Source organism: Nuphar pumila, chromosome 3 (genome assembly GCF_984573655.1).
Source record: "Nuphar pumila chromosome 3, dmNupPumi1.hap1.1, whole genome shotgun sequence".
Taxonomy (NCBI): Eukaryota; Viridiplantae; Streptophyta; class Magnoliopsida; order Nymphaeales; family Nymphaeaceae; genus Nuphar; species Nuphar pumila.
The window spans coordinates 46,880,667-47,024,845 of record NC_143251.1 but is presented as its reverse complement, the minus strand read 5'-3'; the positions used below and the strand labels follow the sequence as shown (position 1 = coordinate 47,024,845).

Here is a 144,179-nt window from a genome sequence, read left to right as displayed (position 1 = left end):
TTAGCCATGGGGCTGGATAGATGAGCTCTCCTAAAGAAGGACTCGGGGTCCTCGACAAACTCAACAAGCTCGGGGTCAAGCGGGCGTCGCTCGTGCATGCACCAAAGGGTAGATTGGTGCAACAACCATCCTAGACATTGGTTTTCTATCTACCTAACGTGTTAAGTGGCCAAATCACAGTAAACCACAAAGCGAGTAAAAAGAACAGAAGCAGAAAGGCAGGAAATAAACAAACACCACGTAATTACACTCGACAGAGATTTTACAGAAAATGAACTCTATGAGAAAGGTACCAATCGTGCGTAGTCACCTCTAAGAGTATCCTAATGGGTGGGTTGTACAAAAAAAGTAAATTGGTCTCTACGGTGTGCAAACATGTGGTTCTACACCTAATTACAGAAAGCAAACTAAGTAATCCTAAATATGAACAAGGAAAGTAAACTAAACAATTTTAATTAAAGACAGAAAGTAAACTAGCAACCTAAATAATGTAAACAAACAATGGCAATAAAGTGAATACTTGTATTACTCGTCGTTTGTGAACACTCCAAATTTTTCAAAATTTTATAAATATTCCCTTTTTTGCCCCCAGCCCCATTTTCTGAGAAAATTGAGTCATTTTTACTCAAAATTCCAGTTTATTTCTCGGATTTACTGGAATCAAATCCATTTTTATAGCTAACTCAATTTTGGATCCGGATCCAGTGCCAAAAATCCAAATCTGAGCCTCGTTATCTAATTTTCAAATTAAATTTCAAAAAAATACCAAAAATAATTTTTGAAATGCTCAGACAGCCCATCCGGTATTTGTTTGGATCCACAGCTCTGTATTTCTCTATTCGAGGTTAAAAATTCGGATATTTCCTCAAAACCCGGATCCAAACTCGTTTTCTGGAGAAATTCCCAAGATCAAAATTCAAATTCTCAGAAAACCCTCCTTTTGTAAATATTTTCAAAATCTTGCAAAAATAGTTTAAAATCCTTTATTTTCTCATAGTTTTAGAATTTTATTTCAAAAACATAACAAAAAAATACAAAAAATGCAAAAAATAACAAAAAATAGAAATGTAAAGAAAAAGAAACAAAAAAATCGAATCGAAAAGGAAATGGTTTTAAAACCCCCTTTTGAGAAAGTTTTTCAAAAGAAAGCCTTGTTTTTGAAATTTGGAAAACCTCCAAACGGCCTTCCCTAACGGCCGATCACCCGCCGATCTTCTTCCCACTGGCCTCATCCGCCCATCGCCAACTGCCTGCCTCTTTCTTCCTCAACCCTTCGATCGGCTGCCTCTCTCTTCACCCGTCGATCACTAACGACCTCTCCCCCTTCTCGATGATTCTTCTCTTCCTACATAAACATGCATCGAGAAGAGGGGAAGGCATCCATTATATCGGTCTTCACCATCACACCTCCCCTCTCATCCAGGATCCCTGCAACGCATCGGTAAGTACCCCTCTTCCTTCTCAATTTTTGTTTTCTTCCTGAAATTTTCTGTTGATTTCCTATTTTTGACGCCCATTAACGCACCTCGGATAGCATTGGATTGTCTATAACAATCCCAATACATCCCTGTGTGACATTAACAGGACAAATCCACCCCGACATTTCTATTTGTTTTCCTTTTCCTTCTATGTCTTATTGATAATTTTTGGTTCATGCGATTTGAGTATACATTCACTTGAATTTTTTTTCCCTTTTCTCGTTTATTTTGATCCTTCCTTTTATACCTACTTTGATGGTCGCATCCATATTCATGTTGATTGCTTGAGGATTTCTCGGGTGTCCATTCCCATTTTGGGTAACCGATGGACATTGGTGGTCACGATAGACCTTGACCTCTCATTTTCTACCATGAATAATCTGCTTTCGTTTTCTTTCCTGTTTTTTTATTTCTGTAATTTTGTGATTGGAAATGGCTAAAATGCATTCTCTGATATTGCATTTTTGTAAATGACAATCTAGAGTTGCTGGTTCATTCCGTGAAATCGTATTTTTGCAATTAATGATAGGAAGAGATCACTCCTTCTGACGTTTCCAAAGGATATATCCCTTGTGATTCGGGATTCAGACACATCGTCTCTTTAAACTGTTATCCCCCTTGGTCTCATCGGCAATCAACGGTCATGTCTATATCTGTTGTGCTGATTTGTTACCTGGATATCCTATTCAGAAATTCTGAGTATTTGATCATCCACATTTTGAATCCCTTGCCTTGGGTGTTCTAATTGACACACCTACCTTGTGTTCACCTCATATCCGTTTGATATCTCTTCACGATTTGCAAAATCATCAGTAGAATTTCTTTTTTTCTTTTTCCTTTTCTCTTTTTTTTTCTTCTCTTTTCTCTCTATTATGATCTTCATTTTCCCGTGAATTGCAATTTGACATCATCAATTCATCTTAGCACTTTGTACTTCCCAAGATCACGTTTCAGTAGATCCTAATTCAATGTGTCAACTCATCCTCAGTGATTTGCTTTTCTTGAGATTGTGTTATGCCATTTATAATTTAAAGGTGCTATTTATCCTTGCAATCATAACCTTCTAGATCCATATTCTTGCAATCCATGGTTTACAGATGTTATCCATTTAAACAATTTATGACATCTCTGTAATTTGTTTTGTATCCACTATTCAGTGCTGCTCGTTTATATGTTGCTATTTTTTTTTACCATGATAAGACTGCATCAATTCAAGTTTTTCTCTTCTTCCTGTTTTCCTGCTATGCGTATCTGTTTACATTATGATGAAATCTGAATGCTAGTTGTCTATCATTAAATTTTCATCTACGGGCTTTGTTGCAGAAAATCATTGTATTGAGTCACAGTTCTGGAGATTTGTAATCTAGGACAATTTCAATTTGTCTTATTTGTGGAAGTTTCCATCTCATTTGGGTTTATATGTTTCTCATCTAATACTTAAGTCATTCTTGTACCTGTGGTCTCAAGAGCTGGAAATGAAGGTAAGTTTGGTGTATTGGTCCTTGAGATATTTGTTATGAGTAATGCAAAGACAATTTCGCAGTACAGGACAATGTCGCCTGATTTCTAACCAGAGCGTTTTCCTTACCATCCCAAAATTCCTTGAAACTTTCATTGTCTCACCGTCATCTGGGATCACATGGGGTCACCATAGACTAATGTTTTCATTTACACACATCTTGGGCTTATCATTTTGTCCCAAGTTATGCTGCAAGGTGGCATGATCATCCCTGTGTGCTCAGCCTCTAAAAAAATGAGATCGTGTATAGGGCCAATATCCATCTGACATTAACAAATCCAAACTAAGGTGAACCCAACAGAATCTTTGTTTTTGTGTTCACCTTGTCCCAGTTTATACTTTAAAGTGTTGTGGTTATCCCTGGGTGCTCAGACTATAAAAGCCAGATGTATATAGGATTAATGTGCAGATTAACATTTGAAGAAAATGATAGTTCTGATCATGGCCAGGCCCTCTTCTTTCAGAGTTGAGCCTCTAAAAGTTTTTTTTTATGATTAGATGGTAATGATCATTTTGTTCTTTTCCTCGTTGCAAACAGCAATAGGTTATTAAATTTAGCCCTTTTGGGCCCTGTTGCCAGTCCAGCTCCTGTTCAACAGGTGCCATTCAAATTATGCAGATGAGAAAAGCTATATCTCAGAAATAGCCAAGCTGCCACATCAGAATCAACAACCTCGATCGCACCTGATTGCTGTTGATAAGCTTTCGCATGATGGCTATCACTGAAGAAAGTATGGGCAAAAGCAAGTCAAGGGGCGGTGAATTTCCCAAAAGTTGTTATAGATTCACTCATACTATTTGTCCTGTTAAGAAAAGATGGAACAGTCTCTTGATGGTCAAACAGTAGAGATAGTCTATAAATGCCATCTTTCCTTACCAGTCCATTTTCCAGCATTTGTCCATCTGTGCACCTCCAAGCCCCTGCCAACACTGTTTATACTATCCCTTTCTACACCTTAGCCCGTTCTTTGGCCACTGTCATGAACATCAGTTCTTTGGCCATTTGAATAGCTACTTTGGCATCCTGTTGTAATATTAGCAGAGCTTTGCTTCAAAAGCTCTGATCCATCAGTTCATAAGTTAGTTTAGGGGTATGCTATGAAAGTGGTTGATAGGCTAATTCAGAGATTAGTGTTTGATTTGTGGCAAAATGTATGCATGTTGATTTAACTTCTGACCTACACCATTATATACCCCCCCCCCCCCTCATGTAGGTTTCCATTTGGCTCAAAGACTAACATGTGTATATCTCCAAAAGCAGTATAGGTTTTCTCATTAGTTTAGTACACTATGCAGATAGGATCACATCTGTTTTTACATCAACTTAGAATGTCACCCATGCATCCCAGACATACATATTCCATTTTTGTCCCCTAAACCTATACATGTATATTAGTTTCCAACATAACATTCCCTGTCTATATTGCTTGCGCTAACTTGGGACTTTGCAGGAATTAGATAAAAATTGCTTTTTCCTTCTTTAGGAGTTTGATCTCAATTCAAATCAAAATTGTAATAGCTAAACATTAATGAGAATGTTACATTTTCCGCTATTAGGTAGAATGAATGAGCATTTAAAATCATGAATTATCTGTTTTATGTCATTTTCTTCTTTTATTTTAAAAAATCATTAATGAAAACACGAATGGCACGTGCACCATTTTTATAAAAGGTGATCAAACCCTAAGTTGACGATTTGCATCAATGGCCATAGTCAAGGTGTGAACAAAACTTATGGTTTTTATCTTTTATGGAATAATACTGGATCCACATCGGATTTCCTTCATAAATCATCATATTTTAAATATTTTTTCCTTCATCAGAGTTTAATTTAAAATTAACGCAAAATATATATCAATGGCCATAGTCAGGATATATTGAGAGTTAATTTCATTTTAAACTCTACAAAGGCACCAAAATATGTTTTATACTTCATTTGAATTTAAATATGATTATTATATAATGCATTTTATGACCATAGTCAAAGATGTATTATATTTTCAATCTTATTTCAATTCATTTAAAGAATGAAATATGCTTTTCAAAATCCCATTTCAAATTCTTTTAATTCATTCATCATTTAGGATAGAATTACATCATATTTTCAAAATTCTTTTCCAAAATCCAAGTGATTTTTAATTCTTCAATTATCTTCTTTATTTCACAAACCAATTTCTTATTCAAACTCATCTTCTCAATTCTATCTCATCTCAAAATTCAATTTCAAAGTCCAACTTGACTTTAAAATTTCAAATTCATTTTTATATTCAAAACTCAATTTCCAATTCAAATCAAATTTCAAAGTTCAATACAACTTTGAAAATTCAAATTCATTTCCATTTTTCAGGATTCAATTTTAAATTCAATTAATATCCCAGATCAAATTTCAAAGTTCAATTTAACTTTGAAATTCTCGATTCATCTCTTGATTTCAAAACCCAAATTTAAAATCAAATTTATTCTTTATTTCTCAAAATCTCCAAAGTTCTATCTAAAGATTGAGTCTCGATTCTCAAAATTCAAAATCAAAGCTTTGAGATTGATTTTGAATCTCAAAATCCGATTTTCCCTAAAGTTTAAAAGCCCACTTTTAAATTCAAATCTGGATTTCCAAAATCCAGATCCCTCTTCAAAGTCTCATTTGGATTTTTCAAGTTCAAATCTCCATCTTGGATTCCAGACTTCGGATCCAATTCCATTTAGGATTCCAGATTTCGGATCCAACTCCACTTTTTGGATTCATGTTTTGGATCCAATTCCATTTAGGATTTCAGACTTCAGATCCAATTCCAATTAGGATTCCAGATTTAAGATCCAACTCCATTTTTGGATTCATGTTTCAGATCCAATGCCATTTAGGATTCCAGACTTCGGATCAAATTCCATTTGGGATTCCAGATTTTGGATTCAACTCCATCATTGAATTCCAGACTTCGGATCCAATTCCATTTAAGATTCCAGATTCTGGATTCAGCTCCATCTGGGATGCCAGATTTTAGATCAAAAATCCATTCTAGATTTCAGACCAAAATTTCGTTCCAGATTTCAGATTAAATTCTATTCCAGATTCACAATCCAGTTCCATTTCCAAGTCTCGTTTCCAAAGCTAATTTCAAATTTATTTCTCAAGTCTGAATTCAAATTCAATTTCTGTTTTAGGTCTTGAATTCAAAATTTCCTTTTCAAAATTGATTTTTTAAAATCGATCCAAATTCAAAGTCCATTATGACTTTGAAAATTCATTCTTATTTCAAAATTTCAATTCTAAATCCCTTTTCCCTTTATCTCAAAATTTATCTTTTCAAGTCTCTGATTATTCCAAAACTTGGAATTTCAAGTCGCTTCTTCCAGATCTATTTTTCTAAGTTGGATTCAAAATCTAACTTTTTCAAATCAATTTCAAGCCTTTGGATCATTTCTTCACTACATTATCAAACTTATTTCAGAATCACTTGAAAAATCCTAAATTTCTAAACTATTTTCTCAAAAGCATACATTTCTGCATTTGCATTGCACAAGCATAATTCTTTGTGCATTTTAGACTTAGAATAAATTCTTAGATAATATTTAAGCAAAGTAAAAAGGCATAAATTTGATCCTTGGTTCGATTACCCCTGGTAAAGGCGCCAAGAACGGTCGAACCTCGTACCGACGAGCGAATCCCGTCTCTCCCTTTTTCCCGCAAACATTTCAAAACGGAGGCGAGTAATTTTTAAATATTTTCAAAATTAAGGTCAAGTGAGACCTTTGCAAAAGAGTTCCTCTCTCTTTCTTTCTTTTATTTTCTCTCTTCTTTTGTCTTTTTATTTTTCCTTCAAAAGGGAAAATAAAGGCTAGAAAGGCAAAGAGAAGGAAGAGAAGAACACAAGAGAAAAAAAATTGCAATGATCGAATCGTTCCCCAGCAACGGTGCAAAAATTTGGTGTAAGTTTTGGAAAATTCTTTTTAAAACGATAATTTTCAATTAAAATCTAGTGAAAGCCAAAAATATAAAAACTGGCCCCACAAGTGGTGGAGTCTGGGTCGATCTCAGCGAACGAGAAATAGTCGTATCCAAACACACAACTACTCTACTCTTTATTGCCAAAATAAAGAAAAATTAATTAATTAAACAAATAAATCACTCAAGAGTACTACCCTACGCAGAGGGCTTAAACGAATAAAAGAATAAAAATGCCTTATTACAAACACAATGAATTGAATTAAATGAAATAAAAGCCTAATCTAAAAAGAAAAGCAAGAGCCTTCAGTGCTTGAGTTCTTGTTGTGGTCCCTCTGTCCCTTTCTTGAATCTTATTTGTGTTCTTCCTCTAAGGGCTCCTTTGAGAGGCACTTTTGAGGGTCCCTTGAAGAGAACCTTTTAGAGACCTTGAAGGGCTCTTCAGGGACACGAAAAAGGGTCTCTTCGCACATCAAACGGTTTCCTACAACATGAAAATACCAAACATGCAGCAGAAACAAGAGATCTATGCAAAAAACAAAGGGAAATATAATGAAAAGTCACAAAAGCACAAATTGATTAACGTGAACTAACTAAAGTAACAACACAAACTAACTATGAGCTAACTCTTAACCTGAACATCAATTCATGAAACTAACTACTAAGATCAAATACATACTTAATGCACGCCACTCGAAGGAAGGAAGGATGAAATCAATTATAAACATGCAAAGACGTCAATTGGCTAATGTAAATAAATAATGATACTATGGGCTATATCAATTTAGAACTAACTACAGCAATAAGAAAGCCCAACGAATTAAATCTATACTATCTATCGTGTTGATCAATACAAATTAAAAAAAAAAAACAGAAATTGAATAGAGAACATAATCTAATTAAGAAAATGCAACAATGTGACTCACTGTTCTAATTGCTGAACGTCAAATGCCTTCCCACATGCTACAGACGTCTAAAGGTAAGTTCTAACCTACGGCTGGATGTTTTAAACAAGGATATTACGTGACTGCTTGGTGAACAAGGAATCGTATTGGTTAACTAATGTTAATATCGTTCTAAACTAATCTACTACCTGATTAATAATGAAATCTATTCACTAATGACATAAACACCAATGGATAAACACATACAGCAAGAAATACTGCCTAACTAATGAAACTTTCTACATATGTAACAGACGAATGTTAATGACAACAAAAAAAAAACGTTGCTGCTTAAAAAAAAAATGATACCCTAAAGAAGACCAACTAAAAACCTTACTGTCATTTTGAATCAACAAATCAGATTCTAAATGCAACCATCGCATGAAACATGCAATATGACTGAACACAAATAAGACGCTGATCCTAATTAATGACAAAAACAACAACCAACTGAAAGAAAAACGCAGCCAGGCACACCCGATTTAATCAAACTACCCCAATGTAAAGCGGCTGCTAATCAATCTGAATCTACTCTAAAACAGTTCTCAAACCGATCACTTACCCAAAAATGAAAACTAAATTGAATCAAAGCAGTTGATTTATCTAGATTAAGAAGATATCACGCATAAGTAATAAATCAACTATGCTAACAAGAACGACACAAAAATTGTTATATTTTCTATTTTTTGATTTTTTTTGTTTTTGTTTTCAGATGGAATACATGAACTACCTAGATGAATATTCAATAAAAATACGATGAACAACAAACATTATATACCCTGGGATACGTTATGCAATGCACTCTAAACTACGTGAGAAGGAAGAAGAAAGAATCAACCTATTGCAGCTTGTTTCTGATGGACGGTTGAGGAAGAGAGCCGTCTTTCGTGATTATCAAACACTTGCCACCAAATCTGAGGATGGAAGGAAGAGGAACCAACGAGGATGAAGGTAAGGAGAGTGGAGATAAAAGAAGGGAAAGAAGCTGGTTAGAGAAGGAAGAGAGTGGGAAGAAGAGAGAGACGAATTAGAGAGAGAGAGAGGGGGCGTGGATTTCAAAAATTAGAAGGTCTCTCTCTCTCTTTAACATGAGACTTTATAGATGCAATTAGGTTTGAGAAATAATTTTTAAAAGAGTCCCATAAGTTTTCACTATTTCAAAAAGATATCTCTTTCAAAAAATTAATTTCTAAAAAGTTAATTGTTTTCTCTAAATCACTTAAAAAGACTCCAGTTTGCTCAACTCTTAATTTTGACAAGAAGATGTGAAAACTTTTGCAAATAAGCATTTTTAATCGTTCACCACACATGATCATGTATAAAAATGTATGGAATTATGCATGATCAAATTCCTCCATGCTTATCGTTTGCTAGTCCTCGAGCAAACTGAAGCAAAATATAAAAATACTAAACTACTCAAAGCAAAAAGATTAACTCACTTTCGTAAGAATCACGGTTGCATTTAGCATATGCAACAAGTTCTTTCAACCCCTGGGTAAACCGAGTGGACGAGTAAGGTCTCGTGAGGGTTTGCAGTGATGCTACCCACAAATATATTTATCATATGTGCATAAAACATTCAACTTCAAAAGCATTAGGCAGTCAAGGAGTTTGTTTTCACAAATATTTCATGTCATTACATTATCAAAACATGATTAGAGTCTTTTACATGTCACCACAGAATAAAATAATTTCTTTCACTTTTTTAAATAGCATAATCATTTATGCTTTATTCTCAGAAAATCAAATAAGTACATGGCATTATTTACTAATCCCCACTCATGTTTTCTTTCTGCAGAGGTTTTCTCAATATATGCTTCTAAGCAGTTAACTTTTCTCTTTTATGCTCTTTTCTTTTTTCTTGATTTTTAATTTTTCACACACTTTTTCTTTTCTTTCTTTTGTTGAGCACTATTTCAAATTTCTAGTTTTGTGACTCGTGTAACGAGCTTTGGGTCAGTGACTCCTAGGCCAGATGACCTTAGGGCACCAGATACAAAGTATCCCTCAGACTTAATTGCTCGAGTCACTAAACCTTCCATTTTCATAGTTTATGTATAGTTTGCTTCTCTATCATGTGCAATGTCAACATCTATTAGGCTCTCTATAAAGTCCATGTAACGGGTTTTCAGGCCAGTGGCTCTCGAGTCAGATGGCTTTAGAGCACCAGGTGTAAACACCCCTCAAGCTCTACTTGCTCGAACAAAATAGGCCACAGATATCAACGTTGACAAAGAAGTGGCTTCCTTCATTATCCTTTTCAGCATGGGAATCAAACACTTCAACTTATGTCTGAGCCCAGCTACTGGGGAATAAGAAGATATCAAACAACTAAATGTATTCTCTTTTCACTTTTTGAGCTCATATTTTAATTGTGTTCATTTGCTTAGTTTTTCAAAAATAAAACTGTGCATATTCATACTTATGATTCAAAATAAACTCTAACATGCATCTATCGTCATTTCTTTGAAATCCACATAAACAACCATGGTTTTTCTGGATCCGTGTCAGAAAAAAAAAATTGTGGGGCTTAAAAATTCTCTAAAAACATTAGATTATGTAAAACAGTCATGTAAGTTCAAACTCATTCCTTAAAAGCCCAATTTTTTTGAGTTGACGTATAAAAAGTTTAAGTATGTAGACTGAAACATTAGGGTGTGTAACTACACCCTCCCCCATGCTTGAATGACATTATCCCAGTGGCACTCCCCCATGCTTGTATGAAACTAAGTGAATGCACATGAGAACAAGATAATTGAGAGAACAGAGTAGAAGTCACCTGATATGACATATGAATGCGCGTCCTATGATTACACAACAATGCATACCTGATCTAACATTATACTCACGAGATACAAGAAAGCAAAGTAAAACAAAGAAACACCATTTATGAACATCTACTAAATCCTACTAAAGATACAACATACAAACTTGTGTGTGGCCTCACTCATCCACAAGGTCAATAGTCTTGATGTCTTGCCTCACCACAGTATCAAAAATGTAGGGCTTTAGCTGCTGCCCATTGACTTTAAAAATGTTGCCCGTTCGAGGGTCCAAAAGGTCTATCACTCCATGTGGAAAAACTCTATAGACTATGAATGGTCCATCCCATCTGGACTTCAGCTTCCCTGAAAAAAGATGGAGACACGAATGATAAAGCCAAACCTTTTGACTAGGCTCGAACTGCTTCCTCACAATGTGCTAATCATGAAAATGCTTTGTTTGAGCCTTGTAAATTTTGGCACTCTCGTAGGCCTCATTCGACAACTCCTCAGGCTCACTTAATTATAATTTTCTCTTAGTGTCAGCTTGGGCCATATCAAAATTGAACTTTTTGATAGCCCAATATGCCCTATGCTCCAACTCAACAAGAAGGTGACATGGTTTCTCAAAAAACTAGTCGGTATAGAAACATGTCAATCGGAGTCTTAAAAGCAGTCCTATAAGCCCAAAGGGCATCATCGAGGCGTTGGGACCAGTCCTTGTGGTCTAGCTAGACTATCTTTTCAAGAATCCGCTTGATCTCCCTATTGGAGACCTTGATCTGGCCACTAGTTTGTGGGTGGTATGGTGTGGCAATCCGATGATGTACCGAGTATTTCCTAAGGAAGTTACTTGCATATTTCGGAAGTGCGTACCACCATCACTAATCGTCGCTCTTGGGACTCCGAACCTACTAAAAATATTGTGCTTGATAAATTGAAGCACCTCTTTATGATCATTGATCCGGGTGGCCACGACCTCGACCCACTTGGAGACATAGTCAACCGCCACTAAAATATGCATGAATCTAAACGACGGCGGGAAAATACCCATAAAATCAATGCCCTATACATCAAAAATTTCAATGATCAAAATAGGAAGAAGGGGCATCATGTCACGCTTGGCGATGCGCCCTGTCTGCTGACAACACAAGCACCTTCTACAAAAATTGTGGGCATCTCTATGCAGTGTCAGCCACCAAAATCCAGACTAGAAGACCTTTGTGGCGGTCTTTTGGCTGGAAAAATGGCCCCCACAAGCCAAGAAATGACAGAATGATAGAATGGAGCCATACTCTTCCTCGGGAACACACCTTTGAATCATCTGATCCAAGCATAATCGAAATAACTCTGGTTTCTCCCATAAATAGTGCTTCACATGTGCAAAAAATTGATCTCTCTTATTGTGGTTCCAGTGCGCAGGGTACTCTCCGGTCACCAAAAAGTTGATGATATGTGCGAACCAGGGCAGACGCTTGACATAAAAGAGTTGCTCATCTAGAAATGAATCATCAATCTGTCCCTGATCAGTGGATGTCTCCATTGTCAGTCTGGACAAATGATCTGCTATAAGGTTCTCACATCCACTCTTATCTCTAATCTCGAGATCAAATTCTTGTAGAAAAAGGATCCAACGAAGGAGACACGATTTAGCATCTTTTTTACTCATCAGGTACCATAGGGCGGCATGGTCTGAGTAAACGATGACCATGGAGCCCAACAAACAAGAATGGAACTTCTCAAGAGCAAAGACTACTGCTAGCAATTCCTTTTCTATGATGGTATAATGCATCTGCACATCAGAGAGTGTCCTACTAGCATAATAAATGACGTGAGATCGTCGTTCTATCTTCTGACCAAGAATGTCTCCAACCACGTAATCAAACGCATCGCACATGATCTCAAAAGGAACTGACCAATTAGGAGAATGAAGAATAGGGGTTGTGATCAGGGCCTTCTTCAGAGACATAAATGCCTTCAGACAGGCATCATCACAGACAAACAGCTGGTCTTTCGACAATATGTCGCACAACGGCCTAGAAATCCTACTAAAGTCATTGATGAACTGTCGATAGAAACCTGCATGCCCTAGGAATGAACACACTTATCGCACAGAGGTCGGTGGAGATAATCTAGCAATGGACTCCACTTTGGCCTTGTCGACCTCAATCCCTTTCTCGGACACAATATGCCCAAGAATAATCCCCTGTTAAACAATGAAATGACTCTTTTCCCAACTAAGTATAAAATTTGTCACTCTACAATGCTGAAGCACACAAGATAGCTTCTGGAGACAATCATCAAAGGAAGAGCCATAGACCAAAAAATCGTCCATGAAAATCTCAAGAACATCATCCATCATATGCGAGAAGATCATCATCATACATCGCTGAAATATTGTTGGGGCATTGCAGAGCCCGAACGACATTCTCCTATAAGCAAATGTGCTATATGAGCAGGTGAACATCATCTTCTTCTGGTCCTCGGGATGGACGACCACCTGATTATATCCTGAATAATCATCCAGGAAATAAAAATACCGTTGGCCTGCGAGTCTCTCCGAGATATGGTTGATGAACGGCAAAGGGAAGTGATCCTTCCTAGTTGCATTGTTCAACTTCCTATAGTCTATGCACACTCGCCATCCCGTGGTAGTTCTTATGGGGATGCTTTCTCCTTTTTCATTCATCTCTATGGTGAGCCCAGACTTCTTAAGGACAACCTGGGTGGGGCTCACCCACTGACTATCAGAGATGGAATAAATGATCCCCGCATCCAACCATTTGACTACTTTCTTCTTCACCATCTCCTTCATATGAGGATTTAGTCTTCTTTGTGCCTCTCTGGAGGGTTTAGTACCCTCATCCAAGATAATCATATGCATGCAAAAGGAGGGGTCTATCCCCTTCAGATCCGCCATCGACCATCCAATCGCCTCTTTATGCTTGTGTAGGACCTGTAAAAGCTAATACTCTTGGGTGTCAGTCAGGTCTGTAGAAATGATAACGAGGAGAGTTTGATCATTGCCCAAAAAAGGCATACTTGAGTGAGGTTGGTAAGGGCTTCAACTCTAACTCAAGTGGACTCTCAATGGATGATCAGGCTGACTTTTTTGCCAACTCCAAAAGCGATTTGAAGTGCCAGGTCCAACCTAAGTCACCTAGCTGACTCTCTATTGACCCATGGCAATCTTCTCCTAGTGATTCATCAACCTCCTCATGAGGTGAATCACTCAACAACCAAACATGCTTCGCTTCTATCAGGTTCTGAATGAAATCGACCTCGAAAGAAGCTTCATCACCGGCAGGCCCCATCGTCACATGAAAAATGTTCAGCCTTATCTTCTTGTTGTCAAATGAGACATCTATCGCGCCTGTGCGACAATTGATGCACGCATTGATGATGGCCAAGAAGGGGCATCCAAGAATGATGGGGGTCTATCGTATATCATCCACTTCCTCCATATCTAGAATGATGAAGCCGACAGGGAAGTAGAAGTCCTCCACCTTGACCAGAACATCTTCAAGAATCTCTCGCGGGACCTTGATTGATATATATGCAAGCTGTAGATTCATAGGCGTTGGCTTCATCTCCTTTAATCTGAACTTGTCATAAAAGAAACCTGACAAGATATTGACACTTGCTCTAAGGTCGAGCAACGCATGCTCAACAGTGATGTCTCCTATGACACACAAAATAATAGGAGTCTCTGGGTCCTTAAGCTTTGGTGGGGTTTGGTGTTGCAACACCGCACTCACCTGCTTTGTCAAGTATATCTTCTTTGGCACTTGAGACCGCAACTTCCTTTTCTCCGTGCAAAGCTCTTTTAAGAACTTTACGTATGCAGGGACTTGTTGAATGGCGTCGAGCAATGGTAGGTTTATCTGAATGTGCTTGAATATCTCAAGCATCTCTTGCATGTTCACTCCATGCTTGCTCAACGACTTCGATCTCTCTAACGCCTCAGAAAAGGGGGCTTTGAGGGTATATGAATTTGAAGGCTCAGGTGGAAGAGCCCTCTCGCATTCCTGAGAGGGGATGGTAGGGACAGGCTGCTTCTCACTCATTCTCTCTCTTTCTTATGCAGACTCTCTCGCTTGGTATTGTTTCTCATTCCTAAGGGTGATTACCGCTTGAGTCTGCTCTTGATGGGCATCTGTCATATGCAGACCATGCATCGGCTCCTTACCCCTAGGGTTCACCATCGGTTGGCTAGGTAAAACCCCCTCACTTCGTCTGCTAAGCACCTCGATAAGTCACATTTGAGTCTCAAGCTTTGCAATAGAATGCATATGGGAGCTCAAATTCGCCTTGATATCCGAGAAGGCCTGCAGTATCTTGTCCTTAAAGGACTGGCTGGACGAAGGCTCTTGAAACTGAGGCTGACTGTATGTAGGTTGGGCTGAAGGGTAGTTGGCTCTCTAAAATCTAGGCGCATAACCGCCTTGCCTGGTTTGGTTTTGGTTTCACATATTTTCTCGTTACAAAATCAGAGAATTATTTCCAGGTATTTCACATCTTTTTGATGCCTGTGCAGACACCCTTCATTATCCTTTTCTGATCCACTTGTTTTATACAAATTTACAAATTGATCATGAAACTGGAGTTCTTTCCTCTCTTGTTCGTGATGTTGAAATTGAGTTTGATTCTAAACTACTTGGAGAAATCCTAGAAATTCCACCTACAGACATTCTTTTCAATACTATTGAACTTAATGATAAAGAATTTTTGAACAAATTCTTCTTCCTGGTGCACCTCATTGCCCTCCTTTCAAAAATACTAATCTTCAAACTCGTGCACGCATTGCTGGACGAATCCTTGCCTACAATGTTCTACCTAAAACCGGTTCTTTTGATTATTACTCCACAGATCTCTCTACGGCTCTTTATGTCTTATTTGGAAATATTTCTGTAAATTGGGCCAACGTGTATTTTACTAATTTGTGAAAACAAAAACCACTTCTTCCTTATGGATGTCTTCTTACTCGTATTTTCAGACATTTCAAAGTTCCCTTAACTAATGAAAAATATATTGAGCAAAAGAAGTTCTTTGATCAAACTATTTTTAAACGAATGAAAATTAAATATCTGCCTCCTTTAAACTCTGATCAAACTGAACCATCTGAACCATCAATTTTTGAACCCTCACCATCTTCTGCGACACCATCATCTCAAGCAAAACGAAAGAAATTTTCTACAAGTCAAGACAATGATGAAGTTTTGCAGCGACTGGAAGCTTTGGAGCTGCATCAACACACTTTGCGTGAAGATGTGACTCAACAACTTTCTTCGATTCAGAAAGATATTACTGCAATCAAGGACTTGCTCAACTCACTTTTCTGATCTTTGTTTTTTGTCTTTACTGAACTTTGATACTTTATGGGTTGTAATATTTTGATCTTGAATTTACATTTTGCTTATGCTATCTCTACCCTTACTCTTTTTTATTATGACAAAGGGGGAGAAAAAGATAGAACTTGGTGTCTCTTGGTAGACACATGATGGAACTTGCAGGGAACTTGCAGGAGAAAAAGAATGAATTTGGTAGACACATGCATGGAAATTGCATGAGAAAAAGATAGACCTTGCATGAGAAATGAGAAATTCAGAGAAAAAAATAGAAATTGAATATTGCATTATGACATGCAAATTACATCATAAGAAAGCATTGAAAATTGCATTTATAAAAAAGTTTTAAAAATGCATGAAGTAATGATGGAAATGCAAACCAATCAATATGTGATATATGTGCTTTGAAAGTGCTAACTTTTAATGTTTTGCAGCATATTGATAGGGGGAGTAAAATCTTCATCTATGCATCTAAATGCTCCATCTTTGATTAGTTTGTCATCATCAAAAAGGGGGAGATTGTTACGACAATGAAGCCATACATGATATTTCAAGTACAAGGTTTTGATGATGAGCAAGTGAATCAACTGCATTTCAGCTAAGGCAATAAAGAAAGATGACAAGCATTGAAGAAATCGATGAAGAATCTTTGACGACTAGTGTGCAAATGTTAAATTCATTTAAAGTCTTAGATTCTTGTAAGAGCCTTACTTAGAGTGCATATTTCGATTGCATTTTACCTAAAAAGTCTTTAGAAAAACTTTTCTAAAAGAACCCTTCATGAAAATCTTTTTAGAAAACTCTTTTCTTAAATTTTTGTGTTTATTAGTCGACCAATAGACTCACCAGTCGACTAATCCTTTCGCGCCATATTTTCTAAAAAGTCATTTTTGTCAAATTAGTCGACCGAAGGTTTTATTAGTCGACCGGACAAAATGTCTGTTTTTTGGAAATTTTAGCAGCAGTCGACTAATGACTTTATCAGTCGACTGGACAGAACATGTGTTTTCTAGAAATTTAGCAGCAGTCGACTAATGCTTTTATCAGTCCACCAGACAGAACGTATTTTTTCAAAAAAAAATAGCAGCAGTCGACTGAAAGGTTTTTCAGTCTACTGATGATATTATCAGTCGACTGACTTTTCTCTAGTCGACTAAGTTTCAAATCTTCAGATTTTTCAAACGGCTCGATTAACAGATCAGTCGACCGACGATAATTGTCAGTCTACTAATAGCTAATTATTAGTCGACTAACTACTGTTCCAGTCGACTAATTTTGTCATTTTTCCTGAAACTTTAAAAAAGGCATGTCTTTTCATTTTTCAAACGTTTTGATCGTTCAAAATGGACTGTTTTGACACCCTTTCATACCCTCAATATATGAAAAACTTTCAACTATAAATATGAGTGCATTTTACACTCAAAAGCACTGCAATTCAATCAATTTGAATCAATTACTCTTTGCTTTTCACTCATATTCATTTTCTCACTCACGTGTATTTTTCACTTCAGTTTTTCACTCAAATTCCTTTGAGAGATAGTGAATTCGTGAGTAGAGTATTTCAACAACCTCAAAAGCCAATTGCATCTTATTTGCATTCATAAGAAGGGCTCATAGGTTGTATTGTAAGTTGTTACTTGTTTTAAATTTTCTGTAAAATGAAGGACTATTTGGTTTAAAGGAGTTGTTTGCTTTCAGTAGGTGTGTTACTGGAAGTGAGACCGGATTTGGTCTGTGTATGATCTTGTAGTTACACAAGGTTGATAGTGGAAATCTCAAGCGGGTTTTGCTTGGGGACTGAATGTAGGTCGGGAAAGACCGAACCAGGATAAATTATTGTGTTCTTTGTGTGTTTGCTTTGCGAATTGCAAAATCCGTCAAAATTTCGCAGACAATTTATAAAAGCACTATTCACCCCCTCTAGTGCTCGTTGCCTCGATCCTACTGCACTTTCACGCACAAGTAACTAATCAACTATGCTAACAAGAACAACACAAAATTTTTTATATTTTATATTTTCTGATTTTTTTTATTTTGTTTTCAGATGCAATACATGAACTACCTAGATGAATATGCAACAAAAATACGATGAAAAACAAACATTATATACCCTGGGATGCGTTATGCAATGCACTCTAAACTACGTGAAAAGGAAGAAGAAAGAATCAACCTGTTGCAGCTTGTTTCTGATGGACGGTTGAGGAAGAGAGCGGTCTTCCATGACTATCAAATGCTTGCCACCAAATCCGAGGATGGAAGGAAGAGGAACCAGTGAGGATGAAGATAAGGAGAGAGGAGAGAAAAGAAAAGAAGGGAGAAGCGGGTTGGAAAAGGAAGAGAGTGGGAAGAAGAGAGAGACGAATTAGAGAAGAGAAAGAGGGAGAGGGGGGCGTGGATTTTAAAAATTGAAAGATGTCTCTCTCTCTCTCTTTAACATGAGACTTTATAGATGCAATTAGGTTTGAGAAATAATTTTTAAAAGAGTCCCATAAGTTTTCACTATTTCAAAAAGATATCTCTTTCAAAAACATTAATTTCTAAAAACTTAATTGTTTTCTCTAAATCACTTTAAAAGGCTCCAATTTGCTCAACTCCTAATTTTGACAAGAAGATGTGAAAACCTTTGCAAATAAGCATTTTTAACCGTTCACCGAACATGATCATGTATAGAAATGTATGAAATTATGATAAAAATTATGCATGATCACTTGCACTCTCAATTATCAAAGCTTTTGCAGCGGCAAGTGAGTGATCGGAAGGCTTGCGGTGGTAAAGAAGGACCATCGCGCAACACTAGCCTATTAAAGAAAGTAGGCCCGTGACAACACCTTTATTTTCTTAAATTCTTAATATTCTATATAAACAAATTCAGAAGCCGACGATGAATAAAAAAATGATAAGATAGAGCGAGAGAGAGAGAGAGAAAAGACACTCGATATACGTGGTTCGACAGTGATGCCTACATCCACGGGCTAACAATGTATTCTTCCTTAAGTTTTTTCAACATTTTTATATGTTATATACATGACATTTGTATCTTGATGAGCCTTTCTATGAGATAAGATAAGCTTCTTATTTTTTCTAACTTCCTCCTTGTTATCAAAAAAATTCTCTCTTCAAATTTATCTCTTAGGCAAATGGGGTTATCAATATCTTTGAGGGACCGATCGACCTCTAGTTGTTCACGACAAATGTGGGTAGTGTTATCTCTAGCGTGATCAAATTGTTCATGCCAAATGTGGAGAACAGATTTGGATCCAATGAGTTCAATAATATGCCCTTTCAAACTGGGCGGTGGTGCGGTACACAAACCGAGTTTGGGTTGAAAAGAATGGAAGGCGGCCTTCATCAGTGGCTTGGTAAATATATCAGCAACCTGGAGATGAGAAGGAATAAAAATTGTAACGAGCTGACGTTTAGCAACCTTCTCGCGCACAAAGTGGTAGTCAATCTCGATATACTTAGAGCAATTGTGAAACACAGGGTTCACGGTCATAGGCAAGGCATAGAGATTATCACAGAAGATTATAGGAGCTTGTGAAATGTAAAGGCCAAGATCACAAAGGATAAACATTATCCAAGTAAGCTCAATAGTGGCAGAGGCTAAAGATCGATATTCAGCTTCAGTGCTCGAGCCGACCACCGTTGGTTGCTTCTTTGCACTCCAAGAAATATAATTACCGCCAAGATAGGCACAATAGCCAGAGGTAGACCGACGGGTGGTGGGACAACCGGCCCAGTTAGCATAAGAAAACCTATAGCGAACGAGAGGATTATGGGCGAGAAGGCAGATTCCAAAATGTATGATGCCTTTGATGTACCGAAGAATACGCTTGACAAGCTAAAAATGGAACTCAGTAGAAGCGTGCATATACTGACAATCATAATTAACATTGTAAGAGATGCCCGGTCAGGTGAAAGTGAGATACTAGAGGCTCTCAACTAAACTCGAATAGTAGCGAACATCGACATAGGAAGAAGAAGAAGAAGGCGGTGATGGCCAACTGACCATAGGAGTGTAGATGGGGCGGCAGTCCTTCATTTGAGCCTTATCGAGAATCACATAAGCATAGCAAGTTTGATCAAGAAAGAGACCTACATCAAACCGTTGGACCTGAACTCCCAAAAAATGGTGAAGATCTCCAAGATCGGTCATGGTAAACTCTGTGCTCAACTGCTTAATAACATTGATCAGAAAAGAAGGATTACTCCCAGTTATAATGATGTCATCGACATGCAATAAAAAAAATACATCCTCAGGCATGTCGGCATATGAAAAGAGACGAATCAGCCACACTACAAAAGAAACCTATACCTAGCAAAAAATGCTGAAGCGATCAAACCATGTGCTAGAGGATTGACATAACCCATATAAATCACGATGAAGTCAACACACATGGGTGGGATTAAAAGGATCACAAAAAACAAGTGGTTAGTCCATGAAAACAGGTTCATCAAGGGAGTCGTGAAGGAAGATATTTTTTATATCAAGCTGACGAATAGGCAAAGAGGAAGTTAAGGCAACGGATAGGACAATGTGAATGGTGGGTGGTTTGATAACAGGGGAGAAAGTCTCAAGAAAATCGACTCTGAGAAGCTGGGTAAAACCCTTGGCGACCAAAAGAGCTTTTAGACGATCTAAGAAACCGTCAGCATGAAGCTTGATCTTAAAAACCCATTTACAACTAACAATATTCATGCCAGGGGTCTTAGGAACAAGTTCTCATGTTTTGGTATAGAAAGAAGTAGTCATTTTGTCCTACATGGCCCAAAGCCAACCTGGGTGAGAGAGGGCTGCTTTAACGATTTTGGGTTCAAGAAGAATGTCGAGCTCAGCTAAAAAATATTTTGGGTTGGGTTTGACAACACCGGCTTTGGCACGAGTCAACATATGATGAGCATTAGTAAGGAGAGCAGTAGAATGAGAGGAAACAGGGAAAGGGGTTGGTGGAGGAGTGGTGGGGGAGACCAAGGTACTCGTGGGATTGGTGTGTGAAGGCACCATGGGCGGCAGTTGTGGAGGATCATCCAGATATCCACGTATAGCAGTGTTCTTTGGATAATCGAGGATGGTGCTTTGATTTCGATTATCATTATGTACGGCTAGACGCTTGTTGACTTGCTCCTAATGAGAAAAATCATGACCATGATATAAACTGCCTTAGAAAGGGAAGCAACTTTCACCAAAAATCACATGTTGACTGATGTAAACTCGACCAGTATCAACATGTAGGCAGTGATATCCCTTATAGTTATTGCAATAGTTCAAAAACACACATGCTACAGGTCAAGAAAAAAAATTTGATCTTGGCATAATCACGCAAATACGAAAAACAACTTGTCCCAAAAATACAAAGATATTCATATTCAGGCCATTTGCGCAATGACTTCTCATATGAGGATGCCATTTTTAATGCAGAGCTTGGTTGATTAACCAAATGACCGTGAGAAAAGCTTCTGCCCAAAACTTTCTAGGCAAAGTAGCATAAAACACCATGGCAAGGCTCAGTTCAATAATACTATAATGTTTTCTTTCCGCTTGTTCATTTTGTTTGGGTGTATGAGGATAGAAAATATTATGATGAATTCATTGTCTCTTAAGTATTGTTGAAATTTATGTCCCATGAATTCTCCGCCACCATAAGATTGAAAATTTTTAATAGAGGCATTGAATCTGTTTAAAATCAACTTATGAAACACATAAAATCGATGAAGAAAATCAAATTTCAATTTCAACGGTTATAGCCAAACATATATGGAGAAGTCATCAACCATAATAACATAATACTTAACCTTGGTGAGAAACCTCGGGTCTTGGTCCTCAAATGTTGCAATATATCTTCTCAAAAGGTTTACTAGAAGATACTTCGGAATTAGTAAATGGGAGTCGACTGGACTTGGCCATGATGCAACTTTCACAAATGTCTTTATTGTTATTTTTATTTGCGGGAAAAGAAATCAAACTTTTATTTTGCAAAAACTCAACTATCTCTATACTCGGGTGTCCCAACCGGAGATGCCATTCTTCTTTGCTCACACTTCCCTGTCCATTCTAAAAAGAAAGCCTCTTTCTTCGTAGGTTCTAGGATATAAAGGTTGTCGCTTCTAAGCCCTGAAGCTATCTATCTCTTGATCACCTTGTCCTATATAAGAAACCGATCATTATAGAACTCAAAAAATAAAGGTTGATCATATGTTAATTGGCTAATAGAAATCATTTTTTTTCATGTGAAGAACAACTAGAACATTATCAAGACTAAGTTTTTTCTAACCAATTTTAAGGTCAACTGAGCCAACATGGGTTATCGTGAGTTTTTCTCCATTTTCCACCATTATTTTTTCACGACTGAAGTAGGGATTAAGCTAATGAAGCATACCTAGGTTGGTTGTGACATGAGAACTTGCACCTGTGTCAGGGAACCAAGCATGGTCATGATTATCTAAGATTGTCATAGCTGCCAATGCTTAGGGAATGTTGCTAACTTGGTACATTTGATTAAACCTATGGTAATACTTTAATGTAGTGTGATTCAGTTTTAAACAGATCTGGCAGACTACATTCTTATCCTTCTGCTGATTTTTTTACTTGTTTTGGCGATTTTGATTATTCTGGAATTGTTGATTCATTTGACGCAATGATTGATTTCCTATTTTAGAAAAACCATGACCTCAGGATAAAAAATTGTTTTGAAAACCTCCTCTCTTGTTGTTTTGATTTTTATCTTGACGCTAGCTTATAAAAGCTACATTTTGATTAGGACGAGAATCCTGATCAGGCATCTAGAGAGTTTTAGAAGTCTCATGAGACTGAAGCAAAGAAATTAGCTTTCTATATTTAGGAACCGGCGACTTCATCATGGATATGATGAATGCTTCATATTCATGTCCAAGACCGTTCAATAACGAGAATACTTTGTTCCTGTCATCGACAGGTTTGCCGATGGTGGTCAGCTCATCATAGGTATTTTTGAAGGAGGCTATGTATTTGGAGAGAGAGACTACCTTTTTGAAATGTCTAATGTTTATGCAGTAACTAACATTCACGCTCTTGAGAGTCAAGAGCAAATTCTTTATAAGAAGATCTGAATTTGAATGTGCATATAGTATGAATTGTGCACATTAATGTGGTGTGTGTATGCCTTAAAGTTGTAAGGGCATGACATTTGATGAATTATCTTGCATGTAAATGTGTACTATAAAGTGGCATATGATTATGTATGAATGCATATTGTAATATTCAATGCTTGTGAATGAATGCATATGTGAAAAGAAAGTGTGTTACAATTATCATGCATGGCATAAAAGCATTGTTGGCATTGAATCATTTATCTATATGCTCAAATTGGAGGCTTGAATCTTAATCATATAGATTCATTATGTATTGTGCATGAAGACAATAGAGCTAATGTAATTGAAAGAGTGTATTAAACATTAATTTTATTAAGTATAGCATGCATCACATAAAAAGAAAAGTAAATAAAAGAAATTATAAGTCACTCATGCATGAAAAGGTTATGTATTCTGCATTAGTGAGTGCATACATTAATTACCTACTCATGAGTAAGATTATAATTGTTTATGAATGATATTCTTGTTATGCATTGCGATCTTATGCAAACTTGAAATGGATAATTTTCTGAATAATTGTGTGAATCTATCGAAATATATTCATGTATACTAGTTTTAATTTACATGTGTTAAATAATATTTCCTACTGGGGACTCGGTGAGTATGACCCCAATATATCATACAGGTACTGAGTAGAAAAACCCTATGATGGCGGGACGTTGCGGTGAGACTAGAGCCAAGTTTTCCCTTTCTTGTAAATTTTGATGTTTATTGTTATTTAAATATTTAAGACACTGTTGTTATTTGTAAACTCTGAGACTGAATTAAATTAATTATGTGATTGTTAAATTCAATTTAATACAGTGAATGGTTGATAGATCTGTAACCCGCCTAATCTCTTTATGTGATTTTGTTCATAAATTTTTGTTAAGAAATGAGGAGTCCCTCAACAGTAGAAATAGCTTCTATTCCCAAGAAAAAAGTGCAAATCACCAAGATCCTTAAGAACAAAGTCAGATAATCTCAATAAGCTTATTAAGAAAAGGAACACAATTGTCAGTCACCAAGATATCATCCACATATACCAATAGAAAAGCAGTAAATTTATTCTTTTTTGGAATAAATAATGATGTATTTATATGAAAATTGACAAATCCCATATTTAGAAGAGCAATAGAGAACCATTGGTACCAAGCTCGATGAACATGTTTGAAACCGTAGAGAGACTTTCGAAGTTTACAAACATGATTTGAATAACGAGGATCCTTCAACCCAGGAGGTCAATCCATATAAAATGTTCTCGAGAAGATTACCATGTAAAAAGGCATTCTAAACATCCAATTGTTTAATCGACCATTGACAACTCATAACAATAGTTATAAACAGTGGTGGGTTTAACCACAAGACTAAAAGTTTTAAAATAATCAATATCTTATTCTTTATTATAACCCTTAGCAACCAGACGAGCTTTATACCATTCAAGAGACTCAATTACTCTTTGTTTAACTTTGAACACCCATTTGCAGCCAAAGACATTTTAAGCTGAATACGGTGGTTCAAGGGCCCAAGTACTATTATGCTAAGAGCATTATACTCAAGTGACATAGCATCACTCCAGTGTGGACTCTAGTCAGCTTGACGAAAAAACTTAGGTTCAAAATCTTGAATATATTGAGTTAACAGTGCAATAGGCAATGGATGCAAAGTGGTAAGATGCACTTTGGGAATTCGTGTACCATCTTGGGATTGAGTGACTATTGGATGTGGACAAAGAGGATGAGGTTGAACAGGAATGTCTAACTATGGTGATTGGGATTTGTCTTGGTGCGATTGATTTTGTTCAGGAGATGAGATGTCTAACTAAACAAGTACATCTTGGATGCCTGTTTGAGAAGAAATGGTGGATGATGCAGGTTGTGACTAGACTTCAAGAAATAACAAAGAGTTATCGCCATAGGAAACTAAAATAGATGGAGGAATAGGTGGATTGAATGCTATGGGTGATGTTCCTTTTTTCTTGAAAGGAAATTGAGCTTCATCAAAGACCACATGTCTGAAGATAATATTCTTTCCTGAAGAGATTAAGACATTGATAGCCTTGATGATTGTTACTATAGCCAAGAAAAAACATGTTATTTCAGTTTTGAAGTCTAGTTTATGAGACCCATAGGGTCTTAAACACGAATAACAAGCACACCCAAAGACCTTTAAAAATACATAATTTGGTTGTTGTTTAAAGAGAACTTCATAAGTCGACTTATTTTGGATAACAAGGGAAGGTAACCTATTAATTAAAAAGACAATTGTGCAAAAGGCAAAAGACCAATATTTGATAGGAACAGATGCTTGACTCATCAAGCTTAGACTAGTGTCTACCATATAATGGTACTTTCATTCAGGACATGATATTTTGTGAGAAATATCACTATCACACAAAAAAGAATCTAAAACTCTATACTCACCTCCTCCATCAGTTTGCAAAAAAAAAAACTTTCAAAGACTTTCAACTTTTGCCTTGAACAGTCAAAACACATTAACAACATCGTATTTGTGAGCAATCATATATATCCAAGTAAACTTATAAAAAGTATAACGATAACAATCCACACTAATAACAAGAGTTGGGCCTCATACATCAAAATAAATCAGTTCCAGTGGTTCAAAAACTTTATGAATAGACCTAGAGAAAAGAAGTGCATGACTCTTCCCTCGTTGACAAGCATCACACACATTTTCAAAAAAAAATGATAATAAGGAAGACCGAACGGGTGAACTACTTTCTGAATTATACGAATTATTGGATGACCAAGTCTATGGTGTCACCGCAGAAAAGACGCCTTTTCTCCAATGCAGCAGCCTGCAAGCTGTTATTTTTCTTCTTTTCACTTAAAGGGAAAAAAAGTCCCTCACTGCTCCTCCCTCGAATGATCTTTTTCCCTAAATTTAGATCCTTTAAACAACAATGTTTACAGTGAAATTCAAAAATAACGTTATTGCTACAAGAAAATTTATTTACTGAAAGGAAATTTCTTGTAATAGGGAAAACATGCAAAACGTCTTTAAGAAAAAATCTTGAACCATCAAGAGATAAAGAAGAAAAACTAATATTATGAATTTTCAAACCCCACTTATCACCAATTTTGATCATGTCATAGGTATCCTTAGGCTTTTTCAAACATGCTTTTCGGCTTGGCCCATCGGCTCACTCGGCCCGTTGACCACCTCTACTTTGGAATGTTTCACTTTTGTGACTATTCTGGATGCATGTTTCTTCTTGTAATAAAAAAAAAAAAGACTTCAACAATTCTCCTCAAAGAAAGTCTCAGAATATTTGCAAAAAATATATATATATTTTTTGGTGATTAAAATAAAATAGGTTAAAAAAAATATTCCTAACAAATAGTGGTACTTTGAAAATGTTGCCATTTATCACGCTACCTTCAAAAGCCGATATAATTCCAAAAAATGCGATACTTTAAGCATTGTTTATTATGAAAATATCGTGTTTTTGAAAGTGGAAACCCAATAAAACCACGTATTTTGGAAACATCGACCCGGTATTCTGAAAATATCGGGGTGTTCTTCCATCCATCATCTCATTTGGTGCCTTTGTTGCTATACAAGGGTGGATCTGCTGCTTCTGCCGTCGGATCTCTTTCACTCTCTGGGACGTTTTCCCACAAGGATGGTCTCCACCAATTCAGGGTTGGGCTTTCTCTTTTGCAAATACTCCCTGTGTTTGTTCTACCCTCTTCTTCTTTTTCACCTCTCTATTCTCTTCTTTTGCATCCACAAATGTAGTTCATGGTACGATTCTGTTGGTTTCTGTTTCTTGTAAAAGTTTTTCCTCCCTTTTCTCGTTCTTTTAGTGGTTCTGGTAGTTTTTATCGTGCTCTGTTTGCGGTGTGCATGCTTTTGATGTGGGTCTTGTTGAATAAGATTGGTATTTTGAGCAATGACTGTAATTTGTTGGACCAATCACTAGATTGGTTCCAATATTTGTAATTGATTGGTTTTGTTCATAAGAGATTTGTGGCAGTTAGATAGAGATTGTGATTTTAGTCGATTAGCTTTGATCTGGCTCTGTTTCTCACTCCCCGCCCTTTGTTTTTTTCTGGATAAGAGGGTTGATGCAGCAACTTGTCCAGAAATGTGAGATTAAGTTAGGAAATTGCTTTGTGGAGCATAGCCCAATTTGCCAATTTGCCAATTTACCCCACTTTTCTGGAAATTGTTGCATCCAAAGGCTTGCTATAGCCATGAGGATTTATTCGTGGGGAATGAGAGCGTATGTCTGTATAAATTGAGAATGAGTGGTTGGTGGCGATCTGGTTGTCACTAGTGATCTTGATTTCATATGTACGCGGCGTTTCCATGTGTGTTCTATACGAGGGCTTGCTTCTGCTGTAGATAAATGAATCCTTTTCTTCTGTATTGTTTCATATTAATGAGGGGGTTAAGAAGAACGTGTGAAATTTTTTTTTCCAAGTATTTGGCTGTTTCAATCTAATTCTGATATACCAGAACCTATCATGGTCGCTTGGTTACATGCATGTCCCTGTTTCTCAATAGCAAAGTGCAACTGTAAATCATTCCTACATTTGACAATGGAATTTTTCCTTTTTTTGGAAAAAGCAGGAAACATTTTATATAAAAAAAGATGACCCATTCCAACTAGTACTCATACTCTCCCAAGGGAGGAAGAGGTGAAGCTGTGACTCAATCTCAAAGAGAATGTCAGTTTGTTCCCTTCTGTGTACCTTCTGAAAGCCATGGAGAAGGCCTACTATTTGAAGATGAAGATTTTCTAGTGTGGGTGTCTGATAGCAAGCAGCCAATCATGAAAGAAAGAATGGCTCATAAAGGAATATTTCTCCCATGCTCCATATCTGCCCTTGTTTTCTCATTTGGGCTTATCTGCATCCTTCCCCTCTTCCTTTTTCTCTTTTCCGCACATCTAATAAGCCATTCTTCATTCTCCACCCGAATCTCCACATATCCTGATCACCACATCAAGGTTTACGTTGCAAACATCCCCAGATCTTTCAATTATGGGCTGCTTGAGGAATATTGGTCTCCAAAAAACTACAGCAGACTGGGTGATGATGAAGATGAAGCTCTGAGGCCTACGCTCTCTTTTAATGATAAAGGCGGACATCCTCCTCCTTATCCAGAGAACCCTCTGATCAAACAATATAGTGCTGAATACTGGCTGTTGGGTGATCTAATGACACCTGAGGAATCGAGAGCCGGCTCATTTGCCAGGAGGGTTTCTAAACCAGAGGATGCTGATGTCATTTTTGTGCCATTTTTTGCAACTCTTAGTGCAGAAATGCAGCTTGGGAAGGCCAAGGGGAGATTTCGTCAGAAGAACGGGAATGAAGATTATGAGAGGCAGAGGAAGGTTGTCGATATTGTCAGGGAAACACCTTCCTGGAAGAAGTCTGGTGGGCGGGATCACGTGTTTGTTCTAACAGGTGTGTACACTTGTGATGTCATAAACCCAGTTTTGATCTGTTTTTTTCATGTGTTTTCCTATAGTTTGCCAATAGAAAATGAAGTTCTTCCCTATTGGCTTAATTTGTATGCTGAAAACATGCCTCATGAAAAAACTGAAAATGATTAAAGAAAAGGATATTATCTTTCTTTCCATATATTTTGGAAGTTATCTAAATGGGGATTATCTATGTACAAAGATATGACTGTTTATGCTCTTTTAATTAACTATTTGTTGTTGAGTGAAAGATCCTAAAAGGAATATAACTGGCATACTAACTTGCTCCTCGACTTCTTTGACAATGGCTTGCTTAGTTATTTCAGTCATCCTTATAGTCCATGTCCTCCTGTTCCTTACTATATAAACTGTAAAAGAGTCATTTCATCTGGGTTGGTACACCAGTTAAAATGAAAGAATTTGTGTTATATTTAAATTTTACTGTCATTGTATGCAGAGGAGAACTTTTCTTTATAAAGGGGATTTTTTGTTTGTAAGCTAAAAAATATGAGTATGTGCTCATCTTATTCATAATTTTTCAGACATTGCATAGGGAAGAGTTTTTAATGTCAGTTGAATTCTTATGAGTGGATCAAGAAGTTGAGTCGTACGAAGGCTGCCAGTTTTTCTTTATATGGTGTTGTTGAGACTGAACTCTTGTCATAAAACCATGTAGGAGCTAGTTTGATTGCACAATGTTGTTTGTTGGAATCAGACACAGCTTTGGACATGTAGATGGGAATGATAAATTACTGGCATTGCATAATCAAGGTTGAAATGATGCTATATGCAAGTTGATTTCATTGGGTGCAGTTTTGGGACTTAAGTTATAGTTTATGTGGGTGGTTCATGTGAAGATCTTTTGATGTCAGTTTGTGAGGGCTTTTAGATAGTTAGATGGCTCTGGCTAGCGCATATATGTTCCATTACCAACTTGGGTGTTTTAACACCAAAAAATTGAAAAGGTGATATAAAATCCTTACCATGACTTTGGGTTCATTGAGCTGTGTGTGCGTCCAGGTTAGTCTACACCCACTTAAGAGAAGCGTTTAGCAGATGTGTATACCTCTCATCAATCGTGGGTATGCTCACTGAGAAATGATCACAAAATGACTGTCTAAATTTTCACTAAAATATTGTTAAAATCAAACAAATGAGTGAAGAAAAATGCAAGGGCTAGATATACAATAGTTTTTTTTTCTTCATCTATACAAACACAAACGTCTAATGTGCAAATATTATGATATACATATATGTGGATTGATTATATACATAAAGGTGCATATGTTAGATATAGACTCATAATTGTGTCTATAGAGATGGCTGTGCAGCCCGAAGATTGCAGGTGGATAATAGTTAATGACACACTGTTATATGCAATGGAATAAGGCAGTTATGCTTAGAGTAGATGTTCATCAAGCACGTCATGTGTATGCAGATGCATGCTGTTGCTTGCAGGTTGCACACAATGCTCATGCACAGTTTAAGATGCACACGAAATGAACTTCATATAACTGTAGTTTAAATTATTGACATTAAATAAGTATGACAATGACTGATGAAGATTTTCTTGGTACTCTCCTTGGTAAGTTCTCTGTAAGATGAATAAGATCATGTTTTGTCATTCAGTTATTATGTTTCTTATAAACTGAATCAATGAACCTATTGATGTAAATACCTTTGAATTAGTGAAGTTTAGCAGTTTACTATTCTGCCTTTGAACTTTCAGGTTGAGTTAAGTTTTGAGCATTCTTTGACAGATCCAGTTGCGATGTGGCATGTGAGAGCAGAGATAGCACCAGCAGTACTTTTGGTGGTTGATTTTGGTGGTTGGTACAGGGTTGACTCCAAATCTTCTGGTGCCAATTCTTCAGAAGTAATACATCATACCCAAGTTTCTCTGCTTAAAGATGTGATTGTACCGTACACTCATCTGCTCCCTAGATTGCTGTTATCTGAAGATCAGGAACGAAAGACGCTTCTGTATTTCAAAGGCGCCAAGCATAGGCACCGGGTAATTTCTCATCTTTTCTCCGCTTTTGATACTCTTTTTTCCAATGCACCGACTCCATTTGTAGTTTTATATGCTCATCAGTTATTTGTTTGCCTTGAAAGATTACTTACAAAAGCAGAAGTATCAATTCAGTAAAGCATCCTAAATGGAAACCAAATAATGGAGCAATATTTTAATGATACCTATAAATGAGTTATGTGTCAAATGCATTGGATCTGACAAGCATTAATCTATTATGTAAATGTGCAAATTATGAGATGGATTGAAACATTATAAAGGCAAAGTGCCTTGTTAGTTGTTACTTTAATTGGTTTTACATTCCATGGGGGAGTGATTAGTGTGAAAATATTCCCATCCATGGAAACGTGAATCTTTCTTCTGATTTACAGATAAAAAATGCATCCTAACTAAGCTTGTTTTGCATTTGGAACTGTGTGTGTAGGGGTGGGCATCGGACCGGCCCAATTAGGGCCTGATAAGGGCCTACAGGCCCAACCCATGTTCAGGCCTGAGCCCGGCCTGACACAATTATATTTGGGGTCGGGTCGGGCCGGGCCAGGCCCTTAAAACCCGACCCAGTCAATGATCTGGGCCTGCTGGACCCTGTGCATTTTGCACATGGGCCCAGCCCGATTAACACCCGATTATCTAATGCTGCCCGAGCCTGGCCCGATACAGGGCGAGTACCCAACAGCCTGCGGGCTACCCGGCCGGTATCCAGCTCTACTTTTGACTTCTGCCATCATTTAGAGCACTAAAGACGTTCAGTATTGTCATTTGTTTTACAGGGAGGTTTGGTTCGAGAAGTCTTGTGGAATTTGCTTGTAAATGAACCTGGGGTTGTCATGGAAGAAGGTTTCCCTAATGCTACAGGTCGTGAACAATCGATAAGAGGGATGCGGACATCAGAGTTTTGTCTGCATCCAGCTGGTGATACACCGACGTCATGTCGGCTGTTCGATGCTGCCCTCAGTCTCTGTATCCCGGTCATTGTCAGTGACAGCATTGAACTTCCATTCGAGGGAATGATTGATTATAAGGAATTCTCGGTCTTTGTTTCAGTGAACAATGCTGTGAAACCAAAGTGGCTATTAAGTCACCTAAGAAGCTTCTCTAAGGAGCAGAAGGATTCCTTCCGCCAGAAATTAGCACAAGTCCAACCAATCTTTGAGTACGATAATGGTCATAAAGGTGGGATTGGTCCTATTCCAGTTGATGGTGCTGTAAATCACATCTGGAGAAAGGTTTTTGAGAAGTTGCCTGCAATCAAGGCAGCAATTATTCGCGAAAAGCGAAAACCAGATGGTGTCTCAATACCGGCTCGTTGCCATTGTACATGATATGAAATATTTATATTTATTCTTTGTTGTGTTGATAACGCTGGTATCTCTAGATCACGCTTCCTATCCTTAAAAGATCTCTTAAAAGATAACTATGGCAACAATCATTACTTGATATACTTTCCTTCTTGTTTGGTGTAAGGAAGCTATAAATATCTTTCTAATCTTGCTTAAGAGATATACAAAATAAGAGAGATGAGATGGAGTTTTACCTCGTGGATGTAGGTTGTATAGCTGAACCATGTTAATTCATTGTCGTGAGTGTGTCTCTTTTCTTCGGGCTTCTACAAATTGTTACAAGGCAATGCCTATAAATCGTGACACTTTCGGTGGTCACACCATATAAATCGTGACATGGTGTTATTTACAAATTGTTACATATCCACATATCGTAACTATCTTGGTGGCCACATCGTGTAAATCGTAACATTGTGTTATTTATAAATCGTAACATGGTATCAAGGTCCTGATCGTTATTTCTCTCTTTCTCTTTTCATAACGAATACAAATGTATCCTCCATGCTGACCAGCAACCAAGCTCAAGCTGGTGTAGTTCACAATCACCAAAATACCTCTTTAAAGATAACAACTATCCCATTGAACGGTTGAAACTATACAGCATGGGCTAAGTCTGCGTCTCTCTTTTTGAGCAGCAAGTCTAGACTAGGACATGTTAGTAGAAGAAAGCCGAAACCAACAGAAACCGATCCCAGTTTTGAAGAATGGTAGTCCAACGATGACGTGGTGATGGCATGGTTGTTGAACTCGATGGAATCATGCATTGCAGATAGCTTTATGTATCTGGATTCAGCTAACGTCGTATGGGACGAAGTCAGAGACATCTATGGGCAACAATATAATATAGACCGCAGGTACCAACTTAAACATGATATACATAGTTTAAAATTTGAAGATTCATCATTTAGTGATTATCTCGCTTCTCTGAGAGGGATGTAGGATGAGTTTGATTCATATATCCCTCCGATCACCGATGTCATCTCCTTCAAGAAATGGAGAGAACAGGAGAAACTTTTTCAGATGTTGGCCGGCCTAGGGCTGCAATACAAGCAACTTAAAAGATAAATTCTTATGATTCCAGAGTTGTCGTCTTTGAGTGCAGCCTGTGCGACAGTTATGCGTAAAGAATCTAGGCGAAATGTGATGAATTCTAATATCACGAAAAACTAAGATGATGACAGATTGGCTCTTATTGCTCGCTCTGCTACTCTTTCAAAATCTGAAGAAAAGGATGATGAAACTCAAGGGGTTGAGTGGCAATGTACAAAAAGAAAGAAACCCTATTGCTCCTACTAAAAATGTGATAATCATACAAGAGAACGGTGTTGGAAGCTAAACAAGAAGCCAAACAACTTCAAGGGAGAAAATGGTCGTACCAAGCAGCAAGCGAATATGATGCAGTCTGATCCAAAGGAAAGTAAGGATGAATTTTTAACTGTTGAAAAATTGAAACAAATTTTGCAGGATTATGGCCTCTCGAAGAATGAAATGGCAGCAATAGCTACAAGAGAATCAGGTATTCATTCTTCATGTTCTTGTTTTACTATACAACCTAATGACACAAATACTTGGATCATTGACTCTGGTGCATCCGATCACATGAGTGGGGAGGCTTCGTGTTTGAGGGAAATACAGACTAACATATCTCTTAAACATGTTTCCGCTGCAAACGGGTCATTAATGCATATTAAAGGAGTAGAAAACTTGATCTACTTGGTAGATGTGATAATGCCTTGTTTATGCCCACTTTGACAACCAATTTACTCTTTGTTAGCAAGATTACTAAAACATTAAATTGTAATGTCATTTTCACTCCTACTGAGGTCATGTTTCAGGATCAGACGATAGGGAAGATGATTGGTAAAGGAGTGGAGTCGCATGGCCTTTATGTTTTTGAAGGAGAGAATAAAGCTTTTACAGCTACCAGAGTAGATGAAGGACGTCTATGGCATTGCAGATTGGGCATCCTTCAAACCATGTGTTGCATAAATTGAAACATGGGCTTACCTTTTGTGATGAATGTGAAACATGTAGGTTTGCTAAAATGACTCGACAACCATTTTTCATTTCTGAAAGTGTTTCTTCTCATAAATTTGATCTAGTTCACTCTGATGTATGGGGACCATCTCCAGTTGTATCGCATAATGGTTATAAGTATTATTTGACTTTCATTGATGATTTCTCAAAATTCACATGGGTCTATTTACTTAGGACCAAAGATGAAGTCTTTGATAAGTTTATAAATTTGTATAGGATGGTGGAAACACAATTTAACTGTAAAATCAAAACTCTGAGAACGGGCAACGGCACAGAATATGTTAATGACAAATTCATGGATTTTAGAAACAATCATGGTATGATGCATGAAACCACATGTGTTGGAACACAACAGCAGAATGGAGTCGTTGAGAGAAAGAATCGACATCTTCTTGAGGTAACTAGAGCTCTTCTTTTTCAAATGAACGTACTTGAAAATTTTTGGAGCGATGCAGTACACACAACCTGTTATATTATAAATCATCTTCCTACGCACTTGTTGAAATTTAAAACTCCCATTCAAGTCCTTAAGGGAAGAGATCACTCAATTTCACATTGTAAACCTTTGGATGCACTGTTTATGTTTGGAAACACCCAGCTCATACGAACAAATTTCAGTCTAGAGCGATTAAGTGTATATTTCTTGATTACTCACCCTCACAAAAAGGGTATAAATGCTATGATGGTCAAAGGCATAAAATGTATGTATCGCGTGATGTTCTATTTGACGAAAGCAAGCTTTTTTTTTTAGACCGTCAAATCAACGATGAGAAAAATACTACATATGTTCCAACATTACCCAATGTTGATCCTCATAGTGAGATAACCGTTGGAGAAGATCCAACTCAGAGCAATCAAAGTCAAACCGAACTAACCATGGAATCCATACATCATGATCAGAAGGTCCAATTGCGTCGTTCACAATGCACCATGCACATGCCTAGTCGGTTACAAGATTTTGTTACCTTTTCGGCTATGACTTATCCGATTGAAAAGCAGGTTCAATATAATAATATCTCTTCAAGATATGTGGCTTACCTTGCCCAAATATTTAAACACCAAGATCCAAAAACCTATGAAAAAACATGTAAAGATAACAAGTGGATAGCTGCAATGAAGGAAGAATTAAAAGCTCTTGAGAAGAATGGAACCTGGGAAGTTGCAAATCTACCTCAAGACAAAAAGGTAGTAGGATGCAAGTGGGTGTATAAGATTAAATTCAAAAGTGATGGAACTATAGAAAGATTCAAAGCCCGTTTGGTGGCAAAAGGATATTCTCAAACTGAAGGAATTGATTACACTGAAACCTTTGCACCAGTTGCAAAGATGAATACTCTCATAATTTTGGTATTCATTGCATGTAACCAAAGGTGGGATTTGTTTCAATTAGACGTTAAAAATGTTTTTTTGCAGGGAGATCTCACTGAAAAAGTATTTATGAAAATGCTACCCGGACATCCTCAAAGAAACATCTCAAATATTGTTTGCAGTCTCAAGAAGGCTATATACAGTTTAAAACAATCTTCTAGAGCATGGTATGCTAAGTTAAGTCAGGCATTGGAAGGTAAAGGATTCAAAAGGTAGGTCTCTGATAATTCCCTATTTACAAAACGAAGAGACAATCAGGTTACTATGATATTAATATATGTTGATGACATAATTGTAACCGACAGTCATGATCATGGGATCAAGGAAGCAAAAGAATACCTACAAAAAGTGTTTGATATTAAAGATTTGGGAAGTCTAAAATATTTTCTCGGAATTAAAATTGCGCACTCAAAGAATGGATTCTTTCTATCTCAAAGGAAATATGCTATCGACTTGTACCACGACTGGTAAGCTAGGAGAAAAGCCTATTGATACTCCTATAGAACTAAATCACGTACTCGAAAGAATTGAGTCTGAACTACCTCAAGATGTCAAGCAATATCAGGCAATTGTGGGTAAACTTATTTATCTAACTGTAACTCATCCTGATCTTTCTTACGTTGTAGGTGAAGTTAGCAAGTTTATGCACAAGCCACAAAAGATTCATATGGAAGATGTGGACAAAATCCTTAGATGTATTAAGAAATCTTCAGGTCAGGGTCTCTATTTCAAAAGAAATAATCATCTTGGTATTACTGGATATTCAGATGTTGATTGGGCCGGAAGTGCTTTGGATAGAAAGTCTACTATTGGTTTTTGCATTTTTGTTGGAGGAAATTTGGTTGTATGGAAAAGTAAGAGGCAAAAGGTGGTCTCTAGGTCAAGTGCTGAAGTTGAATATAGAGCAATGGCTAGTACGACATATGAGCTGATATGGGTCAAGGCTCTCATGAATGAAATGGGATTTGATGTTGAAGGGTCAATACCTATGTATTGTGACAATCAGGCTGCCATTCATATTGTTGCAAATCCGGTATTTCACGAAAGAACTAAACATATAGAGATAGACTGCCACTTTGTGAGAGACAAAGTTCAAAACAAAGAGATATTTACTCCCTTCACAGGCAGTTCCGAGCAGTTAGCAAACATATTCACTAAGGTTGTCACCAAGAATACTCTATATTATGCTCTTGACAAGCTGGGGACCTATGACATATACGCCCCTCAGCTTGAGGAGGGGTGATAACGTTGGTATCTTCAGCTCACACTTCCTATCCCTAAAAGATCTCTTAAAAGATAACTATGACAACAATTGTTACTTGATATACTTTTTTTCTTGTTTGGTGTAATATAAATACTTTTGTAATCTTGCTTAAGAGATATACGAAATAAGAGAGATGAGCCACGAGCTTTACCTCGTGGATGTACGTAGGTTGTATAGCCGAACCACGTTAATTACTTATCGTGAGTGTGTCTCTTTAATTTGTTCGGGCTTCTACAAATCGTGACACTCTTGGTGGTCACACCATGTAAATCGTAACATGGTATTATTTACAAATCGTTACATATCCACATATGGTAATACTATCTTGATGGTCACACCGTGTAAATCGTAACATGATGTTATTTACAAATCGTAACATGTATTCTAGTGATTGGGAAATTGCATCAGTGAGCCAATTTTCCTACAATTCTTGCAGTTGTGTTATCTAGAAAAGTAGTCGTCCCCTCCTAACGTAGCCTTTTATCCCTTGATGAGCATACAACGTCCTGTGCATTCTTCTTTAGATCTGTAACAAGAACACTATTTAGCTTGCCTATTGCACGAAAAAGCACCTGAACCTTCATGTTTCTCTCTTTGGTTGCTGCAGAAACACACCATGTATGTTTGTTGGTTTCTCAACCTGTGGTTTTCAAGGATGGCAAAAATCTGGCCGACATTCTTGAACAGCGGAATGCAATTTCTTTATTGAAATAATCATTGATGGGTTGGTCATAACATATTTGATATCTTCGTGTACTTGAAGAAACTAAATTGCATTCATTTCGCATTAAACCAAACAAATCTCTGATATCATAGATCTACAACTAATCGGTTGCTTTCACAAGTTCTGGAATACCATGAAAGCATTCAGGAAGTTGTTGAACTGTTTGGCTTGCAGAGGTAACAGGATATCCGATGCCATGGCGTCTCGCGGGGAAAACAACAAACAGTAGGCTGCAGATGACCCCAATTGCCATAGGGACAACATCCAGCACTTCTTGCGTCTCGTGTTTTGTCTGCGGATAGAAGCAGTGCAGCACATTCTTGTCTCTAATAGCCACAGCAGCAAACACCAAGACTGATAGCACTGCGTGCAGGAAGTCGATGAACCTGTCTATACTTTGTTAGATTGGGCAGTCCCGACTCCCGATGATGGCGAAGACGACGATGCAGGGTAGTCGATGAGCCACATGCTTTTGAAAGTTGCCAAACCATAATAGAGTTGACCATCATCTGATCTGTGAAACAAGCAACAAAGCATGATGCAGCCAATAAGATGAGCAATATTTGTGTCATGAGACTACTCGCAGGATCACAGACACCATTGTTGGAGAGGATGGGGAGTCAATAACTGGAAAGTCAAGAGGGTGCCTGTGGGGAGGAGGTTGGCCAAGTGGGCTGTGCTTGTCAGGATCTGGCTGATGGTTTTCTGTGTGGCAGATCGAGATGGTTGCACCAGAGACGTTTCTTCTTCTTCATCTTGAGTTTTATGCGTTATCTCTGCATCGTTTGCTCTTGTTTTTCGAGTTCTTGATCTCAGAGACTTTTTCTATGGATGGTGGGTGAGGGCAAAGAAAACAAGGAGATAGCATGGTATACATGGTGGTGGGCCATTTCTTGCACAGCTGTATATCTCTGCAGCGTGACGTTATCACAAAACAAAATATAATGCGAAGTTAAAGTTTCTTGGGTCTTTCCTGATGGCTTCTTCCCTTGAGTTGTGCGTTTGGGGGCAGTGGAACTCTCTCTCTCCATCTGTGGCAAAGTCTTGGGTTTTTTAAATCTAAAGATGCACTCTCTTATTCAGCAGAAAACATGCGCCAGACTAAGCATTTTTCATGTTTAACGTTTTTAGAATGATCAAAGGGCTGATATTGCACACTAGAACTTGATGAAATAAAAATCAAAATTTGTCATCAGATTCATTCTATCGAAAGCATGATTTTCAGTAAATAAGACATGATAAACACATCTACATGTTCGGATTCAGTAAAAAATACCAGCAAGTATGTATTTTAGAACTGTCTATGATATTTGCGACAAAACTATTTAGAAATTTTCTAAGCTAGGTTCTATGGCACTGGGATCTGGACTCCTGCATTGAGGGGTCTAGATTGAATAGATTCTATCAATGTCAGATTCGGTATCGGGTCTGAATTGATTTCGAAAACAATTCAGAGAATTGGCCAATTCAGAAACGAACAGAGTTGATTAGAATTGGTTAATTTGTAACCATTAATTCATTAAAATTTAAAAATTAAATAAAATTTATTTAAACCCCCTTAAAATATTAGAAAAATAAAAAACACTAAACCTAAGCGGCCCTTAAGAAAAACAATTTTGAGCCAATTCCATACTGATTCTGGCGATTTGCATCGATTCTTACAACAATGGATGCCATCTTGACCCAACCCGTTGGCAGTCCTAGTTCAAAGTCCAGAACTCAATTTGTCATACCGAGCATGGATCCATAGCCAGCACTAAATCAAGAATGAAGCACTGAGAGCAGATCAAGTGATGTGCCAAATCATCGCTCATGGTACACATCATTCATTGTGCAGCGGGATCCACCATAGGTCCATAATGATGCTGATGATGTCATCATCATTAGCTCTCTTGATTGATCTTCGATGATGATGATGATAAAACACCAAGTACCTGAGTTACCGCTTATTAAAACTTTACCAAATCTAAATAAAATAAGTGTGAACAAACTTTCTTTCTTTTAAACTGGAATCTACAAACATCGCAAATACATGAATTACTTCGCATAAAAAAATATTAAATTCGTATGAAATTTTATGAACTTTTTTTATTCTAACTGACAAACATCGTAAATACTTCAGTTACCTCATATAAAAAATATAATAACATTGCATAAAAAATATGCAAATATTTTTTTCAACTCGAACCGACAAACATCACAAATACTTGAGTTACCTCACATAAAAAATGCAATAACATTGCATAAAAAATGTGTACATTTTTTTTAACTCAAACTGACAAACATCACAAATACTTGAGTTACCTCACATAAAAATGTAATAATGTTGCATAAAAAATCTACAAATTTATTTTTTAACTCGAACCAACAAACATCGCAAATACCTGAGTTACCTCACATAAAAAATATGTAAAACTTTTTTTTAACTCTAACTAACAAACATCGCAAATAATTGAGTTATCTCACATAAAAAACGTAATAACATCTCATAAAAAATCGATAATTTTTTTTACTCGAACTAACAAATATCATAAATACTTGAGTTACCTTGCATAAAAATGTAATAACATCGAATAAAAAATTTTTAAATTTTGACCTGACAATCTGCGAATTTGTTTATTAACTCTAACCGATAAACATCACAAATAATTGAGTTACCTCGCATAAAAAAATGTAATAATATCGCATAAAAATATGTAAAGTTTTTTTTTAACTCGAACTGATAAACATTGTAAATACTTGAGTTACCTCGCATAAAAATGTAATGTCACATAAAAATCTATGAAAAAATTATTTAACTCGAACCAACCAACCTCACAAATACTTGAGTTACCTCGCATAAAAAATGCAATAATAACGCATAAAATATGTGCTTCTGAACTTTCTTTTAAACTTAAACCTCCAAGCATCGCAAATACTTGAGTTACTTCGTATAAAAAAATCTAAATTTGCATAACAATCTATAAATTTTTTTTAACTCGAACTGAAAAACTACAAAATACATTGCATAAAATATGTTGTCATTTGTATGTGTTAGTTTTTTCTTTGATGAATTTTCATTCTTTGTATTTATATAGTCTTTGTTAATGAACAACTCTAATGTATTATGTGTTGTATGTATATCTTAGGTAGTTCGCAACGAGTACAAGGGGAACAAAAGGGAAAGGAAGACGTGGCAAATGTCAACCATACAAAAACTCATCCCTAGAGCCAGTTATCATGCTCAAGGTACAGGATGTGCAAGAGACTAGCAGGGATCTAAAAGAATTTGATTTTGACGAAGAAACTTGGATGAAAAGTGATGTAAGTGTGAAGTTTGCATGTATGTTTGTTTGTTCTTTTGTATGTGTACTCATTCAAATATAATATACATGTACCACATATGTAACATTTAGCAAGATTCATAGAAAGACTTCAAGTAAAACACAATCACCACATGAAAAAGAAAGAAAATTTGCCAAAGATGATTTACTTTACTCCTTATTTCTTTGTGAGTAAGCGCAACCTTTTGTTTCTGTTGTATTACTACTGAAAAACAGAAAACTAACTTCTATACGTTGATTGGTCACAGCAATTGCTCACAATTCCCAGGCATGAAGAGGGATAGTTACATGCTTGGGCGATGAATATTTGCCTTATATTTGGTTTGAAGCTGACAAGGTATTCATTTATAACATTGTTGTGTAAGTACCAAACTTAAATTTTGTGGGCCCAAGTTGTCTTTTAAACTCGAACCGACAAATTGTGTAAATACCTAAATTACTTCACATAAAAAATATAATAACTTTGCATAAAAAAATTGCATTTTTTTTACTCGAACCTTAAAACCTCGCAAATACTTGAGTTACTTCAAAGAAAAATATAATAACTTTACATAAACAAACTGCAAAATTTCTTTTAAACTCAAATCTCAAAACCTCACAAATACTTGAGTTACTTTGTGTAAAAAATATAATAACTTTGCACAATAAATATGTAAACTTTCTTTTAAACTCGAACTGACAAACTGTGCAAATACCTGAGTTACTTCACATAAAAAATATAATAACTTCATATAAAAAATCTATGAATTTTCTTTTAAACTGAACCTCAAATCCTCATAAATACTTGAGTTATTTCGCATAAAAAACATAATAACTTTGTATAAACAAACTGTAAAATTTCTTTTAAACTCAAACCTCAAAACCTCAGAAACACTTGAGTTCACATAAAAATGTAATAACTTCACAAAATAAATCTGCAAAATTTCTTTTAAACTCGAACTGACAAACTACGCAAATACTTGAATTACTTTGCATAAAAAATATAATAACTTTGCATAATAAATCTGTGAACTTTTTTTTAACTTGAACTGATAAACTGCACAAATACATGAGTTACTTCGTATAAAAAATATAATAACTTCTCATAAAAATTTTGTAAAAAAAAAATTAAACTCGAACCTCAAAACCTCACAAATACTTGAGTTGTTTTGCATAAAAAATATAATAACTTTTCATAAACAAACTACAAAATTTTTTTTAACCTTGAACCTCAAAACCTCACAAATACTTGAGTAACTTTTCATAAAAAAATTTACAAATTTTCTTTCAAACTTGAACCTCAAAACCTCATAAATACTTAAGTTACTTCGCATAAAAAATGTAATAACTTTGCATAATCAATCGATAAACTTTTTTTTAAACTCGAATCGACAAACCACGCAAATACCTGAGTTACTTCACATAAAAAATATAATAACTTCGTATAAAAAATCTGTGAATTTTCTTTTAAACTGAACCTTAAATCCTCATAAATACTTGAGTTATTTCACATAAAAAATATAATAACTTCTCATAAACAAACTATAAAAAAATAATTAAAGTCAAACCTCGTAAACACTTAAGTTTACATAAAAATATAATAACTTCGCATAATAAATCTGCAAAATTTCTTTTAAACTCGAACCAATAAACTGCACAAATACTTGAATTACTTCACATAAAAAATATAATAACTTTACATAATAAATTTGTGAACTTTCGCTTAAACTTGAACTGATAAACTGCGTAAATACAGGAGTTACTTCGCATAAAAAAAATAATAACTTCTCATAAAAAAGTTTTGAATTTTTTTTAACTCTAACCTCAAAACCTCGCAAATACTTGAGTTGCTTCGCATAAAAAATCTGCAATTTTTTTTTCAAACTCGAACCTCAAAACCTCATAAATACTTGAATTACTTTGCATAAAAAATGTAATAACTTTGCATAATAAATTTATGAACTTTTTTTTAAACTCGAACTGACAAACGACACAAATACCTGAGTTACTTCGCATAAAAAATGGAATATCTTCGCATAAAAAATCTATAAATTGTTTTTAAAAATCGAACCTCAAAACCTCACAAATACTTGAGTTGCTTCGCATAAAAAATGCAATAACTTCGCATAAACAAACTGCAAAATTTCTTTTAAACTCAAACCTCAAAACCTCGCAAATACTTGAGTTGCTTTGCATAAAAAAATGTAATAACTTTGCATAAAAATCTACAAATTTTTTTAAAACTTGAACCTTAAAACCTCAAAAATACTTGAGTTACTTCGCATAAAAAATGTAATAGCATTGCATAATAAATCTGTAAACTTTCTTTTAAACTCAAACCAATAAACTATGCAAATACCTGAGTTACTTTGCATAAAAAATATAATAACTATGCATAAAAAATCTGTGAATTTTATTTTAAACTCGAACTTTAAAACCTTGCAAATACTTGAGTTACTTCACAAAAAACAAACTATAAAATTTCTTTTACACTCGAACCTCAAAACCTCGCAAATACTTGAGTTACTTTGCATAAAAAATATAATAATTTAACATAAACAAACTGTGAAATTTCTTTTGAACCCAAACCGACAAACTTCGCAAATACCATATTTACTTTGCATAAAAAATATAATAATTTTGCCTAAAAAATCTCTAAAATTTTTTAAATTCAAACCTCAAAACCTCTCAAATACTTGAGTTACTTTGCATAAAAAATATAATAACTTCGCATAAACAAACTGTAAAATTTATTTTAAACTAGAACCTCAAAACCTCACAAATACTTGACTTCGCATAAACAAACAGTGAAATTTCTTTCAAACTCAAACCTTAAAACCTTACAAATACTTGAGTTACTTCACATAAAAAATGTAATAACTTCACATAATAAATTTATGAACTTTCTTTTAAACTTGAACTAACAAACTATATAAATACCTGAGTTACTTTGTATAAAAAATGTAATAACTTCGCTTAAAAAATCTATGAAATTTCTTTTAAACTCGAACCTCAAAACCTTACAAATATTTGAGTTGCTTCGCTTGAAAAATATAATAAATTTGCATAAACAAACAGTAAAATTTCTTTTAAACTCGAACATCAAAACAGTAGGTGTGAGGGCTAAAAACTTGGTATACAAACTAGTTAAATCATTAAACATATAATCAATTATAACTTTATTTCAATGATTTACAAAATAACCGAAAACAAAAATCATTGCCCTAGATCCCTCAGTCATGCTTGTAGCTACTTATTCACCTTAGTGTAGTTTTCTATGATCGTAGTTTGATGTTGTATAGTGGTTGAAGACATTACAATAAGTGTTTCCTTTAGCACACTGATTTTGGCCTCCTTTGCAGCAAGTATATCCTTCAGTTGCTTGATCTCTGTCAGTGCAAGAGCCAACTAAGTATCTGCTCCACATGCATTCTTTCTACACTTGTGGTCACACTTCTCCTTCTCCTCCTTTTCCTTCTCCTCCTCCTCCTCCTTGACTATCCTTTTGAAAGAACTGCCTGCATCACGGATTAACTAAATGATTGTCATCACCGGCAACTATCATGGAGAACAAGCAGATGTCTTGGCCACCCTCGCACCAGTTTGCAAGTTTCAATTGAAATAGGGTGGAGTAATCCTTTGAATTATTCTTGATTATCATCGAGATAATTCTTCTAATTGCACCAGGGTAATAAGTTCGTTGCTGAAAATAGCCAAATTGCTAAACCACTCAGTTGGCCATTTGTCACTCTATTTCATTGATCTTGTGCAACCAAATGTCCTTCCTCATCATAGCCTTTGCTTACACAACAACATCTCGCTTTTCCTCCTCCTCATATGCATCTTCATAGGGGCACCACTTTACCTACGTAATGAAGTTTCATTTATGGTTAGTCTTATATTGCATTTCTTTAAAACATGAATGACATGTTAACAAAAAAATATATTTACACTTACCAAAGTCAACTTTTGCAATTTCTCGAAGGACTGGTCACAACTCATATGATGACGAGACTTCCTTTCACGGGGTGCAACTTCGTTTATGTTTTGTCTCCACATTGCGAGACAAAAAATTTTATGGACAACTTGACCTCTCAAGGGCCTTCCAAGAGATATACGCTCACATAACCAAACCTACAGGGATTAATACAAGGATTAACACATAATAACATGATAAATTACATAAAAAATATAAAACATGATCAACATGGTAAATTACATAAAAATATTTTAGCTTAAATCAATAGTTTAAGTACAATAAAGGAGTAACTACCTCTAACAAGACCAACATGCAGTCAAGTTTACTTTTTTGGCCTTCACGCTATTCAAAGAGGCATAAAAGTGTGCAAATGCAGTTGCTGCCATGCGCATTCATCAATGCAATCCAAGATTGCTACCAGATTAACATAGAAACTATTGATCGACTTCCCACCATTGTCAATGAATAGGAATGTGCTGAAGAAGTATAGCAAGAATGATCTTAAATCCTTCTCCCAGGTACTACTGGCCTTCTCTCCAACACACGGTAGTCTATCTATCATCCTTCTCGCCGTTGTGGGGCCATGGTAATTCATCAACCATGCTAACTATGGTCTTTCTCCTACGAAGGCACCATCTGTCGCTCCTAAAACCGTGTTAGTCAACTACTTGTGATTTTCCCATCACTGGCACCTGGTGATTCATGTCATGTCTTCCAATGTGATGGTCATTTCCATATCTCCAAATTAGAAGGTGTTGGTTTTTTTATCCCAAAACTTCACCATGACCTTTAAGAGAGGGTGATTGATCTTCCATAGTGAGATCTCGAAGTAACTTCAAAAATGCATATCATCAAGCATTTTTTTATGTCCTTCGAGAGAGCTTGAAACCAATAAAAGCGGTGCATGTGGCTATCATTGGCTTGTGGCTCCTGTCCAGGAGCATCGGACCTTCTTCCACTCTTCAAAAAAATTTTTGGAGCTTGCACTTTCTTCTCGGCATCCGCCCCTTGCTACGATGTCTCCAGCCCTTGCTGAGTTGTCTTCTTCCTTAATTGAGAAGCTTCTTCTTGTTGCACAACTGCCTTTAACTTTGATTGAGAAGCATCTGACTGTTATGCAACTCAGTCTTTTTCGTGTTGAGTTGCCTTATCCACATGCTGAGAAGCGTTCTTCTATTGCACAACTACCTTCAACCCTTGTTGAGAAGCATCTGACCATTGTGCAACTCGGACCACCTATTGTTGAGGTACATCCTTTACTCTTCTATCATCCACATTCACAAGGGGAGGAGGCTGCTTAGGTCCATCTCCAACAACTTCTAAGTGAGCGCATGGCTCAAATAAATGCTTCTTCACTTAATCTCCCTCCACCTCCCCCTCCTTAGATGCTTCAGAAATAGGATACATCATTGTGAAAGTAACCCCTTTATCTATTTTTTCAGCTAGTGTTTGTGGTTGTTTCTTTTAAAGTGGTGAAAATTTTAACTTGCATTTTCTATGGTAAACGTCTAAAAACTTCTGTTTCGACCACTGTTGAGGCAAAGACGGTGAGGGTGTGGCTCCCTCTCTTCAAGTTTCAAGACGTTCACAGACTTCACGGTACAATGGTTAAAGGACGACATAGTTCACACACACAAGATTCTTAGTCACCATAATGCTGGAAAAAGGTTGTTAGAACACTGAAAATAGCTATTGAATTATTTTGATGGAGACCACAAAGAAAACCCTAGATTATACGAGAATATCGCTAGAATGTGAGCCCTAGAATATGTGATATCTTGGTCACTACTATTTATATAACACGGAAGAGTTCAAGAGTCGGTTCAAGTTTAAAAGACAGTTCACATACTTTTTGTGAATTGCCTATATTTTTTTATGCGAAGTAAGTCAGGTATTTGTGATGTTTAGAGTTTCGAGTTTAAAAGAAAGTTCGCTTGCACATATTTTATGGAAATTTAGTAAATTTTTTATGTGAGGTAACTCAACTATTTATGAGATTTGGAGGTTCGAGTTTAAAAGAAATATCGAAACTTTTTTATGTGCATTTTTGAATTTTTTATATGAAGTAACTTAGGTATTTGCGCAGTTTGTGGGTGGGTTCGACTTTAAAAGAATGAGTTATTTTGCATAAAAAATCTTAAATTCGCATAAAAATTTTATGAAATTTATTTTAAACTTGAACCGACAAACTGCGCAAATACCTAAGTTACTTCGCATAAAAATTCTTAAATTCGCATAAAAAAATTATGAAATCTCTTTTAAACTCGAACTGACAAAATGTGCAAATACCTAAGTTACTTTGCATAAAAATTTAATAACTTTGCATAAAAAACAGTAAAAAAAATTTAAACTCGAACCTCAAAACCTCGCAAATACTTAGTCACTTTGCATAAAAATATAAAAATAAAAAATAAACTCAAACCGACAAACTGCACAAATACTTGACTTACTTCGCATAAAAAAACTATGAAATATTTTTAAACTTAACCTTAAAACATCACATATGGAGGAAATTCGAATCGAAAACGATAGGTGCAAGGGCTAAAAAAAGTCAAAAATAATAGTATTTGTGATTTTAGACAGCAAACAGATTTAAAAAAAAATTTAAGGCATTTTAGGAAACGTGTTATTGTTGTCCTCAGTTATTTTTCGATTAATAATGGTGCCTTTTATACAATAAACTAGTGGGAATAGCATTTGTTACCCTCATGCTTAAGGAACACTCTGTTAGAGCTCATGGGGAAGATTCTTTAGAGCAAATCTGAAGTGGATGTGTTCAGCATTGGTCAAAAATAGTTGGAATCACTCTTGGATCATACTTTTTCTAGATAAAAATATGTTTATTTAGGGTTTAAAAATTTAGTTTATTGTAGGCTGTTGATTTTTCGATCCTCACAAATTTTGACATATACTTCAGAAAAACATGATCCAGATATCAGTTTCTACTTAGATACCTAAATCACGCCTGGAGGACCATATTTGAAAAAAAAAACTGAAAAAATAAAAATATTACATTTTCTTACTAAAGGGTTCCATACTCACGAGAGTAGCAAACATGACCCTAAAAGAAAAGGCAAGGGGTTCAAGTTTTTTTAGCCTTATTTGTGAAGAATGAAAATAGATAAAAATAAGTGAATGAGTTGAATAAATAACAAAAAAATATTTTATGATAAAAAAATCACAATAAGCCCCACAAGAAATTAAAAATCAAAAGCAATTTTTTATTTACTTATGATGATTTTTTGCAGTTATTGTGGTAACTTCGTAAACGATCACTTGTAGTTAGGGCTGCAAATGAATCAGATATGGACGAATATTCTATCTGAGTCCCACATGTTATTTCAAGATTTTTGTTTAGTGAGTTGTTTTCAGATTTTGATTATTTAAGTAAAATCTGAATGTGCATTCAGAACATATTTGGTTTTGTTTAATCAGTTTATTTTTTTATTCTAGTTGGATTCAGATCGATAATTTATGTCAAATCTGGGATTGATTTGAATTGGTTGAATCTTTACTTGTAAATAGCTTATTATTTATTTATTTATTTTCCAATCCAGTATTACCACATGTATTTCAGGCTTAAATCCATCGAATGTGATACGAATCTGGACAAAAAACAAAACAATATTTTAGCTCCACCTTGAATAAGGACTTCGCATCAGGTTGAAAATTGTTGACTCAAGACACATGAACTTGTGATCTATAAAAAGCATAATATTGATAGGGAGACACTTAATTCTGTTCCTTCAAGTTAATGAAGCAGCACAAGAACTAGGGATGCAAACGGTTCGGATCCCGAACAGATAAATACATGGGATAGTTGGATCCAGTCAGATCCAAAACCTCCATTTGCAATAAATGAAGCAAGATGGTATGCTGAATTTAAGGCATGTTTGTGTGCCACGAAGCAAGAAGCATTTTGTGGCCCCCACCGTGGCGACGCAAACTTGGTGCCCACTTTCCTTGTAGAAAGTGGGCCCCCAAATCATTGTTATGCACTGATTGCAGCATAGAGCCTCCTTTGAGAGGTATGCAAATGCGCCCCCAAAGGCTGGCTTGATGCCTCGACCAAGATTGGACGGAACGACTGAACATAGCATAATAGAACTCGTGTTCTATATGTTCTGTAATAACTGTACTGAGTTATCAAACATTTGTTTTACATTGTGTGGAGAACATAAACACACACTCGTAATGAATCAAATGGAATAACTTCTTCGGATCATGCAACTTGATCCGTCCAACAATATGAGTGCTTTAGGGTGTTCATTATGGATTTTAGAACCAGATATAAATCTTGGATTGGATCTAAAAATTAAAAAATGTTTAAAATTTAAGTAAATTGAGAAAAAATAAGAACTGATATTTTTTTATATATAAATGCCATATTACACCTAATTATGAAAGTTTATCATAAAAATATCAAAACCCTAAAATCAAATTATCAAACCCTATTATAAAACCTTAAAATGCAATAAAATAAATCATAAATAAGCCCAAAAAACATAAACTATACAAAAAATAAACCATAAAATTAAATAAAAAAACCCTAATCCAAACCCTATCCAAAGAAAAAACAACAGTCATAATTATTTATAAGAAAAGCCCTAATCAAATTAACTATAAAAAGTTTTAATTAAAAATTTTTGTTTTAAACCCTAATCATAAAAAATCAAATAAAAAACCCTAATCAAATTAACTACAAAAAGCCCTAATTAAAGAAAATTAATTCAAAGCCCTAATCATAAAAAATAGAATAAAAATCATAATCAAATTAACTAAAAAAACCCTAATTTAAGAAAATTTGATTCAAAGCCCTAATCATAAAAAAACAAATAAAAAACCTAAATTTAAGAAATTTGATTCAAAACCCTAATCAATGAAAATCAAAGAAAAAAAACCATAATCAAAGAAAATTAAAGAAAAAAACTAATCAAACCTTGAGAAAAAAAAAAAAAAAAAAAACAATGATCGAAAAAGGGGGGGAGAGAGAGAGAAGAACTAAGAAGGGAAAGAAATCTTGGTCGCTGCACAAGAGAGAGAGAGAGAGTAGACCCCCTCCCTCCCACCCCACGTTTTTTTTCTTTTTTTTTTAACTTCACTGTTTCCCCATCCCGGTCCCAAGCCCGGGTAAAGAAGAAGGGTTGTGGTAGGCCTGTGTCAGCCAGCATAAAAACTTAGTCACACCCTATGAATATGAACCGATATGAGAATTTCGTTGGGGTGTTCCCTACTGAGCGACGCGTTGTACTCTATAGGCCCGAAGGCAGTGATAAATGGGCAAGGGTTGCTAGGTCGTCGCCCAGAAGTGACGCGTCACACCGACGCCCGGGTGTGGTGTCAAATAGGCAAAGGTTCCCTCACTTTGTTGGACGGGTGGGGGTAAAGAAGATAGTTCAAGATCATAAAATTAGGTTAGCCACTTGGAACATAGGGTCTTTAATTGGTAAGTTGGTAGAGTTAGTAGATGTTAGGTGTAGGAGAAAGATGGATATTTTATGTCTACAAGAGACCAAATGGGTAGGTGAGAAAGCAAAAGTGATAGAACCTTGGGAATATAAGATTTGGTATACAGGAATACATAGAAATAGGAATGGAGTGGGGATTGTTATTAGTTGTGAGTTTATAGATAATGTAGTTGAGGTCCGTAGGAAGGGTGATAGGATTTTATTTATTAAATTAGTATTAGGTACGGATATTATTAATATTATTAGTGTTTATGCACCTCAAGTAGGTTTAGATGATTTCATTAAGCGTCAATTTTGAGAAGATTTAGATGGAGTAGTACAAGGTATATCTTATGGAGAAAAGCTTTTCATCGACGGTGACCTTAATGAACATGTAGGCATTAGTAAGGATGGATTTGAGAGTATCCATGGAGGTTATGGTATAGGAGAAAAAAACAAAAGTGAAAAAAGGATTTTAGATTTTGGTTTGTCCTATGATATGATCTTAACAAACACTTGGTTTAAGAAGAGGGAGTCTCACCTAGTAACATTTAAAAGTGGGGTTAATACGAGTCAAATAATTTTTTCCTACATAGAAAGAGAGATAGGGGTTGTTGCATCGATTGTAAGGTTATACCAGGATAAAGTGTAGTTACACAACATAAAGTCTTAATTTTAGATCTTAGAATTAGAAAATGTCGCAAAAGAGATAAACATAAGATATATCCTAGAATTAAGTGGTGGGCACTAAAAGAAGCTAAACAAGAAATGTTTGTAGAGCAGGTAGTTAAGGAAGCTGATTGGTATCTCGAGGAGGATTAAGAATCAATATAGAATAAGATAGTGGGTGGCATGAGAACGGTGGCTAAGGAGGTATTGGGTGAGTCTAAAGGCAGTGCACCGCTAGGTAAGGATACATCATGGTGAAACAAGGATGTCAAATTAGCTATTAAGGTTAAAAGAGAGTATTATAGAAATCTAAGTAAGAGTCGTGATAATGAGAATTTAGAGAAGTATATGATAGCAAAGAAAGAAGTTAAAAAAGTAGTTCGAAACATAAGGGATAAGGTATATAAGGAGGTTTATGACAAGTTGGATACCAAAGAGGGCGAGAAGGATATTTATAGGCTTGCAAAGATGAGAGATAGGAAATCGAGGGATCTGAGTATGGTTAGATATATCAAAGATGAAACGCAAAGGGTTTTAGTCAAAGATGAGGAGATTAAGAAGAGATAGAAAGATTATTTTGATAAGCTATTTAATGGAAGTTATGCTCAGGATCTTAGAGACTTCTTCATTCCTTTTTATGAGATAAACCGTGACTTCATGCGCAAGATTCAAAAGAAAGAAATTGCAGAGGCTTTAAAGAAAATGAAATCAAGAAGGGCAATTGGCCCAGATGGTATACCTATCGAGGCTTGAAAATGCTTGGGGTGACATAGGTTTAGAATGGTTGACAAATCTTTTTAACAAGATTTGACGAACAAATAAGATGTCTAATGAGTGAAGAAAGAGTACTTTGGTGCCTCTATATAAGAATAAGGGTGATATACAAGATTGCACAAACTATTGTGGTATAAAACTCATGAGAAAACTTTGGGAGAGGGTGATTGAGTATAGGTTGAGGAAGGTTGTCATGATATCGAAAAATCAAATTGGTTTTATGCCTGGAAGATAACCTATGGAAGCTATAGGTCTTCTTAGACAACTTATCGAGAGATATAGAGGGAGGAACAAAGATTTGCATATGATTTTTATTGATTTGAAGAAGGCATATGATAGAGTACCTAGAAATGTTCTCTGGTGGACAATGATAAAGAAAGGTGTTTCTCTCAAGTACATTAGTATAATTAAATATATGTACGGAGTAGTAACCAATGTCCGCATTTATGGAGGGGTGACAATCAATTTTCCTATAACGGTTGGGTTACATCAAGGATTTGCATTAAGCCCTTTCCTATTTGCTATAGTGATGAATGAGCTTACGAGATCAATTCAAGAAAATGTGTCGTGGTGTATGTTGTTTGCTGATGATATTGTTTTGATTGATGAGTCTAGAGCTGGGGTTAATGGTAAGTTAGAATTATGGAGACAGACATTTGAAGTAAGAGATTTTAAGTTGAGTAAGAGTAAGACAGAATATATGGAATGTCGGTTTAGTAAGCAACGAAGTAGTGATGGGAGTGTAGTGAAGCTTGGTGAGCAAGAAATACCGGTGGATGATTGTTTCAAATATTTGGGATCTATCATTCAAAAGTATGAAAAAATTGTTAGAGATGTAAATCATAGGATAAAGGTTGGGTGGATGAAATGGAAAAGTGCAACTGGAGTGTTGTGCGATCGTAGAATGCCATTGCGGTTGAAGGAAAAGTTTTATAGGACGATAATTAGGTCTGCTTTACTATATAGTATGGAATGTTGGGCTGCCAAGAAACATCATATTCAAAAATGAGTGTAGTTAAGATGCGTACGCTTAGATGGATGTATGAAAATACAATAAAAGATAAGATTCGAAACGAGGAGAAACGTAAGAAGGTAGGCGTTGCATCCATTGAAAATAAGATAAGTGAGAATCGTTTACGGTGGTTTGGACATATTCAGCGAAGGCTTAATGATGCTCCAGTTAGAAGGATGGAGAACTGGGAAAACATATTAGTTAAAAGAGGTCAGGGTAGGCCTAAGACTTGGATGGAGATGATAGGAAAGGATATGAATGCTTTAAACCTCACCGAGGACATGGCATTGGATAGAAATGATTGGAGGAGAAGGATTCATGTGGAAGACCCAGAATGATTTCCTTTTTTTGGTTCATATCGCCGACCCCAATTGTTTTGGGATGAAGGCGTAGTTGTTGTTGTTGTTGTATTGTTTCCCCATCCTGTTCTTTTTTGTAGGGAGGGTGGGGGAGGGGACCATGAAAGGGCATTCCAGAGATGCGGCAGACGCTTGTCCGCCATGTCCAATGCTTGTTTCAATAAACGTTCCCACCGTCCGTGCCATCCGAAATGGGGCGGGAGACAGTGGATCAAACATACCTTAAAGGTCCCCGGGACAATCAGTAAACTGAGAAAACAAGAGAACTTGCAGTAGTCAGCAACTATGTCACAGGGATACTCCAACATACTTCCATGCTGTGTCCCCTTGTATGCACTTTTTAATAGAAAAATACACAAAAATAGCACGTCCTGTATCCTTATGACATAGCTTAGCAATGCTGCCAATGCAGAGGAATTTGACAATGCCACTCCCTACAATTCCAATTTGAATTTTCCCCAAGATGGTAGGTAATTGACAACTTCCTTACGGTTCACAAGTAGCGTGCTACACTATCCTCGTATACTTAGTAGATCCTCTGCTTCAGACCAAAGTCCCATACAAGCTACAGAACAATAATCTTGAGATACCAACCTCCAATGTTCCCTGATGTTATATTGCAAATAATGCAGATTCCTTGCTTCTTGAAATTTGCCCGAGCATGTTGGTTAACAGGGTTCCTGTACATAAGAACAGCATTGTATATTTGCAATTTCAAAAACAAGAGCTTCCAATATGATGAATTCCACTATTGTTAGTAATCAGTATATTTAACAGGAGCTATAATCAATAACATACAACTGAATATGCTGTAAATCACCTTGTAACCCTGGAAAATTTGAGGATCCCCACCAGAACTTGATCCCAACGAAGCTATGTCCCTTTATGAAAGTGAAAAAGGGTCATAACAGTGCTGAAACGAGTTAGTAACAGAAAGAGGTAAAAATCATGAAATCACATGTTCCTTGCAAATTCTCAACAGAAAATCAAAAGCAGCACCATGTTGACAAAGTCATGGAAAACTATGATGCAAGAAACAGAAGACCACATGCAAAGTGCATGCATGAAAACGTGGACGCTTGCAGATCAACCAATGAATTCAGACTTCGGCTGAAATAAAGGAATATAAATACATCGTCTATTCATGAACAAAAATAAAATTGGAAAACCTCAACCAGTTATGTATCATGAAATGCATCAAATTTCAGGCTTTTCAGATTTTTTTCTCCCCACGTTTTTTATAAGATAAACAAATCAACCGTTAAAAAAAAAAGTCAAAGAAATATAAACCTGTTTTACTTTTCCTCACTTCCTTTCCTTTTCGGCATCTTGAGGACTTTATCTAGAGGGAGCAGAGTTGCCTCTCAACTTCCTCTAGTGGCTGTCCAACATAAAGCTGGAGCTCCCCCTTCCTCACAACCTTTACATTCATGGAGCCTGATTTTACCTCTTTGAGAAGTTCCTGAAAACAGAAGCCACACCTTGCCTTTAGCATATCTTAGTTTTGCATGTAATAATACATATCACTAGCTAATGTTCGAGAAGACATTGAAACATGCGACGGAGATAGAGAGGCGGGGAGGGGTGAGGAATGGAGGGCATGTTTTTTTTCTCTTTAGCAACTCCTTGCACAGACAAATCCTGCACCCAATACCTAGAAGGAATAGGATTAAGTAGTAAAGTCTTTGCTGTAGAAATAACCAGTGTATGCCCTGAAATTTTATGAATGTAAGATAATTTAAACTGCTTTATATGGCATGTTTGGTATGTGGATCAAATTCAGCACGGTTACCATATTAGCAGCTAACAGAATATGCACTTATGGTTAGACAATAACACATCTGACCATTTGTGCAAACTTAAGGTGAACTGAATCCCTTAATTCAGGTTTTATCCAACACAGGATAATGACAGCTAAATCGCAAGAGTATAAATCACAAAATCTCTTTCATTGTTCAAATTCTTACCCAATTTTGTTCTGATCATAAACAAATATGACTCTTTCTTTTCCACCAAGCCTCGCCAATGAAGATTCTCTTAATATTGCCAAATTATAAAGCAAATTTGGTGGCTTGTTTTATAAGAAGCAAGCAGCAGCTAGATGGTATTTTGCATATCATATCAACATCTAGACCTAAATTTTGGATAGTTGACCAAAGGTTTCAGAAATTCCCAAGTACCCCCACTGATAGGTGGGGAACCTTCTATGTGGTCCCTGTCCATGCAGCCTGTTGGCCCATGAATTCTTCAAAACAGGGAGGCAGGCTTCTTTTGATAAGAAAAGCATTTATGAGAGAATATTGTGGTTGGAAATTATGAAAATTAAAAGAATCAAGCAACATTGTTTGACAATGGAGATAAAACTAGAAACTCTCTCTGCCATAATGGCATACCCAGCAAAGAAAAAGCTTCAGCCTTTCCACCAGAGACTAGTAACTTCCTAGAGATTAGCATCCATGACCCCTTCACCATAGGCCTCTGGACAACCAACAGACTTTCACATAATTTAACCAAAATCTCATCATAGTCATATAATGAAAGAATCTGTATTGTTTCCCCCCAACCTTCTCATTACTCCATCTATTTACATGACATTACCATAAATAGCCAAGAAATATGTACAACTGTCTGAGGATGCATGATGGGACGTTGCACTTGTTATCTATGCTGCTCCATCCGCAAGCTCAAATGGAAGAACTAGAATTTCTACACCTATATCTGACCAGATTTCATAGCTACAGCACCAGAAAGTGGCCCTACAATGTCAGTAATTGAACTTGCCAGGGCCCAGTTTCATGGCTCTAACATGATTTCATCTTGAGATCTGTGTTGATATCACTGAATCCAATTTTACCTCTCCTTAATTATTCCTTGCCTAGGTCAACGTGACATATATTATATGCCAATTACAATCATTACAAAGTAAAATATAACAAAATCATACAAATTGAACGGCAAAGTAAGCATTACCTTGATTGATAAAGGAACAATATCAGCACAGGCATCTCCTAAATCATTGAAAAATGATTCTAGTAGAAAACAGAAATTGGTTGCATCACCACGGTCTTCAAATGCAATAATATGAGAATTGACATCATTCTCTGAACCATGATGCATCTTTAGAGAATAGAGACCTTTTGAACGCTTATCACCCACTCCTCTATGCAACAAAATTACCTGAAATACATATACTGCAACATAATTCAGTGTGAACATAGAACTCACAAGTTTTCAAAAATAAGAAGCAAAATAACCAAATTATTCATAGTAGATAGTAGATGGCAGGATATCACGATTATGTTAATTAAGAATAGTGTGAGAAGAAGCAAAAATAACAAAAACAACATGAACATATATAAGAGTGATGTAACATACAAGAACATATGGAAGACTAAGCCACCAAAAATTATTTTCTTCCAATTGGTGGTCTTTAACCCCATGTAGCTGTGATCTATGTTTAACCACTTTGGTTTGCAACCTCTTTTTAGATCCACGATCGTGCTTAGATAGTACCGAAGTCCCTGATTTTGTATATTTCATTTTCACACCATTTTCCTTCATTGCCCATCTAGACATTTTAGTTTCCACATATGACTCAGAACTAGGGTCGTGGATTGCTACAGAAAGTTTCGAAGCATCAGCTTTTTGGTTCACACCATCAGTTTTCATAAGATTATCCTGCATAGATCCTTCAGAATTAGAACTATTTAAATAGCCACTCGCATAAGTATCCCTGCCACTTCCTGACCTCCCAACGGTTCCTTCAACAGAAGCGCCCGAAGCATTTGATTCTCTTGCTTCACTAGAGATCGTGGAAGGTTCGGTAAAGCTTCCATACTCCACTTGTGTCATCTCACCTAGATCACAGAAAAAATGAAAATTGGTAGTTATTACACAATTTTCTCAGAAAAACATAATGGTAATTATAACACATAAAACAAATGAAATAAGTGCAAATAGAGAATGACACGAGAGATGTGATTGAAGACATTTATAAAGGAGAACTACCAGAAGATCTAAATTATGGAGGACTTGCAAAATTGAATCTCTTTGAAATTTTTTCGTCTACAGAGACCTATGTTTTTAAAAAAACATGCAAAGAGAACCATCCGACAGCCTGCTTTCATTTAAAAGGAACAAAAGTGGTTTCTGAACAGGAGAAAGGCATTCTCAAAATACAGTATCCAAATTGCCACACACAAATGACAATTGCATTTGTGATTTCTCACTAATTTCTTTCTCAGTTTGTCAGAAGAAAATAAAAGGAATGAAAGAAGGAGGTCATCCAAGACATCCTCTCACCTTCTACCCCCTCTTTCCCGCTAAACGTTTCTTCATATCAGTAAAATATGTATGTTCCTCTTTTTAGTGGTAATAATCATTGAACAATAGTTCTGAATTTCATTCAACAATAGCTATAAGTGACCAAAAGATCCATACCTTTCTCCCTGCTCAAAGAGGAACTCTTCCCTTTCCCACTCGTATATTCTTTGCCGTTCAATGTACCACCATCATCGATACGAGTCTTATTCCTATTCTTCCCGACTGCGCCCTCGTTCTGAGATCTCTGAAATCCTCTGGGTCTCTCTCTGAGCATTGATCCCGCACCACCGTCTTCTTTATTTTTGGAACCCGATTTTCCCAAATCACCTTTCCCTGGTGGCGCAGGTGAACCTCGCCTGCCGACTATCTCTTTCCTGCTCAAACTTCTTCGAATCTCTCCCGCGAAACTAGCCAAATACAATTTGGGAGGCAATTTCTTCAGACGAGACCTGACAAGCCGGGGCAATTTCCCCAAAAGCTCGTCGACCTCACCCTTTATAGGATTTTCCTCGATTCTCTGACTCGACGATTCTGTCGACGACTCGATAGACCCATTTTGAAGAATGTTAACTTTCTCAACTGCAACGCCACCGCCAACGTCGCCATTCCCCTCCATTTCCAACCTCTCCGTCAATCGAGCCTCCCTAGCCATTGCCCTAATTCTAGAGATCTTCTCCACGAGGTCGTCGTCGCCGATTGCATCTATCCGACCCAATTGCGATCCACGGCCTTTAACAGAAAGACCACCATCGTTCTCCAGCAAAAACTCGTCTTTTTCCTTCGTTTTTCCTACACCCAACCCGGAATTTCCCGGAAACGAAGGATACCCATCATTCTTTTCTCCCGTTTTCTCGTCGAAATCGATGGGCGCAAGAAACCAAACGGCACAAATCGTCTGAAAAATGAATAAACCGACGAGCTGCAATCCCCAACGAAAAAACAGCCCCGGAGGAACCGAGTGGGGGACTCCATGGACTACCTCCGGCGGCGGACTCGGAGCTTGATGAATGCCCACTTCGAGACGTCGGTCCTCTAGCGAAAAAAGCGCCGCGATATCGTCCACCACCACTGTTTCCGACTCTTCTCTTCTGTGGGGAAGTCTCTGCGGAAGGGAGATGGGAGGTAGGTGGTGGGGTTTGAGGAGGGTCTTGAGGAGCTTCCTCTCCCTGAGCCTGTTGGCCCTCTTGGTGAGTCTTGCGGAGGGGAATGGGGAGGGGAGGGAGCAACGGGGAGCAACTCCCGCGTATGGGCGCGCCATGGGGCAACGCAGAACGCCGTGCTCTTCTTTCTACCTATGGTTTCACTTGAGATGGATCATTGTGACGAACGTTTTAAACGGCACCACATCTCACGTTAAAATATCGCGGTATTTCAATAATTTTTGTTCTTATCGATCATTTATCTTAAAATGAATACATTACACATTAAAAAACAATAAACAAACGTTAAATAATGTATTTCAAATTGATATTCAGCGGTCGTACAAAGATAAATACAACAATGAAAACCGTTGTATTTTTTTCTCAACGATAATATCACGATATTTTGAAAATGCTGTAATATCTTTTGCTGTTTAAAATGCGGCTAAAGTGTTCAGTTTTTGCTATGGTTTTTTTTTTCAAGTATACGAATATCATGTTATTTTCGATATTATCAACACTTGTGACTGCTTGTGATAGTTAAAACAATATAACCGTCCTACTATATTTTCCCTTCGTATTATTTATATATAAACTACTAAGTGTAATATATAAAATATATTTATTTTAAGTAAATATTTTTTACACGAGCCATCAAATGTTCAAGGACAAGCCAATCAAATGTTCAAGGACAAGCCAAGCTCAACCTCAGCTCGGCTAAACATGAACACGAGCTCAAGTTACAAGTAAACAAGCCAAGCCAGAACATGGCCTGTTTGATTAGTTTGGCTCGTTTACCAGCCCTATTTGTGGCACCTCTTGCTCTTATGCATTGTTTGAGACTCGGGAGTCTAAAGTTTATGGATTTAAGAAGTGAAAGATATTGATTCTTATAACTGGCAGTCACAGGTGGTAGCTGTCAATTCCAGTTCTAAGTACCTACACAAATGGAGTCCGGATCGGGTGCAATCACATGACACAAAATTTGTGCACTAAGCACTTGATTGCCTTTCATCAGGCCTTGGGCCCCATAACTGACTGGCCCCGTCCCCAAAATGGAGGGTGATCAGGTGCTTAAGATACATGTTTTCTCATATAAATGGTAAGGGTTTTACCAACTAAAGGCCTGCCTATGTGTGTGTGGGCTTGACCTAACTAAAAAAAAAAAATCAATAGATTTACATTATCATTTTTCCTACCAAATATCGTTTAGCAATGAAACAAAGACAAATTTGTAAGGTATAGTTATATTTTAGCAATAAATTATAGAAAACAAACAGAACTTTGAATATGAAAGTGCCTTGCCTGACCGCTTAATTATACATAGGATCGTCAATGGACTGGACCTATGCTGGATCGAGGTTTGACTTGGATGTGTTGGTTATGGATCCGGTTTTAGGCCTGAATGATGTAAAAACTCTAATTTTTTGAATAAATTTTTTTCAAAAATAAATTCAGATATTTAAGGCTATAAAATCTTATTTTCAAGGTCAAGTATGAATTCGCAACAAAATTTAGATAAATTTTGACTTTTATTTCGTCAAATTCGAACTTGAATTGACTTCTAAACACCCTTAGCAAGTTTCAAGGGCAATTCGAGTAAATTCAGAGTCTTATAGGGATATTTTTGACCAGTTAAGTCAACTGCATGAAACCCATATTCACCTCCTCACTTTGACTAGGCTTTTACCAAGATAGGGTTTTTGAAATTATTTTGTAAAGTGAGGTGATTTGAAAAGTAAAAAAAATTGTTTTAAAGATGATAGAGGCACTCAAAACCACCTAATATTGGGCTAATGCATGCAGAGTTGGGTCTTCATTCATTGTCAGCCCCTAAACTTGTGTAGTGGGCTCATGATGAGCCCACTAAAATGTTGTGAACTCCCTTTGCTGCCCCTATAGACCATTCAAAAATTAAAAAAAAAAAAGATTAAAAAAATAAATAGCATAACTCACCTCTTGTAGGGCCAATACATGCAGAACTTGGTTTGCATGTCTGCATGCATTGGCAGCAGCAGGTTGCTACTCTCATTAGGGAGTAGAGGCTATGCCGCTCAATCTGACCAACCAATCTCAAGCCTTTATAAAATAAAAAAGAATAAAGAATAAAAAAATAAGGCAAAAAGAGTCAAAGATGGAATAATGAGAGGGGGGGGGCGATTTTGACTTAGAGAGGAGGGGGACGTCCAGCCTCTCTCTCTCTCTCTCTCTCTCTCTCTCTCTCTCTCTCTCTCTCCGCCACGATTTTTGGTTTTTGCTTGGGAGCTTTGGACTTGGGCGGTATCACACTCTAACTAGCCTTTGTTGGTGCAACTGAGAAGGTCAGCCAACTAGAGAGCTTGGGTGGAGGAATATTTTGAAACACCTAGCCTAGGATAGAAGGCCAAGTTGACCTCGAATAAGTCGACCCTCTCGTCTCCCTTCCTTCAATAATTTTCTCATTTTTATGAGATTTATTTTCAGATTTTTGTTTTTTTGGTTTTCATAATGTTCTTGTTTGGGCCGATTTTAAGGAGGAGAATCATCGAAGAGTTATGCTAGAAGGTATGTCTAGCATCGCCTAGGAATTGTACTTGTCAGATTTTGCGAACAAGGTAGGTGTTGACCTAACTAAAAAATAATAATAGATTTACACGATCCTTTTTCCTACCAAATATCGCAATATATTATGATAAGTCGTTTAGCAATGAAACAATGACAAATTTGTAAGTTATAGTTATATTTTAGCAATAAATCATAGAAAACAAACAGGACTTCGAATATGGAAGTGCCTTGTATGGCCGCTTAATTGTATATAGGATCGTCAATGGATTGGACCTATGTTGCACCCGGGTTTGACTTGGATGCGTTGGTTATGGATCTGGTTTTAGGCCTAAATGATGTAAAAACTCTAATTTTTTGAATAATTTTTTTCAAAAATAAATTCATACATTTAGGTTTAGAAAATTTTATTTTCAAGCTCGGGAATGAATTTGCAACAAAATTTTGATAAATTTTGACTTTTATTTTGTCAAATTCGGATGTACATTGACTTTGAAACACCATTGGCAAGTTTCAGGGGCAACAACAACAACTACGCCTTCATCCCAAAACAATTGGGGTCAGCGATATGAACCAAAAAAGAAATTCATTTTGGGTCTTCCACATGAATCCTTTTCCTCCAATCATTTCTATCCAACGCCATGTCCTCGGTGAGGTTCAAAGCATTCATATCCTTTCCTATCATCTCCATCCAAGTATTCCTAGGCCTACCCCGACCTCTTTTAACTAATATATTTTCCCATTTCTCCAACCTTCTAACTGGAGCATCATTAGGCCTTCGCCGAATATGTCCAAACCACCGTAAACGATTCTCTCGCATCTTATTTTCAATGGGTGCAACACCTACCTTCTTACGTATCTCTTCGTTCCGAATCTTATCTTTTATTGTATTTCCACACATCCATCTAAGCATCCGCATCTCAGCTACACTCATTTTTTGAATATGATGTCTCTTGGCAGCCCAACATTCCGTACCATATAGTAAAGCGGGTCTAATAGTCGTCCTATAAAACTTTCCCTTCAACCGCAATGGCATTCTACGATCGCACAGCACTCCAGTAGCACTTTTCCATTTCATCCACCCAACCTTTATCCTATGATTTACATCTCCATCAATTTCTCCATACTTTTGAATGATGGATCCCAAATATTTGAAATAATCATTCACCGGTATATCTTGCTCACCAAGCTTCACTACACTCCCATCACTACTTCGTTGCTTACTAAACCGACATTCCATATATTCAGTCTTACTCTTACTCAACTTAAAACCTCTAGCTTCCAATGTCTGTCTCCATAATTCTAACTTAGCATTAACCCCAGCTCTAGACTCATCAATCAAAACAATATCATCAGCAAACAACATACACCACGGTACATTTTCTTGAATTGATCTCGTAAGCTCATCCATCACTATCGCAAATAGGAAAGGGCTTAAAGCAGATCCTTGATGTAACCCAACCGTTATCGGGAAATTGGTTGTCACCCCTCCACAAGTGCGGACATTGGTTACTACTCCTTCATACATATCTTTAATTATACTAATGTACTTGAGAGAAACACCTTTCTTCATCATTGTCCACCAGAGAACGTCCCTAGGTACTCTATCGTATGCCTTCTCTAAATCAATAAAAACCATATGCAAATCTTTGTTCCTCTCTCTATATCTTTCAATAAGTTGTCTAAGAAGATGTATAGCTTCCATAGTTGATCTTCCAGGCATAAAACCAAATTGATTCTCCGATATCAAGACAACCTTCCTCAACCTAGACTCAATCACCCTCTCCCAAAGTTTCATAGTATGACTCATGAGTTTTATACCACGATAGTTTGTGCAATCTTGTATATCACCCTTATTCTTATATAAAGGCACCAAAGTACTCTTCCTCCACTCATTAGGCATCTTATTTGTTCGCCAAATCAAGTTAAAAAGATTTGTCAACCATTCTAAACCTTTCTCTCCCAAGCATTTCCAAGCCTCGATAGGTATACCATCTGGGCCAACTGCCCTTCTTGATTTCATTTTCTTCAAAGCCTCTGCAATTTCTTTCTTTTGAATCTTGCGCATGAAGTCACGATTTATCTCATGAAAAGGAATGGAGAAGTCTCCAAGATCTTGAGCATGACTATCATTAAATAGCTTATCAAAATAATCTTTCTATCTCTCCTTAATCTCCTTATCTTTGACTAAAACCCTTTGCGTTTCATCTTTGATACATCTAACCATACCCAAATCCTTCGATTTCCTATCTCTCATCTTTGCAAGCCTATAAATATCCTTCTCGCCTTCTTTGGTATCCAACTTGTCATAAACCTCCTTATATACCTTAGCCCTCGCGTTTCGAACAACTTTTTTAGCTTCCTTCTTTGCTATCATATACTTCTCCAAATTCTCATTATCACGACTCTTACTTAGATTTCTATAACACTCTCTTTTAACCTTAATAGCTAATTTGACATCCTCGTTCCACCATGATGTATCCTTACCTAGTGGTGCACCGCCTTTAGACTCACCCAATACCTCCTTAGTTACTTTTCTCATACCACCCGCTATCTTATTCCACATTGATTCTGAATCCTCCTCGAGACACCAATCAACTTCCTTAACTACCTGCTCTACAAACATTCCTTGTTTAGCTCCTTTCAGTGCCCACCACTTAATTCTAGGATCTATCCTATGTCTATCCCTTTTGCGGCATTGTCTAATTCTAAGATCTAAAATTAAGACTCTATGTTGTGTAGCTACACTTTCTCCTGGTATAACCTTACAATCGATGCAACAACCCCTATCTCTCTTTCTAAGTAGGAAAAAATCTATCTGACTCGTATTAACCCCACTTTTAAATGTTACTAGGTGAGACTCCCTCTTCCTAAACCAAGTGCTTGCTAAGATCATATCATAGGACAAACAAAAATCTAAAATCCTTTCTCCACTTTCATTTCTTTCTCCTATACCATAGCCTCCATGGATATTCTCAAATCCATCCCTACTAATGCCTACATGTCCATTAAGGTCACCGCCGATGAAAAGCTTTTCTCCATAAGATGTCTCTTGTACTACTCCATCTAAATCTTCCCAAAATTGATGCTTAATGGAATCATCTAAACCTACTTGAGGTGCATAAACACTAATAATATTAATAATATCCGTACCTAATACTAATTTAATAAGTAAAATTCTATCACCCTTCCTACGGACCTCAACTACATTATCTATAAACTGACGACTCATAACAATCCCTACTCCATTCCTATTCCTATTTATTCCTGTATACCAAATCTTATATCCCCAAGGTTCTATCACTTTAGCTTTCTCACCTACCCATTTGGTCTCTTGAAGACATAAAATATCAATCTTTCTCCTACACATAACATCTACTAACTCTACCAACTTACCAGTTAAAGACCCTATGTTCCAAGTGGCTAACCTAATTTTATGGTCTTGGACTAACTTCTTTACCCCCACCCGTCCAACAAAGTGAGGGAACCCTTGCCTATTTGACACCACACCCGGGCGCCGGTGTGACGCGTCGCTTCTGGGCGACGACCTAGCAACCCTTGCACATTTATCACTGCCTCCGGGCCTAGAGAGTACAGCGCGTCGCTCAGTAGGGAACGCCCCAACGAAATTCTCATATTGGTTCATTTTCATAGGATATGACAAAGTTTTTATGTTGGCTGTCACAGGCCTACCGCAACCCTCCTCCTTTATCCGGGCTTGGGACCGGCAGTGTATAACTACACAGGCGGAGTTTTGGCAAGTTTCAGGGGCAATTCAAGTAAATTCAAAGTCTTGTAGGGATATTTTTTACCAGCCAGGTCAACTGCGTGTGATCGTTACAAAAATTTTACAAATAAAACTCTCGCAATGTCCACCTGACCTTTTGAAAAAGACTTTGAAAATTCGCCTCCATTTTTTAAAATTTGCAGAAAAAATATGATAAATGGGATCCACCTGTCCGTACGAGGTTCAACCATTCTTGACGCCTTTACCAGGGGTAATTGAACCAAGGATTGAACTTTATGTCTTGCTTTACTTAAAATGCCTAACAAATTATTCTAAGTCCTATAATACATAAATGCAAATCATACAAGTGCTCTCATTTTTTAGAAATTTTTCAAGAGAAATTCTTATGTATGCTTAGAATTTATTTGAATTTGCTTTAAAATGTTTCAAAAATGAATTTCAAGTGATTTTGAAAATTACTTTGGAAATACTTTAGAAAATTATTTTAAAATGATTTCAAAATTAATTCAAAATTACTTTAAAAATATTTGAAAATTGACTTGAAATGATTTTGAATTTGGTTCGAAATTACCTTGGAAATTTGATTGAAATGATTTTCGAAAATGATTTTAAACAAACCTAAAAAAATCAAAATTTACTTGGAAAATGTTTTTTTGGAAAATTTAAAATTATGAAAAACACTTGGAAAATGACTTGAATTTATTTTGAAATAATTTTGAAAATGACTTGAAAATACTTCAAAAATCCTTTGGAAAACACCTTGGAGTTTATGACTTTGAAAATATTTCAAAAATCACTTTAAAATTATTTTGAAAGGATTTAAAAATGGTGTGAGATGTCTTTGAAAAATGCTTGCAAAAAAGAGATATTTTGGGAAAAATCATGATGTCTGTTTGGAATCACTTTGAAAATGCTTTGAAAATTGAAATTGAAATTGAAGTTGAAATTAAAGTTGAAATTAAAATTGAAATTGAAATTGAGATTGAAGTTAAAATTGAAATTGAAATAGAGTTTGAAATTACTTCGAAATCAAATTTGAAATTGAAATCTAAATTCTTTGGAAATTGAAATTAAAATTAAAATTCTTTGGGAATATTTTGGGAAAATCATTTTTTAAGAGGAAAAAATCCATGTGATTTTAAGAGAATCGATTACTCTAAGAATATCCCCTTATCTTTGAAAAGTTTGAGAACAGGAATAAAAATTTTCTTTACTTTGAAATTGATTTTCTCTTTTTTTTTTCTTTTACAAAATAAAAATAAATTTGCCACATATCCATGACTATGGCCACAAATATGTTTCAAATCCATCTTATTGAAAGTATTTTGGAAAACTTTTGAAATATGCAATGATTTTTTAAAATAGCCTAAGAGTGTAGGCTTATTGCAAATTAAAAGAAATTAATAAATATGAACTTCATTCCTGTTCTGACTATGACCACAAATACGAATTCTATTAAGTTTATTAAATTCTTAGAAGAAGGTGTATGTGTCATTCGTGTTGACGATCGTGTGGTTGAAAAAATATGTATGTCAAACCATAGCAATTAACATTTGAAAGTTAAACCATATGCAAATGCAATCTATCTAATGCAGAAAGAGAATTTTTACTATTTTTTATATTTAATTATAATTTACATTGAATAATAAAAAATAAATAAAAGACAATAATGTTTTAAGATTTTCTGCAAAATTAGCAAACACATTAGTAGAAAAATGTAGCCTTTTCTGGATATATTTAACAATATCCAGAAATTGAAAGATATTTTCTAGAAATAAGCATTTTTCATATTTTTTATAAAATCAAAATCATAAATGAAATAAGGATGAAGGAATGATGTGCTAAACTGTTAAAATGAGCCTAATTTGGCGAATAAATTTCGAAATTGGGGGCAAAATAACCAAAATATCCATAAAATTAAGACTATAGCCTTAAAATTAGGGTTTTTTAAAAAGAATTTTGAAATATTTATCACATGGAAATTTAACATTTTATGAAACTGATTAAGGAGCTTATTGACGTGATTAAAAACATTATCAAAGTTTTAAATCATGGAAATAATATTTGAAATTAAGCAATTAAATGCAAAAATACCTATTTTGCACCCGTTTTAGCAATATTATAACTTTTAGAAACCGGCTTTGAAAAATACAATGAATGAAATGCCAAATTACCATAGAAATTTATGAAAATTGATATGGAGAACCCTAACAACTCTAAAAATAATTTAGAATTGAAAAAATCAATAAAATATTGAAGAAAAACCTGAATTAGAGACTTTTATCATATTAAAACAAGAATTTACAGAATCAAAATTTATAGGAAAACTTGTCAAAGCATTTCGAATGAATGAATGTTTAAAAAACCCAAATCAAGCTCAAAATGAGTTTATGAATTCAAGACACATCAGAAAAATATCTACTTTTTACAGAATGTCAAAATCATTTTCGAAGCTTGAGAAATTAATGAAACATTAAATAATTAGTTTTAGAGATAGGAGATTGAATTTTAACAGACAAATTTCTGTAATTTTGGTGTTTTAGAAGTTAAACCCACTCAATTTCTCTCAAATTTATGGGAGAAGTTGCTTAACAAAATCCAAAAACTACTCCAATTTATAAAAATAGAAAATCCATTTTGGTTTAGGAATGGTAACTTTGCAAAGTCATTGTTTTATCTCAGGGAATGAACCTGTTACAAAACATTATATTCTGTAACCAGTCTCGATTTTTAACAGAATTAAAATAGCAAATGAACATAGAAATTTATAAAAATTGACAGAAATAAACTAGACATCTAAATAAAGAAAACCTTTTTTACAAATTTCAAAAACCACTTCTGTTTAGTGAGATTTGATCCAGATAAGATGAGACAAGATCTAAGCAATGCCTGAGGATATAAAATGACCGGGTTCTTAATTTTGACCAAAATCAAGTATGAAATGCCTATAAAAATTGCTAAACATTTGCATAGGCAAACTAGACATGCAAACAAAGAAAACTTTTTTTACAAATCTTAAAATTGATCTCCCATTAGGGAGATCTGATTCATGCCAGATGACCCAAGATCTAAGCAAAGCCTGACAATGCGAAAAGATAGAGTTCTGGTTTTTTATCAAAATAAAATAAGAAATGGATATAAAATTTTTGAAAATTGGCACGAAAAAACTACACATTTAAAGAAAGAAAATCCTTTTTACAGATCTCAAAAATGATCTTTCATTGATGAGATATGACTCTAACAAGTTGATCATGGATCTCATCAATGCCTAAGGTTGAAAATAGAGATAGGGTTTTGGTTTTTAATAAAAATCGACCATAGAAATTTTTAAAAAATTACAGAGATAAACTAGACATATAAATAAATAAATAAAACCTTTTTTACAGATTTGAAAAATGATCTCTCATTAGAGAGATATGACTCCAAAAAAATAGACTAAAACCTAAACAACTCAAATGATGCAGAATGACAGGGTTCTAGTTTCCAATCAAAATAAAATATGAAATGACCATAAAAATTGCTAAAAATTGTCATGAATAAACTAAATTCAATTTTAAAGACACTATTTTTTGCGGATTGGATAGATCATCTTCAGTTAGGGAGAAATTACTCTGGCAAGTCGGTCTTGATTCTGCTAAAATCCTAACTATGCAGAATGATAGGTTCTGAATCCCGATTTTTAAAGTGGGACATCAAATCTTCAAAAATCATGAAAAATTCACAGATTCATAGAGATACAATCATGAATCACCCATAAAAAATTTAGATAAAAAATACTAGGAAAAACATCCAAAATGATAATACTAATATGAAGCCAGAATCAAAACGCATGTAGAATATAAAAGAGAATGAAAGCATTTAATCTATTAATGTATAAAATGAAAATAAAAGCATAGATGTTATATTTTTAGATTTTAGATGAAGAAAAATATTAATCTAGAATTAAAATAACATCTAATATAGAATTAACAAAATAAAAATCAAAATAAACAAAGGTATGGATCAATTGATGTAACCGATTGAAGAGGAATTTGATCTATAGAAAAGCAAATTCCATCTTCATGGTGGCTTTGATAGAAATGGAAATGCAATAGCATAAAATCCATAAATCAGCAAAGTAAAGAAATGAAAGGGAACTCTTACCTATTAGAGAGAGTCTCCAATCCTTGGTTGCAATTGATCTTCACTTCAAATGTAGAAGGAGACACTAAGGAGGGGGGCAACTTCTTGGAGAAGAAGAGGAAAGAAGAAGGGGAGAGAGAGAGAGAGGTGGCTGGAGTTATTGGGGTTGGCACCATCCTAAGACCGTTATTTATAAGGAATTTTAGGGTTTAGGCCTAGGGTTTCTAGAGCCTTTCCCCCTAATTAGCTTAATTAAGCTTGATTAGGGGTGGTGGCTTTGCCTCATGGGTTTTAACTAAAACTTGATTTTGCTTTTCTAACTAAACCGTGTTTTTTGTTTTCTTAAAGCTTTAAACTAATTAAAACCTAAAAGGGAACCCTAATGTGGCACCACCTAAGTGGGCCCCACATTAGATTTTAAAAGCATTTAAAAGAAATTTTAAAAGGAAATTTTAAAATCAAAGTTAAAAACAAAGGAATAAAGGTGAAAAATAAAGTTTTAAAACAAGATAAATGAATTGATTCAAAAGGGACACCATTTAGGTGGGTCCTCTGGATCTAAAATCCATTTTGAAATTTGATCTAAACCAAAAATTTGATTTGAATCAAAGATGTTTTTTTGAAAACATTTCAAAATATCTAATATAAAGCATTGATTTTTATCTTTTTTTTAAAAGATCTATTTTGAATTCAAGTTTGAAATCAAGAGACAATTTGAATTCAGATCTGGATCCGAAGTTTAAAAATGATAAATGGATCTAGATTTAAACTTTTGAATAACGTTGATCTGGATCTCGATTGAAGATGAAAGGAATTGATCAAAAATGATGTTCGAACCCTGGATATAAATTTAGGAAATGAGTTTGGATAAAACATCTAGGCCCGAGATAGAAATTGGATTTGGATCTTGGATTTGATACCGAATCGGACCCAGAAATAGAATTGGAACTTGGATTTGGATAAGAATCCAAAGAATGAAATTATGTCTTAGATATCAGACAAGGAAATGGATCTGAGTTTGAGCTCAGAAATTAATCCAATTTATCCTTCTGAATGGATCAGAAGGTGGATCCAGATCAAGGTGGAAATGGATCTGGAAGTTAAGGAATGGATATGAAAGTGATTGGTTGGATTCTGGATATTCAATAAGATATTCCAGGTTCAGAAAGTAATTTGGACTCTAGGTATAGATAATAGAGTGAATTTGATGAAAGATCCAGGTCCAGGATAAAAAATGGATATCAGATCATATACTGGATCCAATATTCACATTGAAATATGGATTGGATCTCAGATAAAAGAATTAATCCAAGTCCGAATTGGGAATTGTCCCAGCTAGAAAATTGATAGAAATGGTGTTATGAGAACATTATTATTTTTTTATTTTTGCCCTCCAAGGCCAATGTAATACGGTATTGAACTAGTTCAAACTAATTTGAACTAGACATAATTGAAATGGACTGAATTGGAAGTCGGTTATTCTGAGGTAAACTAAATTCGGAGCTAAAACACTAGCTGGGTTGACTGGGGTTAGCTCAATTTTGACTGAATTGAGCAAAAATGAGCTGAAATAGAGGTCTGAGAGTGTGGAAAGTGACTTGAACTGCAATTGCACCATTCAAACTTCTAATGAACTCAAATGAGACTTGTGGAATATGATCTACTGGATTTGACTGACTCAGGAATACTTCGGCTAAAATTCGAGCAATAAATGAGCTCATTTCGCCTGAAATGAACTAAATTTAGCTGAAATGAACTGACATTCCTCATCGTGAGCTCATGGGAGCTAGAAATAACTAACATTCTATCTCTTTTAAACTTAAGATGAGTTTGAATAAGTCTAACTATCAAAGAGCTAAGGGTGATTTATGGGTTAATTGGTAATTTTATTGACAAAATACAAGTAAACTGACCTCTAGACTGAGATAAACTTAGGGGTGAGACCCTTACATTGCCCTGCAGGGCCTTAGAATTTGTAAAAGAGGATATCCAGAATGGATGTAAAAAATTTGGGGTGTTTACACTACGTGAGACCCATATTAGTCTCCCGCACTTTGACTAAGCATTTACCAAGGTAGGGTTTTAGAAATTATTTTATAGAGTGAGGTGATTTGAAAAGTAGAAAAAATAGTTTTAAAGATGATAGCGGCATTCAAAACCACCTAATATTGAGCTAATGCATGCAGAGTTGGGTCTTCATTCATTGTCAGACCCTAAACTCGTGTAGTGGGATCATGATGAGCCCACTTAAATGTTCTGAACTCCCTTTGTTGTCCCCGATAGTTCATTCAAAAAATTTTAAAAAGATAAAACCAAAAAAAAATAGCATAACTCACCTCTTGTAGGGCCAATACATGCAGAACTTGGTCTGAATGTCTGCATGCATTGGCAGCAGCAAGTTGCTACTCTCATTAGGGTGTAGAGAATATGCCGCTCAATTTGACCAACCAATCTCAAGCCTTCATAAAACAAAAAAGAATAAAGAATGAAAAATAGGGCAAAAAGAGTCAAAGATGGAATGATAAGAAAAGGGAGGGCGATTTTGACTTAGAGAGGAGGAGAGGAGGGGAACGTCCATCTCTCTCTCTCTCTCTCTCTCTCTCTCTCTCTCTCTCTCTCTCTCTCTCTCTCTCTCTCTCTTCCCCTACAACCACGATTTTTGGTTTTTGCTTGGGAGCTTTGGATTTGGGCGGTATCATACTCCTACTGGCCTTTGTTGGTGCAGCTGAGGAGGCCAACCAACTGGGGAGTTCGGGTGGGGAAAGATTTTGAATCACCTAGCCTAGGATAGAAGGCCAAGTCGACCCCGGATAAGTCGACCTTCTTGTCTCCCTTCCTTCAATATTTTTCTAATTTTTATGAGATTTATTTTCTGATTTCTTTTTTGGTTTTCATTATGTTTTTGTTTGGGACGATTTTAAGGAGGAGAATCGTCAAAGAGTCATGCTAAAAGGTGTGTCTAGCATCGCCTAGGAATTGTACTTGTCAGATTTTGTGAACAAGGTAGGTGTTGACCTAACTAAAAAAATAAAGAAAAAAATCAATAGATTGACATGATCCTTTTTCCTACCAAATATCAGAATATATTATGATAAGTCGTTTAACAATGAAACAAAGACAAATTTGTAAGTTATAGTTATATTTTAGCAATAAATTATAGAAAACAAACAGGACTTCGAATATGGAAGTGCCTTGCCTGGCCGATTAATTTTACATAAGATCGTCAACGAGCTGGACCTATGTTGCACTCGGGTTTGACTTGGATGTGTTGGTTGTGGATTCAGTTTTAGGCCTGAATAATGTAAAAACTCTATATTTTTGAATATATTTTTTCAAAAATAAATTCAGACATTTAGGGCTAAAAAATCTTATTTTCAAGCTTGGGAATGAATTCGCAATGAAATTTCAATAAATTTTGACTTTTATTTCGTTGAATTCAAACTTAAATTGACTTCAAAACACCCATAGCATGTTTCAGAGGCAATTCGAGTAAATTTAGAGGCTTGCAGGGATATTTTTGACCAGCCAGGTCAATTGAGTGAGACCCATATTGATCTCTTGCACTTTGACTAGGCTTTTACCAAGGTAGGGTTTTTGAAATTATTCTGTAGAGTGAAGTGATTTGAAAAGTAAAAAAAATAGTTTTAAAGATGATAGAGGCATTCAAAACCACCACATATTAGGCTAATTCATGCATAGTTGGATTTTTATTCATTGTCAGTCCCTAAACTTGTGTAGTGGGCTCATGATGAGCCCACTTAAATGTTGTGAACTCCCTTTGCTCTCCCCGATAGCCCATTAAAAAAATTAGCATAACTCACCTCTTGTAGGGACAATACATGCAGAACTTGGTTTGCATGTCTGCATGCATGCTACTCTCATTAGGAAAGTAGAGGCTATGCCACTCAATCTGACCAACCAATCTCAAGCCTTCAAAAAACAAAAAATGAATATAGAATAAAAAATAGGGCAAAAAGAGACAAAGATGGAATGATGAGAGAAGGAGGGGCGATTTTGACTCAGAGAGGAGAGGGACGTCCAGCCCTCTCTCACTCTCCTTCTCACTCACATCTCTCTTTCTCTTCCCTACAACCACAATTTTTGGTTTTTGCTTAGGAGCTTTGGACTTGGGCGGTATCACACTCCAACCAGCCTTTGTTGGTGCAACTAAGGAGGCCAGTCAACTGGGAAGATTAGGTGGAGGGTGATTTTGAAGCACCTAGCATAAGATAGAAGGCCAAGTCGACCCCGAATAAGTCGACCTTCTCGTCTCCCTTTCTTTAATATTTTTCCCATTTTTATGAGATTTATTTTCTGATTTCTTTTTTGGTTTTCATTGTGTTTTTTGTTTGGAACGATTTTAAGGAATAAAACCATCGAGAAGTCGTGCTAAAAGGTGTGTCTAACAACGCCTAGGAATTGTACTTGTCAGATTTTGCAAACAAGGTAGGTGTCGACCCCTTTTATGCGGTAGTGGCATGTGTTAGGCTCAGTTTGAGTTGGTTTTGTCAAAATTATATATATATTTTTATGCAAACAATATTATGTGTGGACGTTTTGTGATTTTTTCTTGTTGATGTATACACTAGATATAATCTGGAAAAAATGGTAATATATCTATATTATGTGATTTTTTTGTTTTGGCTTTGTTTTGCTAAAAAATAATAATAATATAAATACATATATGCATTTAAATCTTTGATTTTCTTTTTAAAGAAATGAAACCTAGTCATTTTCATAAATTATGTTGAAATTTGCATTTTTTACTGGCATTTTGTTATCATGTACAAAAAAATAAATACAGCTAGCATTGAATCTAAGTTTTTTTTTATGACTTAAACAAAAAGACAAACAGTTTTGAGTTATAGGTTTCTTTTTTTTATTACCGGATTTAGGTTAAAATGTAGAGAACCAAGGCTACTCAATTTTGAGTGTCGATTCTAAAAAAAAAAATCAATTTTAGTGTTGATGTAGAAAAAATTTGTGTTTTGTTTGAAAGAAATTGATTTTTGAAGTTATTATGAAATATCTTGTATAAGAAGATTATTTATTTTGCGATACTTATTTGATTTGGAGTAGCCGAAGTCGGGTTAAGGAGGAAGGGATTTTTATATTGAAGAAAATACATTTAAAAGTGTTTCTGTGCGGGTTAAACCATAAATACTAAACTAAAATCAGATTAATTTAAATTTATGTATGTAATATTTTATGAATATTTTGGTGTATCTCAGAATTTTGTCTAAAAAAACTCACCATCAATATTTTTGACATAACTCTTTCATTCGAGGTCAAAAATTTATGTGGTTTAGCTTGTTGGAAAGATATCAAAAACCCCGATAATTGTTTTGTTTTACCCTCTTCCAAATTTTAGAGTTATCACTATACAAAACATCTCCAAACAGAGAAAACAACCACTCAGGTGACTGTTCATGCCCGTGTGAGTCTGACTCATTGTTTAATCCATTTATGGGTTGTTTGAACTTAAAAATTACGGATTTTTGTTTTGTTAAATAGAAAATAATTTTATCTAAAACTTTCATGTTCGGTTCATTGACCGAAACAGTCAAGTTAGACCTCATTTTGAACTGTCATCAACTGGACTATCCCGAGTATGACAATACCCAGGTCCAATAATCAGTCCTCTTGTCTGATCCGTATCTTGACAACCAATAATAAAAAAATTGTAAAAAAATTTACAAATTTGGGCTCAATAGAAAGGCGATAAAATTATATATCTATACTTTTTATGTGGCCCCAACTTGCAAAATAAGTGAGTTGCTAAGTCAAAATATTACAAGATTGAACCCTACCAGAACTTTGGATGTCCTTTTATTGCTTCCATATATTAGATCTATATGGATCTTGGATCGTACACCGACCCGCAGTTGGTACCACATCAAACGCACATGGACATTAATCACTTGGATTGTTGTCATAATATGGACATCACTTATTCATACTTGCAACATATGAATTATTGTCGTTTTATGACAACAATTCTCATGAATTTTTATGTATTGGTGGTGTAAGTTTTATAAAATAGATTTCTAAAAGATATTTTTTATGAAAACAATTTATGCAAGCTAGACACCAAATGATAAAAACTAGCCCACACTAGTGGTGAATCCGGGTCGAACTGAGGGAAGCGGAGAAAACTTTGTATTCCACTCAAGAACAAACTTTATTGCCAAAAAATAACTAACTATTACAATGTATTGCCCTCTTGCAGATGACTTAAAAATAATAATAAATGGTTTTATTACATACCCAAATTAATTAATTAAATAACCCTAATCTAAAAGAAAAGAAAAAGAAGTCTTCACTGCTTGAGCTTCTAGTCTCTTCTATGCTTTAGTTGTTTTCCTTTCTTCTGAGAGCTCTCTCAGGGACTCAAAGGGACTTTTGAAGAACTTTTTGGGAGACTTCAAAGGGCTCTTTGGGGGGTCATTTGAGGGCTCACCACACAATCAACCACTTTTCTGCAAAATAGAATCACAAAACAAGAACAAAACACAGAAAAATAGATAAAAATTCAATGTTAATTAAAAGAAAAACCATAAAACAAGAATCTAATTACTAATAACAAATTAACTACATGTAACAATTATAAACTAACATGTAACAAACTAATTCACTAAAAGACAAAATAAGCTTAGTTACTAACAAGAAAGTTAACTAATTAGTTAATCTAACTAACTAAGAAACAAAAAAAAAAGAAGAAAACTATATCACCAAATTCAAGAATTGAAATTTTAAACTAACCCACTCACATGCAAACTAACTAATAAACAACTAAGGATGTTGTACGGATATAAATGTAAACTAATAACAAACTGTATTTTAACAATAAGAAAATAACTAAATTATCTGATCTAATTACTTGAATGAATTAAAACCAAAAACAAGGAACCGACTATATTATTCTATGTTCTAATCTAATGATTTACAAAACAAAAAGAAAAATATGAGTTGAACTAAATTAACGTGGCTCACTTAAAACTAACTAACTAATCAAACAAAACATCAGGTACATATAACAAATTAACCAAGTAACCAATGACTAAATCTGGAAATAACTAGTAAGAAATTACTTAGGCTATCTAATTAATAATGATAAAAATAATGAATCGGCTACAACTATTTTTATGTTAATCTATACAAGCCTAAAATAAAATATGAATTAACTAATAATATGAATCAAATAAAACTAAACTAACGTGCATATAAGACTAATTTACTAAAACTAAAACTGCACTAATCTGGAACTACTAGAGGAAATACAATTAAATAAAAATATCATTAGCTATGCTAAAACCGATCATTGAATAAGGAAAGAAAATTTGGCTAAATTATTTTTAATCTAAACTAACTAACCTAAACCATCTAATTATGCGAAAATAAAACAATATTGAGCTAACTAACCTAAAACAAATGTGAGTTGTGAATTAAGAAAAAAAAAACTGAAAATAAAAAAAATTTATTCTTTATCTAAATTGGCTAGAAATTAAATTCTACTTAATAAACAAAAATTAAAGTAAAACAACTATTTTCTATTCTAATGCTGGAAATTTAATTATGATATTAAAACTAACATCAAGTACTGATAAATAAAAAAATTAAACCTAATCTTATTCAATTTAATTAAAAAAAATTAAAGCAACTAATCTATTTTCTATTGATTTATCTAATTTAAACTAATAATTAAAAAAAAACTAATTTAGGAAATTAATAAAAAACAAGAACATGAACTAAACACTAAGTAAAATAATCTAATACTGAAAATAAACATAAATTATTCAGATCTAATTGACAAAAATTAAAAAGAAATAAAAGAAACTACAAAACCCTTAAATCAGATATTTAAGAAATTTAAAATAATTTAATCTAATAAACACCAAAAATAAAAAAACATGATCTAAATTAAAGATAACCTAAATTTGAAGCTAAACTAATCAAAAATCATGAAAATACTAAAGAGGAACTAGTTTAAACCTAATGATTATAAGAGAAAACTAAAACTATGCTTGAAATTCAATAAAATGCTAATTTTCCTATTTTTTTATAAAAACTAAATCTACAAATAAATAAATTCAGATCTACTTTATTTTAATTTTATTTTATTTATTTTTTTGCGTTCATAAAACAAAACTCATCTAAACTATATGCAATGAGTATACTATGCTTTCTGCAATAAAACACTACCAACTATAGAGAAACGAGGGAGAAGAAACATATCCCATTGTCCATTTTTGATGGAGGGATTGAGAAAAAAAATGAGGTTTTACCTTTGAGCTGCACGTGCCTCCGTCGAGAGGGGGTAAGAATAACTGACGCGAGAAAAATATTAGAAGCAAGACGAAAATGAGAGACAAGGGAAGAGAACAAGGGAGAACCGATTGGGAACGTGAAGGAGGAGAAAGAGAAGAGAAGAGGGAGAAGAACCCTGCATTTTCTCAAGAGGAAAAAACATCCCCTATGGCTGAAAAGATATTATTTATACTAAAAATTAGGTTAGAAAATGTATTTTCTAAAAAGGCCCAATTAATTATTTAAAATTTAAAAACAGTGCTTCTAGAAAAATGCATTTTCAAGAAATTATACTTCAAAATAGATTAAAATTAATTACTATAATACTCCCAATCTAATTAGGCTGCATATTAGAAAATTATAAACCAACTAAAACTCTAAGAAACATAAGAAAAAGCTTGAAATATGTGATTTTACCTATATTTTCAATTTCAAAGCAGTTTCTCAAAAACACTAATAAGAATGAGTTTTTAATACAATTTTTCGACAGATCATGCATAAAAAAAAATAAATAACATGCAAAACTTATGCATGATCAATTGGGTGTTGTCCCAAATATGAACAACACTTGCATATGAAATTTATACTTATGAGTGGTTGTCAAATGCGAACAACCCATCTCATATGCATACTAAATTCGCATGAACGGCCCGTGATATGCATTCTTATTCAATGAAAACTTATGTTCATATATATATATATATATATATATGTGTGTGTGTGTTTAAAATAAATTTTTGTCATGTATGGAGAGTCCATACTCCTATGCATTTATGCTAATTTTTTTTTTTATATTAAGTTTGTCGCCCTACTTATGTGCATGATAAGAAAAAAAAATTATTGGCCCCACCAATTCGAATTTAGTTATGTGAAAAAAAAGAAAAAAAATGTTTTGACATCACACTAGTAGGTTTTGAAATCTCTCAAGAATAGTTTCTTATTTGACATCCAATGGATATGTTTTGAAAATATGATATATATAGGTGTTGGATGATATGAAGATTTATGAATATATATAAATATATGTATACTTGAAATAATTAATTTCAAATGCATATATGAAAATCTTGGATTAAGAATGTATGCAGCCCATATGACTTAAAAAAAAAGAGAAGAGAAAATGAAAATTGACAATATATATATATCTATATATATATATATATATATATATATATATATATATATATATATATATATATATATGCACGAGAATCAAGCCCAATTCTTATAATGCAAGTAAGTATGGATGCTCGTGAATTAGGTGGAACCTCGTATATGTGGGCCTTAGTAGGTCACGTATATATTTATGAACCTCATGTGCTAAGTTAAAAAAAAGCAAGAGAAAACTAAAAACTATATTTTTAGTTGTTCTAAAACCTTGAAAATTGGATTAAATCTAGAAGGAATATATATATATATATATGTAAAAAAAAAGAAAAATTTAAGCATGCTAGTTAATCTAGGAAACTAGTGGTTTAGCCTATACATGAGCCCCAGTGGTTGTGTATGAGGTTTGAGATTCAAAAACTTGGGATTTATGAATGTCCCCAAATTTTATTTTTCATAGTGTGGACCTTGGAAAATAATTTTTCCAAGTGAGAGCTTATTATTAGGCGTAGTAAAATCTCATTGAAAGTGCAATAAGGTGTTTGCATTAGTTTTGATAAATGAATTTTCTCTTAAAATTAGAAATTCAATGTGTCTTGTTGGGAAAGGCCACGAGTACTTGAAGGGTACATTGGAAAATTTAAAAATTTGATAATGATTCAAAATTAATATAAACAAGATACACAGATTTTGGTTACATCATAAAATATGGGGTAACTTGTCACCTTGAGTGACTTTTTACTTGCCTTGAGAGCGAACTTGCATAAATCTCTCGAGATTGTAGTAAGTTGCCGACAAACTCCTTTTCAACTCATGGTGGCGTGCTACTTTATGGGCCCCACTTTGGTCACTAGGGTGGACCAGTCCGCGACCACGATGCCTTAGGGGATACAAACTTATTTTTATTGTTGGAGGTCCAGCTACATACTCTAACGGTAGTGCACTATGACTTTTTCAAGGAAAGAAACTTCTTGACAAAGGATTCTATACCTTGATGCTAGTGAACTAAGTTCTTATGGAGTTTAAAAATAAAATATTTAAATCACTCATGAATGAATATATACCTCAATGTAGATCGACAATCCTATAGCAATCCGAGACAATGGTGCCCTCGTGGAGATAATAATGAAAGTGAGAACTTAAGAAAATTTTAAAGTGCATTGGTAGATATCTAAAGATAAACCTAAATAAAAAAGCAAATACATATACATGCATTTAGGTTTTACATAGTTATTTGAGTGACCTCTCGAGTTAGAGGTCTTGTCGAGTCAAATCCCGCTGAGAGTTGGGGTTGGAGACACGTTGTTAGTTATGGACTTAGTTGAAGTCCAGTTGGGCTTAGTGACCGACCCATGTTCGTTATTGCATAGTGGGTGGTCGTATTTATGGTTGAGACATGTATTTTGTCTCACCTTTGGCTATTTTTTCTTTTTAAGTATACATGAGTAGGCGGTTTTGACAACAAAAAATGCATATAACTAGAGTATTTTTTGAGCTGGATCATGGATCTTTCTCTTTCTGAAAGTGCTCTGTGTTTTGGGTTTTCATCATAATTGTACTTGGATGTAATTTTATAGATATTCAGTGGCAGTTCACCCTTGAATTTTGTAATCAATCATTATATACGTCAATGAAATGAATATTTTCTTAAAAGGGTTTTTCTTTCTATTATGCCAGAAAATATTTATAAAAGGTTTTTGAAAGTATTAAAAATAAATAAATATTTGATTTTTCATTATGTGCTCTATTAAAAATAAATTAAAAAATGGCTTATTTTTTTGTGAGTTCGGGGTGGGTGTCACATGTTTGGTATCATAGCAGAGTTTCCAGAATGGTTCAAAATCCAATCTAGAAGCTCAAGTTTCGGATCTTGCTGACTGCCTAACCCTGTAGAGTGGGTAAAAGTTGGTAAATTATGATGTGATTGAATTGTTGGTTTTGCTCTCGTGATAACTAGTTATTTAATTATGCTTATAAGTATAACCAAGGGCTTTACTATAATTTATTCATTTGGTTATTTCTTTGTTAGATGCGGAGGTATCTAGGAGACTGAATGAGCCATCAAGTCATTGAAGGTACCTTGGACATCACTGACGTCTCAGCTCATGTGTTGTTTGACTCCAGTGTGACACATTCTTTTGTATTAAAGGATTTCACTCAGTTGTTAGATATTCCAGTCGTTCTGATAGATCATGGTGTAGAGATAACCACACCCTTAGGATCTAAGGCATGTTATGGATTGCATATCTTTTGAGTTGCAGTATTGATTGAAGTTGTGTGTTCCTTGTGAACCTCATCCTTCTCGAGATGACAGGCTTTGGTATTATTCTTGAAATGGATTGGCTTTGTGAGTACTTCTCCAGTTTGGACTGTCGTGTGCACAAGGTCTTGTTGAAGAGGCTTGGTGATCCCCTAGTCGAGTTTTGTGTAGTTCGACCCTTTTATGATGGAAGGGTGATCTTTTCGTTGAGAGCCTCAAAGTTTGTGTGTCTCGAAGGCCAAATGTTCCTCGCTAGCGTGATTGCATTGAATCATGAGAAAGCATTGATTTATGATGTAGAAATTGTTCGAGAGTTCATGGATGTCTTTTCTGAAGATTTATTTGTCTTACCGCCACCAAGAGATGTGGAGTTCTCGATAGACTTGGTGTCTGGTACAACTCTCATATCCAAAACACCATATTGTATGGCTCCTGTCGAGCTAGTAGAGTTGCAGAAGCAGTTAGAAGAATTTATAGAGTAAGGTTTCATCCAGCCAAGTGTTTCGTCATAGGGTGCTCCTATTCTTTTTGTCAAAAAAAATGATGGATCTTTACGATTTTGCATTGATTATAGGCTGCTCAAACAAGTGATGATTAAGAATAAGTAATCGTTGTCGAGAATTGAAGATCTGTTCGATCAGCTGAAGATAGCCAAGGTGTTCTCGAAGATAGAGTAGCAGATGGGATATCACCAGTTGAGGACTAAGGAAGAGGACGTGTCATAAACAACATTTTGTACTCAATATAGGCATTATGAGTTCTTAGTGATCCCATTCGGGTTGACGAATGCTCCTGCAGCTTTTATGGATATGATTAACTAAGTTTTTTGTTAGTACCTGTATCAGTTCATGATCGTGTTCATCGACGATATCTTGGTATATTATGAGAATACAGAGCAACACCGAGTTAATCTTCATATTATTTTGGAGATGCTATGAGAACATATGCTTTATGCTAAGTTCTCAAATTTTGAGTTTTGGCTAGATAGAGTGATGTTTTTGGGCCACGTGATTTCTGGCCATGGTATTAAAGTTGATTCAACGAAGGTGAAGGCAGTGATGAAATTAAAACCACTGAAGAGTGTCATGAAAGTTTGTAGCTTTTTGGGCCATCGATGATTTATTCAGAATTTTGTTAGAATTATTGCCCCTATGATAGTTACGTAAGGGAGAAAAGTACGTGTAGATGCTACAGTGTAATAAGAGCTTCAAAACCTTGAAGGAGAGGCTGACTTCAACCCTAGTTTTAGCATGACTTAGTGACTCATGAGGCTTTGTTGTCTATAGAAATACTTGAGATATTTGTTTGGGATGTGTGTTGATGTGACATGGTAGGGTGATAGTGTATGCTTTAAGACAGTTGAAGACTCATGATCAAAATTATCTGACTCATGACTTGAAGCTAGTTGCAGTAGTTTTTAAGCTTAATTTATAGAGGCATTATTTGTATGGTGATACTTTTAAGGTGTTCTCTAACCATAAAAGTCTCAAATACATATTTTTGCAAAATGAGTTAAATCTGAGACAAAGAAGATGACTAGAGTTCCTGAAGGACTATGATTTTGCTATATCATACCATCCAAAAAAAACTAACGTTGTTGCAGACGCATTGAGCTGAAATGCTTTGATTTCATGTTTAATCAATCGAGACTGAAATCTTTTGCAAAGCTTTATAGATTGACATTCATTTATAAAGAGTTTTGGCTAGTTGGTGTTTGTGAAGCTAGTTGCTAGACCAAAAAATTTGGATAGAATCGCTCTTGCTCATAAAGTGAGTTCTGACCATGAGAAGTTTGTGGCCAAAGCTGGTAAAGTCGAGTCACGATATTCGTGTAGTAGTGATAGTGTGATATGTTTTATGCAAAGATTGTGGATTCCTGGGGATTCTACTTTGAGGAATGAGATATTGGCAGAAGCTCACAGATCGAGGTACTCAATTCATCCTAGGAGTACCAAGATGTCTGAAGATCTTCAGAGACATTATTGGTGGAACGACATGAGAAAGGATATAGTAGAGTTTGTGATGAGATGTCTCACTTACCAATAGGTTAATATCTAGCATCATAAACCTAAAGGTCTTCTACAGTTGTTGGATATTTTTAAGTGAAAATGTGATGATATCACGATAGATTTTGTCATTGGTCTCTCAAGAACCCATGGAGGTAATGACTCAATAAGGGTGATTATGGTCAGGTTGATGAAATCAGCTCATTTCTTGCCGATTAACAGGAACCGATATTTGGAGAAGCTAGTCGAGTTGTAGATTGATGATGTAGTTCTCTTGCATAATGTTTTGTGATCTATTGTGTCACATCACGAACCTCGATTTATATTTCAATTTTGGAAGCAGTTGCAACGTGTGTTTGGCACGAAATTGAAGTTTAGCATAACTTTTTATCCTCAGACCAGTGGTCAGTCAAAGAGGACTATTTAGACCTTGGAAGATATGCTATGTGCTTGTGTTTTAGAGTGATCCAGGGGTGGGACAAGCATATTACACTGATAGAGTTTGCATATAATAACAACCACCATATGACCATTTAGATGGCCTCGTATGAGACTTTATATGGGAGGCCTTGTCATTCTCCAAATTATTGGAGCGAGGTTGGTGAACGAGCTTTAGAGTTACCAGAGATCATTCAATATTACTTATATCAAGTGCAAATGAATTGACAAAAGTTACGCATAGCACAGAGCAGACAAAAGAGTTTATGCCCATAAGAAGCGATGCACACTCACTTTTGAAGCGGGAGTCCATGTTTTTGTGAAGATCTTGCCCTCCCACAACATCTTTCACTTCGAAAAAAGGGAAATTTGAGTCCAAGGTTTGTTGGACCGTTCACGATTCTAGAGCTGATTGGTAGTTTTGCTTATCGAGTGACTTTGCCACCACAATTTGCTTGAATTCATAATGTATTTCACGTATCGACGTTGTGAAAATATGTTGGTGACCCTTCACACATGATCGATTATGTGGACCTAGAGGTATGAGAGGACATGACAACAGAGGAAAGCCCGATTGAAATCGTTGTTCGACAAGAGAAAGTGTTGCAAAACAAAGTGATTCCCCTAGTAAAGGTGCGATGACAATATCATGGCTTAGAAGAGTGCACCTAGGAACTAGAGAAAGACATGCAAGCTCGATATCCTTTGTTATTTAGGTAAAATTTTGAGGTCAATTTTTTTTGGATGGTAGAATGTAAAAACCTTAATTTTTGAGTAATTTTCTTTCAAAAATAAATTCATACATTTAGGGTCCGCAAACCCTATTTCTTAGGTCGGGAATGGATTCATAATAAAATTTTGACATGAATTGACTTCAAAATACCCTCAACAAGTTCTTGGGGCAATTCGAGTAAATTCAGAGTCTTATAGAGGTATTTTTTACCCAGATAAACATAGTTGTTCCAATCTAGGTTGACCAGCCAGGTCAACTGCGTGAGACCCATATTAGCCTCAGGCATTTTGACAAGGCTTTGACTAATATAGGGTTTTTGAAATTATTTTGTAGAGTGAGGTGTTTTAAAACGTAGACAAAATGGTTTTGAAAATGATAGAGGCATTCAAAACCACCTCACATATGGGTTTGCATGCATTGTCAGTCCCAAACTCATGTAGTGGGATCATGATGAGCCCACTTGAATGTTGTGACTCCATTTTATGCCTCCTATAGCCTATTAAAAAATTTAAAATAAAATAAAAATTATAGCATAACTCACCTCTTGTCGGGACAATGCATGCAGAGCTTGGTCTGCATGCATTGGCAGCAACAGGCTGCTACTCCCATTAGGGAGTAGAGGTTGTCTGCCCAATCTAATAAACCAACCTCAAGCCTTCAAAAGAAAGAAAAAAAGAAAAGAATAAAGAATAAAAAAATAGGAGAAAAAAAGTCAAAGAGGGAATGATGAGAGAAGGGGAGATGATTTTGACTTAGGGAGAGGGAGGAGAGGAGGGGGACATTCAACCCTCTCTCACTCTCTTTCTCACTCACTTCCCTCTCTCTCACCCTCTCTTCCCCTGCAACCATGGTTTTTTGTTTTTGCTAGGGAGCTTTAGATTTGGGCGGTACCACACTCCAATCAGCCTTTGTTGGTGCAACTGAGAAGGGCAGTCATCTAGGGAGCTCTGGTGGAGGAAGATTTTGAAGCATCTAGCCTACGGAAGAAGGCCAAGTCGATCACGGGTAGGTCGACCTTCCCGTCTCCTTTCCTTCACTATTTTTCTCATTTTTATGAGATTTATTTTTTGATTTCTTTTTTTTTGTTTTCGTCGTGTTTTTGTTTGGGACAATTTTAAGGAGAAAAACCACCAATGGGCCATGCTAGAAGGTGTGTCTAGCAACGCTTAGGGATTGTACTTGTCAGATTTTGCAAACAAGGTAGGTGCCGACCCCTTCTATGCGGTACTAGCATGTGTTAGGCCTCATTTGAGTTGGTTTTGTCAAAAATATTTATTTTTTGCTGCAAACATGGTTATGTGTGGACACAGTGTGTTGTTCTCTTGTTAATGTACATGCCAAATATAATATGAAAAAATGATTATATATATATATATAATGTATTTGTTTTTGTTTTGGCTTTGTTTTGCTAAAAAAATAATATATATACATATGGGTTCGAATGTGTGATTTTCTTTTTGAAGAAATTGAACATAGTCATTTTCATAAATTATACTGAAATTTACATTTTCTATAGTGGCATTTTGTTATGATATAGAAAAAAAACATATAAATAGCATTGAATCTAAGTTTTTTTTTTACTTAAAAAAAGAGAAATATTTTGAGTTATTGGTTTCTTTTTATTTATAACCGATTTTAGATATGAATATAGAGAACTGAGCCTACTAAGTTTTGAGTGTAGATTTTAGAAAATAAAATCAATTTTAGTGTTGATATCAGAAAAAAAATGTTGCATTTTGTTTGAAAGAAATTGATTTCTGAAGGTATTTTTAGATATCGTGTATAGGAAGATTCTCTATTGTGCAATACTTATTTGATTTGGACTAACCAAAGTCGGGTTACGGAGGAAGAGATCTTCACATTGTAGAAAATACCTTTAAAAGTATTTCTGTGCAGGTCAAATTATAAACACTAAAACTAAAATCAGATTAATCTAAATTTGTATTTGTAATGTTTCATGACTGTGTTGGTGTATCTCGGAATTTTGTCTAAGGAAAACCATTGTAAGTATTTTGGGTATAACTCTTTTGTCTGAGGTAAAAAAGTTATGTAATCTAGCTCGTTGGAAAGATATCGAACACTCCAACAATTTTTGTGTTTTATGCTTTTCCAAATTTCAATTTTATCATTGTAAAAAATGTCGTGGAACAAAGAGGACAACAACTCAAGTAATTGTCCAGACCTATGTCAGTCTGGCTCATTGTTTAATCCATATATGAGTCATTCAAACTTGGAAATTATCAATTTTTATTTTATTGGACAAATAATAATTTTATCTAAAACTTTTATGTTCTGTCCATCGATAGAAACAATCAAGTTAGACCTCGTTCTGGACTATCCCAAGTGTGACAATATCAGCTCCAATGATCAGTCTTCTTGTCTGAGCCATATATCGACAACCAGTTGTTGAAAGAATGTAAATTTGGGCTCAATAGAAAGACAATAAAATTATTTGCACTTTTCATGCTGCCCCTACTTGCAGAATAGACGAGTTGCTAAGTAAAAATGCCACAAGATTAAACTCTATTAGAACTTTAGATATCATTTTATTGCTTCTGCGTATTGGATCAATTTGGATCTTGGATTGTAAACCGACTCATAGTCGGTACCACATCAATTGCACAAGAACATTAATCACTTGAATTATTGTTATAATATGGATAACATGTGTTCATACTTGCAACCTATGAATTGTTGTCGTTTTATATCTATTCTGATGGATTTTTATGTATTGGGTGTTGTCCCAATTATGAAATTTATACTTATGAGTGGCTATCAAATCAAACAACCCGGATCATGTGCATACCAAATTCACATCAACAACCCATGATATACATTTTTATTCAATGAAAACTCATGTTCATATATATATATATATATATAGATATGTTTAAAATAAATTTTTATCATGTATGAACAACCCATACTCCTATGCATTTGTACTAAATTTTTTTGTTATATCCAGTTTGATGCCATACTCATGTGCATGATAAGAAAATAAAATTTATTAGCCTAGTCAATTCGAATGTTATTTATGTAAAAAAAAAAAGAGAATTTTTTTTGTTTTTGCCTCACACTAATAGCTTTTGAAACTCGCGATAACAATTTTTTATTTGACATCCAATGGATATGTTTTGAAGATCTGATATATATATATATATATATGTGTGTGTGTGTGTGTGTGTGTGTGTGTGTGTGTGCACGAGAATCAAGCCCAGTTTTTATAATGTGAGTAAGTATAGATGCTCATGAATCGGGTGGAACCTCATATACGTGAGCCTTAATAGGTTACGTATATATTTCTAAACCTCATGTGGTTAGTTGAAAAAAAAGAAAAAGCTAAAAACTATACTTTTAGTTGCTCTAAAACCTTGAAAAATGGATTAAATTTAGATAGAATATATATATATATATATATATATATATATATATATATATATATATATATAATAAAGAAGGAGAAAATTTTAACCATGCTAGTTAATCTAGGAAACTAGTGGTTGAGACAATATATGAAACCTAGTGGTTGTGTATAAGGTTTGAGATTCATAAACCTGGGATTTACGAATGTCCCTAAATTTTATTTTTCATAGTGTGGACTTTGAGAAATGATTTTCTCAAGTGAAAGTTTACTGTTAGGCGCAGTAAAAGCTTGTTAAAAGTGTAATAAGGTGTTTGCATTAGTTTTGAGAAATAAATTTTCTCTTGAAATTATAAATTCAATGTGTCTTGTTGGGCAAGGTCATGAGTACCTGAAGGGTACATTAAAAAATTTAAAATTTTGATAATAAATAAAAAACAATATAAACAAGATATACAGATTTTGGTTACACCCTGAAAGATGGGGTAACTTGTCACCTTGAGTGACTTTTTACTTGCATTGAGAGTGAGCTTACACCAATCTCGTGGGATTGTACTAAGTTGCTGATAAACTCCTTCTCAACCGATGGTGGTATGTTACTGTTGTAGGCCCTGCTTTGCTCACTAGGGTGGACCAGTGCCCGACCATGGTGCCTTAGGGGACATAAACTTTTTTTTGTTGTTGGAGGTCCAACTACGTATGATAGCGATAGTGCATTATAACTTTTTCAAGAAAAGAAACTCCTTGACGAATGATTCTATACCTTGATGTTGGCAAACTGAGTTCTTATGGGATTTAAAAATAAAATATTTAAATTACTCATGAATTAATATACATCCCAATATAGATCGACAAGCCTATAACAACCCGAGATAGTAGTGCCCTCATGGAGATAATAATAAAAGTGAGAACTTAAGATCATTTTAATGTGTATTGATAGAGATCTAAAGATGAACGTAAATGAAAAAGAATATATATATATATACATGCATTTAGGTTCTCCACAGTTGTTTGAGTGACCTCTCAAGTTAGAGGTCTTATCGAGTCAAATCCTGCAGAGAGTCAGGGTTGGAAACACGTTATTAGCCATGGACTTAGTTGAAGTCTGATTGCGCTTAGTATTTTCAAAACTGAATCATGGACCCTTCTCTTCCTATGAGTGCTCTGTATTTTGTGTTTTCATCATAATTGTACTTAGATATAATTTTGTAGAGATTCAGTCATAGTTCACTCCTGATTTTTTTATAATTAATCATTATGAAATGAATATTTTGTTAAAAAGTTTTTTCTTTTCATTGTGCCATAAAATATATGCAAAAGATTATTGAAAATATTTAAAAATAAATAAAATGTTTGATTTTCCGATGTGTACTTTATTGAAAAAAAAACATTAGCTCAATTTTTCATGAGTTTGGAGTGAGCATCACAAATGAACCCAGTTTTGATGGAACCATAACCGACTGCATATACAAACTCGGAAAAGTCCTTTTTAATAGATTATAATTGGAACTCAAAGCAGGCCTGAGACTGGCTTCAAAAATGTATAAGCTAGCTCCACTAATTGGATATTGTGACTGGTCACTGGATCAATCATTCAGGTCTATTGCATTAAGCCCAAACCCGAATCCTATTGGATCCAATCTAGGTGAGTGTTGGATGTTACCCAACTCGTTGATGACCATAATTGTACTAGCTTGGTTGGTGATTATAAGGTATTCATATATGTGATAATAAGATATCGTTTACTTTATGCATAAAAAGGATATCTATTCCCAAACACCAGACAAAATGAGGGCTCATGATTGGTCAATGCTGGCCCAATTTGGAGAGGATGTGTTATTGGGAGTAGTTGGATTTCCGTCCATAAAATATGACTTCCTCATGTCATGCATATATCTTCCGACATCACGTTTGGCTTCACCGACGTTTGCAATATCTGTGTTTGGATACAGCTGGAAGATTCTTGGCATCGGTAATTCTCTCCAGGCCCACATTTCCTTTGTTTGGGGGTCCATTTCTCTAGAATTTGAGTCGTACCATTTTCTCCGACTTCCGAAAAAAAAGTGATGGAAAGTGAAAGCGGTCATCACCACTGGAATTCAAATTGCCACCCACAAGTATTTGTAATTTAAATTCTTTGACTATGATTAAATTTTTCCAAGTCAAATGTAAATCCAAATGCACCCTAGGAAACCGTGTAAGGTATCATCCTCTGCTTAGTGAGTCTGACTTGAAGGCTAACAATGCATAGCTGTGCTTGGATCCAGGGAAAGTGGAAGTGGGTCCATATACAGCGTTTTCCTCTTTGTGCCTGGAAAAGGGACAAAGGATTCTAATTCCCCAAAGTGTTTGTTTGGGACATAGGAATCCTAGAGGAATTGAAGAAGTCATGTAGGGATCAAATATTCAAATTCATGTCCATGTCGCACCGATGAAGTTGTGGGAAAATAGTCAGGGAATCCACATCAACTAATTTCTTTCAAGTCTTGGCATGTTTGCTTTGGTTACATGTGGGATGAACAATCACAACCGAGAAAGTAGAAGATGTATGATTGTTGGTCACAAGGTCAATCTGGTGATCAACTTTCATAAGGTTCAAGGCAAAAACAATTGAAGCTGGCAATCACAATTACAGCTTATGCTTTTCTCATGTTTCACTAAGATCTTGAGAAAATTGTGAATCACTAGGCATTGCAAACATGCCTAATCTGTTTTGGATTTTGGGAAGGATTCCAAACACTTTTGAAAATCTTCAGCAATGTTTGCCGAATAAACAGAGTCCTCTCAAATTACTTCTATTTTCATTCCTTATTTATTCTATTAAGGGCACATTTGAAAGCGAGAAAAATGTAGGAAAAGCAATGCAAAATGGAAAAATCCGTATGGGTTTCTGGACACTTCCAAACGAGAGAGAGAGACTTTTTTGTTGGCAGAGTTTTTCCAAAAAGTATACTTTTTGATATAAAATATTCTTCCCTTGATAGGTAGAGGAATCTTACGTGCCAAAAGAAAATTTATTTTTACACTCCCCACCACCGCCACCACCCACTATCTCACCACCACCACCACCCCTTCCTCTTTCTCATTTTTACACATTTTCCACTATTTTTTTCTCATGCTACACAAACAAGTCAAAAACTTCTAATATCAAAAACTCCCATAGGCAAAACTTTATTTTTTATGAGTTTTTTCTCTTCCAAACGTGCCCTTAGAGTGTGTTTACATGCTGTGAAAACTAGAGGACCCCACTCTTTCAGTAGTCATTTATGTGTGTGTGTGCGTTGCATGTGCGTGTTGGAATTCATTCTCAATTGAAGAGAGATTTGAGCTGAGTGCTGTCACAGAGTCCCGTTTGGCGTATGAGAAACACACCCATTGGTCTTTTTTTTTTCCATGTAAACGCCACCTCTCTCAACTACACCTTAATGGTGCATTCAAAACCATAAAGGTGCACATGGCATTGACAGTTCTCATGGAGACCATGCTTCACTTGTTTGGTGAAGTGCCCAAAAGGATGGTATTGCATTATAGTTTGAACAGACACTCTTATTTAGACATTGTTTTTGAAACTAATAGTCCAGATGAAAGTTTATGCATCTGGTAAAAACTTGGTCAAACAATGTGGCAGATGTTTGGGAGATTGACGTTGAGCATGTAGTTTTTGCGTTTTAAGTAAGAGAGTGATAACGTCTTTTGGTTCACTACAAACTGGATTCTGAGGCAGCAGCTGCCAATCAAAAAAAAAAAAAAATGGTGTCTGCCACTGGTTTCAAAAATATAAAATTCTGAGGCAGTAATTTGATTTATATTACATGGCGAATTGTACTTGACAATTCATGCAACACAAATTTCCAATACCCATGAACTTTTTTTTTGTATTATTCAACACTCATCCAGATGGCAAAACCTTCGGAGTCCTCCAGCCCATTGGAGGAGATCAGATCAGGTGATGTGATTTGACATCTTCATCGTCTATTGGACCTCATGGTACATTATGCACAGTGAGGATTTTATCTGATATTTCATTGGAGAGTGCACCCAACTTCGATCTTTGGGGCAAGGGAAAACTTGTGACTAAGGCTGATAAACGAGCCTGGAGTGCTCAAGCTTGGCTCGTTCATGTGGTTAGCCAAGCCGAGTTTGAGCTCATAATCAGACCAACTTAAATGAGCTGACTTGTTTATGTTACAAGTTTGAAAGAGCTTTTTTACATGAGCTGAGCCACGAGCAGCTCAACTTGTTTGACAACCCTACTTGTGACACATGAGAATCCTTTTACAACAACAATTTTCTTACAACCTAGTTGACACTAAGGGTATATTTGGTTGTGTTTAAAAAAAAATGAAAACAAATCACATGATTTGAAATCTCATGTGATTCCAATTCCCATGTTTGTTTACTGTGAGGAAAGGAATCTTAGTTGCATGAGAATCAATTATGGGTTGTCGTTGTCGTGAGATGGAGCTCACCGGATTGCCACCTTCAGTGAGCTCCCTCCCGATTACCATTCCTCCAGGTGACTGCAATTGAAAAAAAAACATATAAACCAAAACAGGGAAGGCATCCCCTGCGGTGGAGCTTGCCTGAACCCCTACTAGGCTGATACCAGTAAAATATATAAAATTGAAACAAGGGTGCTACGACAAAGCCCATGTTTGGGTTCTGGATGAGGGATGGTGGAGCTCGCCAAAGGTGCCACTCCGGTGGTCTCCCCCTTGGCTGTCATTACTGGAGCTGAAGTAAAAAAAGCCCATTACGGAAATCCCTTTTCAAGCTCCACCTCTAGTTGGCTTGCAATGATGGCAATGGTCCTCGCCAAAATTGAGGTTTGGTGAGCTCCACCACATTACAACCACCTCATGTGGTTTTAGCATTGTAGTAACGCAAAAAAAAAAAGGCATACCCGCGAGCTCCACCATTGGACTCTCCTTGCAGAGAGGGTGGTGTATGTTCCCCCAGATGATTCACTGAATCCCATGTCTGTGTTCGGGGCTTTGAATGAGCACCATGTATACAAGCACATGGGGCTTGTATTCCCGTGTATGTTGGCATCACTAAGCATTGGAATCTAGTGTGGTTGCAAAGACTTCAGTACCCTTTCTTGTTATTCTTCTCATAAAGTGATGGTTTGAGAAAATGACAAAAATGCCCTTTATTCAAAAAAGAAAAAACAAACAGTTCAAAAAAAAGACAAACATATCCTCCATTCAGAAAGTCGAGGATGATGTTGACTCTTCAAAGTCTTCTTCTTCTTTCTCCGTAAAACACTGTAAAACCCTCTCTCTCTCTAAAGAAGAAATCAAGGGAGATAAAGAGTTTTCCTTTGAGAAGGCCATGAACATCAACTCTCTCACTCTTTCTCCCTTCTCTCTCTACTTCTGTGCACATCCAACAGACGATCCTATATTGCTTCATCAAACACCGACTGACCTGCACACTGACTGTAGCATCGTTCAACTTGATGAGTTGTGGAGCTTGATTCATAGTTTTTGCCCTTATATGAGGAGGGTTTGGGGGCTCCTCCCAACGTGGATAGCACCGTTCAACTTGATTCGTTGTAGAGTTTGGTTCAGAGTTTTTTCCTTACAGGAGAAGGGTTTGGGGGCTCCTCCCAATGTGGGTAACATCATTCAACTTGATGAGTTGTGAAGCTTGATTTAGAGTTTTTGCTCTTACAGGAGGGGGTCCGGAGGCTCCCCCCCGGCGCGGATCCTGTAGCGGGGGCCGCCCCTGGCGGGGGGCAGCGCCCTCCGGACTAATTTTTTTTGGGCCTTTCAACAATGATTTGTAGTGTTATCGGGCTTTCCTACAACGATTTGTAGTATTTTGGGGTCTCCAACGAGCCCGCAAATCGTTATAGCGATTTATAGTGTTTTTGAATCTCACTATAGCGGTTTGTAGTGTTTTCCGCAAATTGCTATAGCGATTTATAGTGTTGTTGGATCTCACTATAGCGATTTATAGTATTTTCCGCAAATCGCTATAGCGATTTATAGTGTTTTTGAATCTCACTATAGCGATTTGTAGTGTCTTCCGCAAATCACTATAGCGATTTGTAGTGTTATTCAGTAAACAAATCGCTACCCGAATTATGATCAACTTGTTAGGGTCATATCTCCCTAACCGAAGATCATATTCCAAATCCGTAAAAAATGGTGTCTTCGTTATTGAGTCTAATTTATTTCTGTAAATTTTCAGCGATTTCTATTGTCATTTCATTCTCCATTTTAACTAAAAACCAGACCCCTATTATTCTGTGTTATTTGAGTTGCACAACACCATTCTCGCTTGATATCCACATCTTGATTCTGGCATGCTCCTTGCTGGATTTTCCATTGATTTCTTCCAACCTTGCTTGGAACAAAAATATGTCTTTCTCACCATGATACCCTGTGCATTTTTTGACCATGACACCCGGAACCCATGTCGGGGGAGCCCCCGGACCCCCCTCTTGTAAGGGCAAAAACTCTAAAGCAGGTTCCACAACGAATCAAGTTGAACGATGCTACCCACGTTGGGATGAGCCCCCAAACCCTCATTTTATAAGGGCAAAAACTCCAAATCAAGCTCCATAATGAATCAAGTTGAACGATGCTATCCACGCTGGGAGGAGCCCTCAAACCCTTCTCCTATAAGGGCAAAAACTCTGAATCAGACTCCACAACTCATCAAGTTGAATGATGCTACCTATGCTGGGAGAAGCCCTCAGACCCCCCTTCTGTAAGGGTAAAAACTCTGAATCAGACTCCACAACTCTTCAAGTTGAATGATGCTACTCACGCTGGGAGGAGCCTTCAGACCCCCCTTTCTGTAAGGGTAAAAACTCTAAATCAGACTCCACAACTCTTCAAGTTGAATGATGATACCTACGTTGGGAGGAGCTCCCAGACCCCTCTTCTGTAAGGGTAGAAACTCTGAATCAGGATCTACAACTCATTTAGTTGAATGATGCTACCCACGCTGGGAGGAGCCCCCAAACCCTCATCCTGTAAGGGTAAAAACTCTGAATCAGGATCCACAACAGTCAATGTGTAGGTCAGTCGGTGCTTGATGGAGCAATGTATGATCTTCTGCTGGATGTGCACAAAAGCAGAAAAGAAGGGAGAGAGAGAGAGAGAGAGAGAGTGAGAGGGTTGATGTTCATGGCCTCCTCCAGGGGAGATTTATTTCTCGGATAATCCTGCAGTGCAGAGACTGTGTCTTAAATAATCCTCTTTGGGGCACTTAAGTCTTTACAACCACTCCTTTTAAAAAATCGTCATTTTTTTGGCACCAATGGAGGAGAGGGTACTTAAGTCTTTGCAATCGCATCAAACTCCAACACTAATTAATGCTGACAAACATGGGGATACGAGACGCAAATGCTTACATACGTGGTGCTCTTTGGGACCCCCGAACATGAGATGTAGCTAACTCCCCTCTTCGGGGGGGAGGGGAACATATAACCTGCTTTGCTCCTTGCAATGTGTTGTTAATTGATTCCCGTGAGATGCAGGTGCTTTCAGTGTGTCATTGCATCTCTTTATCATACAGGAATGAGGAGAATGTTGGGGTTGGAAACCCCAACATTTCAATGGTTGCCTTTTTGAGGTTCGCCAGTGTGATTTTGAATCATGCGATTCGAAATCACAATCTGACCTGTGAGACTCGAAATCACTTCAACCCCAAATCTCATGTTTGGTTGGGCATGAGATTTGGGGCCATATGAGAATCAGTCTCATTTAAACGAGAGAGTGAATCTCATGTGATCGAATCCAACATGCCATAAATTTCTTAAAATCCAAACACAGCAAGAAACTCTTATATGGTTCTTGAGGGGGTGGGACTTGGGCCCTGGAGGGCCAAGTAGAAACAAATCCAAGTCCATACCAACTAGCAATAAACAAGACAATTAACCACATCCAAAAACACACATCATTATAAAAATTCCAACCGCCTTCCTCACATTTAAAACCTGTAAATATATATTACAAGTGTGATTATGAATATCTATTTTTATTCTTTATTGCTGCTTACAAATTGCAGCAGACCCTTTGCTTGTTCCTCCCTTTCCTCTCTTTTGCCCTTCTGAAAAGACAAGGAAGAGACACCGACTTCCGTCCTCGCAGGGAAGAGGGGGAAAGTAGGAAGAAGAAGAAGAAGGGGAAGAGGGGAACCGAATCAGAGAAGGGTAGCCATGGTTTCCACCAGGCGTAGCTCGTCTTCGTCGAAGCTTTCGTCGCCGCCCCCTCAACCATCCAACAAGCGTCTCAAGGTATTCCGATGAGGAAACCCCCATCATCCTTTTTGGTGTTCCTTTTTTCCGTTGTGGGTATCTCAGATTCTTCTTATTTGAATGTAAAATCCTGAATTTTGGGGTGGTTGTTTGGTTTGAATCGGGGGAAGCAGGCGGAGAACTCGCAACGGAAAGAGGCGTCCTCGGCGCAAAGGGACGGCTCGGCCAGCTTGAAGGAATTGTCGTCTTCGTCGATGGACCAGCTCCCCTCTGATCCAGCGATCGGCTCTGCGGCGGACGATCGATCACTGGATGAAACCCTAGTTTCGGATCCGGATGCCGCAGTGGAGAAGTCGGTCGCGATGCCACCTCCTTCACCAGGTTCGATCTCTGGACTTGCATGCGCTTGTGTCACTTGGGTTGTTTTCGGCGAGGGTTTTGCCGATGGGAAACGAATGGCGATGGGAAACATTTCTTTTTAATCTTTTTTGTTCTGCTTCATTTTGGGTTCGTTAGGTTGTGCACCGATGGAAGTGGAGAAATTGGAGGCAGTGGTATCAACATGGAATAGGATGAAGAAGCGGGCGCCCAATTTGGAATCTTCGAGTGCATGGGGCCAACTTATATCGCAGTACCCACAGGTGCGTTTCCTTATTCTACCTCGTCGCTGATTGAGCTTCTTGCTTCTCCAGGATTATGCTGGAGGGCACGACTGTGGAAGCCGTCGTCTATTAGTAAGGTTTCAAGGCGCAGACATCACATGGATCTCTTGCATGCTTGATTTTAGCTGTGATTTGTCAACTGCAATAGAACCGAGATCCCATTTTCGAATTTTGGTGGCGATTAGAAACTATCATGCTTGGAAGTTTGATCCCACATGATTTGTTAACATTGTTGGTGTTGCATGGTACTGCTTTAGATGAAAAATATGAAACTATATGTTTCTTACATGTAAAGCATTTGTTGCCAACGAATGAGTCGAGTTCTCTAAGTTGTAGAACCGTGACATTCTGGATTCAAGGCTTCAAGGCCCTTCTCATTGCATGGTCTTGATCTAGATGAAAAAAGCTGAAACTATATGTTTCTTTCATGTGAAGCGTTTGTGGCCAATTAATGAGTTGAATTCTTTAAGTTGTGTATATGTAACTTGTTCTGGCTCCATGGCCTCAAGGTCCTCCTTGTTAGATCACCTGAAATGGTCATCGTTTCATTGCATTGTGCAATAAAAGACAGCATAACAGACGTTGTTTAGGAATGGACATAAGGGGAGAAAGAAATAGACTCAAGTATGTGACATCTCCACTGAAGACTGTGTTGGCGATCACATCTGTTCCGTGCTCAACAAATTTTCGGTAATGTTGTACTGGTTTACAGATAAGCATGGTTTTTTAGTACATGTATATTACAACAAGCTTTCATAGTCCCTTCCTTCATAGCTTGATCTCCCTTCCCTCTCGGCTTACTGCAGCTTCATCGGGCATGATTGCTCCCTTGTATTTTGGGTGTTTGCAATGACAACACTAGCGGTGGTGACATGCCCCTCCTTCGCAGTCTTGCAGTGGTGTCCGACTAGTTTTGTCCTCTACTCATAATGACAATGTCCTTGGCTCCCAGGTTTTCTCTCCTTATTGACACTGTATATTTTTCTTCTTTACAACGGACTTTCCTCCACACAACTTGCTAGCAGTGACGCCACCTCCCAACTCCCCCCTTCTTCACAATGGGTTTCCTTCATTCGTAGTGTGCTAGTTAGATCATGTTTAGATTGGGATGTCGACATTTTCTCTCTAGCTCTGCTTGTAAGGCTTGACTCAAGCTTGAGCCGAGCCTGATCACATCACTTCTCTCTTACCTTGGCCAATTTATGCTCGACTCAAGATCCGGTCTTGTGCAGCCCTAATGGTGGATAATAGTGTCACGTGTGAGATTATATGCTGAACAAATAGTATAACTTTAGGTATAAAAGGGTAGTCTTCAAACATCCATCATCAATCTAGATCCTTTTATGGTGCCCGTTGATTTGCCACCTTGGTCATTGGTTGCATTCTTTTATCATGAGTTGTTTGAAAAAATGTTGGGGCTTTGGGCTTTTTGTTTGTTAGCTTCATGGCATATGGTGTTTTCAAACTTATCGTTTTCATGACCATGATGCAAAGCTCTAGCATCAATAGTTGTAAAGTCTATTGTGAGAATTTGCCATGTCAAAGGGATTCACCAAATGAGTGTTCACAAGTTTTTATATCTAGACAGGTATCTACGTAATTGTGAGTTCATTCATGAAAAATAATGAAGAGGTGGAGGTGTTGATTGAGAAAGACCCTCACTTCCTATTCTTGACATCTCATTCTTCCCCTTTCCTTTTTCTGCTAGTTTCGCTAAATTCACCATTTTAACTTGGTATCAAAGCTTTATGAGCTCTCATCATTCATTTTCAAGTCACCTATTTGCCAGTTGCCACCTAGTTTCTGTTCGGGTGATGTTAGTATCGTGTACCACTTATCCTTGTGAGGTTGATTGAACTGAAATTGTGGTTGCGAGGATTTGTTTTCTTTTTTTTTGGAACATTTATCATGGTTGACAAACCCTAAACTCGACCCTATATCAGCCAAGCTTGATTCTTTGGCTCGGCAACTCTCTCTCTCTCTCTCACACACACATATATATATATATATATATATATATATATATATATATATATATATATATATATATATATATATATATATATATGCAGGGTTGAGAGGTATGAACTTGATACATACAGAATGGGTGCGATCACCCATAATCATAGATTAAGGAAAAAAAGACCTTTAGCGACAATCGGACCACAACTCAAGGTTATTTTTAGTAGTGGGCTGAAAGTGATTGCCACTTTAAGCACCTTTAACGGCGGTCTGCCACTGCCAAATGTTGATTTTTCAAATGTATTTTTTGTCCAGAGGTTTTTAGGGCAGTCTGCAGGAGCTGGTTTGTAGTTTACCTCTCTCTCTTTCTTTATATACACAGAGTGATTGGTTCGTCCTAATGGTGGGAGGATGCAGGCAGTCTTATTTTTTACTTTTTTAGTTCTTTTTTTTTCTTCAGAACTTTGCCTTACATATGTGGCCTACATGATCTGTTTGGTAGGGAAAGACTTTTGGATCATCCAATCATGACATGTGAGCAGGTTTTTATAAGGCTTCAAAAATCAATGACTTAGAATTTTTATAAATTTATAAACTCATAAATTCATATTTTTCTCATCGAAATAATATGATCCGGTAGTCCATTCCCAGCTAATGGATCATGATAAACACATCTGTGGGGTCAGATTTGCCAAACATGGCTTGAAACGTAAAAAAATCAGCACTCTCCACACTGTATGGACAATTAGGAGTAATCAATTTTCCTATATATATATATATATATATATATATATATATATATATATAGAGAGAGAGAGAGAGAGAGAGAGAGAGAGAGAGAGAGAGAGAGAGAGAGAGAGAGAGAGAGAGAGAGAGAGAGAGAGAGACCTGACTGTCTTGGCTGAGCCTAACGTTATATGTGTACACACACATTTATGTATTAGATTCAATCATGATGTTATAGCATAAAATGAAGAGAAAAAGAAGAGTTTGTAGATACGACTCGGCTGACTCGGCCTGGTCAATGTTCAGACTCCACTCATATCGGTCTATTGTTGAGTCATACTGATTTCTTGACTTGGTTATGGGTTGACACCGGATGAGTCTGTTGTCATGGGTTTGACACCTATGGTTTATATTGAATATAGAAGTCTACAGTTTATATGGAGTATAAAAATGAGGAGTAACCAAAACTTTTCATGTTGGATCTTGCTGTTTAATTGTTTCTTAATGTAATGTCTCACTAGGGTAGTGACTCCTTTGTTAAAATAGCATGTATATATATATATACCCCCCCCCCCCCCCCCCCCCCCCCCACACACACACACACACACACACACACACACACACACACGATTGCAATCTGTTTTGGAGGTCAGGGTTATTTTGGTCTTTTCCTATTGTAATAAGTAGTGTTCATTAGGAACAATTTGTTGGCTTTTGTATTGTCCCATAGTGGACTTGTGTATGCTCCCTTTATGTTTATGATCTTGTAAGCTCTTAGATGTTCTTGTTTTGTATTTCTACATACTTCATTACATGGTATCCGAGCGAAAGGACCTTGAAGCAAGTTGTTCGTGGTGATCAAGAGACCATGTGCTCCTAAATCTTGTGGTGGATGTGTGCTTGCCACCCTCGTCTTTACCTATATATTCTTCTCTCTTTTCTCATCTTCATTATGGAGAAAGATGCCAAGATCGACTGATGTGAGCCGCCATCATGGAAAACAACCTAAAGGAAAAAAACTTTGGGGTTATCGCGATTAAAGCTTACCAAGCTTGAAGGAGGTCTAGAAAGAACTCTTGAACGAGATGACCTTGCCAAAGCAATTTTTGATCATCAAAACAAGGTTGAAGATTGGGAGAGGAACCATGAAAAAATTCTTGTGTGGTTTATGAATAGTGTTGGCATTAAGTTATGTCGTAACATTGCGAAATTTCGAAAAGCTGATGAAGTTTCGTTCTTTATGAAGGGTATGCATACCCAAAAATATCTTGCAAAACAATATTTGTTGCAAGAAAAAATTAAAACTACCAAGCAAGGGGACATGAGTGTTGGAGATTTTTTAATGCCTTATTCCTTCTATGGGATGAGTTGGCACTTTTGAAACCTAAGTGGGTTGCTATCGAAGATGTGAAACTTAGGCGTCAACAAATGAAAATAAAACAATTTTTTCAATTCTTGGTTTGTCTTCGCCTCGAATACGAACACGTTAGATCTTCTCTTCTACATAGATCTACACCACTTCCCTTAAAAGATGCGGTTGCCGAAATATGCCAAGAAGAAACCCGTCTTGGTATAATTAAAGGAGAAGATGAAATGTCGGCGGTGTCTAAGCCCGACAACCACATGAAGACCTACAAGCCTCCACACTTTGAGACACAAAATAACTATAGTAAAAGTAATAACTATAATGGTGGTAGAAAAGTTATTTGTCACTATTATAATAAGTCAGGATACATCAAATCCACTTGTCTTAAGCTCAATGGTACTTTCAAATACAGGGTGACTTTCAATGAAGAATCTACTTTCAACAAGGAAGAAGAAGAAGGGAAAAGTGAAGGTGACCTTAAAGATACCATTGGTTTAACTTAGTCAAATAACCATGGCACTTAAATAAATTCTCAAGACATCATTCTATATCGGGTACCGCCATTGCCTCTTCTTTCTTTCTTGGTACTTATTCTTGATTTCAAAGCTTCTTTTCATATGACCTCACACAAGAATGCCTTATCCGATATATGTACCAACTCAAACTTGTCTTGTGTCTCTATCACCTGCGGAAACACTTTAAAAATAAAAAGTATTGGAATATTGAACTCTAAAGATTTATTTATTTTTTTGTTTCCAAGGTAGGAGTTGTTCCTAAGTTAAATTTAAACCTTTTTTCGGTTTCTCAAATTTCTGATCATGGATGTGAAATCTCATTCTCATCTAAGGGTTGCTGGATGCAGGATTTTTCGGTTCTGGAAGTAGATTGGATCAAGCCATAGGAGGGGAGATCTCTATTTCATAGATTATTTGTCTCTTCCTTTAAATTTTTTTTTGTAATTATGTCCAAGATAAATATGTTGAAACTTGACATAAAAGACTTGGACATCCCCATCTTTTCCCTTTTGGGAAATTTTTTTATAATGAAAAAGATATTATTTGCAAATGTTGCATTCTTGGCAAAATGAAATCTATTCAGTTTTCCAAAAGAACCTTTATTTCCAAGAGACCTTTTGAGTTAGTGCATTCAGATATATGGGGCCCTTCGGTTATATCTAAAGGTGGTTATTCATGTTATGTTACTTTTATTGATAACTTTACTAGATATGTATGAGTGTACTTCCTTAATCTTAAATCAAAAGTTTTTTATTTCTTTAAAGAATTTCACATGAAAATAAAAAATCAATTTCAAAGCAACATTTTCATACTTAGATCAGATTCTGGTGGAGAATATGTATCAAATGAATTTCAAAATTATTTAAAACAAAATGGTATTTGCATAAAAAATCTTGCTCAAAAACTCCTCAACAAAATGGGCTAGCGGAAAGAAAGCATAAACATATTGTGGAAACCACTAGAACCCTATTTTTTTCAAAAAATATTCCCAAAAGTTTTTGGGCTGATGCCATTTTAACTTCAATTTATTTGATAAATAGAATACCCTTTTCCTCTTTGAAAAATGTTTCTCCATACGAGAAACTATTTGAAATAACACTCAATTTCAAGTGCTTACGGATTTTTGGTTGTAAATGCTTTGTGCTTTTACACAAAAGAGATAAGTTATCCCAAAAAGCTATTGACTGCGTATTCATTGGATATGGAAAAAATAAAAAAGGACAGATGCTTTGATTAAAAAAATAACCAACTTTATGTTTATAAGGATGTGACTTTCATAGAAAATGAAAATGGATTTGATAATGATGATAGAAAAGAGGAAGTAGATTATGTGAGTTTCTTTCGTTGATTGTCTACATGTGTATCCTTTTGGTGGTGATATTTGAATCATCATTTCATTTCAGAAACCTCACTTAGAAGATCTAACTGAATGTCTATTCCGCCAAATAGGTTTGTATCCTATGATTCTTTGTCTCCAAACTATAAAACTTGCCTAATATCACTACATTTCTACCATGGACCATCTTATTATAATGAAGTAAATTTTTTTTCTCATTGGATTAAAGTTGTGAATATAGAACTAGATGCCCTTAGGAAAGCCAAAACTTGAAAAATAGTTACATTACCATAAAAAAAAGAAAACCTTTGGAAGTAGGTGAGTTTTTAAAGTCAAAACCAAAAGTGATGGTACCCTAGAAAGATATAAAGCTAGGTTAGTGGCCAAATGTTATTCACATAAATACAAAATTGATTATGAGAAAACCTTTGCACCCGTAGCTAGGATGACTAGTGTTAGGGCTCTAATAGCGGCTTCTTCTTCTAAAAAATGGCCTATATATCAACTAGATGTTAAAAATGCATTTTTCAAATGGAGAATTAAATGAAGAAGTTTATATGGATCCTTCGTCGGAATTTGATATCGAAAAGGGAAAAACTCTTAGACTTAGAAAGACCCTGTATCGTTTTAAACATGCTCCTAAGACTTGGTACGATAGATTCAGTAATGTCATGACTAATTTGGGTTTTCATTTTTGCTATTACTTACACTGCTCTTTTTTGTCAAAAGTACAAGTACCAATATTGTTGTCCTTCTACTATATGTAGATGACATGATTATTACCGGGAATGACAAATAAGGAGTTAGCGATGTTAAAAATGTTTTGAAAGAAAATTTTGATACGTCTGATTTGGGTTTCTTAAGATATTTTTTAGTTATTGAAGTGACTTTTTCTCTCAGAGGGTATACTCATTCTCAAATAAAACGTGCCACAAATATTTGTGCTAAATCTGACATTCCAAATGATAAGAAAGTGGAGGCTCCTGAAGTGGTGCATGCTAAGTTAAGATTTAAAGATGAGACAACTAAAGAAAAGAAAAGAAAATAAAAAATAAAAAATGAAAGAAATGAAAAATAATTACAATCATATCCATTAATATGAATATGCGTAAAAGGAGAAATGATAAAAATACCTCTGAGAGGTTACTTAAAGAAGAAGATAAATATATATTTATATATATATATATATAACGATAGATACATATATATCATATATATATATGTATCTTGCTTTATATATATATACATACAAGAAGTGGTACAATTTAACACCCTCCCTCAAACTTAGGGCGCAATGATCAAAAGTTTGCCAAGAAGAAAGTTGAATCTGGGAGAGCAGAGCGCCTTGGTGAAAAAATCTGCCAACTGGTATTCTGAAGTCACGTAAGGAAGATCTACGACTTTTCGCTAGTATGCTTCTTTACCATAGTGACAGTCCATCTCAATATGCTTTGTGCGCTCATGAAATGCGTGATTTTTAGCAATATAGATTGCACTTTTATTATCACAACACAATTTCGTGGGTCTCTGAACCCGAATTCCCATGTCTTGTAGTAATTAATGAATGCAGACAATTTTCATGGTTGTAGAGGCCATGACTCGATATTCTGCTTTCGTGGATGATAGAGACACCTTCTGCAGTTTCTTGCATCTCCATGAGATTAGGGATTCACCTAAAAAAATGCAAAAACCTGTGGTGGAGTGACGGTTATTTGGATCACCTCCCCAATCAGAGCCAGTATATGCAATTAAGTCTATATTAGATGATGATGAAAGAAATACTCCTTTGTTTATTGTACCTCTTATGTATCTGATAACTCGGAGAACGACGATCATATGGACGGATGTAGGAGCATGCTGGAATTGGCTTGCGGTATGCACAACATGTGAGATGTCTGGCCTTGTGATACTAAGATACATTAGTGACCCCACAAGTTGCCGGTAGGTATTGGGATCCTCCAAAGGTATCCCATAATCAATCTTCATTTTTGATCCCACAACTTAAGGAGTCTCACAACTTTTTTCATCTCTAATGCCTGATCTGTTAAGAATCTCGCATGCTAGTTTAGTTTGAGACAAAAAATAGCCTCATTGAGAATAGACAACCTCAATGCCTATATAGTATGTCAGATACCCTAAGTCTGACATCTTAAATCTTTCTTTTAGAGTGGTTTTGATATTTTTGATTCCCTTAGTATCACTACATGTTATCAACATATCGTCATAGCAGTAAAATTACAATTCCTGCACCAAACTTTTTGACAAACATAGCAGTGTCAGTATAGCATGAAGAAAATCCATTTTAAACCACTACTTCATTAAATCGATCATACCAAGCCTTGGGGTCTTGTTTCAAACCATAAAGTGCTTTTTGAAGATGAAGAACTTTACCCTTTGATATATCCATGCCCGAAGAAGCATCCATGTAAACTTCTTCATTTAGGTCTCCATTTAGGAATGCATTTTTAACATCTATTTGGTGTATGTTTCATTTTTTAATAGATGCAATGATGATCAAACACCTTACGGGGACCATTCGCGCAAAAGGATCCAAAGTTTTTTCGTAATCCATGCTGTACTCTTGACTATATCCTTTTGCAACAAGACGAACTTTATATCTTTCAAGAGTACCATCCCTCTTGATTTTGACCTTAAATACCCATCCACGTCCTATTGTTTTCTTTGCATTTGGAAGATATTGAAAAACCCAAGTTTTGGCTTTGTTGAGTGCTCTAAGTTCGTTATCCATTGCATTTCGCCACTCTATTCTTTTTTTAGCTTCTTCGAAGTTCCTAGGTTCTTCATACGAATGAATGACACTAAGACATGCCCTATGTTTTGGAGAAAAGGACTCATAGCATATAAATCTAGAAGGATTCCTCCTAGATCTTGCGGTTCTTCGTGAGTGGGTTGGTTTGGAAAGGTTCACTAAGATCACTATACTTTTCTATTGCACTTCTAAAGGTATTTCTATCTCTATGTCTACATGTAATTGGTTCATCTGTTGTCTCTTCTTCATGTTGGATTGGTAGGGGAATACTTTTACTTATATGCTCATCATTGTTTATTTCATCATCACTAGAAAGATCCTCATTTCTAGACAATAATTCAAATAAAAAAGAGTAATCAACACTATCTTCATGAGTTTTGTTTTCTTCAAAATCACTTATATTTTTCAAAAAAGTCACATTCCTTGAAACATATAGTTTGTCATTTTGAAAATTATAATACTTAAATCCTTTTTGCGTTTTCGAATATCCAAAAAATGCACAAGGAATAGCTTTGGGAGATAGTTTATCATTTTTGTCAGAGAGGACAAAACATTTACAACAAAAAATTCTTAGTCTATTATAACCGGGTTCTTTTTGATGTAAAATTTCAAAAGGATATATTTTATTCAAACTTTTAGATGAAAGACGATTTATGAGATAGACCGATGCGAGAGCCGCTTTGGCCCAAAATCTTTTTGAATTTTTTTGAGAAATAAGGTCCTTGTAGTTTCAATTATGTGTCTATATTTTTGTTCAGCTAAGCCATTTTGTTGTGGTGTTTTGAGATAAGATCTTTGATGAATAATCCCATTATTTTCAATATAACTTTTAAATTCATTTGAAAAGTATTCTTCTCCGGAATTAGTTCGAAGAATTTATAATTTACTATTGAATTGATTTTGTATCATCGTACGATAAACCTTAAAGGTAAAAAAACTTCATGTTTATGTTTGAGAAAATATATCCAACAATATCTTGAGTAATCATCAACATAAATCACATAATATGAGAACCCTCCCTTAGATACTATGGGTGCCAGTCACCAAATGCACAATTTTAGAAGGCTTTAGTTGAAAACATGGTTCTTTGTCCAAAATGTAAGTTTTTCATTTTTCCAAGAATACAATCATTATAATTGAAATTGTCTTTACATTGATTTTCAACAAAATGTAAATAAGAAAGCTTGACAATATTTGGATGCCCAAGGTGTTTATGCCAAACATTTATATCTTTATGTTGAGCAATATTACAAAAAAAATGCTTAGAAATTTGGAGAAATTCCATAAAGTATAGATTTTCTTTCCTAGAGCCTTCTCCAATCAACTTTCCAGACCAGCGATCCCTTATCCAACATTTATTTGATAAGAGTTTGATATTACACCCATGATCCGATAGTTGAGAGACCGAAAGCAAATTTAAGTTTAACTTTGGAATAAATCTAACTTTAGGAATAAAAAAACCTTGAAATTCAAAATCTCTAATTCCTTTTATTTCAAGAGAAGCTCCATCCGCGGTAGAGACAAAGGAAGATAATACGTTTTTTGAGAATTTAGAAAGAGCAAAAATATTTGGAGTCATATGAAATGATGCACCCGAGTCTAAGAGCCAAATAGTCTTACCGGGAGGAGAGAAGGTTGACACGACGGCTCCCGAAACGGATCTCTTAAGGAGAGGTTGAAGAGCTTCCATGATTTGATTTAGAGACAATGTAGTATTGTTGGAAGTTGATGGTCCCTCCTCCTTGGTTTGTTGGAATGTTGTAGACATAGCCACCATCTTTTTCCATTTAGGACAAACTGACTTAATGTGTCCTGGTTCTTTGCAAAAGTGGCATATGATTTTACTATAGTCTCTTCTTCCATGATGCCCACCATTTTCTCTTCCTCGATTTTTGTTGAAATGAGGAGGTTTATATGTTTTTACATTATTCTCCGGTCTTGAAACAACATAAGCTCCCTCATCCTCATCTTTAGAGAGAACGACCAACACACTTTAATTGATTTTATTCATTCCCAATCTAGTTTCCTCTCCACTTGATTTGGTAAGAACATCTTCTAAATGAGGAGGAGAAGAAAAGAAGACAAAAGAGAGGATCTAGTTTGTTCGAACTTGGGTCTAAGCCCATTTAAAAAGTTGAAGAAGTGATTTTCTAATTGTTTGTGTCTCAACTCAATTGCCTCTCCGCTCTATTTGGGTTTTTGGGGAGCAAGTTCATCCCAAATAGTAGACAATTCTGCAAAATATTCTCTAACAGACATTTTCCCGTTGAAGGGTTAATGCCTTTTTTTGGAGATAGTATTTATGGGACAAGTCTCTTGAAGTGTACATTTTTTCAAGATACTCTCATACTTGAAATACTTTCTTAAATTTCAATATATTTGCATTTATTCTTGTTTCAACGGAATAAAAAAATCATAAAAGAATTTTGTAGTTTTTCATCTCCCATTCTTCATTCTTTTTGTTGTATTCTTCAAAAACTTTTTCTCTTTCTTCACCATCAAGAACCTTAATTTCACAATTTTCAAGGATGGTAATTTTAGGTTCGGGAACGCTGCCTTTGACATATCCCCAGAGGCCTTTCTCCTTAATGTGGGCCTCCATGTTGCGGGCCCAAACGTGGTAGTTGGATCCATTTAATTTAAACCCAAGGGAGAAATGAGAATCTTTTTCGAAACAATAAGAGAGAGATTCAAAAGAAGAATCTTACCACCAAGGATCTTCTAAGAGCTTTTTCTCACCAAACGAGCAAGGCGAAGAAAGGGCACGTTCTTTGAGGCAGCCTCCAAGAGTGAAAAAATCTGAGCTCTTCTTTTATAAACCTTGCTTTGATACCATGTGAAAATACCTCAAAAGAGATAATGTGCACTATAAGCACAACCTCCACAAAGGGATATGTGCACAAAGGCACAAGAACACTTGAACAAAATGTACACAAAGGTACAAATGGAGAGCACATATGCTAAAATATAAAGAATCTTTATTGAACAATAGAGAACAATGCTCCCGACATTGAATACATTTAAGAGAGGGGTTTGCCCCTATTGATAATAAAGAGGAGACCTTGGAGGGGCCCCCACTAGATGTTGGAGCCCCTCCAACGGTTAGAAATGTAACCGTTGGAGGGGCCCAACGTCTAGTGTTAGGCCCCCTCCAAGTGTTGACTTGGTCAAAAAGAAAAAGGAAAAAGAAAGAAAAAAAATAAAAAATAAAAGAAATGAAAAATAATTACAATCATATCCATTAACATGAATATGCGTAAAAGGAGAAGAAAGACAAATACCTCTTGGAGGTTACATAAAGGGGAAGATGAATATATATATATATATACAAGAAGTGGTATAATTTAACATATATATGTATAAGATTGTAATCTATTTTGGAAGTCAGGGGTATTTTGGTCTTTTCCCCTTGTAATAAGTACTGTTTATTAGACAGTTTTTACATTTCTTATTTTTATTTCTTATTATTTTTTGTCTTTCTTTTGGTAGAGCATGGGCTCTATAGTCTTCTGACCATACTCATTGGGGTCATCTCAACGGTTATAAATATTGTGGGAGCTACCCAATGGCCTCTCGTGTATTATAAATAGGGGTATTTGTCTCCTTTATTTGTTAATGCTTTTGCTTAAGCATATCTCAATAAAAAGATGTTTTTTATATTCTTGTTGCCATTGCTGGCTTTTGTATTGTCCCATGCTGGACTTGTGCATGTGCACTTTGTGTTTATGATCTTGTAAGCTCTTAGGGGCTCTTGTTTTGTATTCCCCAATACTTCATTACATCCTTGTTGCATGTATCTGTTTATTTTAATCAAAGTTCAGTTTCACCTTAAAGGAAAAATGTAAATATGAGCATGTAGGTCTTATGGTTTGGCATATGCCCTATATAATCTGCCATGTAATGCCAGTTTTTTATGTGGAGCTGGACCTGGACCTGGAAAGGACAATTATTGTTCTAATCCTAGCCTGGGCCTATTTGGACCCATTCTGCTCACAGCCTTACTCTAGTGGACTTTATTTTGGATTGAGGAACTGATTTGTAAAATAGAAGATTAAAGTTTCATTCTATGACTTTATAATAAAAAAAGACTGCCTTTTTGTTCTTGATGTTTGCCTGAATTTCACAAGATTTTTGTCTCCAGAATCCCCATTTGCTCTTGTCTGGTCCTGTTTTCACGGTCGGTCAATGTCGAAATTGCAACTTGTACTTGAAGGATGCATCTGTGAGTTCAATTCTGTGTAAACTGAAGCTTGTGCAGGTAACGTGTAAAATTTTATTATGACTTATTTATAGCATTTCTGCATAGATGTTGCATTTTAACATGTTTTTAACTGATACTTTATTGTAGTCTTACTTTTGAAGATTTTGCTTACCGAAATTTTTGTTGGTGATATGAACAGCGGGAGGAAGGATGCGTCAGTGTACTAGAAAGTGCAGGAGGTAAAGGATCCGTTGAGGTGAACGGAAAGCCTGTTAAAAAGAATTCAGATTTCATTCTTAAAGCTGGGGACGAACTGGTTTTTAGTTCATCTGGCAATCATTCTTACGTATCCTTTGCTTTCTGTCCTGAATTCTACATGCATACACTTTAACAGTTTAACCTAAATAACTTGGTGGTGGCAAAAGTTTTTCATCTTTCATTAAAATTTTGTTCTGTTGCCTTTTGTGTAGCCAAAGCTGTAAGTTTGTTTCTTATTTGCATCTTGACATTCTTGCTTCATAGAATTCCTTAAAACCAATACAGATTTTCTGTCCGCATACAAATGAGAATGTGCCTACACCTGCAGCACCTTCTTCATTGGGAATTACAGAGGCTCATAATGCTCCTGTTAAAGAACTTCGTGTTGAAGCAAGATCTGGCGATGCATCTGCTGTGGCTGGGGCATCAATATTGGCATCTCTATCCAATCTTGGGAATGATCTGTCACTTCTTCCACCACCTACCCAGAGCAATGAAGATGTCCAACAAGGAATGGAGACACCTGCATTATCTTCTGCTTTTGAAGTACCAGACGACTCAATTCCCGTGATTGATATCAATAACTGTGCCAGGAAAGACAGTGCTGATCAAAATTATGGAACTGATGTACCTTTAAATGATAATGCATCTGCACCAGCTGAACAGATAACTAGAGTGGATCTTAATATTGGTAACATGGAATCTGATACTGGTATTAATGCAGATATTAATGCCGATAATGGACGGTGGAACTTTAAGTCCATTTCTCATAAAAAAATTATGCGGATGTTGAGGGATACAGCTGACACGGATCCAAGTAGGTCCTTCAAACAAATACTTGAGGACAGAAGGGAAATGTTGAAGGATTCAGATCCATCAATGCTTTTGTCATTGCCTGCTAAATGTCAAGCTTTTAAGGACAACCTGCTTGAAGCAATTCTCGATGGAACAAACATTCAAGTCTCATTTGATAACTTCCCTTATTATTTAAGGTATTAGAATCCATTAGTTAAGTTTACTTTAAATACCTATTTTCTAATAATATTTTAGATACAGAAAAGGGATTCCATTTTTGGTGATTAGAATAAGTTTATATTTTGTTTGCTTTTGTGAAAATTTGATCTGATGAAGCAAATATGGTGAGATCCTTTTTTTTATATGTCTTGTTGCATTTGGCATTGCTACACCTGTCTGTCATTATTATGTAATTGTTTCAGGAGGAAAGTCAAGAATATATCTCCTTTCTCCTCAGTAATCGCACGGTATGTTCAGTGTCATATAAATATGTCCAAGATCCTGAGCTCCAAATGCATTGGCCATGCTTCATGTGATGTTGAAACATATTCAAGGGACATATTTGGCGATCAATTGACTTGTTCTTCAGTTGCTAACAATGTATTAGCTAGTAGGGTACTGAAGGCTGTGTTGTCAAACTATGTCATTTTCCCAACATATCCCATTGCCTTGGATTATTGCATTCAGATGTGTGATTCCGTTTAAGGAAGAATTAAAATTTCAATAGATGAATTTAAATTGGTCACCAACATAGGGACTAAGGCTCTACCTGGGGTAGTGCATTATAGGTGATTTGGTAATTTATTATTTCTCTATGCCCAGGTTAAGTTCCATGTTTGAAAGTGAACTGAGGGGAGCATCAAAGAATTGGAATTCCTGTTTTTTTACTGTGACTATCAAGGAGACATTTTCAAAATTTCGTGAACCATCTTGTGACTTCTCAATGCTCAAGGTTGATGTTTAAAAATGGAAAGTTTGGGACATCATAGAGTTGAAAAGGTACTTGGCATTTCAAATCTCTTGAACTTCTTGTTTTTGACTCTTCCTGCCAGGCATGTATTTGCTTGATCACTTGCATTATTCCTTTTCTGGATACCCAACGCCTGGACCTCCATTACTTCCTCCATTCGATGTCTTAGCATATGATGCTGCACACCCTGGTAGAAAGTTCATTCACTTCCTTTCGTTCTTTTGAGCATTCAGCTTTTGATCATTCAATCTGATGCCTTCTTAGCTTTCAGTGGAGTTCAGTATAAAGAGTGATAAGCCACCAATGATGCTGATTGGAATGCGCTTTCTCTTCTTTCATTTACAATCTTGTAGGATCTTTTGATGAGCTGGTGTTGTCAAAGAGAAGGATAGGGCAGATGTACTGAAAGGTTTTTAGATCTTAGTCACAGCGGATGAAGAAGAGTTGGAAGAGGGTGGTAATGTAGCAGATCAGCTAGGCAGAGCTGAAAGAGGTGGAAGATGTTGATATTGATGGTGTGCTGGGGACGCTAGTATACCAATGTGTGTTGAAGAAGTCCCTGAAATGAGTTCTTTAGCCCTACGCAATTTTGCTGGTCAACCACATAAGCCATGTTGGGGGCATTGTATTCTTGATGGATCAATGGAAGGAGAGGAAAGGACTGAACAATGGATTTGTTGAGGGAGCAAGCACCTGGGGTGTAAAATGTCTCTTTTAATATAAACAGAAAAAGATTATGTTTCTTTTCTTAGCTTTCAGAAAAAAGAAAATTCGAGATCCTATCTGAACTGAAACCAAGGAACTTTGACTTAGATTGCACTTGAAAGGGGGAAGAATAGGGGGTTTGGGGATAGGTGAATAATTCAATATAACTCATATTTAGTGAATGGCTAACAAGGATGATCTTGACTTTTATCCAACTGTTTCCGCAGATAGAAAAATTTGTTTGATCCCAGCCATGTCTGAGGTACTGGGTTTCTTGTCCACCCATGTTTGGAAGCAAAGGATTACTTGGTTGCCACCCATTTTCTGGTTATGTCAAATTTTAGATCTGAAGTTGCTTCCACCTATACCAAGTTTTGTTTCTTCATTTCTTCTTTTGGTTGACCTTTTGCAAGTGAAATGGTGTATGTGTATATAGTGATTGAAGGATTGAGGATACTCATAGATATCATGGAAAAACCTTGTATATTTCCAATCCCCCAGGATGTCATGTACAATTCCCTGAAGTCTCTTCCCCACAAACTGTCTCCAGATCCTGCTCCTAAACAGAGCTAATGTAGATGTCTCTATTACAATACTGTGAAAAGACTGAAATACCCCTAATGGGTATTACCTATTCCTAGGGGTGTCAACGGGTCGGGTTTGGGTCGGACCCAGGTGGAACCAGACTTGGACCAGATTTTTGGGTATGATATTGGGTCTGGACCCGGGTCTAATCAGGTCTACTATAAGAGAAACCATACCCAGATCCGATAAGAACTACATGAACCAGACCCGGACCATACCCGGTAAAATAATATTTTTTTATCATTTTTACATTGAAAAATTGCTGATCTTAATCGGAACTTGGGTTGGGTCCAGGTCTGTTTTAAAATTTCACAAACTATACCCGGGTCCATGTATTAATCGGATGTTTGGGTCTGGACCCTGGTCTTAATCGGGTCTTCTTATTTGTCACCATACCTGGACCCTATAGGGTTTGGTTCGTGTAAACCCGGCCCGTTCACACCCTACCTATTACAACATTATAAATATTATAAAATATCTACACACACACACATATATATATATATGAATATACACATATATATATATATATGTACAATGTGAAACAAATGTATATATATATATACACACACACACATGTACAACTTAACACTTTTGTCACCTTAAATATCTGCTTGATTTATTAGGAGGAAACAACATTCTGGAGAGCTTACCTGCCCTTCCAGCTGTCCTAAATAGAAGACTGAGGATTGATGAAAGAATTGGGGGCTTACTTCTTATCCAGTAGCGCTATAAGCATTGGAATCCTGCAATACTTTGAAATTCATAATATGCCAGATATTCTATCTTGTCATTCACCAACAGTGGTCAGGCACTTGGAGGCTGCTTAGAGTCAATACTGGAGTCTTTAAAAAGGGATAAGGACCTCTTTTTTTTGGTATTTGAGGACATAAGCCTTATGGAAGCATTCTTGGATGAAATTTCTGTGTTTTTCTACTTTGCTTTCATTAGAGTCTACCACTATAGCATTCTTTACTTGATGATGGCCGCTCACATATTTCATGTTGATCATGATCTGGTTCTGTATATTGATCAAGTTGCATGACTCATGACCTATAACCTTGACATGTAAATGCATATTTGTTTACATGTATTCTCATCTTTTTTTTTTCTTAAACATGATTTTCAACTTAGTTTGTAGTGCAGCAAGTTTGAGTTTTGATTGGACATGTGATAAACATACTTAGCTCTTCGTGCACATGGGGTCATCAAACATTAAGTCCAGGTGGCAGATAATGTATATTTTTGCAAAATTCTGTTCTGGACAAGGAATTATTAGAAACTGAATGATTATGGATTTTGGAATGATTCAAATAGTTTCTGTTCATGATTTAGTTGATCCAAATTTGTGATTGGGGGTAACAAAGCTTTTGCTTTTTTTGATGTTGGAAGGAATCGGATTTGAAATGAAATGCTGAGGAAAAACTACAAATGAGGTGGAGAATTGGGATTGAGAAATAATTAGTTTGAACTTTTCCCCCCTTCTTTTTGTGGTGTGAAAGGTGTCTGAGGAGATTATCAATGGAACTTTATCTTCGCCATATTTGTAATAAAGCGGCCCCACTAACTCTTAATTCTAACTATTGCCTTCAGCTGCATGAAATGTTTGACCTTGCATTTTACTTGTTTTATTGCTCTTATGTGATGGATTGCTTTAGTTTATGCATGGATACACTAATATGTTAACATTTTGAGCTACAGTATGATAACCCCTTTTTTGTGCAGTGAAAACACAAAAAATGCATTGATTTGTCCCATCTACATACATTTGAAGCGCAAGGAGTTCGCAAAATTTACTACAGATCTTCCTACTGTTAGTCGAAGAGTTTTGTTATCTGGCCCTTCAGGTACTCGTCCTATACTCCTTGGAAATTTATGGGGGTTACAAGTGTCTGCCAGTTTAATCTATAAATACTGCTGACGTATGCTTTCTGTCACCTCTCTACAGGATCTGAGATTTATCAGGAAACATTGGCAAAGGCACTTGCAAGCCATTTTGGTGCCAAATTACTTATAGTTGATTCTAATTCATTGTCTAGCGTAAGTTCTCATTTTATTTTATGCATGTCTGTACATGTTTATGTTACACCGTTGCCACTGGAAGAGTCTAATGTATGGTCTCACTGATTTTGTAATGCGCTTTGTTTTCAGGGCTTATCTTCAAAAGATACAGATGTCATAAGAGATGGAGTAAGAGCTGAGAAATCATCTAGTACCATCAAACATCGTTCTTCTCAGTCAGATGCTCTGCAGCAGAAGAAATCTACTGCCAGTGTTGAAGCTGATACTGTATGCTCTTCTGCCTTCAATTCCAAATCCCCATCGAAACAGGAGGCTTCAACTGCACCATCAAGGAATACATTCAGAAAAGGTAAGCTTCACTATTTTTATCTTACTGACTAAATCTTTATTAATCGGAAAAAGCCACCCAACTCAACTATTAACCACCCAACTTTCAGTTATTACATTCAAGCACCTGCCTAAGGTATTAAATTACGTTTGTGTCTTTTGGTGGGAAAATAACTGATCTTAATTTTTTGTTGAAGAATTAATTGAGTACATTGTAGTTAGCTTGTTTGACTAAACAATTGTCAACCAAGTGATTTGAGGGCCAAATGTGTCTCTGATACAACAATAAAAAACACAGGCACTTGAACACATGCCAATATTTTGAAAATATCATGATAATTTTGAAACAATATTATTTTTATATTTTATGTATTTTTTCCTGATTGTTTCTCTTTTATTTACAACTTTCTAACTGTTTTTTATTTTGTAAGAACAATACTACTCAAACTTGTTATTTCTTATTTTTTTATTATTCAATAGGTTTTTTATTTTTTTTAAATGATAAGAATTTCCTGAAGCTTTCTTGAGAAAAATAACTTCTTCTAAAATCTCTCGCGAAAAGATCCTCACGAAGAAATAGCCAACACCAATACCAACAACCATGCTTAAATATAATAATTGAGAAGCTATGTTATCGGGACACGGCTGATCAGGCCACGTACCCGTGTCGACATGTCTCGACACTCGTACGGTTACCGGGTGCGACACGGGTACGTGGGCCTGTGGGTCGGGTCGGGTTGGGTCCAACTAAGACCCAACTTGAAACCCGCACTCGTTTTTGTTTTTTCTGTGAAACCTCCCCCTTCCCACCCTCGGCAGGAGAGAGAGAGAGAGAGAGAGAGAGAGAGAGAGAGAGAGAGAGAGAGAGAGAGAGAGAGAGAGAGAGAGAGAGAGAGGAACCTTCCCCCATCCCTCATGAATAAAATCCTATTAAAAGGGGGGAATGAGTAGGTCAGGGGTTCTCGATTATGCCACTTATCTTTCTCTTTTAAAAGAAAAAAGAGGGGTATTTTCGAGAACCCCCTGCCCCCTCATAAATGAAAAAGGCTGGGGGCAGGGGGTTCTGGAAAATACCCTTCATAACTGAAAACTTTTCATTTCCCCTCCTCATTTTTTTAAAATTACACAAATACAAAAACTATGGTTTTTTAAATTTTCATTCCCTCTTTTTTTTTTTTTTTGAAAGTTACATATAGATCTTAATATGGATCCACATATAATCCAGGCCCAAACCCTAATATATATATATATACATATCAGTATTCCCGTATCCTCATTTTTTGAAATTGCCGAGTCGTACCCTCCATACCCGCACCCGTACCCAGGTGACATAGTTGAGAAGTTGTCGATCTCTGCAGATAGCTGATAAGCTTGGCATTCTGTTTTGTTATTTTTCCCATTATTATAAATTGTTTAGTTTCTTGAGTTGTTTATGATCTGTTAGCTTCTTATCTTATTCAAATGGTAAACTTTCAGGTGACCGAGTAAAATATTTGGGTTCACTCCCTGTGTCGGCATATCCATCACTTCATACTCCTCTCAGGTATTCCTCTGCTCTTTTCTGTGTGAACTTTTAATCCTATTTAGGGTACGAATTCGACACTTTCTTGGTTGCACATTTTCTCATATATTCAATATCACATGTTCATAGCCATGCAGATAAATATGGATGTGAGACATATCTGGGAATTCTTGTATTTGATCATATCATCCTCAATAATAGTTCTCTAATAATTAAACGAATCTCTCCTAATCACAAGTTGCTGCTTGGAAGAGTTCTACATCTTTATAAACAATTACTAGAAACTTGATAGTTGATACAGAAGCTCTTGCTTTGTTGGTGTGTATAGTATATTCCGGTGGCACTATTGGAACTTGGAAGTTACCTTTGGTAGTAGTTTCCGATATCTGTGGTTTGTAAGGATGCCAGATCATGATTATAGAATATCTTCAAACGCCATATATTCTTTGATTTCTTGTGTTGCAACCATATGCGTGCATGTCTGTTTCATGTATTATCAAGATTCATATCCTTTGGCCAGGCTTAACAAGTTCTTTGAATGTCTCTCCCTCTCTCTCTCTCTATATAATATTATATATATAAAATGGTTGTGAACCATGATGGTATTTGATGTTACATTCCCTTGTGTGGATCTAGCCACCAAATGTTAGATCTGTCTGTACTGATGTGTTTAACATGGTTTATTTACTATATTAGTGGGTTTAATAATATCTAAAATATAGTAAATAATTCAATTTTCAAGATGCTGAAAAATTGATTGGCGGGTCACATGAAGATAAAAGTAGCTTGAAAATGAACTAAAATATCATGCTGGAATAAACTTTAACACATGAAAATATTAAATAGAACTTGCTAAACATGATCAAAAGTTTTTTTTGGAAGATCAGATCTATGTAAATCAAGAGTGTATCACTATAAGTTAATGTGGTTCGATACTACAATACACACCTCACTTACATACATATATACATATATATGTATGCACCTATGAGAGTGAGTGTGTATCTTTTTCGGCTTTTGGGCCGCTAAGATCAAGTATGTATGCATGCCATTATCATCATCATCATCATCATCATCATCATTGTCATCGTCAAACCTTATCCTAGTTGCATGAGGTTGGTTTATGAGTCTTGTTTCTTTGTTCCTCCTTGTGTATAGCTACGACCTCAATTACCTTACAAATTTCCATATCTCCTCTTACTACTTCCCAAGGCACACACTTGCTTTTTTTTTTTCTATTGGGGCCAGGTCGGGGGAAAGGTGTGTGTATGGTCTGTCTTTTTGGCTTCTGCAGTCTTTAGTGGATGTTAACAAGTTTACTACTGGGTTTCATCAACTTTGACAACTTTTTTATGGATGTTAACAACTTGGCTCCAATTTTTTGCACCCTAACAAATTTAGAAATGCCATTATGGTTTCATACATTTGTACCAAAGGCTTTCGGGACTGACATCCATAGTGTCAATGCAAGTTTATTAAAGTAATTTGTGTAAAAAGTTTGATATATTTTCTTGTTATATTTGGGAGTGCACATGTTTTAATGTGTTATATAAATTTGCTAAGATTCACTTGGTTGTGACCATTGATAATTGTTGTGGGTGTCTTGAATCCTGGACCTGCTTTGATCCATGACCTGAGAATTCAAAGATGTTTGTGATGGTTGCGGAGGGCTTGGGCAATTGGTCCAAGAGCAGAGCCCACCACAAACCCCTTCTGAGTGTGCGGGGGCTATTCCCCCCGGGGTATGGAGCTGTCTAGTTTTGTAATTTTTCCTATGTCCTAGGGTTTTGTGCTCTTCTTCATATGTATTGCCACCTCCTTTTGGAGTTGGGTATGTGAGTTTTGAGGTGTATTATGGATTAGGGTCTTGAGAGCTTTGTATCTTGCCATTGTATTTTCTCACATCTTGTGGATTTTTCGCTTCTCCTTCTCCCATGGATGTGGGCCTGAGTGCGGAACTATGTAAATCTTGTGCCCTCTCTTGTTTTCTTCTTCTCTTTATCTTGTGGTTTGCTTCGTTCCTATTGTGTTTTTGGATAACAAAAATTAATGAATGAAACCATTATGGAATTTCTAAAAGTTTATAAGGTAACGAAATGTGGTGAACTTATAACGTGTACTAAATGTTGTTGACGTTAAAACAATCACAACACATTTTTCTGCTATACGTCTAACTTTATGTGCTGCTTTGTAAATTTTCAGGGGTCCATCCTATGGTAGTAAAGGCAATGTGCTTCTTGCTTTTGAAGAAAATGGATGCTCAAAAGTAGGTGTTAGATTTGATAAACCAGTTCTTGAGGGAAATGACCTTGGTGGTCTTTGTGAGCAAAATCATGGTTTCTTCTGCAGTGGTGGGTTTCTCTTTTAATGAACATTATTTATCTGGTTATTTTGTCATTTTGCTCATCTCTCTCTCTCTCTTCTCATTGTTATATTTATGATTGGCGACTAAATTGGTTAGAATCACTTCTGTCTTGCAGCTGACTATCTACATCTAGAAAATTCTTGTGGTGAAGAAATTGACAAGATTGCAATCAACACTATGTTTGAGGTGTTCTTGCTGTCCTAGATTGAATTGTTCTTTCAAATTTCTTTTTTCAATTACTCGTTAGTGCCATCTAAGCTAATATTCATTTTACAGATCGTCTCCAGCGAAAGTAAAAATGGTCCCCTGATATTATTCTTGAAAGACATAGAGAAATCTTTGGTTGTGAATTCAGATTCATATTCTTGTCTCAAAAGCAGGCTTGAAAAGTTGACGGACAATGTTGTTGTGATTGGGTCACACACGCAAGTGGACAATCGTAAGGAGAAGGTAGTGTATTAAAATTTGTATTCTTCATCATTAATTGCCTACAGCAGCTAAAATACCGGCGTTATGAATGACAAGTAATAAATTTATTTTAGATACAGATGGTGCTTGCAATATTTTGATTTTTTTGTGGCTAGGACGGGTTACGATGAGCATGAACTGTTTGTGGTTTTTGTCATGACCTCATTTCTCCTTTTCTTCCTTTTTCTGATTCAGTCACAACCTGGTGGTCTACTTTTCACAAAATTTGGAAGCAATCAAACGGCTCTGTTTGACTTCTCTTTTCCGGTTGGTAATTCATAATGTCTCCTTTTTAAGTGTCATTAGTCTCATATCAGATATATATTCTTTTTATATCCATCATCTTTTATGTGAACCCTAGCTTTGCTAATTGCCTGGTAGTTTCCATAGTCTGTTCAATTGTTGTGGAACAGAGGCTGATAAAGTGCTTTTTGTGTGCTTGATTTTTCCATTTTTAAGATAAGTCTTGTTGTATTATTAAGTCCATTTAAGAGAAACTAAAATGCTATATTTATAGTCTTATTATTAGTTGTTATGTGGATATTGTTGCTGGTTCTCTCTCTCTCGTCTTTTTTTTTACTAAAAAAAGATTGTTGGGAACTATGCTAGTTGTCATAGCATTTTTTGTCTATTTTTGGACAGTCCAAGGGAAACCCCAAGTTGGTAAAACCCTTGAGGTCCCCCCTGCCCACATGGGAGAGTACACCCATGAATTCAGATGTTCTTTTGATGGTTGGCCATTGGGTAGTTTGGTTAAAATGCATAACTATCTTCGTATTGTTATTTTGAATTCTGCCAATCTGTTTTTGGTCTTTAGGCCATTTGCTGAATCTAGATGCTTCTGTTGGATAGTTCCGTTTATCATATGCTTTGTAATTATTTTAACTTATTCATATTGAAAAAGTTTGTATTGATATCAAGCCAATATGTCCATAACCTTCCATATTGGTTATTTATTTACTTTTGGTTGTATAATCTGTTTAAGATTTTGATTGTTGTTTACTCCCATTTTGTTTTTATCTTTTGTGTGTGTCTTCCAGTAGTGGCTGTTATTCAATGCTCAACTTGTTACCAAGATCAATGATGTTCCATATCATATGATAACTATGCTCTCCTTGGGAATATGGATATGTTACTTTCCCAGTTCCACTTGTTTAAATATATAAACGGGTGCTGTCTTTCCTGTCATCTATTTTACCTGTTTGCTCTTCTCCAAATGTGATAGTGCCAGTGGGAGGAAAGAACTTAGTTCTTTTTGGTCAGAAATTATCCTGGATTGTTCAAGAATTCTAGGATGCTTTAATATATAAAGGAATTTGGTGATTTGCTGCCATTCATGAGTTTGTCATGTCTTATCTATATTTACTTGGGGTATGGCCTTCCATGGTCGTAGGCAAAGGATGTCATTTGTGCTCACTATGTTCTCTGTTCTTGTCAATTCATATAAGTTTATGTTGTTACTTACATTTATAGTTGATTTTGATCTAGTTTTGCTTTGTATTCAGGAAAATTTGAGCAGACTACATGAGAGAGGAAAGGAAATTACGAAGGCTATGAAGTTATTGTCTAAACTTTTTCCGAATAAAGTGACTATCCAAAGTCCACAAGTATGTGCATGTAAAGCAGTGCTGCCTCTGCAATTTTCACTTTGTGATTAGCTTTTAGTTGATTAGTTAAGGTTTTTGGCAGGATGAAAGTCTGCTCTCAGATTGGAAGCAACAGTTGGAGAGGGATGTTGAAACTCTAAAAGCAAAGTCAAATATTTCAAATATTCGTTCTGTAAGTAGATTTTCATATTGGTGTGCACATGGTGTCTATTTTGCTGCTTGAATTATGAAAATTTGTTCTTTTTGGTGGTTGGTTATAGATTTTAGCATGGTGTGGACTGCATTAGCAATAAATTCGAGATTTATCTTACCGGATGTGTCAAAGTATTCTTTCCTGTTAATCTCATATTGAAAATGGTTGGTTTAATAGTTCAGGAATATCATGAGATTACTAACACCTTTTGCATTCTCATATCTTCATTTGAACTAGTGGTTGTATATCAAAATGTGGTGCCTTGCGCAGTTCATATCTTCTTGGGTTTACTGTTTCATTTTTTATTTTATTTGTTTTTATATCATGATTTATCTGGCAGCTGGCCTATTTCTATGAGTATCTTTTTTTTGAAGGGCAAGCTGGGGCTAGGCAAACCCCCACCAGTTATTATGGGGTTTTGAACCTGCAACGTCCCACCACAGGGAGACGTGCATGTTGAATTATGTATGTAATTTCCTTTTCGAGTCAGGGATATTTTGGTCTTTTCCCCTTGTAATAAAATATCCACTAGGGATAATTGTTTTTAGTAGTTTTATTTTTATTTTTCCTTTCTTTGTCTTTTATTAAAAGGCTAGGGGCTCTTTGGGCATTGGACCAAAGCGTCGTTGGGGTGCCCAACGGTCATAAATATGACCGTTGTGGGATCCCAACAGCCCCTCCTACTTGAGGTTATTTGTGTATAAATAGGAGTTAAAACCCCCTTGTTCTTTAATGCTTGTGTTAAGCATTTGGTGAATAATATCCTACATTTTTTACCAGAGTTACCGGAAACACCTAGGTAAGTGGGGAAGCGCGAAACGCCGCACTTCCGAAACGCACGGGGAAGCACCATTTTTTCGGGAAGGGAAAGGGAATCACACTTCTCTTTTATGGGAAACACACTTCCCATCACGCTTTCCCCCTCGCTTTCCCCATTTTTTCCAATTTTTTTGTATTTATTTTTATTTTTATTTTATTTCTCTTTTTTTGCTTCCCCCTCGCTTCCTAGGTCACTTTCGGTTCGCTTTCTAGGTCGCTTCCGAGACGATTCCTGATTTACTCTTAAGTCATCCCATGCTTCCCGCTTCTTAAAATTTTGAAAGTGCCTCGCTTTCCGCTTCTCGTATCGCTTCCCGCTCCCGCTTCCTCAACTGCCAACCATGTTTTTTACGCTCTTGTTATTGTCTTATTGGATCTTGTTTAGTTCTGTGGTGGACATGTGCATGTGTATGTGTGGTAAGTGTGATCTTGTAAGCCCTTGGTGTCTAGTGTTTTGTGCTTCCACATATTTCATTACAGTGCACTGACAGCTCCTACCAACCACGCGGAGCCCCCGTTGTTATGTTAAAATATGTACTTGGGTCACTCAGTTTGAAACAAGTTGTCCATGCCGCGGTAGTATACGTAGACACATAGATACTTGCATGCGTACACTAATATCCTTTAAGGGTACGTTTGGTTGCATTCAAATGTGATTTGGAATCTCATGCAAATGAGAGGGTGAATCTCATTTTCACAGCTAACCAAACATGTGATTTGGAATCTCATGCAAATGAGAGAATGAATCTTATTAACACATATAACCAAACATGTGATTTGGAATCTCATGCAAATAAGAAACAGAATGTGATTTGAAATCACATTTGAAGTGACTCATGTGATTCCAAATCATATGGTGTAATATGTGAGTTGAAATCATATGACTTTAAATTACATTTGATTCCATCTCATGTGATTCCAAATCATATCAGATGCAACCAAACATATCCTAAGAGTAGAAATCTTTATCCTGGCAAAAACATATAGGTATGGTTTTGTATATTGTTTGCTATACAACATGATAGCACTCCTGCAGGAGGCTAGCAATGTGATTGGTAGTGTGGGGGAAGTGGGCAATTGATTGTGTGAGCACGGGATGGGAGGGTCGCGGGTGGGTGGATAGTACACGTGGGGGTCACTGCGGCACCCAATGTGTGTGACCTTGGTGGTATTGAGGTGCAAAGAGAGGGGGAGACAGAGAGAGGTGGAAGATGGAAGGTATGCTTCATTTCAAAGGGAAGCACCTCCTAAATCCCAAGAGGGAGGATTTTGTTCATTTAATAGAGAGCTCATTATATGGGGAAAATATATATACATCCCTCTCAAACTAAATGGGTAAGATAGGTCTAACCTGACTGGTTCAAACTCAAGACCCCTAAACCACCCCCAATCAAGGCCTACTTTTGCCTTGTTATTACATATGTTATCACTATTTAACCCATTCTCGACTCACTTATTGAGCCTCTTGTGGCCATAGAGGAAGGGTACTATCAATTCCTCCCCCCCCCCCCCCCCCCCCCCAAATACACCTTGTCCTCAAGGCATCCCGAGTGTGGCAATGCATGCTTGGCACTCATGCCAGTGGTGACGAATATAGGTAGAACAACTGGAGGCGGATTCTCACAATCCTAATATGTGGTTGCCGTGCTTCTTGGTGCAGAAGGATGATAGGATAGAGTGAGTCTACAACTGCCTTGGTTTTCCAAAAGTCTCGTAGCTCTCGCAATCCTGGGTGTGAACCACCTTAGTTATCAAAACCTATGCCTAGGCTGGCTAAGCCTAGGGCCACCACCTAGGCTTATGGGTCTAGGCAGTAGGGCCTTGTTTTTTTTACCTAAGCTGTTCATGCCTAAGCCGCAGGAACATAATTATCATGTTTTTTTTTAAATTTTTTTTGTTTCTTTTTATTTATTTATTTTTCTTCTTCCTCCCGCCTCAAAAGCTTTCTTTTTTTTCTCTTATTTTCTTCTTTTGTTTTTCTTTTTTACCTTATTTTTTCTTCTTCCTCCTCCTTTCACCCCTCCGCTTAGTTGTCAAAGACGGAGCCTAGGCGACGCTTAGGCGGCCTAGCCGAGGTAGTCGCTCATGTGCAGTTGCACACACGTATATATGTTTTCTGTGTAATTGTATATATATTAACATATCATAAACATATATTATAAATTTACAATTTATGTGTTTATATTATATATATACATATATGTGTACTTAATTCATATATAATCTATAAGCGCATGAGTTATCTATTTGACTGTTTTTATGTAATATAATTGCTTTACAGTGTTCGACCAGATATTATTATTTGTCTATTGCTTATTGTTGATTAATTTTATGTTGTATACATGTTTGTTATTAATTTTAGTAGTTTGTTTACATATTTTGTATGTTTTTTTACCTGGGGTACCACCTAGTCTACCTAGGCCTCGCCTAGTCTTTTTAGGGGCTCACTGCTTAGGCTCTGCTTAGCGCCTTTGACAACTAAGTTCACCACTCACCATGCGGCCCAACTTGACAAGTTGGGTGTAAGACAACATGATAATGCATTAGTAGGGGAGCCTTGGCATGGTTGGAATGCATGCACAAGTTCTGAATTTGCATGTTGCTGTAGGTGCACGGTGGTGCACTTTGTGTGATGCAAGGGCCATGTGCACAAGTTGGGGTTGTATTGCACTGGAGCATAGTGTGTGGCTTTACGTGTGTGCATGCTGCAGTCGGGAGCAGACTATGCACTTTTGGTGAGACACTGCCCTCTTTTAGGCAATCATAGGATTGGCACCATTTGTAGTTCATATTGGAAATTGAATTTGAGAACTTAGCTCTTCTTCTTCTTCCTCTCTAGTTCTCTTCTAATTTCAAACTTCTCTCAAGTGAGTAGAGCCCTTGCTCCTCACAATTGGCGAGTTGTGCCCCTTGCTCCTTCATTCCACAACTAACCGAGTGCTCTCCTATTTGGATTGAGCTTGCTGGTTGGAGAGATCAAACGTGTGTTGCAACTTTCCTAATCATGGTGGTTTTAGTTGTTGATAAAGATTAAAACATGAATTTGAAGATCAGATGATCAACATCCCCGGTGAGTCTAAGGTGAGATCTGACCAAAAAGATTCTAATTCGTGCTTCGCTCTTGCGAATTAATTCAGATCCTTGTGCATTTAGCTAGATTACACTTAGATCTCTGAGCATCCACACTCGGTAATACACGATAATTTACTTGTGGATCTAGCTCTTATGGAGTTCTCCACTTGGATCTCACGTTCTGTGTGAGTTTACTACTTGATCTGATTTTTCAATAGAAATTTCGATTGTCAGAGCATAGATTTGGATAATTTTCGGTCACACTCCTGTTCTACATAGTATAGAGGTGTTGTCCGGATGATTTCACGATTAAATGTGGTCTGAGTATCTCAGAGCATCCATTGAAATCCGATGACTCCCACACATTATGTTCTTCAACAAAGTTATGTAATTGCAAAAATTTTGGGAGCTTCCTGTTGTTACCCGGGAGCATCTCGAACGAGTTAGGTGATGTGCCAATATTCGTTGGAAATCTCTTCATGTCTATTTTCACGACATTATTGGCATTTGATCGATTCTGGTTTTTTATCTGACCTACAATCTGTCTGAATTTGTTCTGTAATTTTGTAAACTGTGCACCGGTTTGACTTTTCGAGCTATTGCCACACAATTCATGCATCCTCTAAGCTTACTACTTGATTTGATTTTCCAACGAAAATTTTGGCCATCTGAGCATAGATCCGGGCAATTGCCGTTTACACTCGTGTTCTACATAGTGTGAAAGTGTTGTCTAAGTGATTTTACAATTAAGGCGTGGTCCGAGTATTCCGGAACAACCACTAGAATCTGGTGACTCCCACCCATTCTGTTCTACAACAAAGTTATGCAATTACAGAAATTTTAACAAATTTTCATTGCGATCTCGGAGCATCCTGGACAAGTTAGGCGATGTGCCAATACTTGTTGGAAAGCTCTTTGTGTGTATTTTCACGACATTATTGACATTTGATTAATTCTGACCGAAATTTGGTGATATAGTAGCATTTTTGGCCACTTGTCTGATTTTTTTTATAATTCCTGTAAACCTATGTCACATGGGTGCGGGTGCGGGGGTGCGGTAGGGGCAAAAATGTAATATATATATATATATATATTTATATAAGGGGGGTCCGGGGTTCCCCCTGGCGCGGGTGCGAGTGCGGGGGTGCTGACTCACATAATGAGCCCACCTGGCTGTGAGGTAAAACTCCGGGTTGAGGACATGACCATCCTGCCTCACGAGCCTCAAAGCATTGGCAGCCTGAGTGGGATTTGATTCGGATTCTTCAACTTGAGAAAACAAACACATTTTTGTATTGCATGAATGCGCTACTTATGTGGCCTCCCACCTTTTCACAAAGGTGTCCACATTGGCCTCTGAGCCTTTCGAAAGTCTTGATGCCCTTGCGGGAAGGGGCACCTTTTTTCTTCACAAGGTTAAGGATGCCCTTGGAGACCCCTTGAAGTTCCGAACCCCTTGCTTTGAGGCTTGATCGAGATGTTGAAACAGTCCTGAAAACCTGTATTCATGGGGCTCTGATTCGAGCTTGAGTCCACGACCCGGGTCCGTTTGGGGTGTATAAAATCCAACGAAATGGGTAAAAACCAGGGGGGCGTCCGATTCATATTCAATCGAACAACCTGGCCTGATCTCACGTTTTTCAAGAACGAGGAGCCCCGACCAACTGTCTGTCACGATAGGAGGGAAGGAGAAGGGCGGTGGAGGCAGGCCAGGTGTCAGCACCACTTGCTCTGCTGATATGTGCCCTGCACTTGGGGATCCACATTCCATCGTACGAGTATCCTGCAGATGATATGACCCGTCATTGCAGCTTTCCATAGGGTTGGGTTTTCGGGTGCCCATAGTTTCACGACCCTCGTCGATCACCATGTTCGTTCCTGATTGCATGGTGAGCTCTTGGCGACGATTATCAGGCGTATAGCGGTGGTTTTTGGAAGGGATGGTCGGGCTTGCCATGGCGGGAAATTTGGGACATAATCCTCTCTGAAGTAAGGTCTGGCCTCAATTTTGGCAGGTGCCGACTATAGTACTCTGCTGCGACAGGGATGCTGATCTGCGGGCCTGTGGTTGGGCTTGGACGAGACGGAGGAGAAGGAGGCTATTAGCGATGGTGGTTCCGGTATCGCCGTGAAATCTTGACCAACGTCCACCCATTAGGCTCCAGTTCTGTCATTCTTTCAAGGATCTTCGGTCTCGACCCACACCAGTTGCCGGTATGGGCTATAGATCCATGCATGACACATAAATGAATGATGTTCTCAGACGCCACCACCTATGTCTAGGGTCGGCTTGATTCAATCGTGATTTTGACCTCCGACGAGGGAATAAAATCCAGTGGAATTTTCATTAGCACCCCTAGCGAACTGTCGTTGTTCCTTCGTTTTGGTGAAGGAGTCCGCTCCTAGGTAAGAGCAGGTTGTAGCTCATCAGTGATTGACTGAGTTTCTAACGTTTTTGGATTTTGTTTACTAAGAATCCTTGCTTGGATATAAGCTCAATATCTATTTTTTTATAAATATCCAGGAGGTTTTCTGTTTGATCAATGGTCACTTTGTGTTTCAAAGGGATGGAATTTATGCCTTTGTCTTTTGTATGCATTACGTTCCAATGCTAGACTTCCTTTATTTGAAAGCATCACATTTTCTTGTTGATTAAATTAGGATAATTATTTCCATGGGTTTTAGATCAGTTGCACCACGTTAAGGTTTTTCCTTTTGATGGAAGTTATATTCCCCCCCCCCCCACCCCCGATTTTTTTTTTAAATTCCGCAGCCCATTTCATAGGGCAATTTAAAAAAAAAATTTAAAAAAGGGACCAAAATGACCCTGGGTGCGGTCAACGCACCCAGGGTTGGGTTGACCACACTTGGTGCCGCACCCGCGTCGAGTCACGTCGACGCGGGTGTGGCACCCTGCTAGCCGAATCCCTGTTACATAGCTGTAAACTGTGTACCGGTCTGGCTTTGCAAGCTAATTCTGCACAATTCATGCATTCTCTGAGCTTTAACACGGGTGTGGAGTTAGATTTTGATGTAGAGCAATATCATCGATGACACTTGGCCCAAATTGTGGGTGCGTAGTTATAGTGCTCTTTTATGTATCAGTGTATAATCTTGATTTTTGATTGACTTGAGTGTGTCATATCTTAGGATATGTCTATCATCTCTTGCCAATTTTTGGTGTAGTTCATTGTCATTTAGAGGTTGTATACCAAATTTGGCTTGCAATTGAGTTGTATTTTGAGAGATACACATATGTAAAGTTGGGTCCAGAATAAGGTTGTATTGTTTTCTGTTTTTACTATTTTAGATTGGAAAATGTTTGTGTTTTTGTTTTAGGGATGGTAAACGTGCCAATTGTGGCTGCGATTTTTCAGAGTGTGTAATCCTATTAAGGTGTGTTTAGTGCTTAAAAGCACTAAACTCAATAGATTTAAGAGGAAGAATCACATCCGGGAGTTGGGACTTGATTAGACATAAATAGGCCAAGTGTTCAATTAAGTCGGTTTTAGACTCTTTTGCTTTAAAGTTACAAGATCCAAGTGGGGCCATATCAAGTAAATTCTTGCAAATTACTGAGCGTGGTACAACCCCACTCAGATCTTTAAACCTTGAATCCAAACAATCCAAAACTGGCTCAACCAAACACTTGGTTGTTTTATGTCTCCTCAAGTCCCAACTCCCGGATGCGATTCTTCCTCTTAGATCTATTGGCCTTAGTGCTTTTGAACTCTAAACACCCCTCTTCAATTAATATTAATGTCATTCTAAAAAATCAAAACTACACAAAAAATTAGGCAAAGATACACAGATTTTGAGATACGACACACTCAAGTTGATCGAAAATCAAAACTATACATTGTCACAAAATAGACCCCTTGTACTGCAAGTCCACAGTTCCTACAATGCTGCGACCCAAATTGCAACTTTGGCCAATTACCACCCTTGATACTGCCCAACACATCCAAATCTTACTCTACACCCATGCACAAGCTCCGAGGATGCATGAACTGTTCAACCTTAGCTCACAAAGTCAGATTGGTGCACAATTACAAAACAAATTCAGACAAGTGGCCATAAATGTTACTGTATCGTCGGATTCTGGCTAGAATTAGTCCAATGCCAATGATGTCGTGAAAATAGACACGAACTTTCCAACAAGTATTGGCATGTCACCTAACTCGTATGGGACACTTCGGGATCACAACGAAAAGTTGCCAGAATTTCTTCAATTGCACAACTCTGATGCAAAATATAATGTATGAGTCATCAAATGTGGTGGTTGCTTCGGGATACTCAGGCCATGTCTGATCATGAAATCACTCTGACAACATCTCCACATTATATAGAACATGAGTATGACAGACAATTGCTCGGATCTATGCTCAGATGACTGAATATTTTGTTAGGAAATCAGATCAAATAGTAAACTCACACTGTACGTGAGATCCAAGTGAACGTCGTATCTTGTTCCACAAGTGAATTCTCATGAATTACTGAGTGTAAATGCTAAGATCTAAGTGTGATCTAGCTAAATGCACATGGATTTGAACTAAATCACAAGGAGGGAAGCTGAAATTAGAATCGTTTTGGCCAGATCTCACCTTAGACTCACCGAAGATGAGGAATCACTCAGTAGATGAACCGATCTTCATGAATTCCATCATCTATTGATTAGATTTGCTGCAATTGATCACCTAATATTCAAATTCACCTTCTAATCTTAATCAACATCTCGATCCATTGTGATTAGGATTGTAATTTGCCGAAAGTTGTTGCACACGGTTGATCTCTCCAATTGGCAAGCTCAATCCAAAAATGAGAGCGCTATATTGGCTATGAAATTGAGTAGCAAGGGGCTCAACTCGCCAATTGTAAGGAGAAAAGAACTAAGGAGTTCTCAAATTTAATTTCCAATCTGAACTACAAATGGTGCCAAGTTGGCTTTTATTGCCATGAAGTGGATCTTGGGTCTAGATCCAACTCAAATGCATGCACTAAGCCCCTTGACCCAAATACACCCAAATTCTAAGTAAATGCATGCTAATAAAACTGACAAGTAACAAACTAGCTAACTAACAGAATAAAAAAGTTAAAGAAAGCTAGCTAACAAGTAAACCAAGCTATGGGGCTCAAGGTTAGGCTTAACCGAGCACACCCTTGCTTATGTATCCATCAAGTGGGGATGTATCAATCCACTACACTTGTCCCAAGCCTTATTACTTTATAAATCATCTCAATTGAAAAGAGGGCTATGGCTTTTTTCCATCCATTTGGCCAAAGCCTTGGTAATCCCTCCTGTCACATCATCTTGGTATGCACATAGTTCGTTTTTGTTATTCTCATGCAATGGTATGTACTTGTGACCATGTGGTTGTGGCTGTGAAATTGTCTACGAAGAGACAATACATAAACAAGCATAAAAACCTTATAAAAGAAGTGCACGAAAGCACTTTCACAACACTTGAACAAAATACACAAAAAGTGTATAAATAATAAACATGCAATAATGCATGTATTTCAATATATAAAAGCAAATGCTTGAGACTCTCAAGCTTAAGAAAATACAAAGGGGGAACACCCCTATTTATACAAGAAGGAAGGAGGCAAGAGGGGGCTCCCCAAAGGAGTCGTTGGGGAGCTCCCAACGGTCACAATTATGACCGTTGGGGGCTCCCCAACGACTCTATTGGGGAGACCCCCAATGCACTTTTTAAGAGTGCAAAAAAGAAAAAAATAAAAATTAAAAGAATTACAAAAATAATGGAAAAATTACAGCATATTCCAAATGGAATATGCGCAAAATGTAAAATGACAAAAATACCCTTTCGGGTAAAAAAATGATAAAAATGTATAAATATATATACTTATATATAGAGATACGTATATATATAAAATATGTATACGTATCTCTATGTATATAAGTATATATATTTATACTTACAATATTGATTTTGAGTGTACATTTTAACACCCCCCCTCAAACTTACGGTGTGATAACCGCAAGTTTGTCCAGAAGGAAATGAAATCTAGGCGAACAAAGAGCTTTTGTGAAGAAGTCCGCAAGTTGATACTCAGACGTCACGTATGGTAGATCAATGACCTTCTTCAAGTATTCTTTTCTGACATAATGGCAGTCCATCTCTATATGCTTTGTTCGCTCGTGAAAGGTGTGATTTTTGGCAATATAGATTGCACTTTTATTGTCACAGCACAACTTTGTTGGTTCTCGGATAGGTACTCCCATATCTTCCAAAAGTTGTCGAATCCATACAATTTCCATGGTAGTGGATGCCATGGCTCTGTATTCGGCTTCAGTGGATGACAAATAGACTTTCTGTTGCTTTTTACATCGCCATGAAATCAAAGATTCACCTAGGAAAACACAAAAACCAGTGGTGGAGTGACGGTTACTAGGGTCACCTCCCCAATCTGAGTCAGTATAAGCAAGTAATTTTAAATCAGAAGAAGAAGATAGAAATACTCTCTTATTTATTGTGCCCTTCAAGTATCTGACGATGCGAAGAACAACACTCATATGAACGGTTGTGGGAGCGTGCTGAAACTGACTGGCGATGTGTATAGCATGTGATAAGTCAGGTCTAGTAATACTAAGATACATTAACGAACCTACCAGCTGCCTGTAAGGGGTAGGATCGGTTAAAGGAACACCATCGTCAATTTTCATTTTTGCTCCCACAACTTCAGGAGTTTCGCATACTTTGTCATCAGAAATCCCGGATCTGTCAATAATCTCACAAGCAAGTTTAGACTGAGATAAAAAATAACCACGTTGCGAATAAGCAACCTCAATTCCAAGAAAATATGTCAGAAAACCCAAGTCTGACATCTCAAATTTTGAAGTCAAGACGGACTTAATACCCTTGACTCCTTGAACATCATCACCTGTAATTAACATATCATCAACATAGAGCAATAATATTACAATCCCTGCTTTAGATTTCTTAGTAAATAGAACAGTGTCAGTATAGCATGAGAAGAAACCATTTTCCAACATTACACTGGTAAATCTATCATACCAGGCTTTGGGAGCCTGTTTCAATCCATAAAGAGCCTTTCGAAGACGAAGAACTTTATTTTCAGGAATCTTCATGCCTGGTGGGGCATCCATATATACTTCTTCGTTAAGATCACCATTTAAAAAAGCATTTTTCACATCCATTTGAAAAATGTTCCAATTTTTAATAGATGCAATAGTAATGAGACATCTAACTGTAACCATTCGGGCTACAGGAGCAAAAGTTTCTTCATAATCAATTCCATACTCTTGCCCATATCCTTTTGCAACTAAGCGAGCTTTATACCTTTCAAGGGATCCGTCACTCTTAGTTTTAACCTTAAAAACCCATCGACAACCTATAGTTTTCTTTCCTATGGGTAGAGTTTCGAAACCCCAAGTTTCAGCCCTTTTAAGAGCATTAAGTTCATTTTGCATAGCTTATTGCCATTCTATACATTTTTTAGCTTCTTCAAAGTTTCTAGGTTCAAAATAAGAATGAATGGCACTAAGACAAGCCCTATATCGGGGTGAAAAGGAATCAAAGGAGACAAAACAAGTTGGAGGTCTCCTATTCCTCTCAGATCTACGGTGATCGAGAACAGGAACAAGTTCACTATATTGATCAATAGCACTTCTAAAGGTGTCTTGGTTTCTACGTGAGTATGTTATTGGATCACTTGAACTCCTGCCTTCTTGTTGGTTATGCTCTTCGACATTACCCTCAATGTCCTCATCATGGTTTGATGATACATCATCATCACTAGATATATCATCATTACTAGACAATAAGTCAAAAAGGAAGGAATAATCAAAATTTTCTTGTTGCGAAACATTTTTTTCAAATCCACTTTCATTTTCCAAAAAAGTTACATTTCTAGAGACATATAACTTATCTTCTCGAAGATCATAACACCGAAATCCCTTTTGAGTTTCAGAATAGCCAAGAAAAGCGCAGGGGATAGCCTTGGGAGAGAGTTTGTCATTCTTATCCGTAAGTATGAAACACTTACACCCGAAGACTCGTAACCTATTATAATCTGGTTCAAGTTTATATAAAATCTCAAAAGGGGATATTTTTCCTAATAATCTAGAAGGCAAACGATTTATCAGATAAACAGAAGCAAGAGCAGCTTCAGCCCAAAAATTTTTTGGTATGTTTTGGGAAATAAGAAGGGTTCTAGTGGTCTCAATAATATGTCTATGTTTTCTTTCGGCCAACCCATTCTGTTGGGGGGTTTTAGGACAAGATCTTTGGTGAATGATTCCTTGATCTTCAAGATATATTTTAAATTGGTTGGAGAGATATTCTCCTCCAGAATCACTTCTAAAAATCTTTATGTTACTATTAAATTGATTCTTGATCATCGAATGGAAAGTTCTAAAGCATGAAAAGACTTCATGTTTGAATTTAAGAAAAAAGATCCATGAATATCTAGAGAAATCATCCACAAAAATAACATAATAAGAAAAACCTCCTTTTGAGACAACAGGTGCCGGTCCCCAAACATCGGAATGAACAATTTCAAAGGGTTTTGATGAGAACATAGTTCTTTGCTCAAAAGGTAAACTTTTCATTTTTCCGAGAATACAGTCATTACAAGAAAAGGAACTTTTACATAGGTCTTTTGCAAAATGTAAGTAAGACAACTTGGTGATATTAGGATGACCAAGTCTTTTGTGCCACATGTTTATATCTTTGTTTCGGGCAACATTACAAAAAGATTTTGGAACTCGAAGAGATTCCATGTAGTATAAATCACCTTTTCTAAAGCCTTCCCCAATCAATTTCCCGGACAGGCGATCCTGTATTAAACATTTATCACATGAAAATTTAATATCACAACCATGATCCGAGAGTTGAGAAACAGAAAGAAGATTTAAATTAAGTTTAGGTATAAATCTAATTTTTGGAATAAAAAAATCTTGAGTTTCAAAATTACCTATTCCTTTAATTTCAAGAGAAGTTCCATCCGCAGTGGAAACAAAGGATGGAGAAGCATTTTTTGAATAATCGGAAAGTGAAAACATGTTTGTGGACATATGAAAGGATGTACCTGAGTCCAAAAGCCAAGGGACTTTACCTGGAATGGAAGAAGTAGACACGGCGGCACCGGATGTAGCTCCCTTGAGAAGAGGTTGAAGGGCTTCCATTATTTGGTTCAACGAGAGTGACCCACTTGATGATGCCTCTTCCTTTTGTGGTGCGCCGGTGGTGGCCATAGCAAGGAGCTTCTTCCATTTGGGACATACCGGCTTGATATGCCCCGGTTCTTTACAAAAGTGACATATAATCTTGCTATAGTCCCGCTTCCCTCTTTGTCCACCATCTCCTCCTTGATTTTGGAATTTAAAGTGAGGAGGACGATAGGTCTTTACATTATTTCCGGGTCTTGATACGGCATTAACCTCATTATTTTCTTCATAATTACAAGGAACCATAAGAACACTTGGTCCTTGTTTACATAAATTCATACGAGTCTCCTCACCACTTAATTTGGTGAGAACATCTTCAAGAGAGGGAGGAGTAAATGAGGATAGAAGTGATGACCTTATTTGCTCAAATTCCGGTCTCAACCCATTCAAAAAATTGAAGAAACGATCTTCTTCAAGTTGCTTGTGGCGGAGTTCAATTGCCTCTCCACTCCATTTTTGGTTCAAGCATAGAGAGCTCATCCCAAATAGAGGAAAGATCGGCAAAATATTCCCTAATAGACATTTCACCTTGAGTAAGGGAGAGGGCCTTCTTTTGAAGGTAATACTTATGAGATAGGTCTCTTGATGTATACATCTTCTCGAGATAATGCCAAGCTTCCGATGCCTTTTTGAATTTGATAATGTTGGCATTAATCTTCGTTTCGACGGATGCGAAGAACCAAGAAAGAATCTTGAAATTCTTCATTTCCCATTCGTCGTGTTTCTTTGAGTATTCTTCAAGAGCTTTGATCCTTTCCTCTCCCTCAAGAATCTTGATTTCACTTCCGTCCATTATGGTTATCTTGGGTTCCGGTTCCGGAATTGTTCCTTGCACATAACCCCACAATCCTTTTCCTTTTATGTGGGCCTCCATATTCCCGGCCCAAATATGATAGTTGGACCCATTCAACTTGAAGCCAAGGGCAAAGTGAGACTCTTTCTCACCCATTAAGACGTAGAGAGAAGAAGAAAAAAGACGTACCAATACGATGTTTCAACTTCTTCTTAGCACAAGATCCTTCTAAAATATTTGAGAAGCAAGATCCACCACTTCAATCTCAAAAAATCCGAAGGCACGGTTTTGGAGGCACTCGAACAAAGGCGGATCTCACGATCTCCAATCAACAACCGAGCTCTGATACCATGTGAAATTGTCTACGAAGAGACAATACATAAACAAGCATAAAAACCTTATAAAAGAAGTGCACGAAAGCACTTTCACAACACTTGAACAAAATACACAAAAAGTGTATAAATAATAAACATGCAATAATGCATGTATTTCAATATATAAAAGCAAATGCTTGAGACTCTCAAGCTTAAGAAAATACAAAGGGGGAACACCCCTATTTGTACAAGAAGGAAGGAGGCAAGAGGGGGCTCCCCAAAGGAGTCGTTGGGGAGCTCCCAACGGTCACAATTGTGACCGTTGGGGGCTCCCCAACGACTCTATTGGGGAGACCCCCAATGCACTTTTTGAGAGTGCAAAAAATAAAAAAATAAAAATTAAAAGAATTACAAAAATAATGGAAAAATTACAGCATATTCCAAATGGAATATGCGCAAAATGTAAAATGACAAAAATACCCTTTCGGGTAAAAAAATGATAAAAATGTATAAATATATATACTTATATATAGAGATACGTATACATATAAAATATGTATACGTATCTCTATGTATATAAGTATATATATTTATACTTACAATATTGATTTTGAGTGTACATTTTAACAGTGGCATCCACCCTTGTTGGCCACTTAGGGAGGTCTTTTGGTCCGTAAGGTCCCTTATCTTTCGGTGCTCAATACTGGTCACTGAATGTCCCTTAAGCACGGCTAGCCTTCTTAGGCTCTTAACTTGTGCCTCCAAAGAGAGACTCACTAGAGAGCTGCCCTCTCTTATGTTTCCCAACCGAGGTTGGACCGTCTTCATTTTTCCCATCATAGATGTGTTTTCCTCACCCTTGAGGCCAGGTTTCGATTCTTGGGCCCACATGGTTTTGAGGGTAGGAGAATGTAGGAGAATCCCCTTTACACCCCTTATGGAGTGGCCATTGTCATGCATCAAGTTTTGATCACTTGGAAGTGACCATTGTTGATCCGGTAGAAGACAAATGTGTCTCTTGTGGCTATCATATATGTGAGCTAACACACCATGGAAGGACTTTCTTTCAACTGTAGTATGCTGATAAGGAACCTCATCTATTCCCATAATAAGTGCCCAAGTGTTGTGCCCATAATTATCACATAGTTGCACCCACCCGAAATAGTTTGGCCTCTTGGCAATTGGGCCTTCTTGATTATCGTCCCTTATCCTTCCCTTGTCAATTCACTCATAGCTGACTTCATTGGAATCCAATCATGACTTAAAAACTCAGCCTTTGGGCTGTTGGTATGGACCTCTTGGCTGCCCTCCAAACATATGATCACACCCTTAAGAATGTAGGCATTCGGGTGTACCCATTCACTAGCCAAAGAGAGGCTTCTTGGTTGTGTGACCCAGCTCTAAGAGGTTCTCAAACTCCCCAATAGCATCTAGAAATACATCTCAACCATCTGTTAGAGCTAGATGAGCTGAACTTTCTTGTGGCTTTATCTTTTCACCAACACTCACTATTTTTGTTTTCATGAAACGTTTAGGAATAGGACATGAAAGAGTGGTGCACATGCGTGCTGAGAGTCCAATGTGTTGGGCTTCTGCACAAGTTGCATGTGGGGGCTATGAGCAATATATGTGCGTTGGCAGAGAGCGAGGTGGAAGAGGATGACCTGAACATGAATGAGTTGGTGCAATTGATCACATAAATGCGTTGACAGAGAACAAGGTGGAAGATGAGGACCTGAACATGAATGATAGAACTCCTGGAGAAGGAGGCCATAAATGTGATCATTAGTGTGTGGGAAGAGGGCGATTGGTTGTGTTGTATGAGAGAGAGAGAGAGAGAGAGAGAGGAGAGAAGAGAGAGTTACCTTCTTCACCACCGTCGGAAACTCTGAAACCGGTCGCCAACTTGCCGGAAACAACCTGGAATGGTGGCGGAGGTCGAAGGGGGATGAAGCATAGGAGGTGAGAGTACCATGTCCGTGAGAGTCGAGAGAGGGGTCGACAGGCAGAGGGGGTTTCAAAATTCAAATGCGTTTTCATTTTTCAAAGACTTGTGAAGATTGACTCGGCTGATTCGTATCGGTTTCATGAATCAGCGAGTTTTCAGTATTTCGTCCCAATAATCGACCAATTCAATGGTATATAAAAGGATCATAACTCGGCCGAGTGACTCGTAACTCATAACTCGGTCGAGTCACTCGAGTTTGTCTTTGAATCGGGCAATTTTCAGTATATAACGAGTTGCACTGTTTTTTTGACTCGGATAGGTTCCGATCCGAGTTGCCTGGGCTTAGTCCCGAGTCAACTCGGTGAGAAAACCAACGATGCTTCTGAGAACTCATATCTAGTGAGTCTAGATTGTACAAGTTCTCTCTTCTGTTGTCAATTCCTATCCTCCTTTCTGAAAGCCGATTTTGCACAAAACAATCCACGAGAAAATATTACATTACAATTGTGTTTAGTAATTTGACCAACAAAAATAAGATTCCTAGTCAAAGAAGAGACATGAAACATTTGAGAGATATTCAAGTTGATCTCAGGACATGATGTGGGTGACAAATCCAACATTTTAAACTTGCATAGAGGACCCCATCTACAGTACGTAATGAGTCACTACAAGAATGACACTTGACTATTGTGCAGTCATATGACATGATACATCTGGTTTAATAATCAACTTGACTTGAGGAAACACTCAAAAAACCAATAAGCGCAAATACCAAAGGAAATAAACGAAGAAGAGGGAGATGAAGAAACTGAACAGATAAGAATCTGTTGAATCTGCTCAAAAGTATTTGACTTGGCAGCAAGTAAAAGATCTGAAGAGCTTTCTGCAGAAAAAATACAATGCACACTGATCACAAGAAGCAAAATATCCTTAGGCTTTCCAAAGTCTCCTGCACAAGGAACTATGAAGGTCTTATACTTCTTTTTTTTCCAATGCAGGATGTGATTTCTTCATGTGACCAGGCCTTTCCCAATAGTAACAACAACCTCAAACTACAAACTTCTCAAAAAACCTGCACAAAACCAATAAGCACAGCCAAGTAAGATCCAATATATGTTGTATATATAACTACTACAACACACAAAACATACAAGGAAATTGTTGTACCAATATCTTTGCCAAAAAACCAACAACTACTATAATGCCAATGACAAGATACCCCAATCCACACACCAATAATACCTCAAACGCTACAAACACATGGAAAACCAGTCACAAATCACTTATCATAACCAAAACTACCAAATACCAACATATTAATGTACCCACAGTCAGCTGATTGAACCAATAACCCCAAAATAGGGTTACCACCTGAACTAGTTATCTTAAATCCTCAATAAAACTTTACATGAACACTAAGATTCATGCAATAAAATCTGGCCACTATTTCACTCAAAATCCATAAAATCTTGAAAAATTCATAGGAAATTCAACACTTCTCTGATTGACACATTTTTTTTATTTCTTGTTCTTTTAAAATCGAGCTCTATCAAGTCCCTACCTCACATACATATCTGAACACTCGTTTTGATGTGCTGATGTTAGCATCTTTGCATGGCATGAGTCTTGATGCAGCACCCAGATTAGCGATGAATGGAGTCTCTTTCTCCTTCTAGTATTGATCTCAGTCATCTCTTTGGATATGATATGGCTTTTGTACCATATCAAAGCAAGATGGACTCTAATAGAGAGAAGTTGAGAGGAAGTGCACAAAAGGAAACTTCATTAAGCAAAAGCGAGTAGGATACAAAAATATAAGGAGTAGAACCAATTTCTCTAACACTCTTAAAATGGAAGATATAACCTCCTATCATGACTTTACAACAAAATACAGAAATTTACAAGAATGCCCCTATAAATAATAGTATATACAAAGAAGGGTAGAACACACTAAAAGCAATACACTATATCACACCTCTCAACAGTTATTACCTTGGTTTGATCCATCGTGAGAAAAGTTCAATGCAACAATTAAACAGCTGACAAATTCATGTGAGTAAATTAGGTTTTTTATATTCCTCATGTTTTTATTGGAAATATTGGTTGGCACAAAAAAATAGTAAAACTTGTGTAAAAAGGACTACAAATTTAGAATATGTAAAAATATTGAAACTTTTTTTCCAGCATTTTCGCTTATAAAAACACAAATATAGTGATCATTTTCATGTAAAAGAAAGTATCATGATATTTTGAGCATTTTTTAAAAATGGGTGACAAAAAAGTATCCTATAAGTTGCACATTTGACTTTATGGGGGTTAAATTCTTCAATCCTTGTAATTTAGAAGCGGCAAATCTTTCATTTGATCTAAATGGCTTTTGCATATCTGCAGGTTCTAAATCGCAATAAGTTGGAGTGCAATGAGCTTGAGTCATTATATATAAAGGATCAGACAATTACAAATGAAAGTGGGCATTCTTTTCTCTCTCTTTTTTTTTCTTTGGTTACTGTGAGTATTTTGTCATATTGGGTGCTCTGTGTGCTTGATCTTGCAGGTGCGGAGAAAATTGTTGGCTGGGCTTTGAGTCACAATCTTATGCAAAACAGTGAAGCTTCTATCGAGGATGGCAAACTTCTGATATCTAATGAAAGGTTATTGGATTTCATTGTCATCCGGTTTTCTTGAGTATATTGCCATTATAATATTTTATTCCTGCTCATGCATATTCACCTTTTTTATCATGGTCTGTGGCAGCATTCAGTACGGGATCAATATTTTACAGGGTTTCCAAAATGATTCTAAAAGCTCGAAGAAATCACTCAAGGTAATCTCAATTTAAGTATAATGATCACTTTTTTTTCTTTACAAGAATGCGTTTTTGGGTTTCAGACCTTCAGTTTGTTAAATTTATCACATGACCAATTTTTACATGTTCTCCAATGAACATTTAGAAGAAAAGGGAAAAAATTTCTTCTAAAAGAAGTTGTTAAGGATAAAGATTTGAATTACTGTAATGTAACATTTTTTGGATTTTATTGTGACAGAAGCACAATGAAATAGTGGTAATGGGTGGTTCTATTTTCCTTTGTACACTTTTTAAAATGGTGCAATGATTACATTTTTTTCTTATTCAAGCAGAAGACCACACAAAAATAATATATGCAGTTGAATAACAGCATTAGGTATTTAAAAAAAATAAACACTGACTACTGTTTCTTTTAGTCACTTAAATTACGAATTATTATGGGCCAAATATTTTTTAATATAAGTTGGCAGTTCTGATTTGCAAGGTATACAGGAACGACCATGTGTGTGTAATGTTCTAAGCAATCTTGATTTAGTATGAGCATTTTTGTATATTTTACTGATTGATTCCCTAAAGGTCTGCGTAAATTAACTAGCCTTAACAAGTTCATTAATGGTTACTGAGTTGTCTTTTAACTTGATCAGGATGTTGTCACCGAGAACGAATTTGAGAAGAGGCTGTTGGCTGATGTCATTCCTCCAAGTGATATTGGCGTAACTTTTGATGACATTGGAGCCCTGGAAAATGTGAAAGATACACTGAAGGAATTGGTGATGCTTCCCCTGCAAAGGCCAGAGCTCTTTTGCAAAGGACAACTGACAAAGGTTTATCGAATAATCTTGCTGTCTTTTTCAATTTAGTTAGATATGGTTTTCTTTATTTTTTTGATAGACTATAGATGCACATAATGTTTTCCTGATCTTCATGTAACGGGTTGTATTAAGTCATTTTCAAGAAAAGGGATCAGGCTTTGTTACATTGTGTGTTTTGGATCTCTTCTTGGAACTTTTTATATTAACTGTGTTTGATTCCATCCCTTTCTTGGATCTGTGGTTTTTTCCCCCTCATTTATTGTGCCCTATGTGGTTTGTCATGGAAATTGTAGTTATGATGTTCCTTTGCTTGCTGAATTAGTAGACCTGAGGTTGGTTACTTTCACAGAGAGATAAAATTGGATTAGTTTGATGACTTATTTCATTGTGAACAGACTTCTGATTGCCATCTTTCTGGAATATGTTAGTTCTATATCTTATTCTTGTTGACGTGTCTTTTGACATAATTGTAGCCTGTCTCTTGATTTTGTGTTAGTAAATGGATGTCTTGCATAGAAAAGTATGATTTGTTTAACTTTACTTCCTGAAGATGTTGGAGATTTTTCAAGTTCTTGCTAATTCAACATTATGCAATCAAATTTTTACCAGGACAGTTGATCAGTTTCTTTCTCCTCTTTTTTGCACAATCGAAGTTGGATCTTGGGGTTAAGGTGGTCTAACTGGGCATTTCTACAAATGAATGCTCTCAAATTCTCAATAATTCTGAATCATATGGACTTCTTTGGATTCTAAATCCTAGATGAGTTTTGAGCTTCTTTTAGTTCTACTTTTTAAGATCTAATGTAATCAATGTCTACTACCTATGAGTTTCTTACTTTGGGCAAAGGTGTTACCTAGAAAACACAGTTTAGCTTTTGCCTTTCAAAATTGTCGGCTTTTCTAAAGCATGTACAATACAACCATGGTGTTTGGTTTTGGTTGTACAAAGTTTGATGGTTGAAATTCTTGTTTTTCCGCCATGAATTAAAATGGTAGAAGGTAGAAACCGTGAAAGATAAGGATGCTTGGTAAGGTAAATACATTTTTCTGGAAAAGATATTTTACTTTATTAAGCAAAAGCCTGAGAATAAACCAATGTTATGGATCTTAGCACGTATTTTCTACATAAATTTGAAAGTCTGCATGCCTATTAGATCACATGGATATGCTAGATGCAAAAGTAGTTTTCAAAAACTGATCCTTACATTTAATTTGATCTGTGCATGTTATACATCTTAATTTATCTCATGACTTATGAAATGGACAACTGAGCTTTTCTTGTGTTTGTGGGCGGATGTACGTTCACACAATGGCCTAGCATGGTGTCTTTCTGTAGATCTCAATAAATGGTTTATCCTTCAGCATATGATTATTATATAATTAGGAGATGTTTTAGGGTTTAGATAATGATTTCATCTAATTGATGAATCATATATGAGTGCATTGTCTTGTACATACTATAATTCATGTTTTGCTTATGTCACTTAACCAGCCTTGCAAGGGAATACTCCTTTTTGGTCCACCGGGAACAGGGAAGACAATGCTAGCTAAAGCTGTGGCTACAGAAGCTGGTGCAAACTTTATCAACATATCAATGTCAAGTATTGCATCCAAGGTATTTGATGCGTCTGATGAGTTATGTGCATCTTTAGTTATTGTTTCTGTTTAAATTTATGTTTATTTTTCGTGGCAGTGGTTTGGTGAAGGAGAAAAGTATGTTAAAGCTGTTTTCTCCCTTGCAAGTAAAATTTCTCCCAGTATTATATTTGTTGATGAGGTTAGTCTTATGCACCAATAAAAGTGTCTAATTCCTGCATAACTATGTATTTTGCTATTTCTATATTTTTGTATGCTTATTCGTGGCTGTTGACCTTTCTATTGTTTGAGTCATTTACATAGACTGGATATTCTTCTGTGGACTGCCATGCTTTTAGGTGTTCCAAACTTTCCCGCATCACTTATTTGAACTTTTTGATAGGTCGACAGTTTGTTGAGTAGGCGAGAAAATCCTGGAGAACATGAAGCCATGCGTAAGATGAAGAATGAGTTTATGGTTAACTGGGATGGTTTGCGAACTAAAGATAAAGAACGCGTTTTGGTACTTGCTGCTACCAATAGACCTTTTGATCTCGATGAGGCTGTCATTAGGAGGCTTCCGCGGAGGTGTATATTTTGGCATTCTTATTGATAATTGTGTACGATTTCTCTGGATGATAAATCCTCTTGCTCTAGTTGTTGATATCCTGGACTCGGTGATAAACAATACCTGCAGGTTAATGGTGAACTTACCGGATGCAGTAAACAGGGAGAAAATCCTCAAGGTGATATTAGGTAAAGAAGACATGGCACTTGATGTTGATTTAGGAGTAATTGCTAGTATGACTGATGGCTATTCTGGAAGCGATTTGAAGGTGATCCTTTTAGCCACTCATCTTAATTATCTTGGAACTTGAGGTTACTTTAATATCTCAGCTAATTTACCTTTTTGTTTCAGAATCTCTGCGTGACAGCTGCTCATTGTCCTATTAGAGAAATTCTGGAAAAGGAAAAGAAGGTCAGTGCATTTAAGTCCATGAATCATGAAAGATCACTTCAAGAACTTGAGTGTTTTTGTTATTCTGTTTTTTGGCTATATGTTATATGTTTATGAAAATGCAAAACAATAAGCTGAATAATTAGGCTGGGCTCATTGGTATGCTTACTTACTATTTATTCTTCAATTCCTCTTGGGTTCGTAGAGAATGCTTTTCCATAAGAAACCAAAGAGGGGAAGAGTTCATATAATTCTTTTCTAACTGTGAATCTGTGCTAAAGAATAAATGCTATTCAAGCCCTTCTAACAAGACTTGTTCTACTGATATTCCTGCGACATTAGTTTTTTGGGAGAAACTTGATGTTTGGTTCATGGTGTTTATTCTGCTCTTTTTCTCGAGTTTTTTTTCAAACTGTTTTTTTAAAATCTTTTTTGCAGGAGAAAAGCCTATCATTAGCAGAGGGTAGACCGCCACCGGCACCTAGCGTTGGTGCAGATATCCGTCCCCTCAGCGTGGATGACTTGAGATATGCACATGAACAGGTACTCTACATCCCATGCTCTTTGTTTACTGTTTTGAGCCTGGTTTTTGAAATTGAATAATTTATTCCATTTGTTCAAATCAATGGGTGGAAAATTCATATGATTTGTGGAAAAAAAATCTTTACACTGTTTTGTCATTGTACCGTTCCTTTGAAACTAAGGCTTAACAATGGCAGGTATGTGCAAGTGTATCGTCAGAGTCTGCAAATATGAACGAGCTGCTCCAGTGGAACGATTTGTACGGCGAAGGTGGTTCCAGAAAGAGGAAGGCACTGAGCTACTTCATGTAGGTATCCATTTGTACAGCCCCCATTTTTTTCGTCCTCTTTTTTTTAATCTCTTTTTCCCCCATGTTAAGCTCAAGAGAAAGCATTGGTTACCATATACATGGCCTTTATCCTCTAACCTTCATGTACGGAACTCTGCTATTTTAGTATCAATGTAATGGTAATAATTGTTACTCCCTTCTGTGTTGCTTCCATGGTTTTCTGTTGCCACGTGTTCCAAAGTCTCCAAATTTCTTGTAGTTTCACTCGGTACCCATGAGTCCATGACATTGACATTCATGTCCGGATCAGTTTTTGGTTGAAAATGGCAAGAGTTGAAATCGGCACTGTGATCGACCATGAAATTTATGGATGGTTTGCAATGTTTTTGTTGAGAGATCTCATGGAAAATAAAAAAATTAAGCGTAGCGGGGGAAAGAATATCAAGGAATACAAGTAAAAAAAAACAAATGGTAAATTTTTTAGTAAGTGTTCATTGACAAATTCAAATGCATTTTGATCAAAATGCAGTTTATTTGTTTTT

General features: G+C 36.4%; 4 protein-coding genes across 5 annotated transcripts; 3 read left to right on the top strand and 1 right to left on the bottom strand.

Annotated features, from left to right (window-relative positions):
• Positions 1-26,627: 26,627 nt before the first annotated feature.
• Positions 26,628-31,976, top strand: LOC149842806 (putative arabinosyltransferase ARAD1). Its single transcript, XM_090001592.1, has 4 exons — positions 26,628-26,764; positions 27,698-28,536; positions 30,314-30,567; positions 31,356-31,976. The coding sequence occupies exons 2-4, from the start codon at positions 27,900-27,902 to the stop codon at positions 31,905-31,907; spliced, it is 1,443 nt and encodes a 480-aa protein (XP_089857718.1). The 5' UTR covers positions 26,628-26,764; positions 27,698-27,899; the 3' UTR covers positions 31,908-31,976.
• A 21,175-nt stretch (positions 31,977-53,151) lies between these two features.
• On the bottom strand, positions 53,152-58,443 carry LOC149842805 (ABC subfamily C protein). Its single transcript, XM_090001591.1, has 6 exons — positions 57,301-58,443; positions 56,236-56,717; positions 55,831-56,037; positions 54,151-54,322; positions 53,681-53,741; positions 53,152-53,540 (listed from the first exon to the last, which is right to left on the bottom strand). The coding sequence occupies exons 1-4, from the start codon at positions 58,439-58,441 to the stop codon at positions 54,203-54,205; spliced, it is 1,950 nt and encodes a 649-aa protein (XP_089857717.1). The 5' UTR covers positions 58,442-58,443; the 3' UTR covers positions 53,152-53,540; positions 53,681-53,741; positions 54,151-54,202.
• A 22,011-nt stretch (positions 58,444-80,454) lies between these two features.
• Positions 80,455-80,889, top strand: LOC149842804 (uncharacterized). The gene has a single exon (XM_090000734.1). It carries the CDS (start codon positions 80,455-80,457, stop codon positions 80,887-80,889), a length of 435 nt encoding a protein of 144 aa, XP_089856860.1.
• Positions 80,890-94,922: 14,033 nt separating this feature from the next.
• Positions 94,923-143,833, top strand: LOC149842803 (uncharacterized). Of its 2 annotated transcripts, none has more exons than XM_089999450.1 (27): positions 94,923-95,199; positions 95,334-95,541; positions 95,677-95,801; positions 108,639-108,755; positions 108,898-109,044; positions 109,242-109,948; positions 113,737-113,858; positions 113,960-114,051; positions 114,163-114,382; positions 115,837-115,903; positions 118,085-118,233; positions 118,363-118,433; positions 118,524-118,697; positions 118,911-118,982; positions 120,221-120,322; positions 120,405-120,494; positions 139,067-139,142; positions 139,230-139,326; positions 139,430-139,499; positions 140,126-140,305; positions 141,786-141,908; positions 141,987-142,070; positions 142,272-142,456; positions 142,566-142,704; positions 142,788-142,847; positions 143,265-143,369; positions 143,546-143,833. In XM_089999450.1, exons 1-27 carry the CDS (start codon positions 95,122-95,124, stop codon positions 143,657-143,659), a joined length of 3,774 nt encoding a protein of 1,257 aa, XP_089855576.1. In that variant the 5' UTR covers positions 94,923-95,121; the 3' UTR covers positions 143,660-143,833. The 2 variants fall into 2 exon arrangements, with proteins under 2 accessions (XP_089855576.1, XP_089855575.1); XM_089999449.1 differs by having other exon boundaries at positions 94,984-95,199; positions 95,331-95,541.
• The last annotated feature ends 346 nt before the right edge of the window (positions 143,834-144,179 follow it).

Excerpts from the sequence above, each read along its gene's own strand:
- LOC149842804 (XM_090000734.1), top strand. The coding sequence starts at position 80,455 with ATGACAGGCTTTGGTATTATTCTTGAAATGGATTGGCTTTGTGAGTAC.
- LOC149842806 (XM_090001592.1), top strand. The coding sequence starts at position 27,900 with ATGAAAGAAAGAATGGCTCATAAAGGAATATTTCTCCCATGCTCCATA. Across the intron at positions 28,537-30,313 it reads TCACGTGTTTGTTCTAACAG|ATCCAGTTGCGATGTGGCAT; the intron begins GTGTGTACACTT and ends ATTCTTTGACAG. Across the intron at positions 30,568-31,355 it reads GCGCCAAGCATAGGCACCGG|GGAGGTTTGGTTCGAGAAGT; the intron begins GTAATTTCTCAT and ends TTTGTTTTACAG.
- LOC149842803 (XM_089999449.1), top strand. The coding sequence starts at position 95,122 with ATGGTTTCCACCAGGCGTAGCTCGTCTTCGTCGAAGCTTTCGTCGCCG. Across the intron at positions 109,949-113,736 it reads AACTTCCCTTATTATTTAAG|TGAAAACACAAAAAATGCAT; the intron begins GTATTAGAATCC and ends TTTTTTGTGCAG. Across the intron at positions 120,495-139,066 it reads ATATTTCAAATATTCGTTCT|GTTCTAAATCGCAATAAGTT; the intron begins GTAAGTAGATTT and ends GCATATCTGCAG.
- LOC149842805 (XM_090001591.1), bottom strand. The coding sequence starts at position 58,441 with ATGGCGCGCCCATACGCGGGAGTTGCTCCCCGTTGCTCCCTCCCCTCC. Across the intron at positions 56,718-57,300 it reads CTCTTTGAGCAGGGAGAAAG|GTGAGATGACACAAGTGGAG; the intron begins GTATGGATCTTT and ends TCTGTGATCTAG. Across the intron at positions 54,323-55,830 it reads TTGTTCCTTTATCAATCAAG|GAACTTCTCAAAGAGGTAAA; the intron begins GTAATGCTTACT and ends TTCTGTTTTCAG.